The sequence below is a fragment of the Sarcophilus harrisii genome, chromosome 3 (assembly GCF_902635505.1).
Source record: "Sarcophilus harrisii chromosome 3, mSarHar1.11, whole genome shotgun sequence".
NCBI classification, from domain to species: domain Eukaryota; kingdom Metazoa; phylum Chordata; class Mammalia; order Dasyuromorphia; family Dasyuridae; genus Sarcophilus; species Sarcophilus harrisii.
The window spans coordinates 176,934,463-177,078,641 of NC_045428.1; the positions used below are offsets into that span (position 1 = coordinate 176,934,463).

The 144,179-nt window shown below is 34.4% G+C and overlaps 2 protein-coding genes across 7 annotated transcripts; one reads left to right on the forward strand and one right to left on the reverse strand.

Annotated features, from left to right (window-relative positions):
• Positions 1–1,043: 1,043 nt before the first annotated feature.
• Positions 1,044–35,028, forward strand: IL1RL2 (interleukin 1 receptor like 2). Of its 5 annotated transcripts, none has more exons than XM_031958810.1 (11): positions 1,046–1,393; positions 1,972–2,041; positions 4,350–4,581; positions 9,804–10,008; positions 13,456–13,618; positions 14,852–14,923; positions 18,769–18,892; positions 20,146–20,285; positions 23,217–23,360; positions 32,166–32,327; positions 33,882–35,028. In XM_031958810.1, exons 2-11 carry the CDS (start codon positions 1,978–1,980, stop codon positions 34,262–34,264), a joined length of 1,689 nt encoding a protein of 562 aa, XP_031814670.1. In that variant the 5' UTR covers positions 1,046–1,393; positions 1,972–1,977; the 3' UTR covers positions 34,265–35,028. The 5 variants fall into 5 exon arrangements, with proteins under 5 accessions (XP_031814671.1, XP_031814670.1, XP_023357021.1 ...); XM_023501253.2 differs by having other exon boundaries at positions 1,046–1,309; positions 1,833–2,041; XM_023501252.2 differs by having other exon boundaries at positions 1,046–1,309.
• Positions 35,029–44,001: 8,973 nt separating this feature from the next.
• On the reverse strand, positions 44,002–78,266 carry LOC100913514 (interleukin-1 receptor type 1). Of its 2 annotated transcripts, none has more exons than XM_023501255.2 (12): positions 77,836–78,266; positions 69,135–69,211; positions 67,354–67,420; positions 63,344–63,578; positions 60,334–60,520; positions 59,177–59,342; positions 57,712–57,777; positions 57,464–57,578; positions 55,409–55,560; positions 54,252–54,395; positions 52,951–53,118; positions 44,002–45,976 (listed from the first exon to the last, which is right to left on the reverse strand). In XM_023501255.2, the coding sequence occupies exons 3-12, from the start codon at positions 67,409–67,411 to the stop codon at positions 45,588–45,590; spliced, it is 1,680 nt and encodes a 559-aa protein (XP_023357023.1). In that variant the 5' UTR covers positions 67,412–67,420; positions 69,135–69,211; positions 77,836–78,266; the 3' UTR covers positions 44,002–45,587. The 2 variants fall into 2 exon arrangements, with proteins under 2 accessions (XP_023357023.1, XP_023357022.1); XM_023501254.2 differs by having other exon boundaries at positions 63,344–63,581; positions 77,836–78,265.
• Between the last annotated feature and the right edge of the window lie 65,913 nt (positions 78,267–144,179).

The window sequence follows — 144,179 nt, forward strand, 5'->3', positions numbered from 1 at the left end:
TTCTTGGTTGGAATGACATGTAGTGGGTTCAGAAGGGACCCTTAGGGATTCCTTAGGCTTTGCAAATCATTGTTTGTTTTTTTCAGTTGCTTCAATTCTTCATGACCACTTTGGGGATTTTCTTGGCAGGTACCAGATATTTCGCTACTTCCTTCTCCAGCTCACTTAACAGTTGAAGAAATTGAGGGAAACAGGACAAACCTTGGTTCATCTAGGGTCACACATTTTACAACTAATAAGTGTCTTAGGCCATATTTGAACTTGGGAAGATGTCTTTTTGACTCCAGACTATGTGTTCAAGTAACCACTCGTTGAAGAAGGGACATAGAAAAAAAAAAAGATGACTAAATTAAATTTCGAGCCATATTTGAAGGAATTCAAAGACTTAGCATAGCAGTATGACTCTATCCACTGCAGCCACTTACCTGTGATCGCAAATCAATAAAGTTCCATAAAGATGTTTTCTTGCTACTAGGTGAGCTCAAGGAGCTCATGACAAGGTTTTGAACCCTGAGTTCAATTTTGGTCCATAGCAATTCCCCCGTTCCAACTACTAACCTATCCTCTATAGAGGGGATAGACATTGGTGAGGAACATACACCGATGAAATTACAACTTTTCCAAAGTAGTGTGGTACCCTGGAAGGAGTATCGAACTTGGATTATGGGAACTTAAGTTCAAATCCTGCTCTTCCACTTACTGTCTGTGTGGCCTTAGTCAAGTTATTTTACTGCTTCATGGCCGTTTTTTCATCTATAAATGCGGTGGTTCGCTAGATGTCTTGTTAAGGTCTCCCTTTGAGTTCTAAATCTAGGATGCCTTAAGTATTGTAAATGGGTTGGGGACTCGCATATCGGGGAAGATGTTTAACTTTTAGGGAAGAAGTATGGAGGCATCCGAGGAATGTTTCATCCCTTAGCCGGTCTTTTTTTTTTTTTTTTTTGGTCCACTTTAAATCCTTCAATACCTGGACAACTCTTGTTTAAGCCGAACAATGTGATTTTAGCTTCTAAATTCGCTCCTCAGATACTTAGTCCCATCTTGTCCGGTCACACCCAGCTGACAGGGAACACCGGAGAAGCTCTGGCTCCTCCTTTACTCACAGACAAAAGAGGAAGCAGCAATAAAGGAGGCCTGGAAGCTTTCCCCCTGAGAGCCGCTGCCTGTTCTGGCACTCCTGGAATGGAACGAAGCGGGGTCCGCTTCCTCCAGGGTACGCGGGGAGCCTGAGTGCGGAGCCAGAAACTGAGTGAGGAGAGGTCTTGGAGCCGGGGGAAAGAGAGCTCTGGCACAGCCTTCCCCCGATGGGGTAAGGACCTTTCTATGGAGGCGCTGTTTGCCGAGGTTCCAAAGATTCTAGCTCAACTGTGAATGATGGCAGGTGTTTCCCAAAGTAAGAAACAAAAATCCAAGGAGGGAATACATCCGGGAGAACGAAGATCGCCTCCCCTCACCCACATTTTCTATCCGTGGGAATTAGAACAATGGGAACATTTGGCATATGCACTCACATCTCTTGGGGAACTAGAAATACCGGAACCTGGTGCGAAGCGAAGAAGGATGTTTGAGCGATTTTGGGGCGGGTGGGGCTTCTAGGGGCCCAACTCGTATCCTTGGGCACCCGAGACGTGAGGATCCTAATTAGGATTTGCATGTATGTTGAGGGCTGGGATTGGGGGAAGGAGGGAGCGGGAAGGAGAGAGGTGAAGAGAAAGAAAACCTAGGCGGGATCTTTTTGCTTGTTTTGAAAACTTGTGGAAACACTCCTAACGACAATGCGGCATCTTGGTCCTAGAGCTTAAGAGAAGGAGCTGTGCACATCTTTTTTGCAGGCACACAGCGTTCTTCCAGTTGCAAACATTGTCAGTCTTAATTGGATCCCTGGGGCCCCACCCTTTGACTCTGGCTATTTGTGGAGATTCTAAATCTTGAAAAATTGGGGTTTTCAAGCATACCCTGTCCTCTCCACAGCCCAGTATGGTGATTCTGTCCCGGCTTCTACTCGGTCTCATCGTGGCTTTCCTTCACTTTGCCAGAGCAGGTAAGTATTAAATTAATTTAGTAATAATTTAGTCTGCCTTTCAGGAATCCCTCCACCTCTTTGAGCTCTAAGATTTCAGCCATTGTCCCGTCAGAGAGATCCCTGTCAGTTAGAACATTGGAGAACCACATTTACTAAAAGTGAGGGTGATCGTGATATCTGAAGTTAGAAGAAACTTTAAAGATCGTTTAATGCAGGCAACTCATTCTACTGATGAGGAAACTGAGGCCTAAACTTGTCTTAGGTCCATGTTCTTTGTCCTTCTTTTTGCAAGATAATGATGTCTAGAAGGTGTTGCCAGGACATGCAAACAAATTGGATTGGATTTGAGTGAAGGAGGGCTGTGCAAGATCTCCAGCTTTGCTTTCTCCTCTGGAACCATGTGGGTTCAGGGGCCAGATAAGACATCAGGCCTGCTAAAAATGACCTTGGATGCAGTGGGAGACCTTAGTGTTTTTTTTTTTTTCTTTAATTTTAATTTTTAAAAATTTTTAATAGCTTTTTATTTATGAGTTATATGCAGGGGTAATTTTACAGCATTGACAATTGCCAAACTTTTTGTTCCAATTTTTCCCCTCCCCTCACCCTGTCCCCTAGATGGCAGGATGACCAGTAGATGTTAAATATATTAAAGTATAAATTAAATACAAAATAAGTATACATGTCCAAACCATTATTTTGCTGTACAAAAAGAATATGACTCTGAAATATTGTACAATTAGTCTGTGAAGGAAATAAAAAATGCAGACAGGCAAAAATATAGGGATTGGGAATTCAATGTAATGGTTCTTGTCATCTCCCAGAGTTCTTTCGCTTGGTGTAGCTGGTTCAGTTCATTACTGCTCCAATGGAACTGATTTGGTTCATCTCATTGTTGAAGAGAGCCATGCCCATCAGAATTGATCATCATATAGTATTGTTGTTGAAGTATACAATGATCTCCTGGTCCTGCTCATTTCACTCAGCATCAGTTCGTGTAAGTCTCTCCAGGCCTTTCTGAAATTATCCTGTTGGACCTTAGCTTTTTTAAGCTGAAGTCTTTACCCATCCTTAAGTCATTGAATGGGTGGCGCCTGTCAAACTGAGACTTGTTTTAGGTCATATAAGTAGTAAATAAATCAAGAATTTAAATCCAAGTTTCCAGGTCCTACAATCAGGACTCTACATTGCACTCTGACTTGGGTCCGCAATAGTGTGAATCCACTGTTCATGAAATGGAAAGAACTCTGAATTTGGAATCAGAGAACTTGGGTTTGAATTTTTTTATGTTAGAGAAAGTATGCTTAATATTAGAGTGTTTTATTACAAATTATTTTATTAACTCACCAAAATGAACAGATCTTAAATCTAGATATAATGCGGCTAATTATTATATTGTTAATGTATATTACATGAAGTCAGGAAAGCTCTTTCAGATCACATGTTGAAAGCTGTTGCATGAAATTTATAATGTACTTGGGCATAAAGGAATGAAAATAGTATTCTACCATGTCAGACCCTATAAGGGGTTCAGTAGAATGAATACAACATATGTTGTATTTAACATATTTAACATGTTTGGGACTACCTGCCATCTAGGGGAGGAGTTGGGGGTAAGAAGGGGAAAATTTGAAAGAGAAGTTTTTGCAAGGGTCAATGTTGAAAAATTACTCAGGCATATGTTTTGACAATACAAAGCTATAATTTAAAAAAAAAAAGTAGAATGAATGCATTTGTGATTTTGAGGAAAGTTAAAGAAGGTATAAAGTAGAAGTGGTTGATTTCAAGAATTTAAGGAATCTACCTCAAAAATGTCTTTTAAAACGTTCTGATGTTTGGGGAAGTCCATTTTGTGGGGAAAGGAAAACAAAAGAAAGTCTTAGAATTTGACACAACAAAATGCCGAAATGTTGAAGAAGCATAGAAAAAAAGATTGCTTGAAATTTTGAGACAGATTTGAAGGAGGTCAGAGACTTAGCATGGCAATATAGAAGACTCCCACAGGAAGTTAATGCATAGAAATAAGAAGTAATTGGTATATATCTGAGATCTTTGAAGAGCTTCGTGATCTTATGTAACTATTTGAAACTTCCTGTACAAATCTGAATACTGTCCTTATTTTCAGACATTTACTTTATATTTAACTTTAGCTCTGAATGATCATAGACCAAATTATGCACATCATTGATTTCCCTGAGAACACTTGTATTGACTAAAGGGTCAAGGAAAGGCAGCTAAGGTGACTGAATATTTATAGAATGAATAAAAGAAAAATGAAGAATTTTCTTTGTAGCAAGCTTTCCTTTTTTTTTTTTTCTTTTCTCAACAGAGAAATGCAAAGTCAGCACCGAAAGTCAACATTTTGTGGCAGGACAGCCTTTTGCTCTTTCTTATACACTCAGAGAAGGGAAATACAGTCATGAAAATGTGACCTGCTATAAAAATTCTAGCATAACTCCAATAACTCTGGACAGAAATTCTAGAGTCCACCAGTATCTGAATCAAATTTTATTTTTTCCTTTGACATTGGAAGACTCAGGAATATATCAATTTGTCATAAGGTAAGTTTGCAGTTTTAAAAGAAAGAAATATACTCAAATTATGCTGTATTTATCTTGTTATAAGAATACCCTACTTAAATAAAGAAAATGAGATAATAAATGTTTTATTCTTATTCTTATTGTCATATGATTGAGTTAAGACCATAAGATCTAGAACTTGAAATACTAAGAGAATTCAACCCCTAACTTACAAACTGATTATATATCTAAGAGTTTGTCAGTTTGGCAATTGGAATAAGCTTTCTGTAAAATCAATGCTATTAATTTTGATTAGATTCCATTGCAGGCTGTCCCAAAAGCCAATTTAACCAATAGCTGTTCTTTAATGCTCATGGTCAGTCAAATCAATAAACATTTATTGAGTACTTAATCTACTGGCATATATATATATGGCATAGGTATGGCTTGGGTATAATAAGTATTTTCTTCTGTACTAAGTGCTGGGGCCACCAAAAAAAAAAAAAAAAAAAAAAAAAGCAAGACAATCCCTGACCTCAAGAAGCTTACACTCTAATAAGGAAGACAATCAACAAATAAACTATATGCAGAATAAATAGGAAATAATACTGGGGAGGCACTAAAATTAAGAGAAATTTTAAAAGACTTCCTGTAAAGATATGATTTTAGTTGTGACTTAAGGAAGACAATAAAACCAGTAGGTAGAGATGAAAAAGGACATCATTCTAGGCATGGGAAAGAGCCAGAGAAAATGCCTAAAGCAAGGAAGTAGAGTGTCTTATTCATAAAAAAATCAAAGAAGCCAGTGTTACTGAATCAAAGATTGGAGAGTAAGGTGTAGGAAGATGGAAAAAGTTAAAGGGAAGTAGATTATGAAGAAGAGGCTTTGTATTTCATCCTGAAGGCAATAGACAGCTACTGAAGATTATTTAGTAAGGAAATAACATGGTTGAATCCTGTGCTTTAGGAAAATCACTTTTTTTTAATTAAAGCTTTTCATTTTTCAAGACATATGCATAGATAATTCTTCAACATTTGCCCTTGCAAAATCTTGTGTTCCAATCCCCTCCCCCTTCTCCCACTCTCTTCCCCTAGATGGCAAGTAGTCCTAGATGTTAAACATGGTAGAAATATATGTTAAATCCAAAATATGCCTACATATTTATACAGTTATCTTGATGTACAAAAAAAATCAAATCAAACCAGAAAAGAAAATGACGAAGAGAATAAAATGCAAACAAACAACAACAAAAAGAGTGAGGATGCTATGTTGCAAGCCATCCTCAATTTCCACAGTCTTGTCTCTTTTTTGATCACAAGCCCATTGGACCATTGGAAATGATCTAAATCATCTCATTGTTGAAGAGAGCCAGGTACATCAGATTTAATCATCGTGTAATATTACTGTTGTCATGTACAATTATCTCCTCATCCTGCTCATTTCAGTCAGCATCAGTTAATGTGAGTCTCTCCAAGCCTCTCTGAAATCATCCTGCCTATCGTTTCTTATAGAACAATAATATTCCATAGCATTCATATACCATGATTTATTCAACCATTCTCCAACTAGTGGGCATTTACTCAGTTTCCAGTTTCTTGTACTACATAAAGGGCTGTCACGAATATTTTTGCACATGGGGGTTCCTTTCCCTCCTTTAAGATTTCTTTGGGATATAAGCCTCAAAGAAACACTGCTGGGTTAAAAGGTATGCACAGTTTGATAATTCTTTAGGCATAGTTCCAAATTGCTCTCCAGAATGATTGCATTCATTCACAGTTCCACAGATATATTAGTGTCCCAGTTTTCCCACATCCCCTCCAACATTTGTCATTATCTTTTCTTTTCATCTCAGGCAATCTGAGAAGTGTGTAATGGTATCTCAGACTTATCTTAATTTTGCGTTTCTCTGATCAATAGTGATTTAGAGCACCTTTTCATATGACTAGAGATGGTTTCAATTTCATCTGAAAATTGTTTATATCCTTTGACCATTTATCAATTGGAAAATGACTTGAATTCTTATAAATTTGGGTCAATTCTCTATATACTTTAGAAATGAGGTCCTTGCCAGAACCCTTGAATGTAAAAATGTTTTCCCAGTTTATTGTTTCCCTTCTAATCTTGTTTTGTTTGTATAAAAACTTTTTAACTTAATATAATCAGAATTATCTATTTTGTGATCAATAATAATCTCCAGTTCTTCTTTGGTCACAAATTTAGGAAAATCACTTTACTGGCTAAATGAGAATTTTGGGCAGTATGGGTAGTTTTGAGAATCATTAGGAAGACATGAGAATGAAATTCATTTTTTCAGTTTTGGAATCCAGATACTGGGAACTGGTTTTCATCTTGTTAAAGTCTAGGCCTTGGAAGCAAGGATTTCAATCCCTGTCCCTCAGTCAACCTTCTGGAGTGATACTGACAGTAAAGGAAAAGGAAATAACAGATTATTTTTTTCCCCACCAGCTGGGTTTTAACCTTTTTGTTGTTTCAAGATTGTTTTATCAATAGACTGCCATACAATCAGAAGGGTTAGATACACCATCTGATTAACAACTGTGAGAATATTAGCTCTGTTAAGATTGTAGAGGTAAAATTAGGCTCTCTAGCTAGTTATCCTATTATATATATATATATATATATATATATATATATATATATACATATATATATGTATGCCTGAGATGTATAACTTTTATCTTTTGAATACTATTTCATTAATTTTTTAAAATTGAGTTTGAACATTTAATTATTTTGTTTTTATTCTTTTTTCTTTTTTACAAAAATATTTTAAAAACATATGCAAAAATAGTTTTCAACATTCACCCTTCCAAAACATTGTGTTCTAAATTTTTCTCCCTCCCTTATCTCATTGTCTCCCCTAAACAATAAATAATCTGATATATATATTAAGCATGCATAATTCTAATGTAATATTTCCACATTTATCATGCTGCATAAAAAAATCAGGAACATAATAAATTCCTTGACTGAAGTTTGTTTGTTTTCAAATATGTGACCACCAAATGATTTCTCTGCTCTATCTTCAAATTAGAGACTGTTAACTATATTAGTGGAGGAAGATATTAAATCATTCTGACTCTGGTGGAATAATAGTCCATTATTGTTATATTAATATGTGAAGCAACATACTCAGTTCTGTGTGACACTAGGAAGAAGGAGAAGCATAAGAGAAAAATATTTGCATTCTTCATATATATATATATATATATATATGTAAACACACATACACATGTATATATTACTTATATAATATATATATATATATATATACATCTATTTCTATTAATCATTTTCTTTTTTTTCTATTTATCTCTGTCTCAGTTGCTGAAGATAACTGAGACTAACACTAGTCTCAGTTTCTCCTATTACACAGTAGAAATACAAAATAGATATGTGGTTATTTTGAGAAGAAAGAAGTAGAAGCTGTGAGATCTGAAAAGATTTCATGTAGGAAGTAGTTCTTGACCTGAGGCTTGACAGACAATCTGGATTCTCAAAAAAGAATATATTTAAAGTGTGTGAGGGTCAGCCATAACAAAATCACAGCCACAGCAAAGTTTTTTTTTTTTTTAAATAAAACTCATTTTAAATAATCCACCCATTTTTAACTTACAAAATCAAGTATATAGCTTTCCTAATCTATTTTCTCTAATACATATGGCATAATTGTTTCTTTTGGAACAGCTAGGTAGTATGTGAATAGAATTCCAAGCCTGATGTTAGGAAGACTCATATCCCTGAATTTAAGACTGATCTCAGATTCTTACTAGCTATGTGACTCTGGACAAGTCTCTTAACCCTGTATGCCTCAGTTTCCTCATCTGAGCTGGAGAAGGAAATGATGAACCACTACAATATCTTTGCTAAGAAAATCCCAAATGAGGTTATGAAGAGTGGGACACAAATGAAAAATGACACAACAAACAACAATGGTTTCTTTAATGTCCTTTATCACAGTAAGATAAGGGAAGAGGCAGCATGTATGAAGAAAAGTTGGAAGGATAGTTTCACTGGAATAGAGTGTCTTTGAAGAGGGATAAATATTTAATAGAGTTAGAAAATAAGTTGGGGCCAGGTTGTAAGGCATTTTAAATGTCAAATAGAGTTTATATTTGATTCATGAAATAATAAGGCACCACTGGAATTAATTGAATGAGAACTTGACACACATTTATGCCTTAGGAAAATCCTTTTGGCAGCAATGAGAGAGGAGAACTGGAGGCAGAGGGCCCAATTAGAAAGCTTTTGCAATAATTTAGAAGAGAACTACTGAGAACCCCAAATGGGTGGTAGCTGTGCAACTAAAAACAAAGAAAAAGATGTGAGAGAAGCTATGAAGACAGAAATCATAACATTCAGCAACCAATAAACCATGAAGGGTAATGGAAAGTGACAAGTTGATGATTCCACAAGGTTGCAAACCTGGGAAAGTGATGCTCTCCTTGATAGAAATAGAGAAGGTCCATGGAAGAGCCAGTAGAAGGAATGAGATAAGGAGTTCTTTTTTAAAATTGTGGATTTTGATGTATTTTGGGAATCCAGTTTAAAGTATTCATTAGGCAGTTGGTGATGTGGCACTGTAGCTCAAAAGAAAACTAGAACTAGATATATAGATTTTGATTCACCAGTACAAAGATAAGCAAATGTATAACCAGAGATAACCAGAGAGATCAAATGTTGAGAGAGAATAAAAGCTGACCCAGGAAAGAGTTTGCTCAGAGTAATGGGAGCTTGATGTTGATAATTTTGCAAAGAAGACTGATAAAGAGTCAGACTGGTAGGAAGAAAATCAGGGGGGAAAAGCCTATTTCTTGAAAAACCCAGAGAGAAGAGAGTATTTAGGAAGAAAGGATGGTCAAATGTTTCACGTGTTGCAACAAGGTAAGGAAAGAGGAGGGTTGGGAGTAGAAGTAAGCCATCAGATTTAGCAGTTAAGTGATCATTGGTATTTTTGGAGAAGGCAGTTTATTTGAGTGATGACATCAGAACCAGACTATTTCCATTGGTTAAAGAATTCTTTGTTACAGAAGACAACTGAGCATGGGTTTTAAAATATCTTGCCCCTAACAGTCATTTGGACAAATATTATACTGAGTAGCAGAGATGACCCTGTTGAACAAGAGATCTTCTAAAATTGCAATGTCTTTTGCATTCTAGGTACTGAATAATTATTGATTGATTGGTTGGCACTTATGACTGATTCAAGAATTTTGTGATAACTCTGTTGTTTTATTTGCAGGGATTTAGGTAGCTGTCAAAATATCTTCGTGAATCTAACTGTTCAAAATAGGAGTAGTGGTTGGTGTGGTGATTCCAGCAAAGACCTAGCAGGGCTAGCAGATTATCACAGCCAACAAACATTATATATGGGGACAACTAGCATTCTTGCATGCCATATAATTGCCTTCCCAAACAATACTTTAAGCCCAATACAGTGGTATAAGGTAAGCACTCATATTCTCATTGTCTTTCTCTCTTTCCTGATATCTACTCCATCCTCTTTTCTAGTACGAAATTTAAGTTTTGAGATAGGATTGCTGGGGAGATTGATTTAAAACCTTAAAATCATATGAGATCCTGTCATCAAATACCTGAGATCTATGTCATATTAAGGAATTCCAGTTTTACTTACGATGAGCATTGATAAGGCATTTAGGTCTTTAGATGACCCCCTCATTTTAGGTTATTTCCAAGATATAAGAATGTGGAATAATTTTGACAAAATCATTTTGAAGAAAGTTGAAGTAACAAATGCTCTTTTTATAGATGAACTAGCATTCTATAATAACCACATTTTTCTTCCTTATAAATTTAAGCAGTTTCAAGCAGGGAAAAAAAATCACTCTCTGAGTCAAGAAACTTGGGTTTGAATCTTGACATTAACACTTGGGAACTGTGTGATCCTGGGCAACTCAATCTCTCTGAGCTTCAGCTTCTCTGTCTATAAATTGTGAATAATAATACATGCACCACTATCTTTCAAAATTATTGAAAGGCAAACACTTTTTAGTGTTTCCTTATATTTTATATAATTTTTATCTAAAAACTATAGATCTAAAATATAAATATATTTTATATATTTCATATGTTTCCTTATATTCCTAAATTGATTATAAATGTAAATGAGTTATTAACACTTATTAATGGCCAAAATAATTTTTATCATTTTGTTGTTCAGTAGTTTTTGTCATATCTAACTCTTTGTGACCCCATTTTTGGCAAAGGTATTGGTATGGTTTGCTTCTTCAGCTCATTTTACAGATGAGGAAATTGGGGCAACCAGGATTAAGAGACTTGCTCAGGGTCACACAGCAAATAATGTCCAAGACCAGATTTGTACTCAGGAGAATGAGTCTTCCTGACTCTAGGCACAGCACTATATCTACCATGCCACCTAATCATCTCTAGAAAACCATATCTAGGTCTTTTAAAAGGATCTCAATAGTCAATAAAATAAGGGAATATATTTTAACATTAATAATCATTAATAATAGACTATAACACAAGGAATATAATATTTTCCAAAGAACTGAGGTTGAAGATCACTCAGAAGTCAGTGGAGAAATACAGAGTGGATGAGAGAAGACCACAACATATTATAAATGAGAAATGAGCAATTCCAGAAGAAAAATGACATAAATGATGTCATGATAGAAATAAATGACTGAGAAAGAAAAGAAGTCACAATGGAAGTGAAGGATAGCTTGTGTGCTAATTAGCATTAATATAGAAAAATATAATATGTTAATTCATATATAATGTTTAGTTACTTTCCATGCAATGTCAAGAGATATTAGGGTGAATGCTGCCAGCACATTTGAGTAGTCTTGTTACAAATAAATGGATATGACCTAAGCAAGAATTACATGGGAAAAATGGGTAGAGATTGATGTAATCTATATCATTCAAGGGAATTTCTATATCAAGAAAGTACTAGATATATGACATATTAAAGTAAGACGATATTCTTGTTCCCTTCAACGATAATATATGAAGAAGGAAAGGAGGGGAGAAGAAGAATATTAGATAAAAACGATTTCCCCTCCATACACACAAGTATTATGGATAGAGTACCAGGTCTGAAACCAGAATGGCTTCTCTCTGCCCTTTATTTCTGATTTCTCCTCACTAAATATATATATATATATATATATATATATATATATATATATATATACACTGTCTACCCATGATATTTATATTGATGGACAAGTGCTAAGGGCTGTCTTTTTAACTGTATAATCCAATCTTGACAAAAGTCACTTTTTCCATAGAGTTTTTCCTGTGTAATTAATTAAGCCAAACTCTTTTTGGACATTACATAGTACATAGGGGACTGGAAGAGAATGTGTAACAAAAAATGTTGCATATGTTTCCATTTTTTAATCTTTTCATGCCCTACCAGTTCCATTCTTAATGTTCTAGGGATAACTTAACTGGTTCTTTTGCCAAGCTTCCTTTATAATTTGTTTTTTACTCCACTGCCTCTCATTATTTTATGACATGATACTTTTCATTATCTTCTGCTACCTTACTCTACAAATTTTTGATAAAGGAGTTCCCATTCTAGACCATTATTGTCTTTGATTGCCATATCATTCTCTTTGTCAAGGAGGGCTAAGGTTGTTGGCTGATGCTTTATCTAGAATCTTTGATTCTCCTCAGTGTAACAAATATTGTCTTTAGGAAATTATAATTGATTTTGATGTTTGCTCTTCCATGTACTTAAAATTTTTTCTTTTTTCAAACTAATTAATAAAAAAGTGTTCCTCCCCCCACCCCCATTTTGCACAGGATAATCAATCACAGTGATGGTATCAACTTCATTTTACAGACAAGGGAATTGAAGCTCAGAGAAACTGACTTGATCAAATTCACACACCTAAGCCATAAATTCCTTTCTGATTTCGGCTCTTTTCAATTCCTTGGCACCTTGACTTCAATCTGCCTATTTTTTTTTTTTTTTTAAAGTTTTAGAATCAAAAAACAGGAAGTGACTCAAAATCATCCAGTTCACTCCTATCTTAGTGGCAGGTATGGAGCACAAGTTCCATTGTGACTTTTAAGTTTCATTCTCTTTTCTCAACATCACATTATCTTTGTTGTTGATTTTCTGCATATTTTAGTTCAGTCTGAGATTTCCTTATTATTTTTCAGTCATCTTCAGTCATATCTGACTTTTTGTGATCCCATTTGTGTTTTTCTTGGCAAAGATACTACAGTAGTTGCCGTTTCTGATTCCAGCTCATTCTAACAGATGAAAAAACTAAAACAAAAAGGTTAAGTGACTTGTTTAAGATAACACAGCTATATATATATCTTTGGACTTAGGAAGCTGAGTCTTTCTAACTCCAAACCTAGTACTGTAGCCACTGTACCACCTCACTGTCCAATTAGCCTCCCTGCATAATATTCTAGCTATTCATTCTTTTAGAGGATTGTAAGCTTTAAAGTGCTTTAAGTTTTCAATTCCTGTAAAAGCGTACTTTACTGCAGTAACTTTCTGACTTTCTTTTGGGGTTTTCATTCCTGCTCTCATTTACACTATTTTCCTTAGTCCTTAACACTAGTACTTTTTTTTTTTCATTTCTTTTTTGTTAGAAGCTACTGATTGAATGAAATGAGCTTGAATTTTGAAGCTTTATTTTGTCCTGGCTCTTGATTATATAAGCATGTCCTTCATCAGAGGCAACATGAAGCTCTTTCTGGGGGTTGTATTAGTATCTCTTTCTTAAGGAGAGAATGTTCAGTCTTATGTATAAGGGTTCCTTATGGTCAGGAATACTATGTATAATACTTCCTTTATGCCACCCACAATTCTTAATGTAATACTAAACAATGGAAGTTATTCAATAAATATTTGCTTACTGAAAATGAATTTTTGTATTTAGGAATGTAAACCTATTGGAGACAAAGAGAACTATTTTTCTGTGAGATATGATCTCTTTATAAAAAATACATCAGCTGAGAATGCAGGAACATATTTATGCAGGACAAAACTAACATACATGGGAAAACATTATGATATTTTAAATAGAATTTCCACAACTCTATGTAAGTATGATATAATATGAGTCATTTTCTTAGAGTATTTGAAAATGCTTCTAGTACTTGTGCTTTTGTTTTAGCTTTATGTGAATGACAGGGTATCTGTGTGGTATTATTTGTCACAACTTTTTTCTCAGATTTCCTGCAAAATTCAGAAGTTTTCCTTGTCAAAAGTCATGAAAGGAATGGGAAGAAGCATTGGATAGTGGAAGGGAAGGGTTATTAGCAACCATCTAATCCAAATCATACACAACAAGAATCCTCACCATAACATACCTCAGAAGTGGTCATCCAGCCCTTCTAAATAAAGACCTCTGAGGAAGAAGGTTTCACTACTTCTCAAGGCAACATAAGTTTTAGATGGCTTTAATTGTTTGGAAGTTTTTCCTGATATCAAGCCTAAATCAGCCTATTTCCAACTTCTACCCATTCTTATTTGTCCTGCCTTCTGCGGCCAATTGGGGGCTGGGGGGAGGAGAGGGAGAGAAGTAGAGTCTCTTTTTCATATGTCAGGTCTTTAAATACTTAAAGACAACTTCCTCCTGAGTCTTTTTTTCTCCTGGCTAAACATGACCATTTCCTTCCATAAATTTTCATATAATGAGGCTCTTTTTCAACTTGATTATCCTCATCTAGACATTCTTTAGCTTACCAATGTCTTACATCTGGAACCCAACACCATAAACCATATGCAGTCCAATGACCAATATCAATATGTCAAATTCAATCCAGGACAATGTGTGTGTATACAAATGCATAAACATATAAACATACTTGCATAATATGCTAATATACTTATGTGTATATGTACATGCATAAATGTAATACACTGGTTATTTGTAGAATTTATTAACTTTTTTCTCATAGGGATCATTATAATTAAATCCCATTGTGGTCTTTTCTTAATGTTCCTTTTTTTAAAATAAGTTTTTCCACTTTGATTGCTTTCCACTCCCATTTTTACAGTTCCACTAGATATAAAACTTGTGTCACATGAAAAGCCCAGTTATAATCCCTTCTCTCTTCTCTGCACTTACCTTTTTATTATATCCAAGTTTTATATCCTAACAAGGGACATGGTAATTTGGGGGTATCAGAAGCTGAAATATAAATTTATGGGTAGGAATTTTTAAGATTTTAAATTTTCTTTTAAGTTTTTGGACATGAATAATTATTTTTTATTTTTTCAACGAGATCAGTATGTATTTATGGTTGTTGGGGTTTTTTTTTTTCTCCTAGTAAACAATGTAGAAAGAAGGAAAGAACCTGAAATTATCTATCCAAGAAATAATTCCATTGAAGTACAGCTTGGTAAGTAGAATGAAAAGGGGAACTACCAAATCTTTAATCATAGAGATTTCATTAAAAAAAAATGGTGCTATTATCATTATAACATAGAGCTGTGATGCTGCAGCCTAGGAAAGAGTAAGGCAGCTAAGTGATAACAGTGGATAGAGTGCTGGACCTCTAGTCAAGAATGCTTATCTTTCTGAGTTCAAATCTAGCCTGACACTTAGTTGTGTGGCCCTGAGCAAGTCACTTAATACTGTTTATTGTCGTTTCCTCATCTGTAAAATGAACTGGAGAAGAAAATGGCAAACCACTCCAATATCTTTGCCAAGAAAACCCCCATGGAATCATCGAATTGGACATAACTGAAACAAATGAACAACAATAGGAAAGAATTCGGTGGAGAAAAAGAGAGAAGTTGTGCACTGAATATAATTTTCCCAAGCACTGACATGAAGCTGTTTATACTGACATTCATTTCATTCTGTAGCATAGAAAAATTTCATTTATACATTGTTGGTTCACCATGGCTCATATTTAAATAAAAATAGATTCCAAGTTCCTCAGAAACTGTTTATGCTATAGTAACTGGCTTTTAAAAAGTATTTTTTATCCTGAAAGATCTTGGTTGAAAAAATAAAGAAGGGTCATGGCCTGTTATTAAATGTATTTTGAAGTCTAGCTATATTGTCCTAATTCAGTAGGGCATGAAGGAGCCACGGTCTTTGAATTTCTAACTTCATAGTAGATTCTCCCAAAAAGAGATTTATCCTCATTTTCATGACAAAAAACAAAACAAAACAAAACAAAATTATATCTCTTCAGCAAAATGTACCAAATGAATACTTATCCTGCTGGGAGAAAAAAAATGCTATGTTTGATTTGTGAGTTTCTATCTAATCTTATAACCTAATAATTCTCATCAGAAGCATCATAATGAAAGGAATAGTCATTATAAAAGAATATTTATTAAATACTCACATAAAGGTTCATAAGTTCAGAATTTTTAAGACTGAAAGGTACTCTATAGAGTTGTTTGACCTCTTATAATCTAAATTCTTAAATGAGAATTTAATATTAATGAGAAAAGACCTGCAGAGGCAGAATAAATGATAGAAAAATAAAATGAATAAATGGTATATCCATAATAACAATAATTAATATCCACATAATGCTTTAAGGTTTGAAAAACACATTTACTTCTTCATCCCCACCCCAATGACTTTGTAAGATAACTAGTACAAAGTATATGAATAGCATGTCATAAGAATATTAACTATGTTTCAAACAGTGTTGGAATTTTCCTTTAAAAAGAATCACAAATAATTTGAAAGGAATCTTTACAAAAGTCTCCAAGACTATAGCTGATATAAATTTTGTTGAAAGTAAAATCCTAACTTAATTGACATAAATTGAGAAGAGAGAAAGTATTACATTGTGTTTAATTGTGGCAAAGCATAAGTCAATATGCTTAGGGGAATTTTAATTCTTCAACTCCTTAGTAATTGGAGCAATACAAATTAAAACAATTCTTATTTTTGACTTCATGCCCATTCAGTTGGCAAAGACAACTGTTAACCAGAACAGAACCCACCTCTAATCTATGGCCAAACAGAGAAAGCTAAAGACAGGAGAATTAGAGATCAAATAGAAGTTTTATTAATTTTGGAGTGATGAAAACAGCTTGTAAGCAAAGACACATATGCTAGATTCGTATCCCTAGTGAGAGGTGGTCCAAGGCAACATAGAGAAATCTCAATACTTATAGCTACAGCAACTCAGTGAACTGTGGCCCTGACAATGAGAAATAACAGCAACAATGAGACAAGTTTGATTTATAGTAGGGCTTAATGACCAGAACTTGGGCACTGCAGGTGCTTGTCCAAACTTGTCCAAACTCAGACCATTAAATACTGGTCTGAAACAATTCTGGGATTTTACTGTGACTGAGGTCATCCAGAGGGTGAACACAAAGGATTGTTGCTCAGCCTTAGCTCAGGAAAACAAGATTTCTCCTAATATCTTGACATGATAAAAGAGAAAATGTTGAGAGGAGCAAATGCTGAGGGGACTTTGGGAAAAGTAGACACATTTGTGCATTGTTAATGGAACTATAAATTGATCCAACTATTCCAGAAAACAATTTGGAACTGGGACCCCAAAATTACTAATCTGTACATACCTTTTGTATGTATGTATGTATGTATGTATACCCCAAAGAGATCAAAGGAAAAAGAAGAGGATACACATGTACAAAAATATTTATAGCAGGTCTTTCTCTATTAGGGCCAAACTGGAAACAAAGGGGTGCTCACTTATTGGGATTTGGCTAAACAGATCATAATATATGAATGGAATTATTGAGCTGTAGGAAATTAAATAATGGATGGTTTCAGAGGAAATAGGGAGGATCTCTCTGAATAAATGAAAAGTGAAACCATCAGAACAAGGAGAATAATAATGATTAAAAACTCATACAGAAAAACCAATGCAATGAAAAGCCATGGATCTAGAAGACAGAAAATTAAACATTACTCATTTTTTGCCAAGAAGTAATGTACTTAAAAAACAGAAAAATGGATATTTTTTCACAGTTGTTTTGCTAGATTATGGACAATGTTTTTTTAATTTTTTAATTGTTTAATAGGGGATAGTGGAGAGAGTGACTATAAATATATGCAAATTTTTAAAAAGTAACCTGAAGTTTGCTTATTTGATGATTTGTGGTCTTTTGGTCTACTATACTGTTCATATAACATTTTGGGTATCATCAGGAATGAAATTAGAACTCAAAGTCAATTATAACATTTTATTTTGGTTGGTGTTTGCCTTTCTAGTACGTTATCTTAAAAAAAGCTTCTTGCCAGAAGTCCAAAGAGTAATTAAAATAAGGGGTTAGCATTGATATGAGAATAGAACTCCTTTTGTATATTCTCAGCATAGAAAGATCAAGTCAAAGCAAGTACTATGATTGATAATTTTAAAATTATAAAAGCACAAATTGTGTCAACACAAATTTATTGACTAAATTTTAAAGTTCTAGAATATGAAGTGTACTTTAGGAAGGAGCTTTAGGATTTTAGGAAAATATCCTTTATGTAATAAGTAGAAAATCTTGTGATCTCAGTGGTGTGGAGGTTGTAGACAGAAAAACATAAATAAATATACATAGGCTTACGGGAATTCATATGGTCATAAGTTTAATGATAAAAGTAGAAGTCCACCTTCTTCTATTCCTAATTTTATAGATGATGAAATAGGTGTAGCAGTGTGGGGATCCCTTAGTACATACATGCTGATTGGATTCCCTACAGTGATGACAAGTTCAATGTACTCTGTGAGTTCCTACTCCTAAAACTATAGCTTATAAGTTTCCACTTATGCTGATCTTTAAACCTTAGATTTAGATCTGGAAGGAATCTTAGTCCATTTCTACATTTTACAAATAAGGAAACATTTTACAATGAGATCCAGGGCATTTTGGTGACTCGCACACAGGTAGTAAATGAAAGAATTTGGACCAGATCCTGGTCTTGTATATTCAAATATAATGCTTTTCCCACTGCACTAATTTATTTGTTCAATCTTAACTTTTTGAGATTTATGATGGAAAAAGAAATTCATTCCTTGGTGCCTCTGTCTGAGAGATAGTCTTGAATTGATTGAATAGGCTATGGATATAACTCAATGAGGATTTATAATCTGATTTTAAAAATTGAAATTAAAAATTGAGAAAGAAAATAAATTAAATTGACTAAATAAAAATCCAATAGAATCATGAATCCTGTGGATTTGGTTCTTTTGTCTCACGTGCTTTTAATTTGCAGAATTTTAAATATTTATTTTTGGTCAATCTTGTTTTGTAGGCTCTTCTCTTATTATAGACTGCAATATAAAAGATGGGAAAGAGAATTTAAATTCTAGAAGTTGGAAAGTCAATGATACTTTAGTAGATTTTCTTAACTCTAACAGAATCAAAGAAGGAATTGAGTAAGTATTCAGTCTTAAAGAAATTCAGAAATCTTCTAAAACACTTCCTCTAAATATGTCCCCAAAAATGGTCATTTAGCTCAGGGCTTCTTAAATTTTTTTTACTCACTACCCCTTTTTGCCTGAGAAATTTTATGCAACCTCAGATAAGTAGGTATACTAATCAAACATTTACTGAAAATAAATTACAATTTTGCATTCCACACATTCAGTTACATGACCCTACATAGGGTTATGACCTATAGTTTAAGCAGCTTTGATCTAGCCTCTGTTTGAAAATTTGGAGCAATGAGGAAGACATTATTTACTGATATAACCTATTTCATTTTTATACTGTTCTAATTGTTGAGGCAGCAAATTTTACCCAACTTCTATGTAACTCAGTTCATGTCATTTAACTCCCTAATGCTCTTGGGTAGATAACTCTTCAAGACTGTGAGTTGCAGGGAAGGTGTCAATATGAAATAGTAGTAGGGCATGAGCTCTGGGAGATCCTATGAAGCTACATTACTTCCAGTGCAGGGCAGGAGATAGATTATATGTTGTTTATCTAAGGACCTTTCTAGATGAAAGACTGATTATCAAGTTGATTGTAGACAGTGGTGTTCTGGTGAACAGTTAGTGACCTGCTCTCCGGAAAAAGAAAAGTATTACATACTTTTGAATTTAATCTGTATTAATTCTTCATCACTTTCCTAAGTCTAGACAATCAACAAAACAATAAATCAACCTTGATTTATAGCATTTATGGATTTCTAAAATGAAAAATATTCACATTGAAAATTTAACAATTGCCTCTAATGAACCAAGATGATCTATGTGCAGCACAGCCTTATTAAGGTACTGAATTTTCTAGCCAAAGCAGTTTTCTACAACTGTCTGTTAAGTTCATAGAATTCTAAGATCAGAACTCTTAAACTACAATGCATCCCTGAAGCCCAGAGGGCAGATGACTTGGCTAAGGTCACTATGTAGTAAAGGTACTCTTGACTCCAGGATCTTTCTCCTGGGGGATATAATCTATTTATATTATATATGTGTGTGTATATAAAATATTATGTTATATATAACAATATAATGTATATATTATACATAATCTACTTATATCACTTGGAGAATATAATCTGCTTCTTAAGGTAGGATTCACTCTCAAAGTCACATGTTTGCTAAGTATTGAAATGCAAATATAAAAAGGATAATGTTTCCTCAATTACACAAATGTTTAAAATAAAATTTGCTCTATCCTTTCACAGATCAAATGTTTCTTGTGGGGAAAAATACATTTTCTATACTGTAAATATCAGCTTCTCTGAGGTAAGACAAGAAGATTATGGCCGTCCCTTTATATGTATATCTGGATCATCAGCAGCATTTATCATGCTCAAACATCCAGGTAACATGCCAAAATGATAGGTGCAAGTTAGTACATGCAGGATTAATTTTTAAAAAGGAAATTGATATGATAGAAGTGTGATCAAATGTTTCAAGTTACTTTTTTAAAAATTGTATTTGTTTTACTTTTAACATGAAATCAAACAAGCATTTCCACAACAGTAGAATAAAAAAAAATGATTGCACATGAAACTAATCTATAAACAACCATTTCTATAACAGAATAGAATTTTTAAAAGAAAGATGATTACACACTAAACTAATCCATTATGTACAAGTTGCTATTCTTTTTAAATATATAATGAAGTTATCATGTAAATTTTCTTTTTCCCTTTTTTTTTTCTTCTTTTCTCTTTCCTCCTCCCCCTTCCCACTTTAGAAGTGACTATCATTAGACACAAATATCAACAGTGTAAGATATAGTAAAACCTGGGATTATAGTCACTGACAGTGTTTCTCAATTCTGTCATAATACTGATGTATGTTTTTTGAAAAGAATTCAAGTTATAGTAAATATTTACTTAATATCATGAATTGCATCTGGTACCTACAGCCTATAAAATGTGATTAACTTTTTTGGTTTGCAATATTTTGTTTCCTCAGTTAGTGATAAAAGTAATTAGAATCTCTGCTCAATTTCTCTTTAGTATAACTATTCAAAAAATTTCCTATAGCTGTTTAGCTCAGTTGGTTAGAATTCTCTTGGTCTATATCTGCTCCAGACTCTTTCCACCTATTCATTTCTACTTGTGCAAAATCCTTTTTATTTCTCCTCTTTTATAGAATCATCATTTAAGAGTTGGATGTTATTCTGGAGATCTAACTTTTATTTTATTAACAAAGAAAGTGAAATCACGAGATTTTTTCCTCCCCTCCCTTCTCTCCTTCCCTCTATCTTCCCTTCTCCTCTCCTCCTCTTTCCCTTTCTCTCTCCCCTGTATATATCAAGGAACAGGTAGGTGATTCAATAGAAAACCCTAACTGGGTCACGAAAAGTCAGACAAGTCTGAACAACAACAACTGTATATAACAGACACCTTGCATATACAAAATAGTTGGAAGAGGATCAGGTTCACTTGGAAAATCTGGAAAGGCTTTATCTGGGAAGTGGCCTCTGAACTGAGCTTTGGAAAGAGTCTAAGAGAGAGAAATGAGGAGCGAGTCCATATTTGGCCTGGGTTACAGCTTGTGTAAAGGCAATGGAGAGAGAAAATGGAATGATAAATGTTTTTATCTTTAGTGGGAAACACATTTCTTAGTTAATTGTTAAAGCTGCTTTTTTACTGTGGTACAATGTTAAGCTTCTTCACTTCTTGTTCTAATTTTTTTTTAGTTTAGTCTCTCTAGTGCCCATTAGTTCTCAGTGACTGATGCCATATATACCTGGAGTTCTTGGGCAAAACATGAATCACTTTTAGTCAAAAGCCAAAACCAGTTATGAAGTCTATACTCCCTTTTGGACCTACTCTCTGGGTTCCAATTTCCTAAAATTCATCTCCCTCTTTTAACTGATTTTCAGAGCAGAGGTGTTAATGAAAGATTCAGTTGCCAATGCCTTGTATTCCATTGGGCTTTCTTTCCTGGCTTTTCATTCAATTGTTTCTCAGAAAACGGCCTGTTAATGTCCTGTCATTCAAATATCTATAATGACATAATAATTCTTTCAGTTTTTAAAATGATCAGAAATAATTTCCATTGGGAGATGCTATATGTATGTAGTGATCCATTCACTTTCTTGCCTGGTCCCTCTCATGAATCCCAACATTCATTTTGCAAGATGGCCAACCAGAAAAAATGGTAGGAGTGAAAAGAGTATTGCAGTGGAAGTCTGAAAACTTAGATTCATTTCCAGATTTTTCCTATGGAAACATTAATGAGAGGAGAGAAAGATTAGGAAATGTAGGGGTAAATGAATCAGTTCCAGTTTGCAATTTTAGGAAAAAGAGAATAGTCTGCTTAGCACTGAGTCCATGGGTCCTTTCCTCTTCTCTCCTCTCCTCTCTTCTCTCCTCTTCTCTCTTGTCTTCTCCTCTCCTTCTCTTCTCTCCTCTTCTCACCTCTTCTCTCCTCTCTTCTCTTTCCTTTCTTTCCTTTGGAATCTTTTTACATGATAGAGTAATTTCTGAATCTTCACTCTAGTAATTTTCTCTTCCTTTTCTACCATACTACCATTCATCTATCACATATAACCATTCTCTCAAGGTGGGAAGAGAATAAAAACTTGACTAGAATCATATGAAGTCTTGTAATTTGTAGTTAGAAGTATACTCTCAGAGGAAATAGTCAATTACCAAATATTTATTGAGTATTTATAATATGCCAGATAATTTCCCTGTGTTTGATAGAAGTCTTGACAACCAGCTTTTGTTGTCTTTATTGTTAATAGTAGACTTTTAAATTAAACAGATAATTTCAGACATGTAAGTCTTCCTGACTATTGTTAAAGAATATTTTACAGTTGAGGACATAGAGGAGACAGTGTGGTATAAGAGTCAGCTTTAAAGTCAAGAAGTCCTGGATATTACTTTTTTTTAAGAAAAAAAGATTTTATATATGAACAAGTGTTATTTAATATATAATATTAGTTCTTCCTTATAAATTCCTTGACTAAGCCTCTAGGAAATATTTCCATTACTAGTTTTGAATTATTGGGGAAGAACTTAAAGCTACTATAGTAGAAGTTGACCATAACCAGCTTTTCTCTTCTGTCTCCAGTCCTCACCAAAATGCCTTTTGCAAGGAAAAAAATTTTTTCATTATGTTTTTCAGGAATTTGATACCATTTCTTGGTTTCATATTTTAAAAATATTTGAAACATAATACTTATCATCCTACAGATTTTAAGAAGCCATAATTTGTGATTTATTAGTGATCCCTTTTAAACAAATTCTATAATTCTTTTTGTATTTTGCTCTTTTTCCTTTTTGTATAGCTCCAGATGTTCGAGGATACCTAATAGGAGGGCCCATTGTTCTATTGTGTGTGATTATGGTTGTTACGCGCACCTACCACATTGTCAAAGTTGACATTGTGCTTTGGTATCGAAGCACCTTTTATTCTACTTTGAATCAAGAAGGTAAATTTAGGTGATTAAAGGAAAATTATCTTGTCATCAAGTGTTTTTTTCCATTCTGAACCTGTGATTTTATTGGTAAAGGGTAAAAATGAGAATATTCTTTTCAGATTGAGAACTTCTTCACCTTGTAGACTTAAGCACAAAAAAATTAAGTGACTTATTCAGTTACATAGCCAATCTGTGTCAGAAGCAGGCTTTGAATCCAGGTTATCTTGGTTCTGAGACAATTCTTCACCAAGTATCAAATAATCAGTATATCCATTTAAACATTCTTGATCTTGATAGAAAGCAAAAGCAATTACGTGGCACAGTGGATAAGAATCATAACTTTAGGAAGTTATGTGATTGTAGGCAAGTTATTTAACCTTTTTATGCCTCAATTTCCTGAACTGCAAATCACACAGAATTGTATTTGGCACAGTTCCTGGCACATAGTAGGTGCTATGCAAATGCTTATTCCATTAATTTCCCTCTAAATAGATACATTTGGATGAGCCTTTTCTCTTGACTAGATGACATACTTGACTAAATTGTTTTGCTGGTGAGACTCAGAGCAATGGGGTCCTATAAAGCTTTTATTTCTTTAAATCTTCAATTTCATTAGTCTTTCACTCCTTCTTTTATCCCTTACTACTAGAAGCTTTCATCCTCTTCCTTTTTCATGGCCTTTGAGCCTTGTGAGATATGGAGATTGTAAAGGATACCATATGAGAAAGAGAATTAGTTTAGCTATCTTCAGTATAGGATGGACTGGAAAGTATTGAACTAGAGTAGTGGTAACAAAAAAATAGAAATAAAAGCCTAAACCCTCCATGAGGCAGATAAACAATGGATAAAGTGCTGGGCCTGGAGTAAGAAAGATTCATCTTCCTAAGTTTAAATCTGGCCTCAGATACTTACTAGTGATATGACTGGGCAAATCACTTAATCTTGTTTGTTTCAGGTTCCTCATCTTTAAAATGAACTTAATAAGGAAATGGCAAACCACTCCAATATCTTGGCCAAGAAAACCCAAAAAAAGGAGTCAAGGAAAGTAAAACACTAAAAATGATTGAACAATAACTAGGATCTTACAAAAGAATTCTACATAAGTAAGGATCCTTGGAGGCATCATGTTGACTTAGAAAATCACAGATTAACATTATAAATGTTCTATTGTATTTTCACTTTATTTTGTTAAAAAAGTTCTCAGTTACATTCATCTTGTTCCTATTTCTATGGTACACATCACAGACAGCATGTTGGCTTCTCTGTTCTAGAGATTATGTTGAAAAAGAATGGAGGAGAAACCTCCTGAGTTTCTAGTTATACTTCAGGAAAGCAATAAGCAGCTTTTTCCTGATCAATAGTAGTCTATTGCAAAGATGTGCTGGAATCAGCTCAATCTGACTCATGAAAGCAAATTGTTAAGTTTTGAATGTGATCATTTACACCTTGAAAATCAGCAAATTACAAATCAAGATTTGATTTATCATTTTGATTTCCAGACTTTAAAATATAGAGAAAATATTAATAAGGCAGATAAAACTTAGTTGGCTGTACATTTTTTTCCCGGAAAGCTAGTTGTTATTTTTGTTTTTTAACATTTACTAATACATCTAGCTATGGGGCACTAAAAACTTAGTTTACAAATAGCTTAGTTACAGTAAATCACTTAATCACTCTAGTTTTCAGCTTTGTTATTGTTCAGTCATTTTTCAGTGACTTTTTGTGATTCCACTGGGTTTTCTTGGCAAAGATACTGCAGTGATTTACCATTTCCTTCTGCAGGTCATTTTATATACGAGGAAACTGAGACAAACAGGTCTAAGTAACTTGTCCAAGATCACACAGTTAGTAATATTTGAACTTAGGAAGGAGCAGTCTTCCTAACTTTAGGCCCTGTACTCTATCCACTGCACCTCCAGATGTTCTAGATCAGAAAGACTTGTATAAATTTCAATAAAACCTCAATGATTTGCCATAATTGAGCAGAGAGTTAGATTTATTTCATTTTTTATAAAGATTTAATGACATAGAACACAAAGAAATGAAAAGTACTCAGTTATACTTTTTTTAATATGAAAAAGGATCTGGGTTTCTAGAAAATTTTGTTAAATGCTTAAGAAATGGAAACAAATAATTTGTAATGAATACATTAATCATTTATTTGTAGAATCTGTTGCTGTAATGATCCTTAAAATAATATAGTTATATGAAGTAGATTTGTAGAGCATAATCATTCAATATGGAACAATCATGACATATGTTTATTACAAAACAAAGATTTGCCATTTATTATGTGAAATGGGCTTAACCAAGTATGATTAAGCTAGTCAGGGAATAGAAGAAAGGGAGAGTGGGACAGGTTATGGGGAGTATGAGGAGTGTGACAGGACTTTGGGAGGAACTAAAAAAGAATCAAGATGGAGCCAGGGAGTCTACTTGACTGACCAGGTCCTAGACTTCTCTAAAGAAATGCTAATCAAGACAGAGTTCGGAAACTGGATGTATAGATTAGTATTACTAATAATGAAGGCTGGGTGAGCTGATTTAAAGTTCCAATTTCACATCTTTATATGTTAACAAGCAGTCTGAGAAAACTTTGCTCTAGTTTTTCCTGACAAAGGGAACAAAATGAGCTGGTTTAGAGTTCATATCACAAGTGGTTGAAAAGAGTTTCTTGGCTTTTCCCTTTAGATGATCTTCTTTCTGCTCTGTTGTACCTTCTATGCATGCATTTTTTAATTTATTAGTCTTCCTCTTTAGCATGTAAGACAGACTGTTTTTTGCATTTCTTTATATATCAAGCTCTACAAACCTTATCTGACACATAATAGAATAGGAATAGAGACTGAACCTATAATGTCAGTGGTATAGAAGCTTCTAGGTGAGAATATGCCCTCTATCTATGTAGATCAGCACTTTCTCTTCAATTTAGTGTCTTAGGGAGTTACCTAGAGAGCAAGATGAGACTAAGTAACTTGTCCAAAGTATTACAGGCAGTATATGTCAAAGGTAGGCCTTGAACCCAAGTCATCTTGGCTTCTAGGCTGACTTTTTATTCACTAAGCAATGCTGTCACTCTAAAATAGATCAGTTACTCTCCTTACTACTCCCAAAGCTCTTGCTTCTCCCATCTCTTAGGCTCTTAGTTCCACCATTGAGAGTAACAAAGAAAAGTTGTAAAGCATTTATAAGCCCAGCTCAAGTTCTAACTCCTAAAACAGATATATTCTATGATTATATATACTTTATATCAATTGCTTAAGAAGGGAAAAATTCAAGCTATCAATTAGTGTGTCTATTTTTTAAAACTGAGCTATCATTTGTTTCATCATGATGGCCTATGTGGTAATTCAGTGAACACTGTTCCATAGAACTTAATCACTTCCTCCCACTTCATTGGATTCAACAATAGTGAATGCAAAGATGACTCATTTGTGTTTTGCAAACAGTCATATGTCAGAAACTTTGCAATGAAAGTCAGATTTTTACAGATGAGACAAAGGGTGTTGTGGCAATTTCTTCAAGCAAATATAATTGTAATAGTTTATAGACTGTAACATAAACACACTCCTCCCCCTTTAAACCACCCCCTTCCTGCTCCCCTTCCCTCACCATAGACACACTGTTACACAATTTTACACCATGTTCAGATTGGACTGCATTCAAAAGGCAACGGGAATTGGGTTTTGAGATGATTTCTTAATACTCTGATTAGTAAAGTTGCTTTGATAATTCAGGGACCAGCATAATATAGTACAGTCATAACATAGGGTCCATTAATCATCTAAAACATCTGTGGCTGGATTCCAGGGGTGCATAATCTCATATAGAAAAAAAATGCATCTTTATTTCCATTAACCTCTAAGTTTAATTATGTATTTCTTTTAATTATGACTTTAAAAAACAACACCATTATTCTAAAAAGAAGTCTGTAGACTTCAGCAAGACTGCCAAAGATGTCCATGGATATACACAAAAAAATTTAGAACCTCTATTGTAGTAAAACTTTTCTGGAGCCAACTAGACTAGTTTTTACAGAGAGCAATTGTTTTCAGCCCAAAGATATAATTAAGTCAATAAGCATTTATTAAGAACTAACTGTGCACTAACTAAGTACTGGTGTAAGCAGATCAGAGCTGTGTTAAGTGATTTACAAATGTTATCTCATTTAATCTTTAGCAGAATCCTGGGAAGTAAGTACTATTTTTATCTACATTATATAGACGAGGAAACAAGTTAAGTGACTTGTTCAAGATCGTATAGCTAGCTGTATGAGGTTAGATTTGAATATAAGTTTTACTGAGTCTAGGCCCCTTGTATCTACTTCACCACCTAGCTAGGCAAGTTCTAACAGGTACTATCAACTAGAAAGGCTTTGAGTATGAGCCTAATGAGGGAATCACTACTCTAAGTTTAGCCAGTAGGTTAATAGATCTGAAGCTGAGGTTCATGAAAATTTGTGGTCCTTGTACCTTAGCAGAGTACCTTATACATAATATTTTCTTGTTGAATTGAAACTAAGCAACAAACAATTAGGCAATTAAATGGATCAGTGCACAGAGTGCCAGGTCTAAAGTCAGGAAAACTCATCTACCTGAGTTCAAATATGGTCTCAGATGTTTGCTGCTTACTCAGATGTTATGTGACCCTGGGCAATCCTGTTGGCCTAAGATTATCATTTGTGTTAAAAAAAAAAAAAAAGCCAGAATCCTTGTCCTCAAGAGTTATGAGTTACATGTATTGAAACTTGATAACACAATATTACATGACAGGTGTGTTATGGAGTCAGTAATAATTGTCCCCCTAGAATTCACATGACACTTTGTTTTATATCAGGAAAGACCTCCTGGCATGGCATTTGAGTTGGAATTTAAAGTATAAGCAAGAATCAAATAAGTGGAAAACTAGTAGTGAGGTAATTTGGGGTCTAGAGAATGGTATGGCCAAAGGGATAGATGCTAAAAAGCACAGTGTATATTTTTGACAAGGCAGAGTAGAGTTTAGCTTATGTGGAACATAGAATACATATTCTAAATGAAGTCTTCTTAAGTTTTTTTGTGTTGTGGACCCCTTTACAAGGCAAGCGAAATCTCTGGACCTCTTCTAAGAATATTTTTATAAATATTTGAAAGAAATGACAAATGCTAGATATTAGTAAAAAATAAATAAATAAAGATTTTTTCCCCCAATCCAAGTTCACAAATTCCCTCTTAGTTTAGAATAATAGGAGATAAGACTGGGAAAGGGCTCTGGGGCCTTATTGTGGAAGGCTTTGCATGCTAGGCAGATGACTTTGAATGTTATCTGGTAAGCAGTAAGAGGTCACTGAAAATTCTAAAGGGGATGACCAGATCTATGTATAAGAAAAATTAGGCTGTTGGTGTTATGATGATGGTTGGATGAGATGAAGACTTTTGAGGAGACTATTGAATTAGATCATGAGAGACAAAGATAATGAGGAAATGTAAGAAGACAAGACAAGACAAGAAATGTCACAAAGACATTTTTATTTGCCTTTTATTTGCAGAAAAGACAAGAGATGTCGCAAAAATAGTGAAGTAATTTACTGGATACGAACAGCTTTTAAGTTTCAGACATAAAAGATGGGCAAGTTGGGTTGAATGGAGGAGGAGGAGTATTGAATGTAGGGCAGAGCCTGGAATTAGGAAAACTTGAATTCAGATCTGACTTTATTTATATACCAATTGTATGACTCTAGGCAAGTCATTTAACTTTTTTTGCATCAGTTTCCTCATCTGTAAAATGAAGGTGATAATAGCATCTATCTTCCAAAGTTGTTGGGATGATCAAATTAGATGATATTTGTAAAACCCTTAGCAGAGTGTCTGGTACATAGTGATTAATATATAAAGTTATTTACTATTAATATTTTTTTTTTACTGGATGAATTACATAGGTTGGGGAAAAAACATAATGAGCCCATTCTGAGCATGAGTTTGGTTTGTCATTCAAAGTTGGAGATATACTGCAGTTGAAAAGAAGGATCTGGAGTCTAAAAGAGAAGTCAGGGTTAGGGATGCAGATTTCAATCATACTCATTTTGGTAGTCATTTAAGCCATGAGAAGGAATGATATTTCCAAGAAAGAGAGCAAAGAGTAAATAAAGAGGGCCAAGAACAAACCCTTAGAGAACACCTATTTTAAAGGCTTAGGAATAAAGTAAAAAGAAGCAGAACACCAGCAAAAAGTGAGTATGTTATTTATTTATCCAAAAGAGGATAATAGAAAGGAGTAATCAACAATGGCAATTTAGAGATGTTAAGGAGGACAAAGACAAAAGGACCATTTAATTTAGCAATTAGGAAGTTAATAGCATCTTTTGAGAGAATTTAGTCAGAGATTTAAGCAAAATTCAGAATGTAAGGATTGTAGAAGGAAATATTTCTTGAAGAAATAGAGCCATCAAGTATAGAAAATTCAGTAAGTTACCGCTATGTAGTTATCTTTTTATGTTTATGTCAAACTTCCTGTACTAGGTACTGAACATCCAATACCATTGGAAGAACATTGATTGGATTGAGAGGTAGAGAAGCTAGGTTCAAATCTCAGCCCTGCCATTTATTTGTCTGTGTGACTTTGGGCAAGTCATCTTATTTATGGGCCTAAGATTCTTCATCTGTAAAATGAGGAGGTAGGACTCTTCCCAGGTTTTGTGCATGGGACCATTATAATTATCTTCAAGTATTTAAAGAGTTGACCCAAAGAAGAGAGACTAGATTTGCTTTGCTTGGTCTCAGAAAGCAAAATCAAGAGCATTAGATAGAAGTTGAAAAGAAGCAAAGTTCAGCTCCCTAACAATAACTGCCTTCATATGGAATCAAGGCAGCAAGGTAGTGCAGTGGATAGAGCACTGGTCTTGGAATCAGGAAAACTCCTCTTCCTGAGGTGAGATCAAATACTTAACAGCTTGTGATCCTGGACAAGACACTTAACCCTGTTTGCCTCAGTTTCTTTATCTGTCAAATGAGTTAGGAAGGAAGTGGCAAATCTCTCCAGTACTATTGCCAGGAAAACTCCAAACAGAGTCACAAAGATTTGGACATAACTGAAAAACAAATGACTGGAGTGGAATGGGCTACTTCAGGGTTCCTTCTCAAAAGAGATCTTAGAGGAGAAGTTAGATCATTGTTTGTTGGTTGATCCTGAGATTCTTCTTGAGATAAATATTGAGATCTTTTTCAATTCCAAAATACCAGGATTTTGGTGATTTTAGTGGGTAAGAAATGTAGAACAGCGAGCATGGATCAGAGAACTTAGTGTATGTCAGACAGAGATATTCCTTTTGAACCCCTTTCCCCATCACCATATCTGAGATACACACACACACACACACACACACACACACACACACACAAAAAAAATAAAGAGACAGAAGAGAGCAGTGGGAAGAGAATCAACATAGCAATCAGTAAGACCTTGATTCTAGTCCACTCTTGACACTTAAAGTTTATATGATTCTGAGAAAAACAGAACCTCTCAGTACTCCAGACAACTTACAGGGGTCCTCAAACTTTTTAAATAGGGGGCCAGTTCACTGTCCCTCAGACTGTTGAAGGGCTGGACTATAGTAAAAACAAAAACTTTGTTTTGTGGGCCTTTAAATAAAGAAACTTCCTAGCCCTGGGTGAGGGGGATAATCATCCTCAGCTGCTGCATCTGGCCCGCAGGCTGTAGTTTGAGGACCCCTGAAAGACAGTAAGTTAGAGACCAGGTACTGGTCTGCATTGGTAGAAGGAGCAACTTCACTGAGAGTATATATACCCATGAAATCACAGATCTGGTCCAAATTAAAAACAATAACAACAAAAACTTTAATTAGGCACCTGATAATTCAGCTCTGTCATCTTATTATGTTTCACTGTTCTTTCTGATTTTCTGAACCAAGTTTCTAGCTAAAAGACTTCTCATTGAGTCTGAAGCACTCAAGAAAACTATGACATAAATCTGAAATATTGCTTCATATATCCCATGTAGCACATATACCCATCTTTACTCATTCTGAAAAGTAGCAATAATACTTTTAGGAATAGGAATGTGTAAATGCTGAAAAACCAAATCTACTTTAAAGGCAAATAAAAATGATGTATCTCATAGATTAGTTTTACAAGAATAATAAGCTTCATAATCCCCAGAGATTGGCTCCTGGTTGGTTATTATTTTTAAAGATGCAACAACTAATGAAAATAGTCTACTAAGACATATAGGAATGTGATCTACCATTATACCTTTGTGGATCACAGCTTTAGAGCTAGAGGGACCTCAGAATTTATCTAGTCAAACTGTCATTTTGCAGATGCAGAAACTATGTCTAGGGAAGTTAAATATGTGTCACTGGGTGGACTGTTCCTATAGATGAAATCACAGATCCTCAAAGCATTAAATATCATGGATAATAAAAAGGGTACTATCTTGATTACAGGGCTAATACATTTCCTCTATTAGTGTGTCTAAAATGACTGACAAATTTCAATTGAATATCATACAGAGGATAATGAAAATTTTTCTTCTGATGAATCGCATCTTTCATGTAGAAGAAAACATTGATAATCCAAGTTCTAAAGCTTCCATAAATTATTGGGTAATATTGGGCAAGAGGCTTCAACAATCTGGCTCTTTAAAAAATTATATGGGCTTCAATAATCTCTTAAGTTCCTCCAACTTTAAAGTTCTATCTCCTTCCTCTGTTCCAACTTCCCTTGTTGGCAGATTGAACTAAAAAATCATAATGATGCAACATTTTCACTATTTCCTTTACTAATAGAAAAGTTTCTATTAGTGTGTCCATTTCCTTTTCAGATGGCAAGCTCTATGATGCATATGTTTTATATCCAAAACCTAAAAGTGAAAGCCAGAGCCAAGACATGAACATTTTGGTGCTGAGAATCCTGCCTGAAGTCTTAGAGAGACAGTGTGGGTACAGACTATTTATATTTGGAAGAGATGATTTACCAGGACAAGGTATGTCTGAAATGACTTAATCAAAGAAACCCTTTTACTTATTTTTTTCTAGAGAATATTTTCCCTCCTTTGAATTTGAAAAATTTATTTTAATTTTGCTTCCATTTTCCTTGGAAACTGAGACTGCATCTAGTTATCATGACGAAGCTGGATTTGATTCCAAACTCGTGTTACAGTCATTCTAAAAACATGCAATTTCTGTTTCAAGACTCCTTCATGGAAATAATGTGGATCTAGTTTTAGGTGGGGACCAAAGATTGGAAAGTAGCACACCTATTCTAGGAAAACTTATGGGAAAAAAGTATATTTACCAGCATACATAGATGGTAAATACATCCCAGAGTTGATGTGATATACTATATATTTATAAAGTTGAAATCTTGTACTTGTTTATTTGTCCCATAACCATGAGCAGTCTGGGCCTCAGTTTGCCCATTTGTAAAATGATGGGATTGGGAAAGATGGCCTCTGAGATATTTTCAAGCTCTTGGTCTATGATCCTATGACTAGGTTCAGGTTATAGTTTAGATATTCAAAGTTAATTCTTTTTCTGAACTAGTGTTGCAAAGAGGTTAACACATATAACTCATCCTTTAATCTCCTTATGCTTCCCCTTTCCCACTCTTTCCCAGGGAGACTAGTCTATGCAAATGACTGAAAACACTTTTTCTTTCATAGATATGACAGATATTCTCCATTATTTTTGATTTGTGAATATTAGTCATTTGCAGGTTTGTGTTAAAATATGTTTAGATCTTCCTTAGTATTCCATTCATACTATGGAATTTAATTATGAATGTTGAGGTTAATAGATGCTTTCAACTTTAAACCGTGAAATCATTCCCCCCAGAGAAGTAGGAATTATCTCGTCTCATTAGCAAACTTGTATAATCATCTTGCATTTCCCAACCATGTGGATGTTCCCATTTTACAATTGTCACAGTAAGAATTATTTGTAGAGAAAGCAACTTCTGAGTTGAGGGACATTGGGAGCATATTTTTAGTTGTTGTTGTTTTTTAATTTTCAAATATGTATCTATCCCTGCCCTTGCCTCATAATGTCCTTCAGAAGAATGACTTCTTAATTGTCTTTATATCTTCAGTGTCACATGTAGTTGATATAAAATATAAATATTTATCAAATTAAATTCAAAGGTCAAATAATGAATGCAGTACATTGTTCTGATCCATAAGGCAAAAGAAAACAGAGATAATAGGATGAAAAAAATTTCACTTCAAAGCAAAATTATATCTGCTTGCTTTTATTTGGATTTCCTCTTATAAGAGGTCTTTAAGAAGAGATTGGATACAAAGGTGTTTTAGAGGGGATTCATATTTAGATACAGTTTGGATGAGTTGACTTGTGATGTCCTTTACAGCACTGAGATAGATTTCATGTTTTATTACAAATGGATTAATAAGTGCCAGTCAATTGAACTTCTTTTTTATACTTCATTTCAATCCACTCAGTAGAACTGAGACCAAAAAAAGACAAAAAGTATATTTTAGTTAACAGATTCCAAATGTCCACTTAACCTCTTCTGTTATTTTCAGCTGTGGCCAATGTTATTGATGAAAATATTAAGCTAAGTAGAAGATTGATAATCATTTTGGTCACAGAATCTTCAAGTTATAGTTTATTAAAGAACATGTCAGAAGAACAAATCACTATCTACAATGCTCTCATCCAAGATGGAATGAAAGTCATTCTTATTGAACTGGAGAAAATCCAAGATTATACAGACATGCCAGAATCAATTAAATACCTTAAGCAGAAACATGGGGTGCTGCGGTGGAGAGGGAACTACACAGAGGGATTACAGTCAGCAAAGACAAAGTTCTGGAAAAATGTAAGATACCATATGCCACCTAAACGGTACCCATCTTCGCTAGAACAGCTGATGAAGTCAGCACCCTGCAACTACTCCATGAGCTAGAAAGAGATAAATACTGGGCTCTAGACTGAATGATCTACAACCTGCTTCTATGGCTTTATTGTTCAATGGTAACTATGTGCCATCAAAGTTTGGTATTGAAAAAAGTTTTTCATTTGAGCCTACCTGCTCAACAGATAACTCCCTTTTGGGTTTGTCAGGGTGGGGACCAAATCACTCACCATAATCATTTCTATGAATCGTTATGATATCTTAAGATAGTTCTATTTAGAAGCTGGGTAACTTGTTCAAGATCATACTTATGGTAGATGTCCAAGGTAGAATTTGAGAACATATGTTTAGCATGATTTCATATGTTGAATTGATATATTGCTCATCTCAATATGTGAATTAGAAGTGGAAGGAAACGAGAGAATTCAGAGCTCAAAAATTTGTTTTTAAATTTAGTATTTAAAAAAATGATAATTCCAGTTAAAAGGCAAATGAGTTACTTTGGGAAAGATAACACAGTTACCCATTGCACAAATTAGCAAAATTTACTTATCTGAATATACGGCTCCAACTAACTTTCTGATGGAATAGAAAAGACAAGTAAGTTTTAGTAAGAAGTTGAAAGAAAGAAAAATCTGGGTTGTGGGATATATGTCAAAGAAGTTCTCTTTGACAGCTTGGCTCCCTGAACTGCCAGTATGATACTATCTGGGTAACTGAGTCTCTAGCTAAGAAAAGTATAGCTGGAGTGGAGATTGCTGCTTAGAACACATTTTGCCTGCTTTGTATATTTCAATGAGGCTAAAAGTCATTTATTGTGCTTCTCTGCCATGCCTTTATTTGAGTCTGATCCTTTTGCTTAAGGCTTCAGCTTACCAGATTTTATTTGAATAAGCAGTGAAAATGAATATCAAGAGGATCTTGGACTGTTAGAGCAGAATCTTAAAGATAATCTGGGCTGATGTTCCTCATACTATTCCTTGGAATCCTGTAGTTCCTGGACAGATATTTGAAATGTTCTACAAATAAAATAGTGACAATGACAGACAGTATTAAGAAACAACTGTGAAGTATTAAATACTTCGTTGGGTTAGTTTTCTCTGATTTTTATTGAGGGTAGAGGGTATATAGGACAATATGTATGACAGGACATCAGGAAGACCTGGGTTCAGATACTGTCTCAGGGACATACTCAAAATGTGACTGGCTAGGTCACTTAACTTCCCAATTTCCAGGAAATTTTCAAAGACTAAGTTGCCATTATGAATCAGTAGGGTGAAGGGGGAGCAAAGGTTGGAAGGGAAATCGGATCTAAACTAGCACTTCTCTACCTTGACGAAATCAAAGATTTTTACTCTTTTCCCCAACCTCTTCCCCCTACTCTTCCAAAACAGATAAGCACACACTTATCTGTGTACACACACACGTTTTCATCTGCATGAATGAATGGTGAATGGACCAAGTTAAATGAAGACTAGCCAAAATGTTAGATTTGCATTTGTTAAGAATTTTTTAAGAAACCACCTAAAAATAACATAAGTTAATGAGGATGTCTCAGAAGAATGAATATAAAATAAATTGTCCATTTATATTTTTAATTTTTAAAATGTTTATAATAATTTCCTTCACTGATAATAAGCTAACATTAAGAGGGCTGATAATAAACCAATATCCCTGAATCTAGTTCAAATAAACAAATCTTAAATAGAGAAGAAAATCAAGCAATGGGAAAAGCTATTTTTGATTTAGGTTTACCTCTGTTGCTCCTGATGTCTAACAAGTTTAGCTGTTAAAGTGGCAAGATTTTCCTGATTCTGGAAGTTTTGAAGATACAAATAAAATGACAATGATTTTTAAAACAAAACTCTTGGCTTTTTCATGCAAAAAATGTGATGAATTGAAACTATCCCTGTTTCTTTTAAAAAATAAAAATGTTGGCTTATGTAAAAAAAGGGGAGGTTGGAGAAAATTGTTTTGATATGATATCTGAAGCTCCTGTTTATAAAAGTTATTCAGCACAAATAGTCCTGTCCTATCTAAGTACAGAATTTGTCAAGTCTGAATTTGTTAGTTTGCAAATAAAAATGCTTTATTGATGCCTATCTTTGTTTTTTATCACAGTCTTTTTGAGATTACACTTCCTTTCACGAAATCACGAATCTTCCTTTGTAGAAAAAGTAAATGGTAAGGCAAAAATAACTTATACAGTGACCTCAGTTAACAATATATGCAGCATTCTATCCATGAGAGTCCTCTGCCTCGCTTCTTAGATAAGAGAAACATGTTTTATTTGTTCTCTGGGTCCAACTAATTATTAAAGTTACTCTTGGAGATTAGCTTCCTTTTAATGTTTTTTTCACTTACACTGTTGTAGTTTTTCCTTCTTTCCTTCCTTCCTTCTTTCCCTCCTTCCTTCCTTTCTTCTTTCCTTCCTTTTCTTTTCTTCTTTCTTTCTTTCTTCCTTTCTTTCACATTTGGGGTTTCACAGCTAGGAAGTGTTAAATGTCTGAGATCAGATTTGAACTCAGGCCTTCTTGACTTTGGTGTTGTAGTTATTTTCTAAATCGTTTTTCTGGATTTGTTTATTTTACTCTGTATCATTTCATATAAATCTTCCAGTCTTTTTTTTTTGTTCTTGTAATTATATTTCATTATAGATATTATTCTATAATTTGCTTAATATATTCCCTGTCAAATTAATGCCTATCCCTCTCATCTTCCAATAAGTGTCATTGGCATTTGATTGGAGAAGGGCAAAATTACAATTCATTTTCTTTCCCCACTTCTATCCCTTGTTCTGGATTAAGTGTTTATTACCCATAGCAACACTTCCTTATGGACCTAAAATAAGGCCTATATCCTTCTGCTTGTTCGCATGTATCTCTCTGAGGCTACCTGGATGGAGTTATTCAACATAATTACATAAAGCTACTTACCCTGACATTGAAGCATGATAAGAGCATAGGAAGTGGAAAGGATCATTAAAATTAAGTCTCTCAAAGTATACTCCTTTGTCTCCATTCACTTTTCTCCAAAAATCTATCATAACTAACTTTTCTAAAATTCTATTTACTTATTTAACTTTTTTATTATTTATTTTGTGGTTTGATTTATCTAGTTCTGAGAGGGCAACATGAGATCTCCGACAAGTATAGTTTTCCTGTCTATTTCTTTTTTCAGCTCTTTTAACTTCTTCTCTATGAATTGGGATGCTAAACTACTTAGTGTAAATATGTATCTTGGTATATACACACACATACACATATATGTATATATGTATCTTGGTATATATATATGTATATAGATACATATATGCATATAATATCCCATTATATCTTCATACATAATATCTTCATTATCTATGGTACTCTTTAGCAAGATATAGTTCCCTTCTCTTTTAGTTAGATCTATTTTTGTTTTTGTTTGATCTGAGATCAGGATCACTACCCCTGCTTTTTTTACTTCACCTGAAACATAACAGATTCTGTTTTAGCCTTTTACCTTAAGTCTGTATGTATCACTCTGCTTTAAATGTTTTCCTTATAAACAGCATATTGTAGGATTCTGTCTTTTAATCCAGTTTGCTATCTGCTTCCCTTTTATGGGAGAGTTCATCCCATTCACATTCACAGTTAAAATGACTAATTCTGTATTTCCCGCCATCTTATTTTCCCCAAGTTATGATTATCTCTTTCCTATACCCTTTTCCCTCCTCCCCAGTATTTTGCTTCTGACCACCACTTCCCTCAAACAGCCCTCCCTCTTTGCAGCCCTTCCCCCTTTCTTATCATTCCCCCATTATTTCTATTTTCCCTTCTATTAGCTTCCCCTTTTTCTTTCCCTTTCTCCTCCCACTGTTCTATGGGGTGAGACAAGTTTCTCTGTGAAGCCAAATATATCTGATATTCTCTTTCCCCTCAATTATAAAATTTCTTCTTTGCCTCTTCATGAGATGTAATTTACCTCATTTTACCTCCATTTTCTTCTCCTGGAAATTTTTTACACTCCAAATATTTGTGGGTTCTGTCACTCCCAAATCAGTTCAGAGGCTTGATTTGGTGTTGGTTCTGAGGGACATCAGAAAGACTCCCAGATAAGACATGTCTCGTCTCCGCCATCTTGGCTCTGCTCCCCTAGGATATCTTAATGAAGTTTTGGATTATTTAGCAATTTATGACAACTGTAAGATACTACATTATATTCTTTAAATTGGGGGGGGGGAATTCTATTTTGGCATTTTGGCAGAACTGTAAGAATTTGGGCACATATTCTTTGTGCTATAACAGATTAGTTTACAAATTTTGGACATTGTCCTGGGAATATTTAATAAGAGTAACAAAAATGATCATACCTTTTCATCTGCTGATTTTATGAGGCTCTCTGGTAAAAGATATCATTTGAAGGAAAAGATATTTCATTGCATAGAAATAGTCTAACTTTAATTATAAAAACAATAAACACAAATACATTTATTACTGAAAACAATTAACACAATTGTATTTACTACTGAAAACAATCTACTCACATCTAAATATTGGAAAGGGGCTGAATGAAATATAGTAGATTAATGCAATGGAATTTATAACACTTTCCAAATATAAATTTTATAACCAAGCAAACCTGGAAAAACTTTAGGAAGTCATATGAAGCAAAATCAGCAGAATCAAAAGAGATACTTATTGATTACATCTATATAATGGAAACAAAACAGTATCAAAATTTGGGAAAAAAAAAGTACATAGTATTGAGACAGATGTTTCTTTGATTTTATCATATTAAAATGAAAGAGAACTTATTAAATGCCTATTATGTTCCAAGCACTAGGGATACAAGCAGCAGCTGAGTGACATAGTGGATAGAGTGACAATATCAGGTAGTTGTAATTCACTCATTTCCATTCTTTCTGACTTTTTGTGACTCCATTTGGGATTTTCTTTGCAGAGGTACAGGAATGATTTGCCATTTCCTTCTTCAGTTCAATTTATAGATGAAACTGAGGCAAACAGGGTTAAGTGATCTGCCTGGGATCACATAGCTTGTTAAATGTCGAGGACTGGATTTGAACTCAACTCTTCCTGACTCCAAGCCTTCCACTTTAACCACTAAGTCATCTAGCTGCTTTCTAGTGTGTCTTTGGGAAAGTCAAAAACCATCTTTCAACATCAGTTCATTCATTGGTAAAAACGTAAAAAATAATAGTGCATACCACACAGAGTTATTGTGAGGATTAAATGAGATGATAATTGTAAAGACATTTACAAACATTACAGCATTTTTAAAATGGTAGTTATTACTATTATAACTCTTGAAAATAGGAAAAAAAGAATTACAAATTTGGAGAGAGGAGGTAGAAGTATTATTGGGTGAAATTAACAGTCTAAAAAAAAGGCTAGAAGGCAAAATTAAGTCAATGAATTCAGTAAGAGTTGTATTATTAAGAAAAATTGTGAGGAATCTTATTTTTAGAAAATATTTAAGAATATAAAGAATTATAAACTTCTGAAGATTCTTATGATTCCTTATAATCCTTATGATTCTATAAAACAATTCATTCAATTTTTTATTAAATAAATTCATCAACATTCTCAGCAACTAAGTTCTAGGCCTTCAAAAATCAGCTGAATTCTCTAATGCTACACAGGTTTAACAGGTTTAATAACTGGCTTAATAATTATTCATTTTAGAATTAGATATGCAGATAGGGTGAACAAGTTTGTCTTGTTTAATGGGACTTTCCTTTGCTAGTAAAAACATTCCCTATGTAATAAAGTAATCAGGTTTTGGTAAAAGAGAAATTAATTCATTTAAAGTGATGTTCTAGACTGGAGAATTTTATCTCATGAATCTTAGAGACAGAAGAAACCTTGAGGATATCTCATTCTGAGGCATGGGGGGAAGGAAGACCATTATAGATGAATTCCACCAAATGGACAAAAAAATTAATCTTAATGTTACCTAAATTCTTTACAAAAAATTGGGGGAGAGGGATTAATTCTAGAATTTTATTCTTCTTCCAGTGATATTTTATTAAATAATTTGGGACAAAATCCCCTTTTTTCCCCAGTCATGAAAACAATGGTTAAGGATTCACTCATTCCATTGTAAGTTTTACTTGTTTGAGCCCTACAGTGCCCATATATCTCATTTTTAAGGGATAATCCTTTATTCAAGATTTTTAATTATGTTCTCCAAATATCATTGTTGTGGTTGGGATGTAAGTATTATTTTTCCTGATGATTTCTTGAAATAATGATGTCCAGACTCCTTTTTTTTTATTATAGCTTTCAGGCAGTCCAATAATTCTTAAATTGTCTTTCCTTGATCTATTTGACATGTCATTTTCTTCCCTGGTGAATTATTTCACATTTTCTTCTACTTTTAAAATATATTCTTTTATTTTGTTTGATTTTTTCTTGATGTCCCATGAAGTCATTAGCTTTTCCTTGCCCAATTCTAATTTTAAGAAATTATTTTCTTGAATGAAATTTTTATACCTTCTTTTACATTTGGCCAATCCTGTCATTTGAGAATTTATTTTCTGCAGTATGGTTGTGCTTCTTTTACTAAGCTGTTTTATTCCTTTGCCTAAATTTTCCTGTCACTCTTGTTTGATTTTGGAAATTTTTTCAAAATTCTTCCAAAAATGTTGTCAGGCTTCTATCTAATTTGCTTTTGTTTCCTTTGAAGTTTTGTTTGTAGTTGTTTTGACTTGATTGTTTTCTTCTCAGTTTGTATCTTGATTTTCCCTGTTATCATAGTAGCTTTTTATGGTCTGGTTCTTTATTTTTGTTTGTTCATTTTTCCACCCTGTTTCTTGATTCTAATTTTGAACTTTATGTTGAGGTTGGACTCTGTTCCCCTCATGGAGATGGGGGTGGGGTGGGGAGGAAGAGCACCGTCTAAAGCTTTAGGCTTTTTTTGTGCTATTTTCAGAGGTAGTGCTAGGGAGTTGGAAATTTTGTGTATCTCCAAGATGTCATCTGGTAAGAAGTGTGATTATTTCTTTCTTAGCCTGCATTCTGATTCTTACCTAGGAAGGACCATTGATTCCTTAGGATTACATTCAGTATTGTTCTTCAAAGTCCCTTTTGATTAAAAGCATTCTTCTCCACATTGAACTATGACCCAGAAGTAGATACAGGAAATAGAGTTGACAAATAGCATCTGGTCCTGCATCTTTGTGCTAGCATGGAATCCCCTATAATCTCTTTCTGATCAGTTGTCTGGTCCCCTTACCATCTCAGACTTGAGAGTTCCCAAAGCTCTCTGGTCTTTCATTCTTGTTGGTTTCATGTGAGTCTCCACACCCATGTCACAAATCTTTCTTTCTGATCTCCTAAATCTATTTGAACTGAAAGAATCTCTCACTCTGACTTTAATTGGCTCTCCCACTCCAGAATTCAATTTGAGGCCTTTTTAAAAAGTTGTTTGGGAGAATGTTGGGAGAGCTAATCTGTGCTTTCTCTACTCTGTCATCTTGATTTTGCCCCTAGAAGTCCTCTTGTTCTTTAATTCTTTTTTTATGGCAATCAAGGTTACATGACTTGCCCAAGGTCACATAGCTTATAAATGTTAAGTGTGTGAGTTCAGATTTGAACTCAACTTCTCTTAACTTTCGGGCTATTTTCTTAATAATTGGGAATTAATATTATATTATATTTTTATTACATTATTTACATTACATTACATACGCCAATGTAAATATAATATTATATTAGAAGTAATATAATATTATAATATTATCTGCTATGCTAGAATATAGTGATTAAATGATCCCAAATGGTTGTGCTTAGGCTCTTTTATCTTGTTATATTGCTTTTCAATCCTCCACTGTCTACATATTAGCTCTCCTTTTTCACAGCAATCAATAGGCCTATCTACAACGTCTCCTCTTCTTTCTTTTTCCTATTTGCTACTTCTCATCTTTTTCAGGCTTTGAATGCAAGTGATCAAAATTTTTGTTTATTCATTTTTGTTTTGATAATAGTAACAGGGCTACATGAGATATTTTATAGTAGAAAGGGTATTTTAATTGAAGACAAATCTTTCAGGTCAAAACTCAAAACTTGAACTTACTAGCTGTGTGAACTAGACTAAGATCCTTTTAAAATGAGGAAACTTTGACTGCTTTCTTCATTTTAAAAGATGTCCTGTAAAGGCTCCTTCCAGACCTAAATCTATGATCCTGTACTTTGACTCCTTAGAGGCTGCTCAGATTTTTGGTTTTGTTAGGTTAATGAGTGAATTTAAGTTCATATGATCATAAATTTATAACTAGAAAGAACTTTAGAACTTCTAGTCCAAGCCATTTTACAGATGAGAAAACTGAGACCCTGAGTCAGTCAGTCAATAAACATTTAAGTGCCTACTATGTGCCAGGCATCGTCCTAAGTGCTAGGAATAAGAGAAAAAAAATGAGCATCCACTCTCAAGAGCAGAGTCTAATTGGGGATTCAAGAGTGATGCACAAGTAAGCTATGTGCAGTAGAAATATGAAACATTAGGATGGAACAAAACGGATTTCTTATAGGAGGTAGGATTTTAGCTAGGATATGAAGGAAGTCAGGAAATCCAGGAGGAAGAAATGGGGAAAGCCTTCGAGGCATGAGAGATAGCCAGCAAAAATTCTCAGAAGTTTATAACCCTGGTAAAATCACTTAACTTCTGTCTGCCTCAGTTTCCTCATCTATAAAGTAGAGATAATTGCACCTATCTCCCAAGGTAGATGAAGATCATATGGATCAATGAGGTAAAAATTATAAAATGTTTAGCATAGTGCTTGGCACATAAGGCTTTATGAATGTAAGACTAATTGGTCTATTTGTTAATTGTTTCTTGTTTAGAAACAGCAAAGGAGGCTAGTGTTTATTAAATCATAGAATAAGTGGAGTGGATGGGGAGAGGTAGGGTGGCTATAAGATGTAAGAGGACTGAAAAGATAAGAAGGGACCACAGGTTATGAAAGGCTTTCTTTGACTGACTCCAAAATTTTTATTTGATCTTAAAGGTGATCTTGGATTTTGGAGCCCTTGGAGTATATTGAGTAGGAGTGACATAGTTAGATATTTTCCCTAGAAAGATCATTGACTATATTTAACATCTACTGGTCATCCTGCCATTTAGGGGAGGGGGATCAGGAAAGATTTTTAATGAAAAAAAAAAAAAAAAAAAAAAAAAAGAAAGATCATTGACATCTGAGGAGAGGATGGACTTGAGAGAAGAGACATTTGTGATAAGTGAACCAACCAGAAGGCTATTGTAATAATCCAGACACAGAGTAATAAAGGGCTGCACCAGGGAGTTCACCATATCTGAAGAGAGAAGGGGACATATGCAAGAGATGTTAGAGAGGAAAAATCAACAAGCTTCATTTGATAATAGTCACAAAGGGAATAAAAAGCTAGGTATTTTGTCTCCAAATCTATCCCTCTTTCCAAGGGACCAGTCCCAGATGGATAGTATGTCATTGTTTTAAAGTTTACCTTTTGACTTTCTTTTATAAGATACAAAGAGACTAGAAATGTCCCCATTCCCCCTCAAAAAAGAAAATAACAAAACAACCTTCAGCAAATAGAGCAATCTAACTTTAAAACTCAATTTATTCATAACTCATTGATTTGGACACATTTCTTCTGACTTCCATTTTCATCATTTGTATAGAATCTTAGTTTAGCCAAACTTTTGGAGTTCTATTTTATAGCCTGGGAGTGTGAACTTAAGGTAGAAACATAAGTGAGGAAAGAAACGCACTTTTAGACAATATTAACCATCAGATTTCTTAATAAAGATACAAGTTTATAACAACTTTATTGGAAAACAAATACATTAGATTGGAACCAATCTAAAAGTTTGTTGCAAATCAAGAACTTTGTGTTTTAATACATAAAAATATTTAGCATCTGTTGAAGTTATACAAACAAGTGAACAAAACATGCTTTTATAATAAAACATACAAACAATATTGTTTATCAAAAAATGGCTCAATGCTTTTCTTTCTGAAGAATGATAGGACAGTTCTGATATCTCTCAATGATGTTGCCTTGCTGCATTTGCCACAATTTTTTTTTTTGACTAAAACTGTCAGCATTGTAACTAAAAGTACAATTTTAAAAATTTCATTAATTTGATATGTAATGGGGGGTGGGGGTGGAATATAGCTTTCTGAGGCAACCAGAAAAAAAACTAATGTGTTTTTTAAAAAGCAAAAAGGCAGAAGTTCACCCAGAATGAAAAATTAAAATTTTCCTCTCTGAGAAACCAATGTAATTAAATCTTCTTGTGCTAGTTCTTCTCCAGTTGCACTTCTTAGAAATCTTAAGTGTTCATTCTTTCTTAATCATTTTCTTCACCTTCTCTTTCTTTCACAGATTACACTATTATTTTTAAGTTACAACAATTCTAAGTTTTAGAATTTATTCTCATATTCCCAAGATTCTTAACAAACCTACTTAGCAGAACATTATAAATAAAACTTATTGTAAGGCACTTAATAGGAAGTTTTCTCTTTTTTCTTTTTTTATATGTGGCACTATCACAAGTATTGTACCACTGTATTGTAATAAACGTTTGTTAACTGAAATTATCTGAGTCCCTTCTAAAATCTCTATGAATATAATCTTATAAGAAGAAATATAGGTTTCTCTAAGATATGCTTGTATTTTTATTTCTTTTGAGACCAGCATCTTAAAAACTATTATGTGCTTCAGTGAAATCTTGATCCCAATATAAATGACATTCATTTCTCAGTCTCCCCCCCCCCCATTTTCAGATTTGCAATCCCAGAGAATTGTTTTCACCAATGTAATTAAAGGCTTCAAAATAAAATTCTTATTGTTTCTTTAGAAACTGACAGGTGGCAGCAGATGTAGATTTATACAGCAAGTGCAAAAAGGATACAAAGATATCTATGAAATTTCATTTCTCAAAGTTTAAAAAAAGTTTTGGGAGGAATTTTCTAGCTACATTGCTCTCTGAAGGAAAGCTTCAAGATCAAGTCTGCCAGCTACTTTTTCTAGACAGGTACTAATTTCTAATCCATTCTGTTATTTCATATCATCTTTCTTAAGTCTTATATTCTCACATATAGAGACAGAGAGATAGAGAGAGAGAGACACACACACACACACACAAAGAGAAATAGAAAGAGAGAGAGACATACAGACAGACAGACAGACAGAGACAGAGAGAGTTACAGAGACAGACAGACAGAGACAGACAGAGAGAGACAGAGACAGAGACAGAGAGAGACAGAGAGAGAGAACTCTCAAGACTGGAAAAGTCACCATGACAAATTGTCCAACCTAGAAATCTTTTAAAGCAAACAGACGGCTTCAGGCTTTCAGAACAATTCCCTGAGTGCTTAAAGTGCCATGTACTATTTCTTCTTAGAGTTCAGAGCAGAATCTAGAACCAGGGGTTCCTTTGTGGAAGAAGACCAATGCCGCTGTGCTGGCATGTGGTAACGGAGACATCTCCAGAATTTTGTCTTTGCAGATGGGGATTCTTCCATGAAGTCCCCTTTCCATCGGATGACACCATGCTTCTGTCTGAGGTATTTAATGGATTCTGGCATATCTCCATAGCTCTTAATTTTTTCTAGTTCAACCAGGATGATTTTAATTCCATCTTGGACAAGAGCATTATACATAGCTATTTGCTGTTCTGATGTGTTTCCCAGCCAATTGTAACTTGATTGCTCCCCTGCTAAGACAATAATCAGTCTTCTACTTTTCATAATGTTCTCGTTGATAGCCATGATAGCATCTGAAAAATACAAAGTAAAATATAATATGCAAGTCATATTCAAGTCAGCATTCTTCTAATCTCTTTTCCTGCTTTTCTCTTTGCAATTCATTGCTCTTACTAATCTGACCATGCTATTATCTTAATCAAAAACCTTTAGTGCCTAGAAAACAATAAATCAATAAATATGTATTAAATGCCTACCATATACTAGGCCATATACTAAGCATTGAGGATACAAAAAGACAAAAGAGAGTGTCTATTCTCCTGAAACTTAATGTAACACCCAACAAACTCAAAGTCCCTCCATTGTCTGTCCCCAAAGAATGCAAGTTCCTTGAGAACAAGGCCTCTTTCATTTCTATCTTTGTATATTTGTATACTCAATGCCTAATAGAATCTTCCCCTCTCAGAATGAATTTTTGGGTTTTGTGACTAGGTGAAAGAGGTCATTATTTATCTCAATTTTTACCTAGCCTTAATCACTGGATGGGTATTGCCTTAGTCAAACTGAGACCTGTTATAAAGACCTTAGCTTTTTAAGACCAAGATCTTTCCTTGCATCAAGAGCCATCTCCAGTCATCCTCCTCTATATTTTGCCACTGGATCCAGATGGTGCTGGAGAATAGAGTGAGGCTGGTACCTTTACATGGTCCTCCCTCAATTAAATACAACTCATTTGCATGTCATGCCATGATTTTATAATCCTCTTTAAAAATGAAGGTCAAACAGCAGCAGCCCAACTGAATAGTTAGTGCATAGTCACTTAAAAATATTGTTGCTTATTGACTGACTGATTGATATGGATCCATTGTACCTTTCCTATCTTATTAAACATTACTTCCATTTACAATATCAGCCAAAATAGACTATTACATAGATATTTTTTATCTTATGTAGTCATTTTTTGACTTTTCATAATCGTATCTTTCCTCCAAGCTGAGAATATACTCTATTATCTCTCTCTCACTGGTAAAAATCCCCTCATCTTGAAAGGCTCAGGGAAGCCTTCCTCCCCATCCTACAAACTTAAAACAATAATCTTCTCTTCCTCAAAACTTCCTATAGCACTACGTTTTGATACCCTAAGAACTCATAGTTGAAAATTAGTTGGATATTAGCCTTCATTCCCGAAGAGTACCAAATGATATCACTATGTTCAGTTCAAGTTAGTGTGTCCTACTATGGCTAATGAGATCAATATGATGTTGGAATGCTCTTCCACAGGTCAGATACAAATACTGTGTATGAGCATAGATGAAAAAAAATCCTCCTATGAAGCCATTTTGTCTGACCCATACCAGACCAGAAACCATCTTGTCTTTGTTCAAAGGCATTTTTGAATGGTTTTGTTTATCTATTTCTTGTAAAATTTTCTCTTTGATCTGGAGGTTTTAAAATTTAGCATTAATGTTGCTATGTGTTTTTTGTGTAGGATCTCTTTGCCTCTGATAGCTTCACTGAATTCTCCTTGGCCAATTCTAATTTTTTTTCCTGGGGCAATTGGGGTTAAGTAACTTGCCCAGGGTTACACAGCTAGGAAGTGTTAAGTGTCTGAGACCAGATTTGAACTCAGGTCCTCCTGACTTCAGGGTTGGTGCTCTATCCACTGTCCCACCTAGCTGCCCTGACCAATTAAAATTTTTAAAGTATTATTTTCTTTTTTTAAGATTCTTCTAGTTGGTTGACTTCTCCAAATCTTTTTTTCTTGGATAATTATTTGTCATTGGTTTTTCCTCAATATCTCTCATCTGATTTTTAAAGTCTTTTTTGAGTTCTATGAATTCTTTCTGGGCAGGTAGCCATACTCTTTGAGCTAGGAGAAGCTTTTTTTACTTCCATGCTCTCCTCTGAAGATGAACTCTAGGCTTCCCTATTTCCATAGTAAATTTTATGCTTGGATTCTTTCATTATTGCCTGTTTATTTTTTTAAATGAGAACTTTTTAGAGAAAGCACCTTTAATCCTGAGGTGGACAGGGAGTTTGGGAAATGGTGCCTCTGGCTTCACTTCATCTTTCCCTCTGCCTGGAACTCCAAACCAGAAGCTCCTCACCTCTGCAAGTGCCAGCAATCAGCAGCATCTCTGCTCCATTGTTTCTGCACTCACTAGGTGTGTTGCTTCCTTTTTGGTTAGGGGTTGCATCTTAGTTGCACAACTGGACATGACATTCCTTTTCAGGAGAGATTCCCTCAGTCTTCCTGGACTCCCCACAAGGTCCAAGAGAGAAAAGCTCTATGGATGTGGCTGAGGCTCCAGCTGCCCAGCTAGTCCCAGGGCTCCCCTTCTGCTGTTTCTTCAGAGCTATCTTGGAGATGTTTTCATGTTTTCACTTCATACCAGTTAAACTCTGGTCTGGATCTGGAGTCTTTCTTTGGGTCTTCTTGGTATTCCCAGGAGGATCCCTGTTCTGCTCCAAGTCATCTTTGTTTTCACTGATCTATATTGGTCTTAAGGCACAATTTTGTTTTTTTTCCAGTGGAAATCTGGAGAGCTTGGGGTTTTCTAACCTACTCTGCCATCTTCCCAAAACTTCCTCTAGATCTTTTTTTTTTTTTTTCAAAAATAGAAATGCTTTGTCCTTTGATCCATCAGTATCTCTACTGGGTCTATATCCTAAAGAAATCCAAAAAAGAGGGAAAAGAATCCACGTAGGCAAAAATATTTGTAGGAGCCTTTTTGTAATGGCAAGGAACTAGAAAATGAGGGGATGCCCATCAGTTAGGGAATGGCTGAATAAATTGTGGATTATTGTTCTATATGAAATGATGAGCTGGCTGATTTCAGAAATAGCTTGAAAAGACTTGCATGAACTGATGCCATGAGGTAAGTAGAACCAAGAGAACATTATACATAGCAACAAGATTATGTGATGATGATCAACTGTAATAGACAGCTCTTTTCAACAATAAGATGTTTAAGGTAATTCCAATAGTCTTGTGATGGAAAAAGTCATCCACATCCAGAGAAAAGATTATGAAGACTGAATGTGGATCAAAACATAGTATTTTCACCATTTTTGTTGTTGTTGTTGTTTTTTCTTTCTCATTTTTCCCCTTTTGATCTGATTTTACTTGCACAGCATGATAAAAGTAGAAATATGTTTAAAAGAATTACACATGGGGAGGAGCCAAGATGGCAGAGAATAGACACATCTCTATCAAAGTTCCTCCTGGTGTCTCTCAGACCAACACCTCTGAATTGGTTTGGAGTGATAGAACCCACAAATATTTGTAGTAAAACAAATTTCCAGAAGAAGATACTTTGGAAGAACTTCTGAAAAGATGTGTTTCAAGCAGGCAGAGGGAGAGGCTGCCAAAGCCAGACTGCAGTGCAGGGAGCCTCTTGGGCAGGGAGGCAGGGCATTGTGGCATCTGTGCACTGAAGGAATCTACTGCAGTTCTTGGGTTACTCTGTCCTATTACAAGCCAGTGGTTCAGCAGATTTGCTGTGAGATATCCAAAGCAAATAAAAAAGGCAAATTGAACCCTAGAAAAACTTGGGACCTGGCCAGCACCAGAAGACAGTCAGCAGTGCTGGCCTCAGGGCAAACTGAGGCCTTAAGAGCAAATCTCAACCTTTAAAAAAATGAGCAAAAAAGTAAAAAGAATTCTGACCATACACAGCTTTTATGGAGAAAGAGAAGAACAGACCTCAAATCCTGAGGATCCTAAAGGCAAATCAGTTCCAGATAAAGCCCCAAAGGGTGATATGAGTTGGTCCGTATTTCACAAAGCTCTCTTGGAAGAATTCAAAAAGGATCTTAAAAGAGTTAAAAGAAAAATGAGGAAAGGAAATGAGATCTTTGCAAGAGGGTATGGAAAAGGAAAACAGAAATTATCTGAAGAAAACTCCTTAAAAAACAAATTTGATGAAATGGAAAAATCATATCATTCCTTACAAAATAGATATGAAAAACAAACCAATTCATTAAAAAACAAAATCTGTGAAATGGAAAAAAGTGCAATGAACAAAACACCTCATTTTAAAATGTAAAAGGAGATTTAAAAAAAGCTAACTGAAAAAATTACACAGGTTTAAGACCATAATGGATTACTTGCTGCCCAGAGAAAGGAAGGAGAAAAAATTGGAACACAAGGTTTTGCAAGAGTAAATGTTGAAATCTGTCTTTGCTTGTATTTTGAAAAATAAAAATGTATATATTATTACTATTTTTAAAAATAGAAATGCTTGATTACTCAACTCTTTCTAAAGACATCAATGATCTTTTAGATGACAGATCTAATCTTCTTTTCTCAATCCTCCACATAGATTTTGACATTCAAGCACCAACTTCTCTTGGATACTCTTTAGATTTTTATGCCATATCTCTCTCAATTCTCTTCCTATCTGCTTGACTGGTTCTTTTTAGCTTCCTTTATTGCTATTGTTGTCTTTGTTTAGTCATTTTTAGTCATGTTGAGCTCTTTGGGTCCCTCTTTGGTGTTTTCTTTTTTTTTTTTATCATTATAATAACTTTTTATCGACAGAACCCATGCCAGGGTAATTTTTTACAACATTATCCCTTGCACTCACTTCTGTTCCGATTTTTCCCCTCCCTCCCTCCACCTCCTCCCCTAGATGGCAAGCAGTCCTATATTTGTTGAATATGTCATAGTATATCCTGGATACAATATATGTGTGCAGAACCAAACAGTTTTTTTGTTGCACAGGGAGAATTGGATTCAGAAGGTAAAAATAACCCAGGAAGAAAAGCAAAAATACAAACAGTTCACATTCATTTCCCAGTGTTCTTTCCTTGGGTGTAGCTGCTTCTGTCCATCATTGATCAATTGAAACTGAATTAGGTCTCTTTGTCAAAGAAATCCACTTCCATCAGAATACACCTTCATACAGTATCGTTGTTGGCATATATAATGATCTCCTGGTTCTGCTCATTTCACTTAGCATCAGTTCATGTAAGTCTCTCTGAGCCTCTCTGTATTCATCCTGCTGGTCATTTCTTACAGAACAATAATATTCCATAACATTCATGTACCACAATTTACCCAACCATTCTCCAACTGATGGGCATCCACTCATTTTCCAGTTTCTAGCCACTACAAACAGGGCTGCCACAAACATTTTGGCACATACAGGTCCCTTTCCTTTCTTTAGTATCTCCTTGGGGTATAAGCCCAGTAGTAGCACTGCTGGGTCAAAGGGTATGCATAGTTTGATAAATTTTGGGGCATAATTCCAGATTGCTCTCCAGAATGCTTGGATCTGTTCACAACTCCACCAACAATGTTTTCTTGACAAAGATAGTGAAATGGTTTGCATTTCTTTCTCTAGCTCACTTTCTAGATAAGTAAACTGAGGTAAACAGAGTTAAATGGTTTGTCCAGGATCACACAGCTAGTAAGTTTTCTGAGGCCAGATTTGAATTCAGAAAGATGAGTCTTTCTGACTCCAGGCTCAGCACTCTATCTATTCTAGCACTAACTAATTTTTAATCCAGACCATGCTAACTCACTGAGTTAGCTCTGACTTCACCTTTTCAACTTCTCCTTGTATATTATCTCCATTGGTTGTCTCATCAGCTTCCAGAGGTTCAATTATCTTCTGTACAGAGATGATTCCCGAATCTGTATATTGATCTGTAACTTCTCTCCTAAGCTTCAATCTCACATTTCTAAGTATGTCTTGGACATATGAAACTTGATGTGCCCTAGACATGTCAAACACAACATGTCTAAACTAGAACTCATTATCTTTTCCCCAGAACCCTTTACTCTTCCTCATGTCCCTGTTACTATTGAGATAACCTCTCTCATCTTAGTCCTTCAGGCTTACAATCTCTGTGTCATTCTTGACTCCTCTCTCACACTCATTCCTCAAATCCCATCTGTTACAAAGTATTTTCATTCCTTCCTTTACAACATTTCTCACTTCCTGTCCTTCTCTCCATTCACTCACCCATCACCCTGGTGAAAACTCTTATTAAGTCCTGTTTGGATAATTATTGTAAAAACATTCTGGTTAGTTTCCATGCCCTAAGCTTCTGTCTATCCAATTCATTCTCTACTCAGTTATCAAAGTGATTTTCCTAAAGTGCATGTGTGGCCATGTCATGCTCCATTCCCTACTCAATGAATTCCTGGTTCACTATTCCTGTAGGATTAAATATAAAATATTCTGGGTGGAATTTAAAGTATTTCACAACTTCATCCCTTTGTCTAGTTCCAGTCTTATACTTTACTTCCCTCCACATATTTTATGATCCAGCAACAACTGCCTTCTTGCTGATGCAGTACATAGATTTGGAGTCAAGAAGGCTTCAGTTAAAATCTTTCCTCAAATATTTACCATCTGTGTGACTCTTGACATGTAACTTAACTATTTTAATCCCCAATATTTTCATCTGAAAAATAGTGATAACAATAGCACCTACTTGATTGGGTTAATATAAGGGTCAAGTGAGATAACATCTAAAGTATTTTTCAAACCTTAACGTATCATATAAATGATTCTAGTGATAGTGGTAGTAATAGTAATAGTAGTAGTAGTAGTAGTAGTAGTAGTAGTAGTAGTAGTAATGGTGGTAGTCGTGGTGACAGTAGTAGTACTGGTAGCAGCAGCAGTTAGGTGGCACAGTGGATAGAGTATGCCTAGTGTAAGGAAGATTCCATTTTGGGAATTTAAATCTGACTTCAGGAACTTACTAGCTAGGTGACCCTGGGCAAGACACTCATCCTTATTTGCCTCAGTTTCCCCATCTGCAAAAAAAAAACTAAAGGAGGAAATGGCAAAATACTCTAGTATCTTTGCTAATAAAGCCTCAAATGAGTACACAAAGAGTCAGGCACAGCTGAAAAATTATGGAAGAAGAAGGAAAAAAAAGGGGAAGAAGAAGAGGAAGTAGTAGTAGTAGCAACAGCAGCAGCAGCAGCTGCAGTAGTAGTAATAGTTCTATATCTGTGACTCTATGAAATATAAAACATTACATATTATTAGAAAGTTCTTCTTTCCCCCATTTTACGCCTTCTCCATACCTTCTCCAACAAGGTCATCCCTTCCATAGATGAACAGATTATATCCACATTGATTTTCTAACACTTCAGGCAAGATTTTAAACACAAAGATGTCTGAGATGTAGGTGGACCCTTCTCCAAAATTTTTTGGATATAATATATATGCATCATAAACTTTCCCATCCGAAGCTAAAGAATGAAATATAATGTATTTAGCATTCAAAAAGTTAGTCCTGACAAAGTAGAGATTACAAACATCCATTTCAAATTAATATTAATGTTTTTTGGAATCATAATGTGAATAAAATAATAGCTACCACAAAAGGTCTATTTAATTATATATATATATATATATATATATATATATATTTACATTTATATTTACACACACACACACATAATATCCCTGTTTAAATAGTCAAGATACCAATTTGGAGGTGGTCCCTCTTTCTCAGAAAAGCCAAAAAGAAAACTGAGAAAACTTTTTATGTTAAGTGACATGATATTTTTTCACTACTGCATTTAACATGATTTACTGTTAAATTACTGATTTAGAGTTAAAAATAAATAAGTTAGCTTAGATTTTCTAAAGCATCCTGTCATTATGTAGAACATTTAGAATGCATAAAATTTATAGTATATGATTTTTAAAATTCATTAATTTCTTAACTTATAATAAAAAAAATGGAAGAAAATAGTCATGCATTGACCCTCTTCTTCAAATGTAATCACTATGATGTAATTAGCCTGAGATCTAAAATAAGTTCAATTTTGGGCCTCCTTAGCAGAATTTCTATAATAGGGACAAGCTTGTGGCTCCCCACTTCCTCTCCCAAAGTCTCACCCATAAATTCTAACTTCCTGTCCTTTAAGTAGGCTGGTGAGTGATTAGTTCTGCTCCCCCACCCCAACTCCATGATAGAGCTCATCTAAGATGCCCCAAATCTGCTAACCTGTTTCTCTGGAAGGCATACTGCACAACAGAGATCATGAAGGACTATTAAAAATATCCACCCATAGCCACTTCACTCCTATCCCAACAAAGTAGTTTCAAAATGGAGAAAATTTCAGTTACTAGAATAAAAAGATTTTTACCACAATTTTTGCATTCTATGGACAAACTGACTTCATACTTCATTCAAAATGACTTACAAAGTAATATTCAAAGTAATATTACAATTTTTATTAAGATATTCTTATCTATAAGTCTATTAAACATAGGCCACAAGGAAACAAGTAACAGCAACAAAAGCCTGATAGTCACCTCTTTGTCCAAGTTATTAATATTCAAAAAATAATATTATACAGGAAAAACAAATTACCTTTTTTCAGGATATATGGATGGCAAGAATCCCTATATAAAAGCACAATTTCAACTTTGAAAAATTTGTAGAGAAACACAGAGAATGTAACTATTAGTGCCAAAGAGATGAATCCTCCAATCAGGTACATTCTGGCATCTACGACTACCTCAAAAAAGGAAAGAAATGCAAATATTATACCTTAGGTAATTAGACTTTAAGTACATTAAGACTTTAAGAAATAGAGTCTTTAAGTTTAATTTCTCTGGTTTCTTACAACATTGTCTCTTGTTTTCATTATATCAGATATATAGCTATATTATACCTATCTATCTATCTATCTATCTATACCTGTGTTCTTTTCCTTAGTTTTATCTTGTTTCCTTCCTTCCATTCTTGCTTTCCCCAGAGAATTGAGGTTAAGTGACTTGTCCAAGGTCACATAGTTAATGAGTGTCTGAGGTAGGATTTGAATTCAGATCTTCCTGACTCCAGGGCTATTGCTCTATATTAGAATAGTGTTTCTATCTATAATTTTCCACTAAAGATCATCTTTTAATTCATGAGAGGATTGTGACCTGCATCAGTAAATGGAATTTACACACCAAAGAAATCATGGATTTTAAAATACTGAACTAAAATATAAGTCCATCTTTCTAGTAATAAATGATCTTTATGAATTAATGTCCCAAAAATGTCCAAAAAAACTCTGTCTCAACTTATACACACTTAGCAAGCCTGCTCTTGGATTCTAGGTCCACAAGTTCCCCTCCTCCCAAATTAAAGCTAGTATATTTCTTTATTAATTTTTATTTTTGTAATATAAATTTATACTTATAAAACAAATTAATATTTTATTAATACAAAATTATATTTATTTGTAAATAAATTTATAGATGTATATATATATATATATATATATATAATTTTTTTCCTGAGCAATTGGAGTTAAGTGACTTGCCCAGGGTCACACAGCTAGGAAATGTTAAGTGTCCGAGGCCAGATTTGAACGTAGTTCTCCTGATGCCCTACATTTATATTTTTATATAAAAAGCCTCTTCGTCATGACTTGAAAGTGACTCTGGATTCTATATATATATATTTATTCTCCTTTTTAAGTGGAGAGCTTAGCACAATATGATATAACCGTAGTTCTGATAAACAATCAAATTGCTTACCTCTTGGTTTCAAGGCAATATATGTTGTTACTATACCAGCATCATTGCTAACCCAGCATAAAAATGGGTACAAATAATGCCTACTTTCCACTTTTAAAATGACAAGCCTTGAAACTCTTGTAACAGTGTTCAAATTGTTTAAATTTGGAACTCTATTCAAGAAAAAGAAAAATAAGGCTGGTTAGAAAAATTTCAATACATATAATTTGGATTTATTTTGTTTCTCTTTTTTCATTAAAATAAATTATTGCATAGGTAATGACAAAGTCTTCATGCTGTTAGCTGTGTTGTGATTTCCCATCACTAGTTCTGTTTGAGCAGAAACTTGATAACAATTTTTCAGAGCTGTGACAGAAAACATTTTTGTATGGAGCAAGAGGATGAAACTAAATAATTTCTAAGGACCTTTCCAACTTTAAAAGATTATGACAAACACCTTAATTGCAACACAAGTCTGGCTATGTCATACAAAACGATTGTGTGTTTCACGCCATATTAAGACAAGGAAGCTTCTAAGAAGGTCTGTACAGTGATGTGTCCTGAATAATGAGACCATGGAGATGGAATTAGCATAGAGAAGTAAATATCAGGAAATATAAAAGATTAGTAGAGAAGAATTTTTTGAAAGAGAGAGTATAAGGAAGCTGAGGCAGCTATAGGGGGAAAAAAAAATAACCCAGCATTGTTGTTAGGAAAAATTAAGAAAAATTTCAAAAAAGTTTGAAAACTAGGGAGCATTTGAGGAACAGGGATGAGCATTTGAGGAACATTGTAAGGGATGACATGCAAGTTTCTCTTGTACATTTGCTTGGGTAAGATGCCAAGAAAAAGAAAAGAATACTTCAGGAAGATTTCTATAAGAACAAGATTCCACGGAAGCTGGCAAGTTCAGATAGCTACAGAGAGTCCTTGCTTTCTCAGTAATGAAGAGAATGATTTGAGGGGGTGGGGGGGGGGAGGGAGGGAAGTCCAAAAAAAAGAACCAGGGAGTTACTTTGGAAATGAATAGTCCAATTTATGGTGTTAAGATAAAAATGAATATATCAAGATTGCAATTAGGATTTTCTACACACAAATACAGTCAAACTCTTGGATCTCCACTCAGTAGAGTAAGAAGTATATAAGTTTACTTTATAAGCACTTCTAGAACAAATTGTGTATGTGTTAAAGAGAACTCAGTCCAACAGGGATAAATAGGGGAACAAGATTTAAGGGCCCAATTTTTACAAAATTAACAATAATAGCTCTCAATTATTGATTACTTTACAATTTACATAGAATTTTAGTTATAGCAACCCTATGTAATATTTGTATCATTATTGTTATTCAATTGTATTTGACTTTTCATGACTCCCCTTGAGATTTTCTTGTCAAAGAAGATAGAGTGGTTTGCCATGTTCTTCGGCTCATTTTAGAGAAGAGAAAAGTAAGGGCAAACAGGATTAAGTGACTTACTCAAGATTAGCTGACTTGTCTGAGGTCATATTTGAACTCAGGAAGACAAGTCTTCCTAACCATGGAGCCAGCATTCTATCTACCCTGCCCAGTTCCAGCTTGTCCCTGCATAAATATTTCTACGTTTTAACTACAATGAAATTTTGAAGATTGTAAGAACTCTTCATATTGCTAGCTTTAGAGTTTCAGAATATCCTAAAGCCTAATAAGGATGATCTTACCTGGTGAGTCCACTTTCCGCCAAGGTTAATATATAGTCTTAGAAACTCCCGTAATGCTTCACCAAGAAAGGTAAGTTAAAAGACAGTATAATATAGCAAAAAGAATACTTATATTGAAATAAGGGATGGGAGCTCTACTACCCATATCACTTTGGATAAGTAATTTCATTTCTCAGTTCTCAGTTGTTTTTTAATTTATAAAATGACAATATTGGACTAGATAATTAATAAAATCTTTAAAATTTTTTAATCTATAATTTAAACTGCTTTTTAAAAAGGAATTTTGATAATTTCTTAGCTTGGTAAAGATTATATTGATGACTTAACAAAATAGCAACCAGTCTTTTCCTTTATATTTACATAATAATGAAGCACTTACAAAAGTTCAGACCATGTGACATTAGGTTCATTGTAAGCATATGATCCATTCCAAGTCCAGTATTGAACGTCATTCCTTTGAGCTGTGAAGTTACAGTCTAAAAGCAACTGGGATCCTATAAAAATAACATTCAAAAACTCTTTGATATCTTTCATCACTAATGTGAGAGGAAAATATATGCATTTTTATAAATGAGAGTTTTTAGCTCATTTACAAAGGACAGAATACCAAATATTGGTAATACTCACCAAGTTCCACTTCCATTGTTTTATTTTCTGGACTCAGAATCTTTGGTATATTTATCTTTCCTTTCCCTAAGAAAATAAAGTAAATGATATTTTTCACAACGATTTCTAAGTCTTCAACATACTGTAAGAGTAATTTCAAAGAATTATCTCACAAAACTGGCTAGATCACATCTATCTAAGCAATAGCCCAAGTCTTCAGGCAATGTAAGGTAGCTGACATGGAATTAGGTATATGGAGGAGATGAGGAATCTGCCTGTACATGCCCAGATTAACATCATATCCTAAATCCTTTGGCTATTACTCAGCCAGAGCCACTGGTATTGTTAAAGTGTAGCCTTCCATTTTTACTGAATTCATGGTAAAGACAACTCTAATAAGCATAGTTAAGGTGTCAGTGTAAAACCCTGTGTTTCAAGGCCTTTAGTTCTGCAATTTCTCTTAAAGTGATTGTAATCATCTTCAAAAACAAGGGTGGAGATAGAGAGGAATAGAATAAAACTTTTTCTTGGATAGAGAAAATAATAGTAAAGGTTTCTTAGGGCAAAGTAAGGATTAGAGTCCTCTGGAAGTCCCTGTATCTTGAATTGAAAGCTGGATGATGGTATGCCAGTAAGAAATAAAGATGGCATGATGCCCCAATTATCCATTTCCTTCAAAATTTGGCCTTGCCTGGAACATCACTTGTAGTTCTGGTTATTATACTATCCCAAGAAAGATAAAATTGAGATGGAAGATGATCAGAGAAGAGCAAATAAAATTACTAAGATAATAGAAGGGTGAGTAAATAAAAACAAATGCAAATAATTAAGACTTTTCAACATAGTAAGGTGAAGAGCAAGGGTAGAGACATGATCAAATTTTATAAAGTCTTAAAAAGTTGTGTTATAACACAGTAACAATTTTAACTAATTCCTTGACCATTAATTGATATATATATATATATATATATATATTTGTATTCATTGTCCATTCCTAAGATGAAATAGAAACACTGGATATTCAACCTGTTGACTTACAGTTGAGAGTTCCATTAGTATAGGACTTTGTCTACAACTTTTGGAAAGTCTACAAGTCCTTGCTGTTAGAATGGTATCTAGACCAAAAGACTTCATCTCTCTAAGATATGAGATTAGACTTTATATTCATGCTTTGGGGTACATTGTCCCCTTAAGAACACTCAGACACCAAAAGTATTTTCTTCCTTTAGAACATAGTTAATTTTATTCCATGTACTACTAAGGTAGCAATGAACTTTTAAGTGCTAAGCATCAGACAATGGAAAATAAAGGAAGAATGTCTGTCTGCATAGCTGTGAACAGGCCATGTCACCCTCTTTAAATATTATATTTAATATATCTGAACTATGGGACAACAAAACTAGCTTATTCCTTTTTTTTTCTTTTTTTTTTAAACTAGCTTATTCCTAAGATACTTTTCAAAGTTCTAAGATTATTTGACACTTACCTATAATGTTTAGATGTATTGCCCGAGTAATGTTATAATGCTGTCCCATATACTCGTAGGATAAAAGGCAAGTATAATGCCCCTCATCTTCTTTCTCTACATTACCCAGATAAAGATGATTTTTTAGGACTTTAAATTTTGTATTGCCAAGGAGAGGTTTGCAATCCTAGACAAAGAAAATAAATTCCTTTATTGGACATACACACACATATACATATATGTACACACACATACATACATTAACATACATATATACATGCACACACCACAGGAATAATCTCTGTCCCCAATTATTCCTCTCTCTCCCCCCTATTGTCATCTTCTGGTATTTAGATTTATATGACTTTGGAACTTATAGATAGAATGGAAAAGAATTTCTTTGCTATTTTATTTACTTAATTCCTAACCATAATTTAGTGACTATAATGTTAATGGGTCCTTTCTTAAACTATTTCCTTCCTTTGCTATTTTTCTTAAGCTGCATGTCTTATCTTCTGGGAATAACTATGTCACTACTTTTCAAAGGTATTCAACAGGTATCTAAGCCTTAGCTGCCCCAATCTGTGTTATTAAACTAAATGTAGAGAGAAGCAAATATATTCAAGGATATTACTTCATGCAAAGTAAATAATATACAAAATAGCAAATACTCCCCTCATATCAATATATAATCTCTTTTTCCCTCATAATTTTTCCTTCTCTAGATTTTAAAAAGCATAGGCTGAAAAAGAAAGGAAGAAAAAGAAAAAGAGAAAGAAAAGGAGGGAGAGTGAGAGGAAGAAAGGAAGGAAGGAAGAAGGAAGGAAGGAAGGAAGGAAGGAAGGAAGGAAGGAAGGAAGGGAGGGAAAAAAAGAAAGGGAAAAAGAAAGGAAGAAAGAAAAGAAAGGAATAAAGAAAGCCAGGGGCCCAATAAGCAGAAGTTAAAATACTTTTATAGAATCCCCAAGTTGGGTTTATGGAGTTTTACGCCCCCATAATTTGATAGTTATTTCCTCAGAAGTGCCATCTCACATCATAATAATATGATGAACATCTTGCAAGGTTACTATTTTGTCTATTTTCATTGAATTAGTTTTCTTTAACCAAATTGTACTTTTGGGTGTGAGGGGAAAGAAGAGGAATAGGTGTAGTGATACAACTTTTAAGAAAGAAATTACCTTATACCACTGAATTTTAAGCAGATTATTTTCATCTTTAAAAATATCCAAATTGGGACATACAAGGAAGCCACCAGGTCCTGGGAGCAATTTCTGTTTATATTCAGAGAGCTCATCATAACATGTTCCAGGATGCTTCTTCAAAATTTCTATCCTGAATTTCTGTTTACGGCAATGGGTAGAATTTCTACAATGAAAATAAAATGATTGGATTGTACCCTGTTACAAATCGTGTTCTCTTCTCCTCAATTTACTATGGGTTATGTATCACCAGGCCTACCAGTAAATTTAAACTAACAGGGTCCATTCCCCAAACATGAGAGTGAAAGAGTCCTGTGCTTTTGGGTTCCTGCTCATAAGATATAAGCACAAAGAACTTGGGAAGCTTCGTGTTTTCTGGGAATATCTGAAAATAGTCTTGTGAATAGCTAGCTAGTGGGGGGGGGAGGGGAAGACTCAGTCTTTAACAATCAGTGGATTAGAATTCCCTCAGAATTGTGATGCTAGAAATTCCATGGGTTACTGTCATAGCCCATACATTGTCAATGCCCAATAGCAGGCATTATTGCATAGAAAGCATTTATTGATACTGATTTTTTGTGTGTATAAAAGGAGAATTTTCAGTAATGTTACCACAAAGTTCACTCCAAATCTTTATAAACTTCCTTTACAACATTAACATAAAGAAACCTAGATTATGAGGCTTATTCTTTGGGCCACTTAACAGTCTACTTATGTTACTGTAAGGGCCAAATACTTTAGAACTAAACAAGCTCATCTTGAAAAGTAACTAATACTATATTCTCTTCAAACTCCACACAATCATCTTCTAAAAAATAAAAAAAAATCCAGTTATAGATTCCTTCAAGTATTTTCTTCCTTCCAATATTTTATTAATCCATCTCTTTTTAAAAGTTCACATTCTACAATTTCCCTTTCCCAGTTTTTTATGTCATGATATCAAAATCCCCTGTTTTAAAGGTATACATATAGTGCACAAAGACACAATGAGATCAAGTAATTTCAATCTCATGAGTAATCTCACTTTTAATCAACGTAGAGAAGAACATGCTAAAAAAAGTTATTTAAAAATAATTTGGGATCAAAGTTATGTTCACTGCTAATTATCATTCTACATTATATGATTATTTAAAATGTGATTTTGTGTTTATAGCAGCTTTTTTATAGTGACAAGGAATTGGAAATTGAGTAGATGTTGAGGAATGTCTGAATCAGTTATGATATATGAAGGTAATGAAATATTAATGTTCTATAAGAAACAATGAACAGGAGGATTATTTCAGAAAAGCCTGGAAAGATCTACATGAGTTAATGCTGACTGAAATGAGCAGAACCAAGAAAACATTGTACACAGTAGCAAGAAAATTATATGACAGTCAACTGTGATAGACTTGACTCTTCTCAACAATAAGATAATTCAAGGCAATTTCAATTGACTTGGGATGGAAAATATCAATCACCTCCAGAAAGAGAACTATGTAGATTGAATGTGGATTGAAGTATAGTATTTTTACTTTTTGTTTGTTTTTTTCTTTCTTGAAGTTTTGGGGTTTTCCCCCCCTTTTTGGCCTGATTTTTCTTGCACAACATGACAAATATGGAAATACGTTTAACAGGGTTATACTTTGATACTTGATCACCTATATCAGATTGTTTGCTGTCTTGGGATTAGGGGAGGTAAGGAAAAGACAGAAAAATTTAGAACACAAAATCTTACAAAAAATGAATGCTGAAAACTATCTTTACATGTATTTGAAAAAATAAAATACCATCAAAACAAATAAAATGTGGTGTTTAGGTTTTGTGCCACTTACTTTGAGAAGGTCACCAAAAGTATTAACATCATTATCAGTAAAAGCCAAAACCCTAGACTTATTTTTAAAAGGGGGGGAATACCTTTGTGAGAACATATTCATGAAAATTTATATGAAAATCCTATCAAATGTCCTAATCACAAGTTGTAGAGTATTATAATTCAGATCTTATTAACTGATATGTGGATTTTCTTGTCTGTCTTGATAGGGCTTTAGCTGTGCTAATTCATATTAATGAAATGACAAGAGTAGGAATATACATATGAATATGTTTCAGATGTGCTGCTGATCTAGACAGAATTTGTGTGGTTTGTGGTTGGAGATAATCAAAACTGATATCCAGGCTTTCAAAATGATTCTGGAATTTATTTAGGGAGCTATTTCAAAAAAGTGAGTGAGAGTTTTAAATACATATCTTTATTTGAAAGCATATCTTTAATATAATATAATTATTTTATCAATTATGATACATTATATGATACAATATATTGTATAAAACATATACAATATATTATATGATACAATTTATTGTAAACAACATATACAATATATTATATGATACAATATATTGTATACAATATATATAATATATTATATGATACAATATATTATGGAAATTTAACTTGGCATCATTTACATTTACTTTTACAAAGTATACTTTAATTAATTTTAAGTTTAATTTATAGCAGAGCATAATGATACATGGCAGCTAAGTGACACAGAGGAAAGATTGCTAGGCTTAAAGTCAGGAAGACTCATTTTCTAGAGTTCAAATCTTGGTTTATCCAGTTACTAGCCATATGATCCTGGGTAAGTCATTTAACACCATTTGCCTCAGTTTCTCATCTATAAAATGAACCACAGAAGGAGATTGCAAACCACTGCAGTATCTTTGCCAAGAAAACCCTAAATGGGGTCACAAAGAGTTGTATACAACTGACACAACTAAACAATATAATGATATATCAATATAGCTTCCATGTACCCATGAATTTTGTAATAGTTTTAAATTAAATTGTTTATATAGCTAGAAATCCTACAAAAAATATTTGATTAGGGTCCCAAACATGCTAGAGCCTACCATATGTATGACCCATATTGTTAACTTCATTTAGTTTCTGGGGGAAGAAACATAAAACACACAAAAACACAAAACAGAAAAACAAACTTCTTACCTTTCAACACGATAATAATATCCTGAGTCCTCTATTGCAGCTGGAACAAACCAAAGCTTCTCTCTGTACTGGTGAACCCTAGAGTTCTGATCCATAGAGATGACTGTCTTACCATCACTTCCATACCAACTTATATTACTGTAAGGGCCAAATACTCTAGAGCTACTGTGACGAACAGCAAGCTCATCTTCAAAAGTAACTAATATTATATTCTCTTCAAACTCCACACAATCATCTTCTAAAAAAAAAAAAATCCAGTTATAGATTATTTCCTTCAAAGCTTACTATATAAAAGGAAGAACAGAACAGCAGAAGAACAGTATGGGAATCATGAACATTTGGTCTGATTCTCACCCAGGATACTAAATAGTGTGAAACTAACTGAGCCATATAGTCCTTAAATTCCTCATCTATAAAATTAAGGGATTAGATTTAATGAACTCTAAGGGATCTTCAGGTCTAACTACCTTCCTATTAATCTATAATATTTGTAGTAATCTGTTTGCTAATTTTAAAAGGGAGGGAAGGACAGCTTGATGGCATAGTAGATAGAGCACTGCCCCTGAAGTAGGAGGAGGTGAGTTCAAATCCAGTCACAGATACTTACTAGCTGTGTGATCCTGGGCCAGTCATTTAACCCCCATTGCCTTTTAAACAAAACAAAACAAAACAAAAATAACAACCCATAATTGCCTGAGAACTCTTTGCAATTATCAGCCAAATAGGTTCCTTAGGACATAGAAGAGCACTAGGTAATCATGTAATCCAATCTCTTCATTTTATAGATGAGGAAATTGAAATTCAGAATGAAAAAGAAGTCATATACACTCATATTATTTATCCTCCAGTTAAGGTCTGAGTAAAGTCACCACTCAATCACTATCTCCCTTCACTCTCATGTTGAAATGGCTCTTCTCCAATAAAGATAAAGCTCATCTATCTAGTGAACTTGCAGTTTATACAGAGATTAAGTTTTAAAGAATCAAAATTATCCTTGAAAAAAGTCCCTAGATCAATGTTGGAAAAATTACCCATGCATATGCTTTGTAAATAAAAAACCAAATTAATTAATTAGTTAATTTTTAAGCAGTCAATTAGGTGGTACAGTGTATAGAGCACCAGCCCTGAAGTTAGGAGGACCTGAGTTCAAGTTGGACCTCAGATACTACCTATATGATCCTGGGCAAGTTCCTTAATCTCATTGCTTCACCCACACCCACACCCCAAAAAAGAAAAGAAAAAAAAAAACCTTTAAATCACTGGTAAAAGATAGTAATAGGATGGGGATTAAAACTATGATTTGATTGCTATAAGGAGCTCCTAGGAAGAAAATACTTGCTTTCAATGTAGGTCTCTACCTTCTCTGAAAACAATCCTGAATAAGGCTTCTCACTTAGGGATTCTTAAGCTCCTTTACGGTTTCAAAGGATAGTACAAATTATTTATGCTAAATATTCTTTCATGGTGGCTTAAGCAGTAAATGATTGCAGAATTTTATAAGGAGCATATTACTTTTTATTATTGAAAGAAGTTTGAGAACAAAATCTGTTGAGAAACACTATCTTATTTACTAGAGAAGGGGTACCAAACCAAAGTGGAAATGGATCCCTACATAATGACTTAGAAAACCACTAACACTATTTACATTGTATTATATTTTAATTTATTTTGTTTAACATTTCCCAATTACATTTTAATCTAACTGTTGCCCACTGAGGAATTTTGCGGTTCTTGAATGTGACACTTCTCACCTACAGCACCTAGGGGTCAAGTGACTCATTCACGGTCACATGGCTAGTGAATGCCAGAAACATGACTTGATCCAGGTCTTCCTGGCTCCAAAACTAGCACTATATCTATTATATAACACTACCACTCAAATTATAACACTGTCTTTAAAATTGCCATTTCAGCATATTTGTCAAGAAAACCCAAATAAAGCCATGAAAAGTCAGACATGACTGAAACCCGTAAACAATAACAGCAAAAGTAGTAAGGGGTTAGGATTTCTTTTAAAAAAAAAGTTCTTGCACATGTTTAACATATATTGGATTACTTGCCATTTAATGGAGGGAGTGGAGAGAAGAGAGGGAAAAAATTTGGAACACAAGGTTTTACATGGATAAATTTAGAAAATTATCTATTCATATGTTTTGAAAATAAAAAGCTTTAATTAAAAAATTAGTCTATATTAGAGATCAGGTGGATCTATGGTTGTCATGGGGAGGGGGAAAGAGGAGTGAATGTAAATTTTATTTTTCACTATGCCCAGCTAAGTTTTTATCCAGGACAGATAGATCACAACCAGGGTTTCTACTCTCAAACAGGAAAAAAAAAATAGGCAAAGACAAAGGCAGAAAAAGTGGTGACAGGAATAAAAATACACTTGAAAGGAATTCTGACATAAGTAGGATTATATTATAATAGAGGTTCATAACTTTGTTTGCATGTTTTACATTCTTTTGGCAGTTAATATGTTAAAGACATAATAAATAATATTTTTTAAAGTCAACCATGTTGAAACATGGTTATCAATATTAAGAACAAAATAAAACAAGCAAATTTACAGATCTCATGTTAATCAGGTCTATACAGATAACTATTTTTCCATGATTAAAATAGCAGCAAGAATGTATATAGCACTTTAAAGTTTGCAAAACACTTCATGTTAATGCATTTGATCCTCACAACAACCTTGCTATTATTATCTTCTTTTTACAGATGTATAAACCAAGACTGTGATTTACCCAGAGCCACACAACTAGATGTTTGAGGCTAAGGTCTTCCTGCTCTTCAGGCCCACATTCTTATCTAATGCACCATCTGCCATGGGGGCAAGGCAGAACATAAGGAGAACAAAGAAAGCTCAACAGAACCTTTCTACTGGTAGGGCGTAAAGGGCCACTAGGTAATATAATGGATAGGCCTGTGAAGTCAGGAACACTTAGTTGAATCTGGCCTCAGATGCTCACTAGGTGTATGACTCTAAGCAAGTCACCTACCTCTGTTTGCCTCAGGTTTCTCATCTGTAAAATGAGCTGGAGAAGGAAATGGCCAACCACTTTGCTATCTTTGCCAAAAAAATCCCAACAGGATGACAAAGAGTCACGTACAACTCAATGATAATAGGTTCCCTTTTATTCTTCCTATCAGCCTTAACAAAACAAACCCACTCTAGGTATGATGAAGAGAAAGATTCAGTTTCATACTCAAAGATTACATTGTGACAGCTATGAAGGAGCCAAAAGGTTTATAACACCTCTTCCAGCTCTTAGATCTATGGTTATGCTCTAAATAACAATAGAATGAGGAAAGCAAATTCAGGGACAACTTGGAAATAATATAGGGTTGAATCATCCACACTAATTAAATTCTTTTCTCTCTTTTTTTTCCCTGGTGATTTTAACAGTAAAGTTGTAAATGCAACTCCATTGTAATGATTTCTTTTCTTTTCTTTCTTTCTTTCTTTATTCATTCCTTTTTTCTTTCTCTCTCTCTCTTTCTTTCTTTCTTTCTTTCTTTCTTTCTTTCATTCTTCCTTCCTTCCTTTCTTCCTTCCTTCCTTTCTTTTTTTCTTCCTTCCTTCCTTTCTTTTTTTCTTCCTTCCTTCCTTTCTTTCTTTCTTTCTTTTTTGCTGAGTCATTTGGGGTTAAGTGACTTGCTCAGCGTCACATAGCTAGGAAGTGTTAAGTGTCTGAGGCCAGATTTGAACTCAGGTCCTCCTGACTTCAGGACTGGTGCTCTATCCACTGTCATCTAGCTGCCCCATAATTTTTTTTAAATCTACATAGATTTAAAAGAGTCTACGTAGATTTTTTTATAAATCTATGTATCACAATCATACTTTTGTTTAAAAACAATAAAGCAGTTTCATCAACAAATAATTATTTACATTCCTAACTTAAGCTGAAATATATCTTTTAAAAATTTGACATGATTTTTATTATAAAGCACATATGTAACTTTTTTTGATGATACATACTGAAAAAAAAAAAAGTTATTTAACTTACCAGCTTCAAGTGAAGAACTAAGTAGAACTATGAAGCAAGCATACCAAAATAGAGTCATCTTATTTTCCTATTTAAAAAAAAATAAGAAAACATAACTGCTTCTGCAAATTTTCTTTAAAAAACAAGCCTCCATTCATTATTCATTCCTTGACTCATGTCAGTGCTGAGCAAAATCCAGGAATATTTGAGGATGTGATACTAAGATCCTTTGGAGCTCTCAATCTTATGATAAATTCAAGAGAAAATTAGAACAGATGGAAGCAGAGATGGGACTTTCTACTTATGAGCTATTGAAAAGATTGTTGGGGCTGGTTTCCAATACAGATCAAAATGGTGCTAGAAATTTGGGTTAGAGTTTATTTGTATATTATTTATAGCTATAAATACAAACTCAAGTGTGTGACAATAACTGTCTCAATCTTTTAACCATGGTGAAGCCTCCATTATTTTAGATTTGTGATCATTTGAACAGAAATTGTTTTTTGGAGGTTTTGTTAATTGTTTATGGAATTTAAGTAAGTAGTTTATGAAATTAAGTAATTTCATACTTAAGAAGGCAAACTGTTTAAGTATTTCAATTTCTGCTAATCACTTATATGATATGGTTACCTATACATTGGAGTAGATCACCAAACTTGTCAACACATTTAAGTCTAGTTCAAGACTTTGATTATACTAAGAAGCAATAAATTTTACTTAATAAATCTGCAATTCAGATATTTTTTAATCTAGATTAGCCTTCAAACCAATTATATCAAATTAATATTTCTACTTAACTTTCCCACTGTTTGGTACTCAGATGATTAAACAAAGTAGCATTAGTATAGAATTAACAACTGGCTTGCTGTCTTTTAGAATACATTCCTGCTCTCTAATCTTATATTAAAGAAAAATATTTATTCATTTTCATTCTAATTACTATTTACCCTATGAATGCCCATATTATATTTTTTCTAAAATATTATGAAATAAGATAACTGATTTATATTCTTTCTAAGAACAAGACACAAATTTTCTTCCTAAGGAGTGAAAAGGTGAAGCAAAATAATGTACCAAACTGAGTTTTTATACAGTAGGTTTATCTAAATTAACCCAAAAGAAGACTAAAATCTTACTTTGTTGATCAAGAGAGACAAAAAGACAATGAGTCAAGAAACTTAGTACTCATTACATTCACAAGATTCTTTGATTTGGGTCTGGAATCTAGGTTGTATCAGGCTATGTTGGATCCCTCAGGAAATTCTAGATTATTATAGACAGTTCCCTTTAGCTGTGACCATAGGGAATTCAAAGAAGCTCCAATGATTAAGGTGTTTACTTCTGAAACTCTAAAGGCAAGGTTATCCATTAGATAGATAGGACATGATGATTGAAATAGTTTCCACATCTGAGAAATGAACGGTTTGGAATATATAGGTTATAAGCTCTCTTCTAGTTCCTCAATCTATAATCATATGAAATAATAGTAGTAAAAATGTGAAGGAAATGCAGAATCAGTAGAGTCTTCTGAGTTCAAGGTCCATAATAGATGGAAATTTCAAAAACAAGTTATCCTTCTCTTCCTAAGATCATTATCAATGGACCAGATTGATTGTTCTAATATTGACCAACATATCAAAGCTGCAGTCAGAACAAGTCTGTTTCAGAATGGTAAAAATACAAAGATCTAACATCAAGTGCTCTGGAATATAGCTTGTCCCACTTATTGACACCAAGAAAGAAGCAACAATGTACCCTCCCCCAGATGTCAACTATTTATTTCAGAAAGAGCTTTCTATTACCTAGTAGTTCACTTGTTCCCGTGCTACATAGTACAATTTATTAGGCTCTGGTCATCATTATTAAGGGTTCTGTTTGTCTGAAAGAAAAACAATATATACATGTAAATTTATTCCATACAGTCAACATACAAAAGAAACCCAGTTTTGTTGTTAATGCTTTTTCATTATCCCAGAATGCCTTCAATTAATTCAAGAAGTTTACTGAAAATTTTCAAATTCTCATCACAAAATTTATAATGATTTTAGTTGGGCAGAATGATTATAGCTACAAATCATGAATCCTAAAACATTGGTAATGATTGGATTAATAAACAAACAAAGCTCACATATACACTGACATAAATTTACAACACTCCAGATTTAGGAGCAATATATATAAAGAGGATAGATATAAAAGACCAGAAAGAAAAAAAAAAAACACAACAACAACTTTAAGAGAGATTAGGAGAGTCAAGAACAAAACCTGGAGATACACAGATTGACAAACCAGTTAAGAAAACAAAGAGCAGGTAAGAGAGGAAGTATGAAGATAAACTTTAGAAAAGTTTGTTTTTAAAACTAAGGAAGAAGAGAATTTCCAACAGGGGAGAATAGTCAACAATATCAAAAAGCAAAGAGAAATCAAGAATGAGACCTGAATTACTAGTGACCTTTAAGAAAATAGTTTTAGTAGAGTAGGGGAGAGGGGAGGGAAAATCCCTTTTCCATAGCACAAGGTTAAGAAGGGAGTGAGTGGTAAGAAATGAAGAAAAATAGTTTTAGTAGAATAGGGGGAGGGAGAGGAAAAAGAAAATCCCTTTTCCATAGTACAAGGGAGTGAGTAGTAAGAAATGAAGATATTTAGTCTAATCAACCTATTCTAGAAATTTGGCAATAAAGAGTTGAGAGGTAGGGCCAGAGTGCATATCATATATATGTGCATATCATATTCATATGCATATACATGACTGGAACATAGTTATGGTAGAACTATAGAGAAATTGAGGCAAACATCAGGGCCAGAATATCAGATCAGTGTGAAAAGAGAACTGGAGTTTAAATCTGGTTAAGGATTAGATAAGAAAGGAGTAGATCCCTAAAAGGGAAATGAAATTAGGATTGAGAAGACTTTATTTCAAAGTTTTTAGGAACAACAACATCCAATTTCACTCAATATGGCAGTCATATGTCCAAGATTTCCCAGGGCAGTTCCAATCTCAGGAAAATAATCTATAATGTACTTAACAAGCCCATATATCCCTTTCTCAGAGCATATCTCCTGACTTTTAGTTTAGAAAATACAGCTATCATAATTAATTGAAACAGAGCCCAAAGTCCAAAATTTAAATGGTGTTCAAAAGGCAATACAATATGTTTTAGAAAAACTTCCACCAAAAGTAGTGGAAATAAATGTCTTGGTCCTTAAAAACAAGCTACTGTAACAAAATGCATCTCCCTAAACAATGACAAGTAGATGAAGCATTGTTACATTGGGGTCAGGAAACAATTAGAATTATATAGGACTGCCAACAGTGCTCAAGTGAGGAAAACTGATAGATAGCCCTGTCAGGGCTAGAATACAGAATAAGTATTCTTATATAGAATAAGGAACTGTTGCATTACTAGAAAGTGAGAAAGGATTGGATTGAAAAAGGTAACTATCCTTTTTGGGTTGACCTGGATCACTCTAAGGGTCACTCCAAACTCTCCACCCCACCCATTTTATATGTGATAAAAGTGAGGCCTGAGGATGTTATCTGACTTGCCCAAGGACACAGAGGTAGGGACAAGGGTGGCCTTAGAATCTAGCACCAGACTTCCTGTATTATTGTATACTGACATAAAAAAATTATAGGTTAATTAGACCAGAATTAAAAATTATGAAAAAAGAAATCATACAACTCAAAAAAGTAGGTTGTTAATAGTAAGTGGAAGAAACTAGGTGATAGATGTCCAAACCTGATTCATACTTCCAAAACCTAAAGGAGAAAAATCTGAGGAAAAAAATTTAAAAGCTTTGTTCAGGTTCAATCAGTGAACTGAGCTGAGCATACAAAAAGAGGCTAGCTATGCAAAGCTTCAACTATATACCACCTCATTCCTGGCACATGCATGAAAAATCAATTGCTGATTGTTGAGTTATTTGGGGTTTTTGTTTGTTTGTTTTGTTTTGTTTTGTTTTCCACTAACCTTGACTTTTCCCAGTGTTCTACTAAGTTTTTTTTTTTTTTATCAAGAGATAGGAATAATTCAAATTATAATTCATAAATTTCTCCTGACTTAGTACCATCCCATTGAGATTCTAGTCTCCCAAAATCATCATGATCCAGACAATCACTTCCTCATATGTAGATTAGAGTCCATTTATTAAAGCAGAATAAAATGAACAAAGTACAAAGTTAGTCTAGAGTAATCCAGTTGTTGGGCAGTCTGAAATCTCAACTTCCATATCTAATCTTTTGTATTTGGTTTTCTCAGGGATATCCAAAGATTTTATTGGTAAGGGATTATAATTCCTGCCCCTCTCCACCATACACACACATGTATTTTGGCCTCAAAGATTAAAGGTCTGAGGATAGTACCCACCTAATTCTAACCCATTTTCTTCTTACCATTAACTGTTCCTGTTAAATGCAAGGTAGTCCATCAAGAACCCTTTAATGTCTTTCCAGGAATCTGTTAGGCAGTATTACTCCTGGGTATCTCAAAGGGCAGTCACTGGAGGTCAATTTAATTAGCACTATGATGGAATGGGAATGCTTTATGAGAAAGGTGACAGAAGAGCTATTGGATGCTTATGGGGAAGAAGCTGAGATGGTATCTGTGAGATAACCAGTAGTTAACAAAGTCCCATCTCAGCTTCTTCCTGTATGTTTTTCATAAAGCATAGTGCTTTTCCCTCTTCCCCACCATGTTACTCTAGATAGATATCAAGTACACCAGTTCTGTTATTCACTGCCATCACTGCCAGATACCTATCCTTTCTGGCTCCTCAAAGATGAAAGAAAGTAGGGAAGGAAAATAATAGCTATTTCTGAAGGAGAAACTACTTTAGACAGAGTTTACAGGTCCTATACAGACAAAATCCAAATCCTCTCTGCTATCAATAGTTGTATGCCAACAAACAAAATTCCTATGAGGTGAACAGTATATTACAAATAACAATAGTGTCTTATTGCCCTGTTCTTTGTAATGAACAAACATGTAGATTTGGAATAAATTTACTCTAAATAGGCAGTATTATCATATAATCTCAATTGGTATAATAGAAGGGTTTGAAGTAAACTTCAAGGAAAATTACATATAGAAAGAAAGTAATGGAGTTATCTCTTGCTTCAAACACTTCAGAAATCAATGATTTCATCCACATGTGTTTTCAGTATGGCAGATCACATCTTGTTCTTTAGTATATGTTTTCATGAGTCACTCTGACCAAAAATATTAGCTGCCTAGTAGCTAACTGCCTGTTGATGAATCCTTCTTAATTTAACTAGGTTGGTTCTTAAAAAGGAGATATATAATTTATTGCCATGACCAAACTCCAAGTTTCTTCAATTTAATAAAAACTGCCATGAATTGCTTTCTTTCAGCCTTGTTTCTAAGAATTGAATATTACTTTCACAAGTTATCCAAGTAACAAGTCTTATAATAAAGTCTCTTTTTTACATCTTTTTTTTTTTTTTTACAAATAAAAGACTTTTTTAAAAGATACTATTTCACTTGATAAGTTATTAGCTATAATATATTGATATTTTGTTCTTATTTTTTCATTTTTTTAATCTTCTAAGACCTGAGTTCAAATGCAGCTTCTGATACACTTAACTAAATTGTATTACTCTTTGCAAGCTACATATCATCTGTGAATGAGAATAATAATAGCACCAACTTTTCAGAGCAGTTTAATGAAATAATACTTTTAAAGCTAAAAGCAAATGTTCAGTATTTGCAAACTTGAAAGCACCAAATAAATGCCAACTATTATAATTATTCTTTTTTGTTATTATCATTATTAAGTAGAAGGTGTCAAGCTATCCTGAGTCATACTTACTTAATATGATATAATATGGTAAATCTGTATTTAAATGTTGTTTTTTGTCATTGTGACTAATGCCAAAACTATTAATTTGAGTCTCAGTTTCATGGGATCATAGATATAAAATTGAAAAAAATCATAGAGGCCATATAGTCTGTCTCTCTCATTTTGCATCATGGATCAAAGATGGTTTGGGGTTTGGGGAAGGTAGCAATGAATAAACATCAAAAGCTTAAAAAAATTATGGCTCCCTATTTATTGATATCGTGAAAATTCAGTGGAAAGAAATAGATTTTTCTCAAAGGGAATGTGTTTTAAGTAGATACACTGTCATAGGAACAAATGTTATTGCTTCATACAAGAAATTTTAAGAAAAAGATATAGCAAAATAAAATTCAGAACTGAAGCCAAAACAGGTTTATACAAAATACGCATCTAAACAAATTAGGCAATGGCAGACTATTGCATCAAATGATGTAAGAGAAATAGCTTTCAAAAATAGGAAACATGATACAAATAAAAGATATTACAAATATCATGAGGTATAAATTATACAGCAAGTCAGATCAAGTGATAGGAAGTTTCGTATATGATATAGGTAAGCCTATACTTTATCTAGCAGTTGAAAAAATTTGGAATTGAGTTCTGTCCCTGAGACATCCTGACCCTAGAACCCTAAGCAAATTATATAGCCTCTCAGTTATATATCACCTACATATGATAAATTGTATATAGCAGGTACTTTATATGGTATATATGGTAAAAATGTTTCCTTATTGGCCATTTTCTATATTTGTAAAATCAAAGTCACTCCCCTAACTCCCAAAAGTAGGATCCCAGGATTGGGACCTGGAAGAGACCTCAGAGATCAACTAATATAATAATATTATATAATTAAGAGTTAATAACAACTCAATATGATATGATACATGATATGATATGATACAATAATATTCACATACTTTCCACAAAGAAACTAAAACCCAGGAAGGTTTCATGATTTTAAGTATCTATGTGACACAGTGGAAAGAGTGTGGGCCTGAAATCAGAAAGATAGATAGATGTTCAAATCCAGCCTCAGATACTTATCAGTTATGTGATCCTGAGCAAAGTCACTTAACCCTGGTTGTTTCAGTTTCTTCATCTATAAAATGAGCTGGAGAAAAAAATGACAAACAACTCTAGCATCTCTGCTAAGAAAATCCCAAATGGAGTGATAAAGAGTTGGACATGAATGAAAAATGACTGAACAACAACTAGTAGTTTAAGTAAAAAATTATGAAGGTCTCAACTGAGACAATGGCTTTGTGAGTGGAAAGAAAAAGATGAAACTGAGACAGTCTCAGCTGTGTGAACATAGCCCCTTTAGGGAGGGGGGGGGTGGAACTATCCCTGAAACTTTTTAATCTCACTCCTATAGAATGCTACACTAAAAGCCAGCATATCTTCAAGTGATGGAATGCAAACTTTGCCAGTGTGATGCAATTTCTTTCTAGAGCCCTACAACTATGCCAGGCTGCTGGAAATTGTGTACTCACACTTCCTTATTCTAATAAGTAACTTCCAATGAATTCCTACTCCAATTATAACATGTTAGTGATCTCAGGCTATACCAAAAGCATACAAACCCTGTAATGATCTAGGAAACAGAAAAGTTTCAGAGGATTACATTGAAAATCAACCTTCTGTCTTTCATTTGAGGAACAACTCAGGCGGTCTGTAGAAGCAATGCATGAAAACTGTCTACTAAGTTGCAGCTGGGTTGCAATTGGAATTGGTGGGAAACAAAGGAATGAGCATTTATTATGTGCCAGGAACTGTGCTAAGCAAGATAATAGTGGCACTAATCATAATGCTTAAAGTATCGAAGATGTGTCTTTTCCCAAATCCTCATTCATTCTGGCTGCAGTTATCCAGGTTAAGCCACACTAATTGGACATCCTGATTTGCCCTGGTGTTGTACAGTTGTTTTGATATGAGCATTTCTTCCATCCTAGGACCTTGACAATATCCTATGACTTCAGAGGTAGTAATCATATCATATATATTAACTATGGATTTCAACTACCAATGATGAAGAAACTCCTTAAGATATAAGAGAAGCAACAAGATCTGCAAGGTCATTAAAAAGTGCTACAATTTCCTATATAGTTCTAGCTTAACAGTAATGAAGAAAATCATAACAAAGCAAATTTCAAATCCTATTTCCCTTGATTCACTCTAAGAGTATTAGCTTCCTTCATCTATCTACCACCATCACTACCACCATTTTTGTCTGATTTCTTGAATGTAGGAAACACCTGAAACTCACCTGCATTTAGAAACGTCTTCTATCAATATAGATAGGAAATTGTTATTGTCACATCTGAGTCTTTGTGGCCCCACTTAAGAAGTGTTTTTTGTTGGGGACTTTTTTTTAGCAAAGATACTAGAGTGGTTTGCCATTACTTTCTCAAATTCATTTTACAGATGAGGAACTGAGGCAAACAGGATTACTTAAGTGATTCCAGAGTCACATAGCTAGTAAGTCTGAAGCTAGATTTGAACTCAGAAAGATAACTTTTCTTTGACTTTAGACCTAGCACTCTATCCCCTCAAGTCATTTCTTACAGATAGAAAAACTCTGCTTTGGGAATTGCCTGAAGTACTGAAAGATTGAGTGATTTGCCCTGGGTCACACTTTGGTATATGTGTTATAGACCAAAGTCTGGGTTGCTCTCACAAGAGTCTGGCTCTCCATTCATTACAGCTTGTTCCCTCCCACTAGCATAAGAACTTAAACGAGAGATATTAATTGGCACTAGATCTGTGATATTGATTAATCATGGACATTTCCCTAGATACTGAAAGGTTACCCAGGATCACATAATCAGCATTTGCCTGAGAGAGGGCTTAAGACCAGGTTGTTCAAGCTCCCAAGCTAGTCTACTAACCATTTCATCTATGTTCCATCATTAATTTATTTGTATAAGGTAGCTTTCCATTTGATGCTGTGCTGCTGTAAAATTAGGACCAACCAAACCTATCAATTGTGCTTCATCTGGTACAAACATAATTTCTGTCACTAAGAGAAGTCATGGTTGTAAGATTCTTTGTGAGAGAAGTTTCCTCTAAAAGCTTCTGGATCACATCTGCTTCATTCTGATTTCTTGCAGACTATGGGCACATTAGACCATTCTTCCAACTGTTGGCCTGAACTGATTTCCAATCATTCTTTTAAGAAAATTGCTTGTGTTTTTTTTTTCTTCAGACAGCAGAGCATTCGGTCCCTTCATCCATTTAACTTGTTGAGCAAACATTAGTGGAGTGGGAAAAATGCTACAAACATTAGAAAGGATCTTTTTCAAGTCCTATTTCTGAGCTATGGTAACCACGGGCAAGTCACCTTAACTCTAGAGTTTTCTTTATTTGTGAAATGATACTAACAACATTTATTCTGCAAGGATGTCATGAGGAGGAAATGGGAAAAAATGTGTAAAGTGCTATATAAATGTCCTATTATTGGTGAGACTTCCCTGCTGGAGTTTGACTCTCCCTTCAGGTTGAAAATTAATTAATACAAATAGGCTGGAAAAAAATACCTTAAAGCTTTTTGTTTTAAAGTGTCCTATCACTTCATTCTTCTTCAGAATTACCAGAAAATACTCCATAAGGGGACTTTCCACTACCCTTCACAAAGATAAACAGGCTAAATGTCAGGGCCAACCAAGAGCAAACCTTTGGAGGTCCAAACCACAAAGTATTTCCTGACCATCTTGTCCCAAACACTAAGCAACAGTATTTGAGAGGAATTTGTACAGAAGCACAGATCACAGGGTCCATAATCTAAGGATTACACAGGAAACCAATTATATTTGAATTGCAGTTATAAAAAATTTTTGAAATAAGACAAATTCATTGAAAACATGTTAAGAACCCCTATAAATCGTATGAATTGCCTTCTCTCTCTCTCTCTCTCTCTCTCTCTCTCTCTCTCTCTCTCTCTCTCTCTCTCTCTCTCTCTCTCTTTCTCTCTCTCTCTCTCTCCCCTCCCTCCTTTCCATGTCTTCTGTGTTTCTCTCTGTCTCTGTCTCTCTCATTCTCTCTTTCTCTCCCCCACTCTTTCCTTCTTTCTCTTTCTGTCTGCATGTCTCCGTTGCTGCCTCTCTTTTTATAGCTCTATGTGTCCCTTTATTTCTGTACCTCTTTCTCTGTGATCTGTCTCTCTCATGAACACATACACGCAGGCATATACACATACCTGATAATCTAGCTCAGTTACGACAGCATGTCACCCAAAAATCCGGAATAACTACTTGAAATACCAGTCACCACTCTAATTATAAGCCTCGGTAGGCTAGACAGAGGTAAATGAGTCCTCCTGTGTTCCGAAGAAATTACTGGAGGCAATAGTCAAGCCCAAGCTCTCTGACAGAACAGTTTTGGACCAACTCTGCACTTAACCGTCCTTCCTCCAACCCCCAGCGAGTCCCAAGGAGTCACACTCACACCCACTCCCTAACACAGCTTCTTCTTGGGGGCAGACAAGCGACTCAGGTGGAGAACTAAAGGGATTGACGCTGCCCTCTCCTTACTTTTCTGTGCTAAGATGCCTGGAGTCCCTCGCTTTCCACACCACGCGGCTCAGCCCTCAGTTGGCATTCGGGTGATTCTAGTCTTCAAAAATTCGGAACAGCTAATTGCACTTACTCAGCTTGTCTCTGGAGAAATCTCCAGCCTGGGGAACTCGGACTGCGTTCCCTAGGCAGCCCAGGGCACCCCACCTGCCTGTCGCGGGCGCAGTGCGTGCTTTCTCCTGGTCCCTCTAAGAAGCCCAAAGCCAGTCCTGGGCAACAGAGCTCTGCCACTTGGGCTCTTCCATCTCGTTTCCTGCGCCCTCTTCGGGAGGCATGGATCGGCGACACTAGTCTGGAACTAGAGAGTTTCGGAGGATCGAAACCGGGCTTCTCCAGTCCAGGTCCTTGCCTTGTCTCGCAGTTCGCGACATGGAACTCCCTCCCACCCGGGCTGGAGACAAGCCTGTACTCCTCCCCACACTCTGATGAAGGGGGAGGAGGCATCAACTTCCCGGACTTCGGGACGCCTCTCCTCCTCCATCTCTACAGCTGAAAGGGTTTTCCAAACCCGGGATTTTACTGCTGCCTGCTTGAAAAATTACCTCTAGCGAGTCTTCTCTGGCCCAAGGAGAAACTCTTGTCGCCGTACTACATTAGCCTGCTGTTGTGCCCAGGTTTTCACTCTGGAATAGTGAAGTAAAGTCCCGAGGAAGATTCGGAAACAAGCTATTCCTAAATTCTCTCTAAGAACAGTTTGAATAAAGGATTTCTTTTAAGGAAGGCTGTAACTTTGCCTTTTTTCAGGAACTTAAAAACTGCATCTTAGAATCATGGCTTTAAAGAAAGACATTTGGAAGCCACCGATTCCAACCCCACTTTACAAATGAAAGTGAGGCACATTTAGCAAATGATCTACCCATAGTCAGCCTACTAGTAAGTGTACAAGGAAAGGTTTGAATTTAAGTTTTCCTGACTCAGTGTCCAGTGACCTATCCATTACATTAAACTGACCCTAAGTTCAAGAAACAATATTTTTGGAATCGGAAGTTCGCACCCAGGACAAATCAGACTGCCAAAGATGCCTCCGGGTGTTTGATCCTCAATCCGGAGGCCAAGGATTTCCCAAATCCAGTATTACAGGTCCGGGATTCTGCTTAACTTCTGTTTCCGAGATTCTTTATGTTCCGAAGCTTCAAAAACAAACTTCCACACTTAGTTTTATCCCAGAGATCATTTTGGTCATTTTGGAAAAGAGGAAAAGAAATCATAAATTCGTTGACCTAGATCTGAAAAGGAGTTTTTAGAGGTAATCTAGTCCAATTCTTCCATTTTACAGAGGACGAAACTTAGAAACCGAAAGACTGAGTTGGGAGACTCACCTAAGGTTAGGCAGGTAGTGGATTTGAATCCAGAGGCTCCAAAACCTGTATGATGTTCACTGAGACACAATACTACATTTCTCAAGAAGTTTTAAGAGTTCACAATAGCTTCTCTTAAAGAATTCTCTGAACTTCAAAAGACATAGTTCCCCTGTAGGCAGAATACATTTAAAATCCCCCAAACTTGCTACTTTAAGGATTTTACAGATGATGAAACTGAGAAAAACAAGGTTTAACTAATCCGACAAGAATAATACAGCTAGTTCCTTTCTGAGACTTTATTTGAACTTGACTCCGTCTTACACACACTCTATATTCATTACCAGTTCTTAACCTAAGATACACAGGTATTCATACAGGACATCCTTAGCTAAGTGGGCATACACTCCTTTCCAAGAGAAAAGAAACTATGTCTTCCCTGTCCAGCTTTTCATCTCCATTGCAACATTCACATCTGGAAAAGCCTGCTTCTCTTCAATCAGTTCCAGATCTGCCTTTAAACCATCTGCCCCAGAGACAAGGCACCCATGGAAAGACTGGGTATGTCATTGTATGCTCACAAGTTTTGTTAAACAGAACATTTTTTTTCACAAAATTAATTCACTGAAATTTTGTCCTAGTAAAGCACTTTAGTGGATGACAAACTCAGGGAGTAATTTTGCTATTTCTTACTTTGTTTTTTACTTTTACTACTATATGACTTGGTGACCTGAAAAAAATTTTTTAATTGTGTTACCTATTTTTGTTGTTGTTGGTTTTTTTTTTTTTTTTTTAATGGAACTAACTACTGATCTTCTCTAGAACCACAAAGTTTCTTGGAGCAAATTTTAAAACCACTGGCCTAGATGAACTTCCTCCAACAGCCTACATTTTCCATTCTCCTAAGCTGCATTGAACCACTTTTTTTTACTTTTATCATTAAACTTTCTTCATCTTCAAATAAATCATGATCTTCCATCCCTTGTCTCTGACTGTCTACAATTCATTTTGCTTAATATGTGCCACCTAGAAAAACCTGAACTAGTGTCCTTGACCAGTCAGAAAAACTCTAGCTATATTGAATGAATAGCCAGGCACAAGTCATGACATACTGTGAATGATTTTATATTTTCACAGGTAAAGCAGATAGATTAGAAGGAATCTTTCAGATTCTGTGCCATGTTTGTAATCAATCAATCAAAGCTTTTATTAAACACTTATTTTGTTAAAGCATTTTACTGGGCTCAAGTAGTACAAAGACAAAAAACAAACCAAACAAACAAACCCAAAAACAAACACAAAACTCAAATCTCGAAGACTTTACATTCTTCTATAGGACATAAAGTAGACATAGAAGTGAATATGACCTATCTACAAAATTTTTGTTCAGTCATGCTCTGCTCTTTGTGACCCCATTTGAAGTTTTCTTGGCAAAGATATTGGAGTAGTTTGCCATTTCCTTCTTCAATTCATTTATAGATGAGGAAACTGAAACAAATAGGATTAAATGACTTGTCTGGGGTCATATAGCTAGTAAGTATCTTAGGCTAGATTTGAACTCTGGAAGATGAGTTTTCCTGACTCTAGGTGAGGTGTTCTATCCACTGTACCACCTAGCTGTCCTCTACAAAATTAAATACAAAGTAATTTTGGTGGGGGACACTTGCTGTTGCAATCACCAGAAAAAAGTAATATGAAAGAAATAGAAATTATGGATAAATCTATTCAATGATTCTGAATAATTGACTCTGTGCCTCAGTTTTTCCATCATTAAAATGAAATGCATTATTAATATGAAAGCAAAATGATGATCGCCAGATACTGCAAGATACATAGAAATCAAAGGTCCCATTTGTCTTTTCAATTTGCCTTCTTCAGATGGTATCATTTGGCTGAAGATAAATTGAATACTTTAAATGGTTCCACCCTTGGAGGGAGGGGGAAATTACATTGTGTCTACAAATATTGGAAAGATTGTTATCTGAAAGAAAAATGAGGGTTTTTTTTTTTTTAATAGCTTCAAAGGAGAGAATTAGGAATTCTGGGGGAAAGTTAAAGGGAGGCAAATTTATGTTTCACAGAAGGAACTTCCTGTCCAGTAGTGAAATAGTGTACCTAATGAAGTAATGAATACATTGCCACTACAGAAGTGCAGAGGCTGGATGGACAAGAATATAAAGGTTAAATACTAATGACAACAAAAAAGTCTTTAGAAAAATATGTCAGGGTCTCCTATCCCCAAATACTCAATGACTCCTACTGTTTGAGAAAATTTCACCCTCCTTTCTTGATATTCAAGACTGGCCACAATTTGATAGCATCCTATCTTTTCAGGTTTTCCTCATGTCACTTCTGGCCACATGTGACTTTTACAACTTCTAGGGGTAATCCTGTTTGCAGACTTCTTCCTAAATAATAATAAGATCCCCTAATGGTGCTCTTCCCATTAACAACTGGTAAGTAAATTAAGTTCTTTATCAAGGGAATTAACTTGAGTGGCTCAGCAATTAAACATTTCCCCTTAATCCAAGAATACATTCTCCTATAATAGACTCAGAATTCAAGAGCAGGAAAGAATGGGTATGAAGTAATAGAAAAGTATCATCATATTGAGGCACACATATATGAAGCACACACAGACAAGGCAACTCATGGGCCTGTCAGCAGTACAGCTGGACTTGATTATGCTAGGGTATAGTATTTGGGCTGAATAAGTCTATCTGCTGCTGGGCTGGGTCTAGCAGTTCACTTACAATGGCTGTTCTGATTCTTCAGCAAGTTCCACTATTGCTGAACTGACCTGACTGGACAGATACTGGATAGGGTATCTACCTAAAGGATGGATCAATTTTTGGTCTCTTGACTTTGTTATTCAATAGACAGTTACAGTCTTTCTGCCCCTAAAACTGGAAGAATACTTTCCAGGGAGTAAAATGTATGAAGATTGGAAAGAGAGGAGAAAGTTAGGTTATAAATTTCAAACAGAGAATTTTGTATTTGATGTGAAGGTAATAGGGAGCCACTGGAGTTTATTTAATAGTATAGGGAGGGTAACATGATCAGACCTATACTTTATGAAAATCACTTGGAGGAAGCTGGATGGCACAGAAGATAAAACAGTTGTCCTGGGGTTAGGAGGACCTGAGTTCAAATCCAGCCTTAGACACTTAACTCTTACTAACTGTATGACACTGAGCAAGTCACTTAAACCCAGTTGCCTCGATAAAAAAAGTCATCTTGATATCTGAATGAAGGATGGATTGGAGTGGGGAGAAACTTCAGGCAACAGGTTATTCCAATAATCCAGGCTTAAGATGATAAAAACTTGTATTAGAATGGTATCAAGGTCAGAGGACAGAAAGGGGAACATTGGAGAAATGCTGCAAAGATGAAATATACAGGCCTTGGCAACAGATTGAATATAAATAGTGAGAAATAGAGTAGAACAATTCCTAAATTGTGTGTCTGAGAGACTGAGAGAATAGTGTTGTCATCTACAGTAATACAGAAGGTAAGAGGAAGAGGAAGATTTAGGAGGAAAAACAATGAGTTCTATTTTGCACATGTTAAGTTAAAGGAGTTTACTGGAATCTAGTTTGATATGCAAGATTGGAGATTACCAGAGGGTTTGGGGCAGGATATGAAGATTCGAGAATCAGTAGTGTATAGATAATGATAAATCAATGGGACCTGATAAGATCACTGAGTGAAGTAGAACTTTAGAATAAATTGTATATAATAAAGACTTGTACTTTCATGTAAAAATCATTATATTTGTCTCTTGGTATATTTCAAGTTTCAATTTTATAATAATAAAACGTTTTTAAAAGAAGGAATAGGAGGGGGCAGCTAGGTGGCACAGTGGCTAGAGCATCAGCGCTGAAGTCAGGAGGACCTGAATTCAAATGTGATCTCAGACACTTAACACTTCCTAGCTGTGTGACCCTGGGCAAGTGACTTAACCCCAATTGCCTCAAGGGGAAAAAAAGAAGGAATAGGAAACTTTGTCACTATGTAAGAGAATGGCAAATGTTCTGATTTTCCAAAAAATGGAAAAAGGAAGGAATTTGTAGACTATAAGCTGATGACCTTGAATTGATCTCTGAAGAATTCTAGAATGCAGTAGCGGCAGCAGCAGCAGCAGCAGCAGCAGCAGCAGCAGTAGTAGTAATACTAGTACTTATCAGAGTTAGAGAGTTTTGAACTCAGCTCTCCTGACTGAGCCAATGTTCTAAACACTGCACCACCTAGTTGCCCTTAAATTTTGGAAAGGGAAGTGCCAATCACTAAAAGACCCATGGATTACTCTATCAAAAATAGATCATGCCAGACCAATCTCATTTCCTTTCCTTTCAGTCATAGTAAATCAGGACAATGAAGCAAATAAGGCATAATAGATTTCAACAAAATATTTGACAGTTTTATATCTTATCATTTTGAAGAAAATGAAAAATATGTATTAGATGATAGCATTGTTAGATGAATTCAAAACTTGTAAAGTAACTGCATGAAAGAATAGACATTAATGAGTCAATGTCAACTTGGAATGGAGACTAATAGTAGGCTACAGGTATTTGTCTTTGGTCCTGTTTTGTTTTGTTTTCTCCTAAAAAACATTTGAACAATGACTTAGATAATGGTAAATCCATACAATTAGGCAGATGACATAAAGTTGAGAGGGATAGTTATATAGCCAAAGCAATATCCAAAAACATCTTGCTTATCTAAATTGGCAAACTGAATCATTATGATGAAATATAAAGTTCCACTTGAGCTTTAAAAAACTAAAATTCATGAGTATAAGATGTAGCTACTTTGTCTGAAAAAAAAAAAAATAAGGATTTTTGTGCACTCAATCCAAGCTCAATACAATTAAAATTGTAGTATTACAGCCAGAAGAGTTAATATAATCTTAGGTGCACTATTGAAAGCATGGTGTCACCATCCTGTGTCTTAGTTAGACCATCTGAGGAGTGCTGTGTTCAGTTCTGAATGTCAAATTTTAGGAAGGACATTGATAAACTGCAGAGAATCCAGAACAGGACAATGAAGATGGGAAAAAAGGTCTTTAGATTGTGCCATATGAAGAATAGTTGAAGGAATTGATGAGGTTAGTCTGGAGAAAAGATTTAGGGAGCATATGATGACTATTTTCAATTATTTGAAGGGCTGTGATATGGAGTCCTTGTAATATAGCAAATGCATTACTGGTATTGTTAATCTCAAGAAAGCCAAACTAGGGACAATGGATAAATATTGCAAAGAGGCATAATCAAGTTTGACATCCAAAAAACATCCTATCTATTAAAGCTTTCCAAAAGTTAAATCCCAAGAGACCAAATGCTTACTTGCTGGGTATGTTGTATAGGAGATTCATAATATAATCATTGATAATATATTTTATGTAATGCTTCAAGGTTTGCAATTTTTTTTACATGTGATATGTTTAATTTGATTCACAAAATAACTCCATAGAATGGTACCAGTATCTTTGTTTTACAAAAAAGGAAACTGAACTGAAAGCAGTTAGGTAACTTAACAAGGATCACTCAATTAGTATAACTCAGGATATGAACTCATTTTATTGACTCCAGATTTTGTTCTCTATTCATTATGCATCTTAAAAGCCTAGTTTTACTCAAGGCATGTTCTGGAATAGATGCCCTTTGAGATCCCTCCCTTCCAAAAGGAAAGTCTATGACTAGAGCTCTAATACCTCTTTTATATCATTTCCACCCTATATTCCAATTTATCCTTGTGAATTCATTGACACTGGCTTCCTTGCTTTTCCTGGAAGAAACAAACCACTTTTATCTCTTGACTCATGCATTTTTGCTCTTCTGCACACCATGCCTAGAATGTTCTCCTTATCCCTGTCTCCTTGCTTCTTTGCTTTCCTATAATCTGTCTTCTATAGGAAGCCTTTCTTGCTGTTGTTTAGTCATTTCAATCATGTCCCACTCTTTATGAGTTCATCTGGCAAAAAGACTGAAGTGGTTTGCCATTTCCTTATCCAGCTCATTTTACAGATGAGGAAACTGAGATAAATAAGGTTGAATAACTTGTTCAATGTCACACAGTGTCTTCAGCCATAGGACTACCTGATTCTAGATGTAGCACTCTATGCACAACCTTTCTTGATTCCCCATTAATTTTAGTGCCTTTCTTCTAGGATTTATTTCTAATTTATCCTAATCTATATGACTTATTTGTATATAGTTATTTGCATGTTGTTTTTACCCAATGAATTATTAGTTACTTGAGAGCAGGGACTATCTTTTACCTTTCTTTGTATCCCCAATCCTCATCTCAGTGCTTTACACATAATAGGTGTTGAATTACTCTTTGTTGCCTGAAGAATTCTTTGAAATGTCGAAAAGTAATCCACATTCTTGTTAACATTCTCTAACCTGGGAGAAATCAAAGTCAGAAGAGGTTCGATATTTCCAAATCTAAGTAAAACCTGATGCAAATCTACTTATGTGATGCAAATCTACTTGTCCTCAGGGTACTGTGTCTGTAGCCTGGGGAGAAACAGATACCTTTCCTCCCCACTTCTGATCAGTACAATAGCGAGAATAACCATGGCAGGTCAACCTTACCCTTCTTGTGATACCACAAAAGAAAAGTAGTCATTTGAAGCTTCATCCACAAGAAGTTCAAACCAGTAATATGTCATCATGAGAATTCACTGGGTCTTGTAACTAGTCTCACTAGACTAACAGCAGTCTGACATCATTATTCAGTGGCTATGCAAATCATTGAAATGTAACATGAAATGAAACAAGATTTCCTGAAGTAAACTATTTCTGTTCCTAAGGATGTGCTAATTCTTTCAAGAACATTCGAGTTCTATGTAATTAATGACTATAGATAATTGTTGAAATGACATTTTTTAAAACTTTTCTCCTTTATTCATCATTGTCGAATGGACAAATAAATAATGCCCTAAACTAGAAAACAGCTAATCTGGAATTTGCTCCTTTTCTCTACCACTATCTGTATTATATATTCTCATTTCTCAAAATCTCAGTGTTCTTTATAGAATAAATACAATAATTTCTTTTCTTTTGGAGAAAGTGAGAAGGAATTGGGGTTAAGTGGGGTTAAGTCCTCCTGACTCCAGTGCTGGAGTTTTGCTTTATCTACTGCATTATCTAGCTATCCCAATGCATAAAATAATTACAGAATTCCCATCTGCTAGACTATCTTCAAAAAATCAGATAGAATACTGATGTAACAAGCAATTAGAAAAGTGCATAGCACAAAAAAAAAAAAAAAAAAAAAAAGTGAACACTCCACACATGATATCGCAGTGGCCCAGAGCTTTCTGACAGACAAGAAGCAACATTTGATTGCATACACCATATTACCTGCCATCCCCACTGAGCTTGTCCCTAAAATACCAACTAAAAACCACACCTGAAACTGTGATTATGTGGTAGAGCAAAAGCATTCTAGTTAAAAGTAACACCTATTGCTTGTAAATAAATCTCTTACTAATTGGTTTTCTCTGTTTGGAGGACTAAGAACGATTAGCAATCCAGATAGCATTCAAAGATAACCAAGGAAGATAGAAAAGAACATTTATTAAATAAACACTTATTAAATGTCTACTATATGCCAGGTACTGTGCTAAGCATTTAATTTTCACAACAAAATTGTGAGGCAGATGCTATTATTATTATTCCTATTATACAGCTGAAGAAACTAAGGTAAACAGAGGTTAAGTGTTTTCCTCAGGGTCACACAGTTAATAAATGTTAGAGGCTGAATTTGAATTTGGGTCTTGCTGACTCCATGGCCAGGTTGCTATTTACTGCATCACCTAGTTGTCCCCAAGGATTGAAAGGAAACAAAAGGCTAGAGTGCAATAAAAAGTTTCACAACATTACTTACGTCAAGCCAGAAATTAAATTGTCCTTATGCCAGAATGTCTATTATTTCTCATTTCCACAGTCTAAATTTTTATTCTAACCTGAATCATTTCCTGTCTTGGCTAGATTAACCCTTCCTTCCTAGCTGCCTTACAAATGCATCAGTTCAGAAAAGTTTGGTCAAAACAAATGTTACCTTCTCTTGATAGAAATAGTAATTTTTCTCCCTCCCACCTCTCTTTTCTTTTTGCCCTTCAAATTTATTAAATTCTATATCCTATTTAAACTGTCCTTCCTTGCCCTCAAAATTGTTTACTATGTTTTATTTTTATTTTTGTTTTTTTTTTTTTTGCTTTTCAACAAACAATTAGTCCTAGAAGGAAACTTTGAAATCAACTACATACCTTAGTTTTTCTCTCTTTTTAAAAAATATGCATTTATTTACTATTTTATGTTTTCACAACTACATGCAAAAACAACTTTTTTATTTTCATTTTTTAAAAGTTTTAAGTTTCAAATTCATACTTTCCTATCCCCGTTGCTCTCATTGAGAAGGCAAGCAGTTTAATATGTTATATGTATACAGACGTTGTTATGGAAGAAAACACACTCCAAAAAAAAGGGGGGGGGGAAGGTTGCTTCAATCTGTATTCAGACTCCATAAGTTCTTTCTCTGGAGAGATAGCATTTTCCATCATAAGTCTTTTAGAATCATCTTGGATCCTAGTATTTACAAAGAATAACTAAGTTTTCACAATTGTTCGTTAGATAATACTGCTGTTGCTATGTTCAATGTTCTTCTGGTTCTGCTTATTTCACTTTGCATCAGGGTTTCCAGGTTTTTCAGAGGGCATGCTGCTCATCATTTCTTATATCACAATCATACACTATAACTTGTTCATCCATTCACCAGTTGATTGGCATCCTCTCAATTTCCAATTCTTTGCTACCATTAAAAGAACTGCTATAATTGTTTTTTGTACATATATCTCCGTTCCCTTTTTATTTTAATCTCTAAGACAGACATAATAGTGATATTGGTGGATCAAAGATACACATGGTTTTGTAGGCCTTTGGGTACAGTTCCAAATTGTTCTCCAAAATGGTCAAATTAGTTCACAATACCACCAACAGTGCATCAGTGTTTCAATCTTCCCACACGTCCTCCAACATTTGTCATTTTTCTTTACTGTCATTAGCCAATCTGATAATTGTGGAGTGTTATTTCAGAGTTGTTTTAATTTGAATTTCTCTAATTAATAGTGATTGAGAACATTTCTTCATATGACTATAGATACCTTTGATTACTTTGTCTGAAAATATATACATTCATTTTGATATATAAATCTCTTACCCTAAAGGAAAGTAGGATGGGAAGGAGATAAGAGAAAGATGGGTGCTGATAGAAGGGAGAACAGAATGGTAGGAGTCAGAAGTAAAACAATTATGAGGATATAAAGGTAAAAGAAGAAAGAGAGGAGGATAAACAGGGAAAATAGAATGGAGGGAAATACATAGTCATAACTTTGAAAAAATATTACTGCAAGTTTCTATGATAAAAACCTCATTTATCAAATATGGAGAATCAAAAATTAAAGATCTTAGTTATCAAAAATAGAGAAATGAATCAAATTTATAAAAAATAAGACCCAATCTCCAATTGATAAATAGTTAAAGTATATAAACAGGCAATTTTCAAAGTAATTGAAGCTGTCTATAGCCATGAGAAAAAATGTTCTCAATCATAATTGTTTAGAGAAATGCATTACAACAACTCTGAGTTACCACCCCAACCTATGAGATTGGCTAATATAACAGAAAAGAAAATTACAAATATTGGAAGGGATATGGGAAAATTGAAACACTAATGCATTGTTGGTGGAGTTGTGAACTGATCTAACTGTCTGGAGAACAATTTGGAACTGTGCTTTAAGAGCTATAAAATCACACATACTACTTCAGGTGAAGTAAAAAAAAAAAAAAAAAAAGCAGGGGTAGTGATCCTGATCTCAGATCAAGCAAAAGCAAAAATTGATCTAATTAAAAGAGATAAGGAAGGAAACTATATCTTGCTAAAGAGTACCATGGATAATGAAGCAATATCAATACTAAACATATACACCAAGTGGTATAGTATAGAAATTCCTAAAGGAGAAGTTAAGAGAAAAAAAAAGAGAGCAAAACGGGGGATCTCAATATTGTTCTCTCAGAACTAGATAAGTCAAACCACAAAATAAATAAGAAAGAAGTTAAGGAGATAAACAGAATGTTGGAAAAGTTATGTATGATAGATATTTGGAAAAAAAATTGAATGGAGACAGAAAGGAGTGCACTGTCTTCTCGGCAGTTCATGGAACATATATAAAAATTGACCATATATTAGGACATAAAAATCTGAAAATCAAATGCAGAAAGGCAGAAATAGTAAATGCATTTTTTTCAGATCATGATGAATAAAAATTACATTCAATAAAAGGCCAAGGGAAAATAGACCAAAAAGTAATTGGAAACTAAATAATCTCATCCTAAAGAATGAATGGGTGAAACAGAAAATCATAGACACAATCAGTAATTTAATCCAAGAGAATGAGAATAATGAGACAACATACCAAAATTTGTGGGATGCAGCCAAAGCAGTAATAGGGGAAAATTTTATATCTCTAAATACTTACTTGCCTAAAATAGAGAAAGAAAAGAACAATGAATTGGGCTTGCAATTAAAAAGCTAGAGAAAGAACAAATTAAAAATCCCCAATCAAATACCAAATTTGAAATTCTAAAAATAAAAGGAGAGATTAATAAAATTAAAAGTAAAAAACTATTGAATTAATAAATAAAACTGAGTTGGTTTTATGAAAAAAAACAATAAAATAGTTACAAAATCTTTAGTAAATTTGATTAGAAAAAGAGAAGAGGAAAATCAAATTGTTAATCTTAAAAATGAAAAGAAAGAACTCTCCCTACTGAAGAGGAAATTAGAGTAATTAGAAGTTATTTTGCCCAATTTATGCCAATAAATTTGACAGCCTAAATGAAATGGAGGAATACATACATATATATATATATATATATATATATATATATATATATATAATCTCAGATTAACAGAAAAGGAAATAAATTACTTAAATAGTCCCCTTTTAGAAAAAGAAATAGAACAAGCTATTAATCAACTCCCTAAGAAAAAATCCCCAGGACCAGATGGATTTATATATGAGTTCTACCAAACATTTAAAGACCAATTAACTCCAATATTATATAAACTATTTGAACAAATAGGGAATGAAGGCTTCCTACCAAATTTCTTTTATAACATAGGCATGGTACTGATACCTAAGCCAGTTAGGACAAAAACAGAGAAAAAAAATTATAGGCCAATCTCCGTAATGAATATTTGTAGAGGACTGCAGGTATTGGGGAAGTCTGAGAAAAGTATACTTAAAGCAAAGATACTTGCAGCAGAGTGTTAACTCAGTGTGATTGATGAGATGATGATTCTCTAGTTCACATATACTTAGTATAGTGATATAATGGTTCTACAGTTGGCACATGCTCAGTGTGCTGTAGTGATGTAACTGTACTAAGGTATATAAGGGTTGAGAAGACTTGAGGAAGAGCATAGAGTAAAAGTGTGCTCAAGCTCAATCTCAGACTCTAGATTCTAGAGAGATCTTCGAAAAAGCTAGCCGGGACATCACAAATATTGATGCAAAAATTTTAAATAAAATATTATCAAAGAGATTACAGAAAATCATCCCCAGGATAATACTCCATGACCAAGTAGGATTTATACCAGGAAAGCAGGGCAGGTTCAATATTAGGAAAACTATTAGCATAATTAACTTTATCAATAACCAAATTAACAAAAACCATATAATTAGCTCAATAGATACAGAAAAAGCATTTGATAAAATCCAATACCCATTCCTATTAAAAACAATAGAAAGTATAGGAATAAATGGACTTTTCCTTAAAATAGTCAGTAGCACCTATTCAAAACTGTCAGCAAGTATCATTATGTAATGGGGATAAACTGAAACCATTACCAAAAAGATCAGGGGCAAAACAAGGTTGCCCACTATCACCATTACTATTCAATATTGTTTTAGAAATCCTAGCTTTGATAATAAGAGAAGAAAAAGAGATGAAAAGAATTAAAGTAGGTAATAAGGAAACCAAATTATCACTCTTTGCAGATGATATGATGTTATAATTAGAGAACCTTAGAGAATCAACTAAAAAACTATTAGAAATAATCCACAACTTTAGCAAAGTTGCAGGATACAAAATAAATTCACATAAATCATCATCAGCATTTTTATGCATCACTAACAAAATCCAAAAGCAAGAGATACAAAGAGAAATTCCATTTCAAATAACTGTCAATAATATAAAATATTTGGGAATCTATCTGCCAAGGGAAAGCCAGGAACTATGAGCTAAACTATAAAACACAAATCAAATCAGATTTAAAAAACTGGAAAAATATCAAGTGCTCTTAGATAGGACGAATGAATATAAAAAAGATGACAATACTACCCAAACTAATCTATTTATTTAGTGCTGTACCAATCAAACTCCCAAGAAACTAATTTACTGACCTAGAAAAAGTAACAACAAAATTCATCTGGAAGAACAAAAGATCAAGAATTTCAAGGGAATTAATTTAAAAAAAAAAAAAAAAGCAAATGAAGGTGGCCTAGCTGTACCAGATCTAAAACTATATTATAAAGCAGCAGTCATCAAATTCATTTGGTACTAGCTGCGAAATAAAGCATTTGATCAGTAAAATAGGTTAGGTTCAAGAACAAAATAGTCATGACTATAGCAATCTAGACCCCAGTTTTTGGAATAAGAATTAACTATTTTTAAAAAACTGCTGGGAAAATTAGAAACTAATATGGCAGAAACTAGGCATTGACCCACACATATACCAAGATAAGATCAAAATGGGTTCATGATCTAGACATAAAGAATGATATTATAAACAAATTAGAAGAACATAGGACAGTTTTCCTCTCAGATTTGTGGAGAAGGAAGGAATTTGTGACCAAAGAAGAACTAGAGATCATTATTGATCACAAAATAAATAATTTTGATTACATTAAATTAAAAAGTTTTTGTACAAACAAAATTAATGCAGAAAGATTAGATAGAAGGGAAGCAATAAAATGGGAAAACATTTTTATATTCAAAGGTTCTGATAAAGGCCTCATTTCTAAAATATATTGAGAATTGACTCAAATTTATAAGAATTCAAGCGATTCCCCTATTGATAAATGGTCAAAGGATATGAAGACAATTTTCAGATAAAGAAATTAAAACTATTTCTAGTCATAGGAAAAGATGCTTCAAATCACTATTGATCAGAGAAATGCAAATTAAAACAACTCTAAGACACCATTACACACCTGTCAGATTGGCTAAGATGACAGGAAAAGATAAGAATGCATGCTGGAGGAGATGTGGGAAAACTGGGACACTGATAAATTAATTGGTGGAACTGTGAATGGATCCAACCATTCTGGAGAACAATTTGGAGCTATGCTCAAAAAGTTATCAAGCCATGCAGACCTTTTGACCCAGCAGTGTTTCTACTGGGCTCATATCCCAAAGAGATCTTTAAGGAGGGAAAGGGACCCACATATACAAAAATGTTTGTGGTAGCCCTTTTTGTAGTGGCAAAAAACTGGAAACTGAATGGATGCCCATCAATTGGAGAATGGCTGAATAAGTTATGGTATAGGAATGTTATGGAATATTATTGTTCTGTAAGAAATGACCAATAGGATGATTTCAGAGAGCCCTGGAGAAACATACCTGAACTGATGCTAAGTGAAATGAGCAGAACCAGGAGATCATTACAGCAACAACAATACTATACCATGATCAATTCAGATGGAAGTGGCTCTCCTCAACAATGAGATGATTGAAACCAATTCCAATTGTTCAGTGATGAAGAGAGCCATTTACACCTAGAGAGAGGGCCATGGGAATTGAGTGTGGTTCACAACATAGCATTCTCACTCTTTCTGTTGTTTTTTGTTTGCATTTTTTCTTTCCCAGTTTTTTTTCCTTCTTGATCTGATTTTTCTTGTGCAGAAAGATAACTGTAACAAGATTAGAAGGGAAGCAATAAACTGGGAAAATATTTTTACAGTCAAAGGTTCTGATAAAGGCCCTTTTTAAAATAATAGAGAATTAACCAATTTATAAAAAATCAAGCCATTCTCCAATTGAAAATGGCGGATATGAAAGACAATTTCAGATGAAGAAATTAAATATTTCTAGTCATATGAAAAGATGCTCCAAGTCATTATTAATCAGAGAAATGCAAATTAAGACAACCTAAGATACTACTACACACCGCGATTGGAAGATGAAGGAAAAAATAATGAATTTGAGGGGATGGGAAAACTGGGACATTATGCATTGTTGGTGGAGGTTTTAATCCAACCATTTTGAGAGAGTTTTGGATCATTCCAAAAAAGTTACAAACGTATACCCTTTGATCCAAAGTGTTTTATAGATTATATCCAAAGAGATTATAAAGAAGGAAAGGGACTGTATTTGCACGAATGTTTGTGGGCCCTTTTGGGTTTAGAAACTGAAACTGAATGGATGTCCATCAGTTGAGAATGGCTGAATAAATTTGTATATGAAAATTATGGAATATTACTGTTCTGGAAATGACCAACAGGATGATTTCAGAAAGGCCCTGAGAATTTTACACGAACTGATGTGAGGAAATGGAGAGGACCAGGAGATCATTTATATTAAACAATACTAGATGAAATTCAGTTCTGATGGATTTGGGCCATCCTCAGCAAATTAGATCAACCAAATCATTACTAATGGAGCAGAATGAACTGAACTACTATACCCAGAAAAAGAACCTGGGCGATGACTAAGAACCATTACATTGAATTCCCAATCCCTATATTTATGCACACCTGCATTTTTGACTTCCTTCACAAGCTAATTGTACAATAATTCAGAGTCTGATTCTTTTTGTACAGCAAAATAATGTTTTGGTCATGTATACTTATTGTGTATCTAAGTTATATTTTAATATATTTTAACATCTACTGGTCATCCTGACATTTAGGGGAGGGGGTGGGGGGGTAAGAGGTGAAAAATTGGAACAAGAGGTTTGGCAATTGTTAATGCTGTAAAGTTACCTATGTATATATCCTGTAAATAAAAGGCTATTAAATAAAAAAAAAATTAAAAAAAAAAAAAGAAAGATAACTGTATACGTATATTGGATATAACATATATTTTAATATATTTAACATGTATTGGACTACCTGCCATCTATGGGAGGGGGTGGGGGGAAGGGGAGGATAATTTAGAACAGAAGGCTTTGTGAGGGTCAAAATTGAAAAATTACCCATGTATATGTTTTGTAAATAAAAAGCTTTAATTAAAAAAAAATTAAAAAGAAAGAAAGAAAGAAAATCACACATACCCTTTGACCCAGAAATGGCCTGCCCAAGGTCACAGTGGTAATAAGTAGCAAAACCAGGACTTGAAGAATTCTAATCACATATTTAGTGGTTTTTTTTCCTTATATACCAGATTATATGAGGAAAGAAATAGGCATATATAATCACAGATAATGAAGACTATGGTTCTTTGCACCAGACACATTTCCAAATATACTCAAAAATGTTATCTCCTTATACCCCTCCCTCTCCTTCTTTCTGTCTCTCTCCCTCTCCCTATATATCCTTCCCTCTGTTCCCCTCATCCCATCCCTCTGTGCCTTTCTCTCTCCCCCACTCCATTTTCCCTCTCTCTCTCTCTCTCTCTCTCTCTCTCTCTCTCTCTCTCTCTCTATTTCTCTCTGTCCATGTCTTTCTCTGTTTCTCTGCCTCTGTCTCTCTTTCTCTTTGTGTGTAGCTATCTCTGCCTTTGTTTCTGTCTGTCTCTCTTTCTCTTAGCTTTACCAATAGACAAACCCCTCACTTTCAGATATATACAGCTTCCAAAGACTTTTACATATAACATAGACACCTCTAAAAAACTGACCAAACATACCCAAGGCACCTTTGGCCATGACTTTGATGCTGACAGATAGACTGAAAAATTCATTCATGTTTAGTTATATCAAGAACAGACTAAGTCCAAGTGTCCTTCAAATATTGGGAGATATGTGTCTTGTCTTTTCCCATCAGTTTTTGTTCTCCCAAAATCAGGAAATCTCCAGACTTGTCCCCTTGAACATCAGTTAGAAGGCCACCAATGGACAAGACACAGTTGGATGGCTAGGGATGAGATGCTGGTAAGTGGGACCAGAAATGGAGAAAGTAGGACACAGGGCCAAATGACACAATTGGGCAAGTCCCTTTTTGCCTCTTATGGGTTTTCTCTACACTTTCAGTAATGTCTATACTTAGTAGCAATTTCCATGTAGATAAAAATAAATGCACATACCATGCAGGTTCATATATCTACCATAGACATTCAGACAGCATAAGCCATTTCCTTGATCTTGAACTCTGAAATTCTCCTCTCCAATTAGAATTGTTTGTGACTTGCCCAGGGTCGCATAGCTAGAAAACGCTAGAAGCAGGATTTAAAATTCTGTCTTCTTGATTCTGAGTTCAGCCCTCTTAGTGATTTTGTCACTTAGCTACTTGAATGTCAAGTAGAAACTGCTCCCAAGGGATTTATATATTCTAGATGGGGAAAACTACATATACACAAAAACTTCTGATACAAGGAAGAGCAAAAATTGCAAATGAGAGATATGGGCAAAGTTTTATAATAAATAATAAATAAAGGAATAAAAATAAATTTCATTGGGAGAGTGAATGCTTCAGAGAGGAAATGGGAATAGAATTCATTCTTGAAGCAAGAGAGTGCAACAGATATATATGGGGCAAGGAGAATAATCTATTACAAATATTGTAGAAGGTTTAAGCAAAGACATGGAAAAAGGAAAGACAAAGACAATAGTTGGGAAATAGTCCAGTATGTGGACAAAAAAATAAAGATGGATTACAGATTTTATCTAATTGGGTTATAGATTTGGTACATATAGATAGTACAATGAATAAGAAAGCTAGATTTAGAATCAGGAAAATTTCAATTCAGATCCTGCTTCAGATACTTACTAGTTATATGACACTGGATAAATCATTTAATCTCTATAGGCTTTATTTGGAAATAGGGATAATAATCTATCTAACTAGACAGTTATAAAATAACTTTGCTAAACTTAAAACAGTGTATAAATGTTACCTACAGTAGATTTGGAATTTTAAAAGCACTTTAAAGGTCACTTAGGAGATTTTACATAATTATACATATATAATCTATATCAAATTGCTTACCATCTAACAGAGGAAGGAGGAAATTTGGCATTCAAAAAAATTTTTTTAAATAAATATTAAAAGTTTAATGCTATAAAAAAGTCATATAGTCCAAACCTATCTAAATTATAAATGTCATCTGCAACAATTCCAACAAGGAATCATCCCTCTATATAAGAAGCTCCATACAGTGTTAGGGAACTCCCTCTTCTATGAGGAAGGAGGTAGCTCTACTATTCTACTATTTTGAGGTAGCTCTAATTGTTAGGAAGTTTGCTTATGCTAAATTTACATTAGACAGTGTGAAATAGTGGGCTGAATGCTAGCCTTGGCGTCAGAAAAATCAAGGTTCAAATCCTCCCATCCAAATATGTCATCTGTGTGACAATTGAGGGAGAGAAAGGAAAAGGAATAAGCATTTATGAAGCACCTACCAAGTACTAGGCATTATGCTAAATGCTTTACAAATATTATCTCATTTGAGCCTCATAACAACCCTGGAATATAGATACTATTATGAACTCCATTTTATAGTTGAAGAAAGTTGAGGCAAATCAAAGTTAATTGACTTATCCAGGAAGGATCACACAATTTGTAAGTGTGTGAAGCTTTTAATTTGGGGCTGTGCAACTTCAGGTTTAGCACTCAATTTACCCTGCAAAACCTGACTCAATGGACAAATCATTATCTCTCAACCAAATGACTCTTTAAAGTTATAAGTTACAAATAGGTTTTTAATGTGCATTAGTAGAGGGAGTGTCTATATTTGAAATTCTCCACATCTATGGATCCTATTTAGCAGTTCACAAATCCCTTAGGGATTAGCAACTATGGTTCAAGGGTTCATGCTAAAACAGACAAACAAAAAAAAGCAATAATTGTAGAATAGTATGAATAATATATTAAATTTCCCTAAAGGTTCATAACATTTTGGGACTATGCAGAATAACTCTTCCAAATGACATTTTTTTCCAACTATTTAAGAATGTTTCATGTGACTTTAAAGAGTTATCTGGCTGAGGGTAAATTACTTACCTATTGTACTCTAAATCACTATTGATCAGAGAAATGCAAATTAAAACAACTCTGAGATACCATTACACACCTCTCAGATTGGCTGAGATGACAGGAAAAGATAATGAAGAATGTTGGAGGGGATGTGGGAAAACTGGGACACTGATATATTGTTGGTGGAATTGTGAACATATCCAGCCATTCTGGAGAGCAATTTGCAACTATGCTCAAAAAGCTATCAAACACAGTTTGATAACTCTTTGATCCAGCAGTGTTTCTATTGGGCTTATATCCCAAAGAGATCTTAAAGAAGGGAAAGGGATTCACATGTGCAAAAATGTTTGCGGCAGCCTTTTTCATAGTGTAAAGAAACTGGAAACTGAGTGGATGCCCATCAGTTGGAGAATGGCTGAATAAGTGATAGTATATGAATGTTATGGAATATTATTGTTCTATAAGAAATGATCAGCAGGATGATTTTAGAGAGGCCTGGAGAGGCTTACAGGAACTGATACAAAGTAAAATGAGCAAAACCAGGAGATCATTGTACATGGCAATGTCAATATTATAGGACAATGTCAAAGTTATAGGACAATTCTAATAGACGTGACTCTTTCTAACAATGAGATGACTAATGCCAGTTCCAATGATCTTGTGATGAAGAAAGCCATCAACACCCAGAGAGAGGACTTTGTATTGCAACATAACGTGCTCACTCTTTTTGTTGTTGTTCACTTGCATTTTGTTTTCTTACTCATTTTCTTTCTTTTTTTGATCTGATTTTTCTTGTGCAGCAAGAGAATTGTATAAATATATTTATACATATTGGATTTAATATATATTTTAACAAGCTTAACATATATTGGACTACTTGCCATCTAGGGGAGAGGGTTGAAGAAGGGGGACAAGAAATTGGAGCACAAGGTTTTGCAAGGGTTAATGTTGAAAAATTATCCATGCATATGTTTTGAAAATAAAAAGCTTTTAAAAAATTACTTATCTATTGAGTCAGTCAGATTGTGTCGTGGGGATTGAGTACTAAGCCTGGAGTATCTCCTTCAGTGCATAGCATTGTGCGAGACATATAGGAGCACAGATTTGGAGTTGAAAGGCACATTAGAGCTTATCATGTCCAATTCTCTTCAATTAATAGAAAAGGAAATTGAGACCTAGAGATGCTAAATTCCTTTATGAGGTTCATACAACTAGTGAGTTCTGAAAGCAAGATTAGAGTCCATATCTTCTGTATCCCAGTCCAGAGTTGTAAACAGTAGCTGATTCTTATGGTAAGCATTCAACAAATAATTCTTTATTGGTCTAACCTGTCCTGATGCTGCTGAGTTCTGAAACATTAAGATTATCTTTAAAAAAAGATAGGAAGTGGCATATGGTAGGCAAGTCAAACCATCTTCAGTACCTTGAATACTGTTTACTATTGAACCTTGATGGAAAAAGTCTTGGGAATAACTGTGACTACCAGATTACTGGCTTTGTTTCCAAGTGGAAAATTAAAGCTATCATTAAGGAAATCAAATACTGTTGGGCGTGACTCAGTTTCCTAACCACCACCAAAACCAACTACTAACCAACTGCCATTATGGGCAGGTAAATTTGAGTAAAAATGGGAGTAGTAACATCTCTAGTCTTGTTGCAATCCCTGCCCCATCAACAAGTATAAAAAAGAAACCCACATGGAGATATGACCTGGCATCTGTTTCTGTTAAGTGTGGTAGTCACAGCTACCAAAGATTCAGATAAAAAAGATTTTACCACCAAAATCCTTGACACTGCTCAATGATTTAACCTCAGTAATTGTTAAGATTTTATCAATGGAAATGTAAAGATACCACATTATGATCTGCTTTGTCATTGCATACTAAGGATCATGGGACTTATCCATCTGACTCAGAATTGAATCTCCTTTTTATATTTTCTTCTTCCTCCCCTCTTTTCCCATTAGAATGTGAAAATGGGGAAGTAATACATTATTTTTTAAAATTTGTATTCCTCAAAATTGTCACAGTGCTATGTATATAGTAAGCCTTTAACAAATGCATTTTCGTTCATTTATTCTGAGGCAAAGATTGCATTTCCACTCTCCACCTCTACTTACTTCCCCAAGATTTCTGAATGGCAAGCAAGGTCAATGGATAGAGAATTAGGTTTGGAATCAGGAAGTCTCATGTTCCTGAGTTCAAATCAAGCTTCAGACACTTAATAACTGTGTGAATCTGGGCAAATCATCTAACTCTTTTGCCTCAGTTTCCTCATCTGTAAAATGATCTGGCGAAGGCAATGGAAAACTAAGAAAATTCTACATTAGGATCATAAAGAATCAGACACAACCAAGATGAATGACCAGCAGACACAACTCCATTAGCTACTCCACAAACCAAACCAAAACAAAAAACATGAAAAGGATATTTATTAGGTTCTAAAAGTAACAGGATATTATTAGAAACTTGTATGAATCATGTTTAGACTATTTTTGTAGAAATCAGATCTGTCCTTAGCTTGCTTTCCTTCCCCCAGTTTCCTTGTTTGAACCAGATACAAGTAAAGTATACTCACAGAGAAGTACAAAAAGAACAAATGAGATACAAAATCAATACAATGTTCTGCCAGAATTGTAAGGTTAATTATGTCACAGAGGTTGAGAATGGAAGGAATTTCAAGAAGAGATATCAGAGCTCACCAGGATAATTAGATTTTGTTTTCAACAAGAACACAAAAAACTCCTCACTTATCCTTTGACAAAATCAAATAAGTAAAATTTCAGAAGAGCACTTAATTTACCCTTTCAAACAACATTGCATCAATTCCAATAACATAAAGAGTGCTAGCAGGAAAAGCTCACCATGCAACTATGGGGAAAGCAGTTATCATAAGTATTTATGTAAGTCTCATGAGGAAACTTCTAACTTGGGCTTTGCAAAAAACACCAGGAACTCTCTTGATAACAAACAAGGATAAATGTATTGCAATATGAAGTTCTGAAAATCCCACTTTGGGATTGTAACCACTAAGTTTTTTACTTTAGGCTTGGGGTTGCTGCTGCTGTTGATGATATGAATGATAAGAGGAGAAAAATAATTCTTCTATTTCATATAAAATTTGAGGTAAAAGAGAAAGAAAGAATATTTAAAGAGAAGCAACAGAATAATCAGAACTGTATTACTATTGTAGTTACCAAATTAGAAATAGTGAAGCTATTGGCAATAAGACAAGTTTACCAAAACAAAGAAAAGTTTAAAAATATGAAGTTATACAATAGGTTCATTCACCCATACAACTTGATACATTATTGCTCTTCTATTTTTTGCTCTTTTTTTATTTTCTTGTTCTCAGCACTAACTTGCCTGCTAGCCAACTCATAATATAGCAAATGGTGTCACAGTTACTACCTTGCTTCTCAGGCAAACCCACCCTTTGTTAGCTCTTCTCTTTTCCCCTTCTTCTATGTTGGCAAGTTAGAATTTCTGGGAGACCTGTTACTACATCTCACTATTGTTCTCAGGGTCCTGAGAGTAAGATTTGTCAATAACTATTGCTACTAATCTTTTAACTCATGAGTCCCCATCAGAATATTTCCTATGAATAAATCATCTACTAATTTTAATTAACATTGACTAAAGTATTTACTGAAAATGTAAGGCAAGAACTAATAATATCAACTAATAAAAATCAACAAAAATATTTATTAAATATTTGCTTTTATTGTTGTTGTTGGATATGTACATTCATTTTTTAACATATTTCCTTATGAATCATGTTGGGAGAAAAAAATTAGAACAAAAGGGAAAACCATAAAAGGAAAAAAAAAACAGAAGAAAAAGTGAATATGGCATGTGTTGATTTATATTTAATCTCCATAGTTCCTTCTCTAGATGCAAATGGTGTTTTCCATCCAAAGTTTATTGGGATGCTTGGTACAGTATGTTTCTGATTCTTCTTGCTTTGCTCAGAATCAGTTCATGTAAATCTTTCCAGGCCTTTTTTTTTCTTTCCCCCAAATTTATTTTGTTTGAATAAACAGAATAAGCAAAAAGAAAAACATAAAAACAATACAAAACAAAAGAGAATGTTATCATTGCCCAGCAGAACATCAGGGAGAATTCAAAATATATAAAAGTAAATACCAATTTAAAAATGTATACTATATTAGTAGAAGAAATTACATTCATGGGTCCATCTTTTCTTTACTTCCTTCTAAATTGTTCTTTTGTTCTCTACTGTGCACCTTATTTACTTTATTCTCCCCCCATCCTTTTGCATCTTCAAGTAGGCTACAATTAAGAAAGAATATATACATACGTAGACATATATACATACATACACATACATAGACACACATATATTTCCTTGTCATACCCACCATCACCCCGAAGCAAGAGAAAAGACATATTTATGTATATATACATAGATAGATATATACACACACTCACACACACACATACCCCATATACATACATCTTTAGATCTGTTGTTTTTCTTATGAGATGTTTCACATTCTGTCCTATTTTCTTATTTTTTATAATCTGCTTTGTTATTTCTTGGTCTCTCATAGCTTCACTAGCTTTCCCTTGTCCAATTCTAATTTTAAAGTTATTTTCATCTTTGTGACTCTGTAAATATCTTATTTTTCTTGGATGGTTTTAATTTTTTTCACCCCAATTTTCACCTCAAATCAAGAGCTCCACCTTCTTGCAAGTGTCCACAACCAGCAGTGCCCCAGTCTGGCTCCTTCTACATTCACCAGGGGCTAGTTCCTTCTCACCCAGGGCTGCATATCAGCAGCACAGCTGGGCCTGGCATTCCCATCAACCAAGGTTCACTCTATCTTTGTGGACTCAAACCCCAACTTGAAAAACAGTCCAGGAAGTGAAAGTCTCTATGGTTCCTGCTGAGGCTTAACTGGATAGCCAGAAGGATCCCCACTTGATATTTCTAAGGAGCTATCCTGGAGCCATTTGCACTTCAGACAGGTTAATCCTAGCCCAGGGTTTTTCTTTAGATCTTGTAAGGTTGTACAAGAGGACCCCTGTTCAGCCCCAAGTCTTCTTAGTTTCTACCAGTCTATATTTGCCCTGAGGGGCAAGTTTGTTCTGTTTCTGGGGGAAATCAGGAGATCTCAAAATTTAACAACCTACTCTGCCATCCTCCCAGAATCTTCCCTATTTCCAGGTCTTTCTAAAACAGCTTGTTCATCATTTTTATAGAACAATAATATTCCATTACTTTCATATACCATAACTTATTCAGCTGTTCCCCAATTAATGGGCATCTACTCATTTTTCAGTTCTTTGACACCACCAAAAAGAGTTCTTACAAACATTTTTTGCACATGTGGAACCTTTTTCCTCCTTTATGATTTCTTTTAGATACAGACCCAGTAATGGCACTGTTGGTTCAAAGGTTATGCACAGTATTGTGTTCTTCTTCCCCTATTTTTCCAAATAATTTGTATAGTATTGGCATTAATTGTTCTTTAAATGTTTGGTAGAATTCAATTGTAAATCCATTTGGCTCTGGAGATTTTCTCTTAGGGAGTTCATTAATAACTTGTTTAGTTTCTTTTTTTTTCCTTTCCCTTCCCTATTTTCTCCCCTGTATATACGTTTGTTCTCTCTTTCCAACCTGTCCTTCCTTAGTAAAGTTTTCTTTCTGACCCACTCCACTCTTAATCTGCTCTCTCTTCTATCATCCAGTCTCTTCATCCTTTCTCCTAATATTCTGCCCACCCTCCTGTCCAGCCCTTCCCTTTTCTCTTCCCTTTCTCCTCCTACTTCCGTATGGAGTAAGATAAACTACTGAGTGAATGTATTATTCCCTCTTTGAGTCAAAACTGATGAAATTAAGCTTTTTTTCCCCCTCTATCACAATAGGTCTTTGGTACCTCTATGTGTTCTAATTTATCCCATTTTATCTTCCCTTTCCTCTTTTCCCGGTACAATCCTTTTTCTACCCTTTAATGTCTTTTTCTTTAATATATCAAAGTCAAATTATATCCACAGCTTCTGCCTATATATGTTCCCTCTAATTGCCCTAATAAAACGTGCAGTTCTCAAGAGTTACAAATACCATTTTCTTGTCTAGAGATGTAAACAATTTAACTATTAAATAATGTGGTTTTTTTTCTTTCCTATTTACCTTTTTATGCTTCTCTTGAGTTTTCCATTTGAAAATCAAAATTTCTCTTTAGTTCTAGTCTTTTCAATAGAAATGATTGAAAGTTCCCTATTTCATTGAAGATCCATTCCACCCTTCACCCCCACCTATCTCACTAGATAATTGATTCTTGGTTATAATCCCAGGTCTTACCATGCAGAATATGTTATTCCAGACTTTCATCAATCCTACAATCTTTTATTGTAAAAGCTGCCAGATGCTGGGTAATCCTGACTGTTTCTTCTTGATACTTGAATTTTTTTTCTGGCAACTTGCAATATTTTTTCCTTGAGATTATAGTTCTCAGTTTTGCAACACTGTTTCTTGGGGTTTTTCCTTATGTAATCTCTTTCTAGAAATGATTAATGGATTACTATTTCAATGACTATTTTGCCCTCTGGCTCTAATATATCAGTGTAGTTTTCCTTAATGATCTCCTGAAAAATGCTATCCAGGCTCTCTTTTGCCTGTGGCCTTCAGGTAGAATAATATTTTAAAATTGTCTCTCCAGAATCTATTCCAAGTTGGCTGTTTTTATCAATGAGATATTTTGCATTTCCTCCCATTTTCCCATTCTTTTCAATTTAATCTAATTTAGTTTATTGATGTATCATAGAGACATTAGCTTTCATTTATCTGGTTCTAGTTTTTAATGGATGATTTTCTTCAACTAACTTTTGTATCCCTTTTTTAAATTGATTAATTCTATTTTTTCAAGGTGTTGCTTTCTTCATTGGATTTTTTCCCCAATTTGGCCAACTGTAATTTTTAAGGAATTGTTTTCTTCAGTTAATTTTTGTCCTTCCTTTTCCAAGCTGCTGACTCTCTTGCATACCTCTTGTTTCTTTTCCCAAATTTTCTTCTACCTCTCTGTAAGAGAGAAAGGATAAAATCCTTTATGAGCACTTCCAAGAAGCCTCTTTAGGCTTGAGACCAATTTATATCACTCTTTGTGGTTTTGCATGTGGACATTTTGTGCTCTTCTGAGTTAGTGTTTTGGTCTCCCCTATCATCATAGTAGCTTTCTATGGTTAAGATTCTTTTCTACTTTTTGCTCATTTTCTTTTTTCTTTTTTTCTATTTTGTGACTTTTAAGGCTGAACTCTGCTTCTGGGGTAAAGGAGATATTGTCCCAAGCTTCTTGTGACACTGACCCTTGGCTTTGAGTACAGGGATCTCTTGTATTTGGTGTCTTACTCATAGCAGAGGGTAGCCTTATTTGCATTCTCCAGGAAACAGCCTGGTGACTGTTTGCTTTCTGCACTGGGATTGAAGCTGCCCCACTGCAGTGCTCTGCTACTGAATCAGTACCAAGGGTTAAGATCCTCTTACTGGCTTTTCTGGACACAGTCTGGCCTACACCCCTAACACCCCCATAAGACTGACCTTTTTTGAATTCCTTCTAATCTGTCTTGAGCTGGAGAGTAGTTTCATTCCATCAAATTCTGTTCAGAAGCTTGGTTTGATATAAATTTCAAGGAAAACTGGGAAAGCTCAAGCAGCTTCCTGGTTTTACTCCATCATCTTGGCTATGTCCCTGCAACTCCGTATGCTAGGCTTTTTTAATTAACATATTTCCATATTTGCCATTTTATGCAAGAAAAATCAGACCAAAAGGGAAAAATGCAAAAGAAAAATAACAAGCAAAAAGGTAAAAATATTATGCTTTGATTTGTATTTGGTTCTCATAGTTCTCTCTCTGGCTATGGATGTCATTTTCCATCCCAAATCCATTGGAATTGCTTTGAATCACATATTATTGAGAAGATCCAAATCCATTATAGTTGTTCATCACATCATCTTGTTGTTTACTATATATAATGTTCTCTTTGTTCTTCTCACTTCAGTCAGCAACAATTCATGCAAGAATAGACTTTTCTGAAATCAGCTTGCTTATCATTTCTTATAGAATAATAATATTCTTTTACTTTCAAATACTATATTTTATTTAGCCATTCCCCAACTGATGGACATTCACTGAATTTCCAATCCCTTGCCACTACAAAAAAAGCCATTATAAACACAAAACCACATTTTAAATAAATCATTCTAATATAGAATGATAGTTAGCAGTGAACATAACTCTTTTATGATATCTTGGGGATACAGACCTAGTGGTGATACTGCTGGAACAAAGGAGGTTTATGGTTCTTTGGACATACTTCCAAATTGCTTTCCAGAATGGTTGGATTATATCACAAATCTACCAACAATGCATTAGTGTCCCACTTTTCCCACATTCCCTCCAACATCATTATCTTTTCCTGTCATCTTAGCCAATCTAAGAGGTATTACTTCATACTAAGGTTTTCTTCTAAGTACTAAGTACTTCATACTAAGTACTTCATACTAAGAGTTTTCTTAATTTGTATTTTTCTAATCAATAGTGATTTAGAGCATTTTTTCATATGACTAGAAATGAATGCCAAGCATTTCTTAATTCTCACACATGACATTCCCCTCTCAACTCAGGCTCTTTTAAATGAATATCTCCCCTGCCTGGAATGCTTCATCTCTTTCTCTCTGAGTTTCCCTCACTTTTTTTTCAAGAATAAATTCTTATTTCTTAATTATGTTCTTTCCCTATCCTCACTACACAAACACACACACATGTTACACACGTACATAAAAATATGCACATATATGTATGTGGGAGGTGTTTTGTGTGTTTTTACAATAATTATTTGCATGTTTTCTTCCAGGGACTATATTTTTGCATTTCCATGTAAGTTTAATGATAAAAATTGTGTTTCACATATAATAAGTGATTAACAAGTATTTACTAAGTGACTGACTGGCCAGTATTTGGAAAAACGGAAAGTAAGATTTAAACTGAGTCATGAAGGAAACAGAGAGATTAAGAGGCAGATATGCATCAAATGGCATAGAATTGATTTTTTTAAGGAAAAGTTTAAAGAGTTATAGCAGAAATAGTAAAACTATACTATTAAAGAATCTCAGTTTCTCAGACCTAGATAAATCTTACCATAAAATAAATAAGAAAGATATTAAGAAAATAAATAGAAATTTTAGAAAAATAAGGTATTAGAGACCTCTTGAGAATAATAAGTGGGAATAAAAAGAAATCTACATACTCTCAGCTCTGTATGGCACTTTCACAAAAATTGACCATGGACATAAAAAATTCACAAATGCAGAAAAACAAGATTACTGAATGCATTTCTTTTCAGAGAATGATGCAATAAAAATTATATTCAATTAGGGCCTGTCCATCTAATCCTAAAGACTGATAAAAGTCAAAAAACAAATCATAGAAACAATCAATCATTTTATTAAAGATAATGGCAACAAGAAGACAACATACCAGAATTTGTAGGATGCAACCAAACCAGTACTTGAGGAAAATTTTATAACTCTAAATACTTGTATTAATAAAAGAGAACAAGGAACAAATTAATTAATTGGGCATATAACTTTAAAAAATTAAGATTAGAAGGCAAAGGTAATAACATGCAAAAGAATAGATATGGGAGGTAGAGTGTTATTTGCATGAAAGAGAAAGTAATCTAGTGTAACTAGATTATAAAGTACATGACAAAGAGTAAAATATAAAATTATTAGAAGTATAGGAAAGAACAAGATGTGAAGAACTTTAAATGCCAAATATAGAATTTTATATTTGATACTGGAAGTCAGACATGAGCTTTCAAAAAATTACCTTAATATCTGAGTGGAAAATAGATTGGAATAGAGAGAAACTTGAAACAAGGAGAATAATTAGAAGGATAATTTAGTAGTTTTGGTAAAAAGGTGATGAGGGCCTCAATAAGTGAATGGAGAAAGGAAGTGCCATGAGAGATATTGTGAAGGTAGTAGCAACTAAATTAGGTACCCACATATGAGGCAAGTATGAGTAAAGGGAATTTGGATGATGCCAAGGATGTTTGTACACTTGACAATAATAAGGAAGTTCAGAAAAGGGAAGAGTTTGGGGAGAAAGATATTAAGTTCTGTTTCATAATACTGATTTTTGATTTGCCTACAGTATATCTAGTTACCCTAACTTCTCAGTTTCTCAGTGTATTTAGTTAATTGGACCTACTCTTCCACTCTATCTCAACCACACAAAAATGATAACTCACATGTTTTGAAGTTAAGATTTCTTTTATCTATACACCATTTTTTATCATTCGATCTTTTCCTATGCCTAATGACTCCTAATCTTCATCCTCAATGTGACCTTCATTTTCTTTTTTTAAAAATTTATTTATTACACTAATTAAAAAATTGTCATGTGCCCAGCAGAACATTCAAGAGGATTTGAAATATATTAACAATATTTTTCTATAGGTCATTATTCCAGTTTTGGATCCTTTCCCTTCCCTATCTTGACACCTTGGTATATCAATTCAACTTTACATTCTTCTCAGTTCTCAAATCCCCATTCTCCTAGTCCTATCACTGTACTTAAAAAACTCTTATCCAAGGATACTCATTTTCATTCACCATTTTTAACTTCTGTTGAAGAATATTGTCAAAATGAGCCAAAGAAAAATCATAGAATCATGCAATTAGGGCTATTACAAATATACTTTATCCAATTTCAACTTGGTCTTCACTGCAAAAAGGAGATCATTCCATTACTCATAAACAATTCACTATCACACATTCCACAGGAGATGTTCCAAAATTTTCATTTCTGCTCAATCCTCCTATATACACAACATTTCCTCACTCTTTTAGCTAAGGATGTTGCCTTGCACTTCACTGGGGAAAAAAAATTAGTCTATTCCTTCTTCTCTCCTCCTAATCTCTTTTTTTTTTAAATTTTTTTTATTTAATAAGCCTTTTATTTACAGGTTATATGCATGGGTAACTTTACAGCATTAACAATTGCCAAACCTCTTGTTCCAATTTTTCACCTCTTACTCCCCCACCCCCTCCCCTAGATGGCAGGATGACCAGTAGATGTTAAATACATTAAAATATAAATTAGATACACAATAAGTATACATGACCAAAACGTTATTTTGCTGTACAAAAAGAATCAGACTCTGAAATATTGTGCAATTAGCTTGTGAAGGAAATCAAAAATGCAGGTGGGCATAAATATATCTCCTCCTAATCTCAAATCATTCAAGTACCTCCCTTCTCCTTCTAGTCTCAGATAAAGAGACATTGTTCTTCTCAACATGGCCAGTTCCACCATATGCACTTTTGATGTCATTTCCTCCATGTCTTCTTCAGGAAACTGTCCTCATTATCATCTCTACTCTTTCTTTTATCTTCAATCTCCCCCTGTCTACTTTTTCCTACCCTTCCTACAAACACATTTATGTGTTCCCCATTTAAAATAAAAATTTCCTCATTTGATTCCTGGCTTTGTTCTATATCTTTCATTCCTTTCTTAACTAAACTCCTTGGAAAAATCTGTCTATGTTTACAACCTCCCCTTCCTATTTTCAAATTCAATTTTAAACTCTTAGTAATCTTCCCGGGTATCAAAGATCTCATTGTTAGATTTAATGATATTTTTTCATCCTTATCTTTCTTTTTCTCTCTGCAACATCTGACCCTTTTTGTCATCTTCTCTTCTAGATATTTTTCTCTCTCAAGGCTTTTTTGTTGTTGTTGTTGTTCTTTCTTGGTTCTTCCCCTGTCTATCTGAATGGTCCTTCACAGTCTCCTTTGCTGGCTTATAAACTTGAATCATACTATTACTCCTAATGTACATGATGTCCATGGGGAAAGGAAATACATAAAATCCCAGGGTAGTAATGCACATGTGTAGGAAATATATTGTAATTGCATTATAAGAATTTCATTGTAAAAAGCATCAACTGTGATTAATTCAAATAAATTGATAAGATTTTTATGAACTGATGCATAGGAAAGTAAGCAGAATAGAAAGGATATACCATGGGGGTCAAGCTATGTAGGCTTTCACCTACATAGATATTCTTCTCCACCAATTGACAGAATCAAAGAACTTTAGAGTTGAAAAGCACCTTAGTGGCTATCTAAACCAACCCATAGCTAAAATTAATTTCCACTATAAGACATGTGATAAATGGCTATCCAGCCTCTCCTCAAAAACTCTGCAATCCAAATAATGTGAAGAAAAAAAGACATCAGAACTTAGATCAATGTGATGATCAGAGACATGTAGAGAACATGGGCTACTATATCAGTACATCCTAGGAAAGTATTCCCTTTGGAAGGATCAGAAGAAATGCTCCCCTGGAGTATGTCACTATGCTTGGCCCATGTTCTATGCTTGCTTATGACTATGACCAATCTTGACGCTTGAGGACTAATTGTAAAGCATATACAGGAAAAACCGTGGTGGAAAAGTTATGCATTGTCAGGCAACCAGTGTGTCAATTTGTTTTCTTTAATTGTAATTCTTTTGTAACAAAGGATTATTCAGTTGGAGGGGAGTTTATTGCAAGGTATCATGAATGTCTTTTTTTTTTTTTTTTTAAGCATCAATTCAACATTTAAAAAAACAAATCAATAGTTACCCAACCTGTGGCTACTCTACTTCCCACTTTTACCCCTCTATTTTCTTGAAGGTGGGTAAAGGGGCAATAGCTTATTAAACGGTATCCCATAACTTGAATATATACCAAGTACAATATTATGATGTGTTCTGTTTATTTTATTAATTTAATGAAATGACTAATTCACCAAAAAAAGGAACTGAGAGACTTCTAGAAGGACAAGGGATATCCCTTAGAAGATAATTTCACTTAGAAAATGTTCTTCTTTCTCAGCAACCTTCCCTGCTTTGAGCTGAGTCAAGACAATGAAGCACTAAACTAAAAAGCATGGCAGGGGCTTTTTATCTAAAGCAGATTTTCCTCAAGGAGCCACTTCTACTACCAGTAGTTTCTATTAATATGTGAGTATGGTTTCTCCCTGGGACTAGGTAATTACTCAGAAAATTTGGAAAATACTCCAACATGTGGACTTGACCATTGCTACTTTATTAATTTGGGATTTCAAAAAAACTTTCTTGTAGTACAATTTCTGTAAATTAAACCACACTGCATATGAATTTATTTTTGTCAATTACTGCTATTTTTCTATCTTATTTTCTGGGTCAGGGAGTTAGAGTAGGAGTATTACTAACTTTTCTTAGCCATTACAAAATTGACTAATTTGAGGTTGATGATAAGTAACAAATCATAAAGTCTGATGTAGATTGTAATTTCCCACATTATTGCTTTAGGGAAAAAATTAATCTGTTTATAATCTCTAATGAGTCATTTCACTAATCCACTTTATGTAGTGATCTGAAAAAATGAACATGCTTAAATTTTGAATAAAATAAAATAAAATTTAAGTCTCATTAATGCAAAGTTCTTATGATAATAAAAAATCAAATACTAAATCACTCTGTTTTTATTATGACTAAGAAATGTAACTATAATAATTTCTCTACAATATACATGTTCTGTGAAGACAGTGCTTTAGAGGAGAAGGGTAATATGATCTGCAACATCAGGTTCTTTTGATCATATGTAGTAACAGTTTTCTTTGAAGATCACTAGTAAAAATTTCACAATCTTCTGTATTGCAACTGAGTTTATAAGACATTGATACGTTTCATTAGTATCAATTTTATTGTTTGTGTTTTATTGTTGTTTTCAACAATTTCAAATGATTAAAAAAAAAAGAAAATTATACATAGCTATTCCTCATCAGCAAGTGACAGAATCAAAGAACTTTTAAGAGTTGAAAAGTATCTTAATGGCTATCTAAAACAACCCCTAACTAAAATGAATTCCCACCACAAGATACCTGATAAATTCATCCAGCCTCTCCTTGAAGACCTGCAATAAAGGGAAACACACCCAAGGCAATCCATTCCATTTTGGACAGCATCATTATGAAGTTGTTTCTCTCTAAAACTTTGGTACTATGGATTATGTGCCAGACATGGAGTCAGGAAGACTCATCTTCCTGAGTTGAAATCTGACCTCATATACTAGAATTGTAAGTCTGGGTAAGTCTCTTAATCCCTTTGCCTAAATCCACTGGAGAAGGAAATGGCAAACCACTCCATTATTTTTGCTAAGAAAATCTCAAGGTCATTATTGTTGTGTTATGATCCATGGAGTCATGAAGAGTTGGACAAGACTGAATAACAACAATAGAAATATGCTAAGAGGATTATTATTGTTGTTGTTGTTATTGTTATTATCTTCTTGACTGAGAGGCAGTTGCGTTGTCTGACCTCCCTCTCCCCTCTGCCTCCAATTTATTTCCTTCCCAGTCCACAAGCAACACCTGTGTCTGTAAAGGCTGCTTTGCAACTCCTTCATATATTATGATCCATAGCTATGGAGGATCTCAGAAAATTGACCTGCCCCTTCACCTAGGCATGGTCCTTAACACAAATTGAACATGAATTTCCAATTGATAAGGTTTAGATTTAGGGAACCAAAGTGAGATTAGGGTTTCTGGTGGTCAGGGAGTTAAATGATAAGGTCTAGTGGCAGGTTCGGGGGTCAGGGAACCAAATGGACAGGTTTGGCTCCCCTGCAGCCCCTTAGGATTCAGCACAAGGATAGGGAGTTTTGAGGACTCCCTTCTGGTGGCGCAAAGGTTCTCTGTAAAAGAATTTACAGATCCAAAAACCTAGATTGATAAAAGAGGTTTATTATGGGGATTGGAAGTAAGGTTAGAAATCCTGACAGAGAGGGATAAAGTCTGGTTAGGAAATAGGTGAGGGTAAAAAGAGGGTAACACTGGAAAAGAATGTTCCACTGGACAGATCTATGGCTATGGAAAATATTGTTTTTTACTGAGAATGCAGTTCTCAGTGGATAGAAGGTCCTGGCAGAAAAGGGAGCTGTCAAAGTCCATCTGCAAAGACTTTAGTTGATGGAAGCTTATTATATTGGGTGTCTTGGTGGGGGCTGGGAAGCTCAGCAGATCAGAACCAGTGGGGGCTGGGACAAGCCTAGATCTCCTATTGAAATTCAAAGGGATGCTTTTTGACCAGGATTTGTAGTTGAATCAAAGGCTCTGGCATCTTGGAAAGACAACTTGTCTGGGGGAGGATATACCTCAGCCAGGAACCCAGCAATCTGAAAGGAATCACAGATCAATAGAAAATAGTTTCTTAAAGGGACCACAACCCTCTTCACAATCAAATGTGTCTTGAAGACAGAAACTATATTTATGTTTATCTTTGAATGCCTAATGCCGGTCTAATGCCTTTTACATGAACTAAATATGCAATTTTTTAATGAACTGAATTTTGAATATTTGCAGTTGTTTTTGATGGAATATTCTGGATAGCCCTATTAGAAATGTTAGGCTAAAAGGAGATAGTTACAGGATTCATCTTCTGAAGGAGATAGGGTTGAATTTGAAATATTGAACATGATAAGTAGAAAAGCCACCTCTTCATCAGAGAATGGAGTAAAATAGGAGAGAATGTAGGTTGATGTTGAGGGCTTGTGAAATGCCTAGTAGAGAGAAAAAAGACCTCATGGGAAATGGCTTCTATTTTTTAAGTATGAGGCAAGATTTTTTACTGAGATGGCAGAGATGAAGTAGAGTAGAAACTTAAGGAAAAGGGGATTGTGGAAAAGACTCAGAATAACCACCATAGGGATAAATTATAGAATCAATTAATATAGAGTAAAATGAATACTTATCATTGGGACATTAACACTGTCCCAAACACCACAGAGAAGTTGAGGATGAGAAATGAGAAAATAGGGTGAAGGCACTGGTTTTGATAATAAGGGTGCTATTCATGGAGATACTGTTTCAATAAAGCACTAAAGTGTTGTGAGAGCCTTTCCCAGTCCACCCTTTTCAGTTTACAAATAATTTGACTCTTTTCATATTCTGTTTACTAAGGCAGGGGAGTAACACATTTTAGAAACGTTTCCACCAAAAATGTCAAATTGTTTCAAGTTTTGTACTTAAAAGGATAAATTTTGGTTATCTGAAAAATCCACTTATGTGTAATACTTCACTAGTTCTGTGAAAAAAGAAGAATAAAATATTACTATTTTATTATTAGCATACAGGAATGTATGCTACAGCAAACTGAACTACTTGCTATTTTTGCTTTACACACATTCCACACTTTTTTCCTCCTGAACACTTTGCTTCTATAGTTCTTTATTCTTGGGGTGTCCCATCTCCATCTATTCAATAACAGAACACTTGGAAAGCAAAGATTATTTCATTTTTGCCATTTCATTCTCAGCAGATACAACAATATCTTGCACATATATTAGCTTATTAATAAATGTTTGTAGAAATTAATTGATATACAACTTCAAGATGCAGCTTAAATGCTAACTCTTTTATGGAATAATTTCAACAGTTGGAAGTAATCTTTTTTTTATGTTCTTCTTAAGCATTTTTATAGCCTATTTTGTTTGTGTAGATGCTCTGTTTTCCCTATTATATTGTAAGCTGGTTTGCGGAGGGACCACTTAAAATTTTGTTTTTGCTAGCTGCCCCATTATCCGACCTGAATACCATACATACAAGGTACCAAGAAATGTTGAATGAATAAATGAATGAAAAAATTCCAAATATAAATGAACAGAGCTGCCCAGTTTATATATGATTAATATTTGTTCTTCCTTTCAAACTGATTCAGAATAAGGCTAAGTCAAGAGAAAGACAGTGCCAGGTGCACTGAGAATAAATAAGTTAGTGTGTATATATGAGTTTATAGTGCATATCTGTTCTTCATTTCCGTGTTAATTAGGGGGTTAGATTAAATAGATTTAGTTATGTAATTGCATTCATGTCTCCAACAGATTTTGGCAAATATAAATTATTTTTGGATTATCAATTACTTGCCTAGTATTTGTATCATTTCTTTCCCAAACTTCCTTGTCTTCACTGACTGGTTGACAGAGAATTGGTAAAATTGTATTACTTTTAGGAGCTTACTTAGAATTGTAGAATCCTAGAATTAGAAAAGATTACAATACAATACCTCATCCATAACATTCCTACCTTTGTGTCTGTAATAACCACCTTCTTCACCTTTATCTCTTCAAATTTCTATTTCATAAATGAAGGAAAAGCTTTTTACTATATGATAAATACTATACTAAGCATCAGGAAGAGATGAAAAATAAGATAATCAACAAATCAGAGAGCTAATATTCTGATTGAGAGAGACAACAGAAAAAGGACAGATCAGTTCTTGGCAGATAGAAAGGCCAGGTAATCCTTAGTTTCTGGCAAGGAGAGTAATAAGGCCTCAAAGACTTTGAGAAACAAAGGAAAGGCAGGGTAATAGATCTAAAGTCTAAGAAATCATGTGTGAAATTCCTGTAGAATCGTCAGAGCTTTTATTTTTCAAGTAAATTCAGGGATCTCACAACTGACCAATCATATTATGAGAAAAGAAAACGATGTTTTCCCATGTCTCTCCTCTATTCAAAAATCCTCAATGACATTACAATGCTTATTGAAATGATTACAAAGCCTTTCAAACTAGTATTTAAGTCCCTACATAATTTTGTCCCATTCTACTCATCCAAGCACATGTGCTAGTTCTCCTGAGTGTATAGACTGAGTTTTACTCTGTCCAGTTTTCTCATTTCCCATCATTTATGCCATATTTCTACACACCTTTGTAACTTTCTTTCTGCATTTCCTCCAGTTAAAAAAAATTTCCTTTTTCTCTCTTGATTATCTGAATCCCTTCAGTCCTTCAAGGTATATCTCAATTGTTCCTCTTCCATGATACCAAGCCAAGCAATTCCAGAAAACAATGATCTTATTCCTTACTGACTGCCCATAGCATTTATTGTTTGGATAATATTTGGGTACAGAGAGAGGTAGTGCTCATAGAAGAGTTTTAAAAATTATTATTATAGTCCATATAGGTTTATCTATTAATTATTTCATGAATGAATATCTTTTGCCTAATAAAATTATGAGCTTTTTGAGGACCAGAATCATTTCTTAAATATTTTCTCAAAGCACCATCCCATCATACTCATAGTAAGAATTTAGTAAGAACATAGTAAGAAAAAGAATTGATTTGAATTGAGAATTCCCCCTCGCTTTAGCACCTCCCTTCCTCAGTATTTTTTCCCCTCTGTTATTTTTTTTTTTATTTTAATTCCTCAATTTTCTTCTTATGCTTAGAATACGAACAAGATGACCAAGGATAGCCAAAAGAGATGCTGAATCTTGGGTGGCTTGGGAATCAAAAGACATATGTTCTAGTTCTAAATCTGGGACTATGTGTTCTTGGTAAATTGGCATATCCTTTATCTATTTCGTTTGCTTCTCTGAAGTATGCATTGGTTGAATTTCTGGAAAATCCTTCCCAAGCTTAATACTCTCAGATACATTCTAGATGCATCACTGGTGAAAATAAGAAAAATATTCTCACATTTAATGAATTTCAAGGACCTGTGTACACTTTATTTTGCCAGAAATTTTTGCAATCACAGTAGCATTTATTTACAATATGGTTCAAGAAGAGTTTGTTGATATCTGGCATGGTTTTAGATTTGAGTTAAATTGTAATTCTTGGACCTTAACAGCTATGTATCTATAAGCTTATTGTGACAAAACCTAAATGACCAACAGGATTATAAAGGATTATAAAGGGGTTCAGCTGTATCATTCTTCACCTTATCAACCTTAATAATTTACATAAAGTAATAGGAAGTTAGCAAGACTTAAATTCATTTAATATATACTTAGCTATATTAACACAGCAAATTATTTAACATCTCAGTGACTGTGGCAACTCTGTTAGACCTTTTTTTTTTTTTTAACACACAGTTGTCAATCTTTATCAAAAGGGGAGTGTGCATACTGGGAATTCCCAAGAAATCATAAATCTATATAAAATATGGTAGGTATAAAAATATAGTGTACATATTTCTATATTATTATTTTATTATTATAGATGCACAACATAGAAAAGTATTGGTGTAAGCTTAGAATTTCATTAGTAGCAATATTGTATTAGAAACGCTAGCTTTGGCAATAAGAGCCGAGAAAGAGATTAAAGGAATAAGAATAGGCAATGAGGAAACCAAATTATCACTCTTTGCTGACGACATGATGGTATATTTAGAGAACCCCAGAATTCTACTAAAAAGTTATTAGAAATAATCCACAACTTTAGCAAAGTTGCTGGTTATAAAATATACCCATAAGTCATCAGCATTCTTATATATCACTAACAAAATCCAACAGTCAGAGTTACAAAGAAATTCCATTTAAAGTAACTACTGATAATATAAAATATTTAGGAATCTATCTGCCAAGGAGAAAATCAGAAACTTTATGAGCAAAAATTACAAACCACTTTTCACACAAATTAAGTCTCATCTAACCAATTGGAAAAATATTAAATGCTCTTGGATAAAGAAACAAATATAATAAAGTTGACATATTACCTAAACTAATCTGTTTATTTAAGCTATACCAATCAGACTCCCAAAAAACTATTTTAATGACCTAGAAAAAATAACAACAAAATTCTATGGAAAAACAAAGGTCAAAATTTCAAGGAATTAATGAAAAAAAAATCAAATGAAAGGTAGCTTAGCTGTACCAGATCTAAAACTATATTATAGAGCAGCAATTACCAAAACCATTTGGTACTGACTAAGGAATAGATTAGTTGATCAGTGGAATAGGTTAGGTTCAAGGGATAAAACAGTCAACAAATATAGCAACCTAGTCTTTGACAGACCCAAAGATCCCAGCTTTTGGGATAAGAACTTACTGTTTGATAAAACTTGCTGGGAAAATTGGAAACTAATATGGCAGAAACTAGGCGTTGATCCACACTTAACACCGTACACCAAGATAAGGTCAAAATGGGTTCATGACCTAGGCATAAAGAATAAAATTATTAATAAATTAGAGGAACAGGGATAGTTTACCTCTCAGACCTGTGGAAGGGAAAGGACTTATATAAGCAACTAGAGATCATTACTGATCACAAAATAGAAAATTCGTTACCAAACTGAAAAGTTTTGTACAAAACAAAACTAATGCAGGCAAGATTAGAAGGAAGCAATAAACTGGGAAAATATTTTTACAGTCAAAGGTTCTGATAAAGCCTCATTTCCAAAAATATAGAGAATTAACTCTAATTTATAAAAAAATCAAGCCATTCTCCAATTGAAAAATGGTCAAAGGATATGAACAGACAATTCTCAGATGAAGAAATTGAAACTATTTCTAGTCATATGAAAAAGATGCTCCAAGTCATTATTAATCAGAAATCAAATTAAGACAACTCTAAGATACCACTACACACCTGTCAGATTGGTTAAGATGACAGGAAAAAATAATGATGATTGTTGGAGGGATGTGGGAAAACTGGGACATTGATGCATTGTTGGTGGAGTTGTGAAGCGAATCCAACCATTTGGGAGTAGTTTGGAACTATGCTCAAAAAGTTATCAAACTGTGCATACCCTTTCATCCAGCAGTGTTACTACTGGGCTTATATCCCAAAAGTTATAAAAAAGAAGGGAAAGGGACCTATATGTTACACGAATGTTTGGCAACCCTTTTGTAGTGGCTAGAAAACTGGAAACTGAATGGATGTCCATCATTTGAGAATAGCTGAATAAATTGTAGTATATGAATATTATGGAATATTACTGTTCTTAGAAATGACCAACAGGATGATTTCAGAAAGGCCTGGAGAGACTTACACGAACTGATGCTGAGTGAAATGAGCAGGACCAAAGAGATCATTATATACTTCAACAATAATACTATATGATGACCAGTTCTGATGGACCTGCCATCCTCAGCAACAAGATCAACCAAATCATTTCCAATGGAGCAGTAATGAACTGAACCAACTATCCCAGAAAAGAACTTTTGGGAGATTAACTAAAAACCATTACATTGAATTCCCAATCCCTATATTTATCCTACCTGCATTTTGATTTCCTTCACAAACTAATTGTACAATATTTCAGAGTCTGTTTCTTTTTATACAGCAAAATAATGTTTTGGTCATGTATACTTATTGTGTATCTAATTTATATTTTAATGTATTTAACATCTACTGGTCATCCTGCCATCTAGGGGAGGGAAGTAGAGGTAAAGTGAAAAATTGGAACAAGAGGTTTGGCAATTGTTAACGCTATAAAGTTATCCATGCATATAACCTGTAAATAAAAGGCTATTAAATTAAAAAAAAAAAAAAAAAAGAATTTCACTAGTAGCTTAAAACTGCATTCAATTACCCTAAGACTTTTTTGTTGTTTTTTATGACCTCATTTGGGGGTTTTCTTGGCAAAGATTTGCCATTCCCTTCTCAGCTGAGGAAACTAAGAGAAACAGTGTTTCTTAATTAAAATCACATAGCTAGTTTTTGAAGTCACAAAGATGAGTCTTCCTGATTCCAGGTAGACAAAAAGACAGTAAGACAAAGAAAGAATGGCTCTATAACTAGAGAAAGGAACTGAATTCAAATTCCACTTATGAATCTTAATCCCTTTTTGACTTTGGGCAAATTATTTAGTTTCCCTGGACTTTCATTTTCTCATTAGCATAAAGGAAGGGGGCCAGAGAGGCTCTTTTTCCACACTTAAATCTATGATTCTTTAATTCTTGTACATCTTTCTCTGCATATGACATAAGTATATACATATGGACCTAACTTTTCCATTTACATCCTCATTCACAAAGATGAACAATCTCAAATTAACTCTACAAACCTGCTTCCATGGAATGAATTGCAAGGCTCTCTTTTTGATAAGCATCTTTTGAAATGTCTTACAAACATTTGTCCAAAGTAGAACTTATTGGGGGAAAAAATGTAAAATAATGTCATGAAAAAATAAGAAAAAATTTCAACTAAAGTCCTACTTCTACAATAAGTATCTTACCCTAGATGTCCTTGATCACAGTGGATCTCTTCAGTCTCATCTCAGCTTTTCACTCCGGAAGACAGCCCTCTTAAGAGTTTCTCGGAACTGTTGATTTGAAGCTGGCATTGAAAGTAAAGTCATAGCAAAAGCTGAAAAGAGGGGAACTGGAACATCCTTGGTTAATATTTCAAGTTTTTTTTTCTAAAAATCTTTTGATTTAGTTCTATAGCCTAAACAGATATTATTATTAAACAACCTCTTTCTTGTCAAATGGTTCAAAGCCTGTTTCATGGCTAAAATTAAAGAGAAAGTGGTCTTTTGCTAATAACACCCTTATGTTACTCAGAGTCTGTTCAGACTTGAATCCCTCAGGAATGACATATTTTGGGAAATATGAACAGGAAACTCAGAGCTGGGCATAAAGCCAAAACCATGAAGAAATGTGCCAAAGACTTGCGAAACAAGCACATGTTAGCTCACATTAAACTCTGGTATTACATAAAGATGTGCTTCTTTCTAAATTAAAAAACAATCTTTATGCTCATCTTAGAAAGCACTTGTTAATTTATGCAAAATTAATCCTGCTACTCAAGACAGAAGAAATATTAGTTTATAACATTCTAAGAGGAGTACCAAAGATGACATCTTTTTCCATTTTATTATTTCCAATCACCTCATACACAAGGTTCTCTGAGCTAAGTTGCCTGAATCAATGGTGTCAAAATCAAATAGAAATTGGGGCTACTACAGTTCCAATGGTCTTGTGATGAAGAGAGCCATTTGCACCCAGAGAAAGGACTGTGGGGACTGAGTGTGAATCACAACATAGTATTTTCACTTTTTTATTGTTGCTTGCTAGCATTTTGTTTTCTTTCTCATTTTTTCCCTTTTTGATCTAATTTTTATTGTGCAGCAGGATAATTATGGAAATGTGTATAGAAGAACTTCACATGTTTAACATATTGGATTACTTGTCATCTAGGGGAAAGGGTAGGGAGAAGGTAGGAAAAATTTGTAACAAAATTTTGCAAAGATAAATATTGAAAATTTTCTATGCATATATTTTGAAAATAAAAATCTTTAATAATAAAAAAATATGAAGAATTCAAGTTCCATAAAACCAAAGCTAAAAATCACAGTGCGAAAATTTATAACTTTCTTCTTGTTTTTCATTGATTATGCTAAATCAACACATATATTTAAAGATAATTTCAGGTTCTAGGAAAAACTAAAAAGATATAATTAAACAAAACAAAACAAAAACACAACCCTGTATTTTTTATTCCTTTGCTAAAACTAACCACTCTAAATTCTGAAGACAGAATGGAAACAATAATTAAAAATAAATTCTTTCATTTATTTAAAAAAAAAAAAGGAAACTGGGGCCACCAAATCATACATAAAGATCTTTGTGAGCCACATATTAACTTGGAAAACCACCTACTAGTATTATCTATGTTCTATTATATTATTTATTTTGTTATATGTTTCCTAATTACAATTTAATCTGTTTTAGGATGCACTCATGTTGTGGGCCTCATAAGGTTCCAGCCCTATATTTGACACCTCTAGCTAATGTATAGCAGAAGTGTCAAATAGGGTACCTACTCCAAAATTTGGTCTGAACCAGATTAAAATGTAATTGAGAAATATTTTAAATGCTAAAAATATAATAAAAAATAAATAATGTTAACACATGATTTTTCTAAGTCAATACACAACCCACTGGGATCCATTTGTAACTTCAGTGACCTCATTTCTTATGAGTTTGATATTCTAGATGTATAGAGCTTTTTCTGATTCATTTCTTATTACCTCATTCCTTTAGAAAAAAAATTGTTTCATTAAAAGACTAACAACTAATGTCAATGCAAACAATTAAACTGCTTCATATTGAGTTATACTTAAATTAATTTTAATGTATAAATGTCTCAATGATTTTAATTTATTCCCTTTAGTTCTTCAAAAGAACTCTTTTGTATATCTGTATAATTTGTATACACTTTTCCTCATAGTTAATGTGAGTTACATTCTTCTTGGTTCTTCTCCCTCACATTACATGTAGATTATAAATTCACATTATTGCATACATATTTTCTTATATTACTTTGTATAACTCCTATCTGTTAGTCTTAATTGCTGTGTAGTATTCCATCTGAGGAGAAAGTGAAGCTGGTGACTGAATAGCCCACCCTCACTGACATCCAACTTGCTTGCATGTCATGGTATCATCTCCCTTATTTCAAGGTCCTCTTCAAGAATGAAGGACAAACAACAAGTATTACATTAGTAGAATAGCATTTATTTTCCTGTTGTTAGATATTTAGGTGGTTTCCAGTTTTTTGCTGATTTTTTATAATGCTTCTATGAAAGTCTTTGTACAGATAGCTTGAATATATATACATACATACATACACAGAGGTTTTTTGTTTGTATGTATGATTTTCCAATCACACTAGTACAGTATAAGCAGAGCTATATATTTATCCAATCATTCTGAAAAGAATTTTGGAACTATGCCTCCAAAACTTACTAAATTTTTTTTGTCCTTTAACCCAGATATACCAAGCTAAACCAATACCTTCAAATGATCAAATTAAAATATGCAAAAATATTTGGGGCAGATCTAGTCATATTAGTCCTAAGCTGGAAACTAAGAGGACGTTCTCCTATAAAGGAATAGCTATTTGTGTTAGCTAATTGTGTTATATAAATGTAATAAAAGAGTATTTTGCTAAATGATAAAATGAATTAATTTCAAAGGAAACTGGGGAAATTTCTATAAAGCAATATAGGATGAGATGAGCAGAAATAGAGGAAAATAACTTTGAAAGCCTACCTCCTGCTAAAGATATGATGAACTTACAAAATGAGACAAACATTTTTGGATATGAGCAAAAGAAGAATGGATTTTTTCTGGACTAAGTATATTTATAAAAGTTTTTAAAACTTTTTTTTTAAAAAAATCCAATTGGTTAAATTAAAATTTTAAAATAATAACACTTTCAAGGTATATCCCCAACAATGAAATTTCTGTTCATTAAAAAAAAAAAAAAAAAAAAAAAACCAAGCAAATTTTGAAAATAGAAAGGTTGGGGATAAGGTGGTACTCAAAGGTATAGACCATTGCAGATACTTTCAGGTAAGGTCTACTATATTGTTAGATTTGCTTAATTGTTTTGCTTTGTTATAAGAGAGTTCTCACAGGATGAGAATAATCTGGAAATGTTTCTAATAGAAAAATAAAGCACATCAATAAAAACATTTTAAAAATATGAAATAAAAATGTGAATACTGCAATAGAGCATTAAACTCAATCTAGTTTTGCCTCTGCCACAGATTTACTATATGCCTGGGTCTAAATTTTTTCTGCATTTTGTTTTCTTCATCTAATGATGAGCTGAATTCTATAAATCACTTTATAATTTACAAAATGCTCAAGGCATATTATCTCATTTGATCTTCTCAACCATAATGTGAGAAAGAGAACAGACTATTACTATTCTCAATTTACAGTTAATTCACTAGCACTCATTTGGCAGTAAATATTGTCACTTGTTGGTAGAGAATACAACTTTTTTTTAGTTTATTTTTAATATACATTGTTTTATTAATTATGTTGGGAGAGAAAAATCAGAGCCAAAGAAAAACCATGGGAGAGATTAAAAAAAAAATAGAAAAAAGAAGTGAGCATAGCATGTATTGATTTACAGGCAGTCTCCTTAGTTCTTTCTCTGGTTGCAGATGATATTTTCTGTCCAAAGCCTATTGGGATTTCTTTGGATCACTGAACTACTGAGAAGAACCAAGCCATTCATAGTTGATCATTGCACATTCTTTCTATTATTGTGTGCAACGTATTCCTGGTTCTGCTTGTTCCACTCTGCATCAGTTCGTGTAAATCTTTCCAAGCCTTTTTATAATCAGCTTGTTCATCATTTTTTATAGAACAATAATATTCCATTACCTTCATATATCACAACTTGCTCAGCCATTCCCCAGTGAATGAGCATCCACTCCTTTTCCAATTCTTTGTTACCACAATATATATTTCTTGACTTTGTCTTGGCAGGTAACTCTCCAAGTACTTTATTTTGTCTACAGTTGTTGTTGTTTTTCTCTTCTTTAAAATAATAATAATAGTTCTCTCTGGGAGAAAGCAGGTTTCTTGGGGAGGTTTTCTGGAGACAGCCTTAGTTTCAGTTACAAGTAAAAAATTACTCCAAAATCGCAGCCAGCTGATAAAAGTTCAGATCTTTTATTGTGTGCTTCAATATAGCCCAGTTAGCTCAGAGGCCTATCTCTCTGCTTGGTTCTAAGAGCTCTTGCAGCTTTGTCCTTTGCTCCTGCCTCTGCTATCTTCAGCCTCCAGCCAGCACCAAGATGAAAGTTGTAATGAATCTCTCTTGCCTCGGACAGAGGGCTTGTTGGCTTCCTCGAAGAATGCTCCTCTCCAACCCCAGGGAATGTTCCCAAGTAACTTTCTTGAGTGGCTCACTGAAGCTGTATTTATGCTGCTTCTCTGAGAATGGGGTTGTGGGATATCTCCCAGCGTGCTCTTTGGCCCCAAGAGCTTCAAGGGAGGTGTGAATTCAGATATTTCTTTCTAAACCCTAAAATCTCCCAAACATGTGAACTCCAATGAGTACTTAAATCTTTATGAATTCTCTAAAGGTGTGAACACAAGCATCTTTTCTATCAGTTGTACTTAGTACCTTGTTTCAAGTTCTGACCCAAAATATCTCCTTCTAAGATCAAATCAATCATATTGAATCATGCTAAATTAGATAATTATTGTCTCTATCAACTCTAATGGCTTAACAATTTGTAAAGATTCCAACATGAATGTTATGGAATATTATTGTTCTGTAAGAAATGACCAGGAGGATGAATACGGAGAGACTTTGAAAGACTTACATGAACTCATAAACTGATGCTAAGTGAAATGAGCAGAACCAGGAGATCATTATATACTTCAACAACAATACTAGATGAAAATCAATTCTGATGGAAGTGGCTATCTTCAGCAATGAGAGAATCCAATTCAATTCCAATTGATCAGTGATGAACAGAACCAGCTACACCCAGAGAAAGAACTCTGAGAAATGAGTGTGGACCACAACATAGGTTTTACATTCTTTCTGTTGTTGTTTGCTTGCATTTTTGTTTTTCTTCCCAGGTTATTTTTACCTTTCTAAATCGGATTTTTCTTGTGCAACAAGAAGCCCTCCCTTATAAGAATTAGCCAAGCAAAACACAATACATTTGCCATGATCAACATATTGACCAACCACAATTACAGAAAATTCATGATGAAACATATTATCTACTTTCAGATAAAAGAGTTAATGGACTCAGAGTGCAGATTGAGACATTTTTCTGGACATGGACAATGTGGGAATTTGTTTTTGTTTTATTATACATATTTGTAATAAATTTTGCTTTTCTTTCTTTCTGGGGGAGATAAGAATTTAAATCTGAAAATGAAATGAGTTAGAATTTTTTAAAAAGACAAAAAGTTAAAAAAAATTTGATACGTTTGAAAGTGTATATGGCATTTTGCATCCATAGTTCATCACCTCTCTGCCAAAAGGAAAGACTGATGATGAAGCATCAGTCTTTTGAAAGTCATTATTGATTTCTTCTTTGGTCAGAGTTCTAAAAGCTTTCAAAATTGCTTTCCTTTACTTTACTGTGGTTGTGGTATAAATTGTTCTCTTGGTTTTGCTCATTTTGCTCTGCATTAGGTCATAAAAATCTTTCCAGCTTTCTCTGGCTCCTTCCCATGTCATTTCTTATAATGTAATACATTCATACATATCATCATCATTCATGTCATTTTTAATCACTATATTTATATGCCACATATTTTCTCAGCCATTTTTCTGAATGACTGGTACCTATTTTGTCTCTAGTTCTTTGTGGTAATATCAACCTTCAGTCATTTGGGTTTAGTCATCACCTTGCTCATTTTTTTAAAAACTGTTTAATGTTTCTTATATCCATCTATTCCTTTCTATTCCCAATTAATTATCTGGCCATTTCCTGACACTCACTATGTGGACTATGCAGAAACAAAATTTCTTTTTTATACCTGAACACTATTTGTGATGATTGATAATTTCTTTAGTTTCTTGCTACATCTCAGCTTTTTACTTTGCAGTTCTGCAATGTTAAAATCAATTTATTTCTGCCCCTAAACCTGAAATTAGGTTTAGATCAATATCTTATACCATTTATATTAATAAGTATTAAATGAAAGAACAACAAATGGCATTTTGAATCTTCCTAAGCTTATATTAAGTTACCCTAAATGTTGTTGTTCAGCCATGTGTAACTCTATGTGACCTCATTTGTGGTTTTCTTGGTAGAGATGCCAGAATGGTTTGAAATTTCCTTCTCCAACTACGTTCTAATATATTGTTTTTGTTTTGTGTATGTGTATTTTCTTTCCTGATAAAAGGAATTAGAATAGGAGGAAGCTCTTCCCAGTATTCCAATAAAGATCTCAGAAAAATCCCAGACTAAGTAGTGTTCATAAAATCTAAAGAGAGGAAAAAAGTGGACTATTTTTTTTAGCAAAAGATCATGAATTTGGGCCACAGATAGATCCATGGAACAGTGGTAGATTAGCAGTATGATACCCCTGACCAAAAAGCAGCATCACTGCATTAACTAACCAGACTCATAACAGGGATAGTCCATAAGCTCTAGCATGATAAATCTGCATCATTTTCTAGTTAACACAGAGGATCAGGGATCAATAACTGAAAATCCGTAGAAAGTATAGGAGAACAGGGGTCTGAAAATCCGTAGAAAGTATAGGAGAACATTGATGCAGCTCAGCCCTAAATCAATTGCTTACAGCATCAACCTGACCTAAACTCTCACATCATCTTTAAACAATAATGAACTCAATATCTGAAGAAAGCAGTAACTGGACCATAAATCAGTATCAAAAAAGTGACATTTCCTACAGAAATCATGGTCAGAAGAAAGGATTAATACATACCAAAATATTCATATTGGTACTTTTTAAAATAAAAATAAATAAATAGAAGCAAAGTGGATACCCATTGATTAGATGACTGAAAAAAATCATTGCATATTAATGCATTCCATGGAATATTAATATATCATAAGTAATGATAAATATGAGGAATTTGGAGAACTTAGGAAGGCTTGAATGAACTAATATAAAGTGAAATAAGCAAAATTAAAGGAACAATATACATAATGACCACAATACCATAAAGGAAAGGAAATTAGAAGTGTATCACAACTCTGATCAAAACCACTGCAATGATTAATCAGAAGAAAGATAATACAGCATACTTTCTTTTTTTTCTTTTTTTTATTTGTAGCATAAGTTTCTAACTTTCATCAGAATGTGGTGTACTAAAAGTGTAGAATGAAACAGAAGTTATCAGAAATATTCAATGTTGTTCTGCTTATCTAATTTCTTTATTACCAAGGAGGCCTATATAGGTATTTAAAACCCTTTACAACCTGGCTCCCTGATACCTTTCTAGTTTTATCATACTATCAGTCACAATGGTCTTCTTGGGGTTCCTCACATCTCTCCTCCCTGGACCTTTGCCCAGGTTGTCCCCCATGCCTGGAATATACTCCCTCTTTACGTCTATATGTTAAAAGTTTTCTTTAAAGCTCAGTTCGAATGGATGCCCATCAGTTGGAGAATGGCTGAATAAATTGTGGTATATGAATATTATAGAATATTATTGTTCTGAAAGAAATGACCAACAGGATGATTTCAGAAAGGCCTGGAGAGACTTATACGAACTGATGCTGAGTGAAATGAGCAGGACCAGGAGATCATTATATACTTCAACAATAATACTATATGATGACCAGTTCTGATGGACCTGGCCATCCTCAGCAATGAGATCAACCAAATCATTTCCAATGGAGCAGTAATGAACTGAACCAGCTACGCCCAGAGAAAGAACTCTGGGAGATGACTAAAAACCATTACATTGAATTCCCAATCCCTATATTTATGCCCACCTGCATTTTTGATTTCCTTCACAAGCTAATTGTACAATATTTCAGAGTCTGATTCTTTTTATACAGCAAAATAACGTTTTGGTCATGTATACTTATTGTGTATCTAATTTATATTTTAATATATTTAACATCTACTGGTCACCCTGCCATCTGGGGGAGGGGGTGGAGGGTAAGAGGTGAAAAATTGGAACAAGAGGTTTGGCAATTGTTAATGCTGTAAAGTTACCCATGCATATAACCTGTAAATAAAAGGCTATTAAATAAAAAAAAAAATAAAGCTCAGTTCAAGGTCTACATTCAATATGATATGTTTACTGATCTTCCCAGCTACTAGTGCCTTTCTCCCTTTTAATGATCCCAGTAGTGGAATTTAACATCACCATGTTAAATAAAGAATCTCAGAAAGTCCAATCAGATTAAGACCACTAGCAATAGCCCAAAGTACCTTCCCCATAAGCAAAGAGTATGCATATTAAGAAGCCTTCAATCTTCCAGGAATCTTCCCTCCCCACTAACATGAATCATTACTTGTCCCCAGGTCCAATTTCATCTCCCTTCCCCATAATACTTAGTCTTTCTGGAATTACAGAAAAACTGTATAAAAATTCATTAGACTTTTATGGTTTGGAGAGAGGTTGTCCCATTCCCTCTGAGTTCCCAGAGGCTCCTTATTCCATCTAAGTACTGAACACACTTGTCCTATATCCATCGTCCCAGATCATCCATTCATTTTTGTACCTTCCCTTATTATCTTAATTTAGTGTCTTGTTTGGATCTCTATATTTCTTTGTGCTTTTGGCATTTTGAATCTTCCTAAGCTTATATTAAGTTACCCTAAATGTTGTTGTTCAGCCATGTGTAACTCTATGTGACCTCATTTGTGGTTTTCTTGGTAGAGATGCCAGAATGGTTTGAAATTTCCTTCTCCAACTACGTTCTAATATATTGTTTTTGTTTTGTGTATGTGTATTTTCTTTCCTGATAAAAGGAATATTCTTTGATACCAGAAAGTGTCATTTTTGCCTTTGTATCCCCAGTGCCTAGTACACTATTCGACAAATAGTATGTGCTCAATAACTGGTGGTATTGTGGTCACTAGGAAGTAACAAGATATATTTTTTAAGCATCAAAATGTATTTTTTAAGTGTGCTTTATAAATGGTAAAGTATTGTGTTGAAGTTATTATTATCTAAGATTTACTGCAAACTAGTTCTACACTCTTGACTTCTCTAGACTTCAGTTTTGTCATCTATAAAATGAAGGAGTGGGGCTATTTTAACTAAAAAATGGCAGATTTTAGAGAAAGAAAATAATTTACAAGCCATCAAGTCCAATGCTCTCATTTTGCAGATTAGAAAATTGAGGGTAAATGACTTGCCAAGAGTCATTTAACTGGTTATGTATCCAGGAGAAAATTTAAACTTACATCTAGCCTGACTCCAAGGCTACCACTCTATCCACTGTATCCCCAGGTAACCTTTAAAAACTTCAGCAGGTTAAATTATTTGGCTAAATACTCCTTTCTAATACCTTCTATGGACAATGGCAACTCCCATTGGAGCAGATTTTTGCCAGCACTGACAACAAAATGACATGTTAAACTGGGTAATTGTATGTCAGATGAGACCACTAGAAAAAAATTTCTCCAAATTGAGGTCCTCAGTGTATTTTGTGTTATTGTCATTCTTTGATCTTGAAAAGGACCAATGACATCATGAAGGTGATATCTTGACTTTTGAGTAAATTGCAGAACTGTGCAAAGTCATCAGCATCACTCTCTCCTCCAGAGTCGTCAGAGTCCAGTGAGCAAGACAAGTCAAGAAGATATGATCCAGGATTCAGTGAGAGACCTTGGCCTTTTTGAAGTTATTAGATTATGGTCTGTGGAGAAGTTACCATTGCAGTATGCAATGATGGGTGATGCTGACTATGACTTTTCTCATCATTGATACATTGTGGAAATAGTTAGATATTTCTTTGTTTTACCTATTACATTGTAATAAAAAATTCAAGTAGTAACTGATGTGGTTTAAATTTATGAGATACCAGAGAGTTTAAGAATGAGAGGAATAAGTTTAGGAGGGAAAAGGTTTCTTGTGTGCTTTATATTATAGAGTTCAAAAGTTAAGCAGTCAGGAAATGATCTCTGTACATCCCTTGTTTTGTAACTTTGGATCATCAAGGAAAGCTACTACCTTGTTTCTTGTCACTTTCAAACTTTTCTAAGTACTTCTTTGAAAATCAAGGCAAGAAGAAGAAAATGATTCAGCCTTACAGTGTATACTCACTTGAATTTGCTTTCAATTGGAGAGATTCATGAATTATCACTTTGGAGTGTAGCAGTACACATTCATTTCTTGAATTCCATGCTATACAATAGGTTACCTTCCTGTTGATTAATCAAGGCAATGCAGTGCAGCATGTTTTCCAGTGGATCAAAATAGATAAACCACTTTTACTGAGCAGTAGGACCTGGAGTGACAGGCATACTAGCCAAGATATTTATCTTACTTTGAATAATTCCTGCATATCAAAGGACAACTGCCAATTTTTTCAGTCAAATCTTTGTGGTTTTTCTTTATAAACCAATACAGTTTGTTTTTTTCATTCCTTCTGATTGCCTCCTTCCCCCCTTTTATCATTGCTAAATCCCAGCTTCAAAAATATAGTAATTATTCTCTTCTCAAAAGTGGTTATTAGAGACTTCCAGAAAGTCAAATTCAATCATATAAAACTTTGTTTCTGAAAATTGTTTCTGAAAGCAAAAGACAATTGTGCATAATGGGCAGAGTACTGAGAGCCAAGGCCTTGAGTTCTAATCCTTTATTGGCCATCTTAAGCTATTTTTGCTATAACATTGACCCTAGTTTTCTAATTTTCATCAAGAACAATATCTTCCTCATCCAAAAAAGAGAAAAGCTTATTTCTGGCCCTATTTTCTTTCTGAAATTCTATCTTGTTTTAACTCTAGAAGATATTTTGATATTTAAAAGATTAACTTTTAACTCCCTAAAAAGTACAATTAGCCAAATGGGAAAGAATGTACAAAAATTAAGTTAGAATTGAGCAAATGGAAATTGATGATTATGAGACATCAAGAATAAATCAAACAAATTCAAAATGATGAAAAAATAAAAGAAAATGCAAAATACCTCACTGAAAAAACAATTGACATAGAAAATAGATTAAGGAGATAGAATGTCAGAATCATTGGACTACTTAAAATGCAGACCTGGATAGCATATTTCAAGAAATTAACAAGGAAAACTATCCTGATATTCTGAAACCAGAAAACAAAATCAGCATTGAAAGAATCCACTGATAACCGCAGCAAAGAGAACCCAAAATAAAAACTCCAAAAAACATTTCAGCCAAATTCTAGAAGTCAGGTCAAAGAAAAAAATATTACAAGGGGGCATAAAAAAATAATTCAAATATCAGAGTCAAAATTAGTATTACACAGGACTTAGCAATGTCAATATTAAAGGACTGGAGATCATGAAACAGGTTATTCTGGAAGGCAAAGGAGGTAGGACAACAACCAAGAATCACTTATCCAGCAAAATTAGCATAATATTCCAAGGGAGAAAAATGATCATTCATCAAACTTTCATAAGGAGAATGGGATTGAACAAAAAATTTGATCTATATCAAGACCCAAGAGAACCCTGAAAAGGTTAAAAGGGAAAAGAAAGCATAAGGGATTCTAGGGAGCTGATCTGTTTATATCCCTTAATAATAACATGATGCTTGCAAATCATAAAAAATGCACCACTAGATGGAATATAAGTAGATAGAGGATATAAGTATAAAGCGAAATTGAGGAAATGACATAAAAATTAATTAAGGAATGAGAAAAAGAAGTATACTGGGTACAGAAGGAAGGGAGAGATAGATTGTGGTAAATTATTTTACATGAAAGAGTGCCAAAGACCTATTACATAGGAGGGGAATGTGGAAGGGGGCGGGGCGGGGGGGAGGGGGAAACCCTTGAACCTTATTCTCATCAGTATTGGCTCAAAGAGGGAATAACATGTGTGTGTATAAGTGAATGTATATATGTATATAATATATGTGTTATACACACACACACACACACACACACACACACACATAGATAATCAGTTGAATATAGAAATTTATCTCGGTACTAAAAAGTAGAAAAGGAGGAGATTAAGGAAAGGAGGTAGCCATGGGAGTGAGGTGGGAGGAACTGATTAAAGAGAGGGCAAAGGGAGAGGTAGCAAAGAGACACAAAACACTTTGAGGAGGGAAACAGTGAAAGGAAAAAGAGAATAAACAGAAATAAAAATAGTATGGAAAGAAATATACAGTTATTAATTACAACTGTGAATGTGGGGAGGATTCTGGAAAGATTGCAGTATAGATCAAAAAATTCTAAGCTTTCCAGACTTCCCCCACAAAAACAAACAAACAAAAATTGTGCTCAGGGTAAACATAAACCAGTGAAAAACAAAGACTTGGGGCACAGCAGAAGTCCTCCTGGTACAACCCAAGAAGACCCAAAGAAAAACCCCGGGACCAAGGTTTAACTGGTATGAAGTATAAGCACCTCTAGGTTAGCTCCACAGAAACAGGAAGTTAGATGGGTTTGCAAGTAGTCTTAGCCCAAAACACAGGAACTTTCACCTCCCAGACTGAGTGTGGAATTAGCTATCTGAATCCCAGAAGATTGAGGGAACTTCTGCTGTTTAGGAACTAGGACCAGATGTGCTGCTGAGATACTGCCCTGGGTATAAAAGAAACAGCACAGACAGTGAGTGTGGGTAGAAGCAGTGGAACAGGGAAGCTACTGGCTGCAGAGGTGGGTAGTGTTTGGTTTGAGGTTTCAGGTAAGAGGGGAAAGCTGAAGTGAAACCAGAGGCACTATCTCCCAAACTCCCTACCTAGAGATTAGAGTTGCTAACACTAATAGTTCTCGTTAAAAAAAAAAGAAAAGAAAAAAGAAAAAAATGAACAAAGAAGAAACCCAACCATAGAAATTTACTATGGGAATAGGGAAGACTGGGGTTCATTTTCAGAGGACAGCAAAGTTAAAAAAAAAAAAAAAAAGTCTTTTCTACCCCCAAAAGTAACACAAGAATTTATAGAACTCAAAAAAAAAAAAAAAAAAAAAAAAAACCCTTTAAAAATCGAATGAAAGAGACTGAGGAAAAACTCAAAACAAATAAATAAATAACTATTCAAGAAAAACAAGAAAATTATGAAAAGAAAGTCAACCAAGTAGAAAAGTAGATCCAGAGTTGGAGAGGGCTAGGAGGTAAGAATCCATTCCAGGTTTTGAATCTTACAGTAACTTGGCTCACCAAAACTCCCTTTTCTGATTTTAATAGCAGAGAAATATTTGTTAATATGTGATTAGAAATCTAGCAACAGAAGCAAAATGTAAGACTACTATACAATGGATCAAAGATTTTCCTTTGATCTTAGGACAGGAAAAATAGCTCACAATGGAGACATTTGGAAGAAAGGTATTTGAGGACATTGATATGATAAGTTTACTCAGATATGTATCTCAACTATTTACATCTCTAAGTAACCAAGATTAGGGCTTAATCATTTACATCTCAGTAGATTGTGCTTAGATTTTGTATCAAGTCTATAAGCATTGGAGGTATATATATATCCATCTCTCTGATCAATAAACTTTGAAGAGTTCATAGTCAAAATTCTCTCCACTTAGCCCCTAAATATTTCCACATCCTTAATTCACTACTAGAGCTGGAGATCAGGAAGAGAAAATAATTTGAGTATCTTGAAATCTGTGACCAAAAAAAGAAGCTTGACACAACAGTGCAAGAAATAATCAAAGAAAATTGTCCTGGAGTAATGGAACATGAGGAGGAAAGTAGAAATAGGGGGAAAAAATAACCTCTGATCAATACCTCAAAGAGATCCTACAAGAAAATTCCATAGGAATATATTATTAGTGGAATTGTAATGGATTCAACCATTCTGGAGAACAATTTGGAACTATGCCCAAAGAGTAATCAAACTGTACCCAGCAATGCTTCTACTGGGATTATATCCCAAAGAGATCTTAAAGGAGGGAAAGGGACCCACATGTGCAAAAATATTCATGGCAGCCCTTTTTGTAGTAGCAAGAAACTGGAAACTAACTTTTCATGGAAACCATGGAAAATGGTTAAATAAGTTATGATACATGAATACTATGGAATATTGTTGTTCTATAAGAAATGATAAGTAGGATGATTTCAGAGAGGCCTGGAGAGACTTACATGAACTAATGTGAAGTGAAATGAGCAGAACCAGGAGATCATTATACATGGCAACAACAAAATTATATGATGATCAATTCTGATGGACAACAATGAGATGATTCAGACCAATTCCAATAGTTTTGTGATCAACAGAGACATCTATACCTAAAGAGAGGCCTATGGGAACTGAGTGTAGTTCACAACATAGCATTTTCACTCTTTTTATTGTTGTTTGCTTGCTTTTTATTTTCTTCATCATTTTCTTTTCTGGTTTGATTTTTCCTGCACGGCAGGATAATTATATAAATATGTGTGTGTATATATTGGATTTAACATATATTTCTACCATGTTTAACATATATTAGACTACTTTCTATCTAGGGGAGGGTGGGTGCAAGAAGGGGGGGAACTGGAACACAAGGCTTTGCAAGGGCTAATATTGCAGAATTATTCATGCATATGTTTTTTAAAAGCTTTAATTTTAAAAAAAGTTTTTTATTTTACAAAACATATACATAGATAATAAAATAATAAAAGAAATTACATAGGAATAGTCTTGCTAAATTTCAAAAACCTCAGATCAAAGAAAAAATTCTACAAAAAACAAAACAAAAAAAAAATTCAAATATGCTAGAGCTACAATTAGAATTGTATAGGATTTATCAGCAGCTATCCTGGAATGATAAATATTGACTGTGGCTAAAAATATTATAACCAGCAAAACTAACCATAATATTCAACAAAAAAGGACATTCAATGAACTTGCAGATTTAACATATAAGAGTTGGCTATCAAAGTCATCAAAGACTAATTTCAAAGGACTCAAAAGGGACAAAATGATAATTTTTTTACTTGAAAATGTAAGTGATATGTTTTAAGATTGACATGAGTAATTAAGTAGTTCAAAAAAAAGTTTGGACCAGAGGTAAGTATGATCTGACTTAAAAAAAAAAAACAAAGCTGTCCAAGAAAAGATAAAAATAGCAATTATGCTATACAAATGAGACATAGAGAAAGAACTGACACAGGAGCATTAGAGGGGGAGGAAGGCTGGTAATTCTAAATACCTATTCACATCAGGAAAGGGTTAAATAGGGAACAATATATACATACATACATATGTACCTACACACACACACACACACACACACACACACCATCAAGGATGTTATACAATCTAAAATCTATAAAGAAATAAGGCGGTAGGGAATAGGACAAGATGGTGTAATAGAAGGGTGTGTAAAAGGGTATGCAGTAGGAAAAGGTATGCAGATTAATGGGAAAATGGGAAAGGGATAAAGAGGGAGCAAAAGGGTGGTATAGAATAAGGTGGGGTACAGAAGGGTATTTAGATTAATGGGAGTGTGTGTGTGTGTGTGTGTGTGTGTGTGTGTGTAAGTGATATTCTGCTGGGCACATGACTGTGAATGTGAATTGAATAAAATCTCCCATTAAAAGAAAAATGGATAGCAGGGTAAATAAAAAACCAGACTCCAACACTATGCTTTTTTATAAGAAACATACTTGAAGTAGACACATACAAAGTGAAAGTAAGGAGCTGGAGCAGAATCTGTTATGCTTCAAAGGAATTAAAAAAAAAAAAGCAAGGATAGCATTCTAATTGCAAGCAAAGCAAAAGCAAAAATACAACTCATTTAAAAAGATAAGGAAGGAAATTGTCTTGCTAAAATGTTATCATATTTTTTTCTAATATCAATAATAGACATATGCACCTTCTGACTTAATCAAATTTTCCCAAAACAAAGCCATTCATGTAAAAAAAAGATGAAAATGTTATTATTAATATCTTAGATCTAGAATTATATGAGATGTCAAAAGTTCACCTGGTTCAATGAGCTCTATTTATAGATGAGGCATAAGAAAGTTAAATAGCTTGCTCAATGTTCTAGTAAAACATACAGATAGTAAATGACACAGACAAACAGGTTTCACTCTCATGGTCTCTCTGAAGAACTTTGGAATTGATTGTTGTGAGACAATGTGAGACAATAGCAAATAATGGTCTAGCATGGCATGCTTGAATCAAAGTAAGGTTGTACTCTATGAATGAAGCAGAACTGCAGTAGCTCAAACGAAATATGAAATGTGTAATATATCCCAAATGTTTATAAGGTCAATTTGGTATGGTAGGACATTCTGAGCTTTTACTGGTCTGATCAATCACAATCACTGTAACTTGATTCCAACATAGTGATGTCATCTTGGTCCACTTCAAGAAGGCAGATCAACAACTAACCAACATACAAATAGTAAGTGATAAAGTCAAGTAGGGGAATGCTACTAAATATTTCACTATCAGCTTTCTAAAAAATGTTTCAGGACATACTCTTAAATCTAAACTGTATAATTAACATTTTATCCATCATTTTTTTAAAAAATCTAGACAACTAACAAAACAGTAAATCAAGCCCTGATTTGTAGCATTTGCTCAATTAAATTTAAATTCACCTCTCCCGCTTGTGGTGACAGTTAGGTGACACAGTAGAGAGTTCAGGACCTGAAGTCAAGAAGATTCATGTTCCTAAATTCAAACCTAGTCTGAGATGCTTAATTAGCTATGTGAACTTGAGCAAATCACTCAGCTTCAGGATCCTCATCTGTAAAATGAGCCAAAGAAGGAAACAGTAAACTTTTCCTTTAACTTTGCTAAGAAAACCCCAAAGAGTCAGAGACAAATGAACAAAAGAATAGCTCCAGCCCACAGGGTTGATTTTCAGCATGCTTCTGAGGCCAGAAATTAAATCTATATTCTCTGACTTTGCACTGTGTCACAATGCCTTAGTCAACTATAATTCAAGGAATTTGGGTGATCACCATAAAAAGATTTGAAGAACTGAGCTGGAATTTATCCTCCAAAAGATCAAGCTGACCTCACTACATATGTAGACTTATTGGTAGATGAGATATTCTTTCCAGGCATGTGTCTGTGTATACACATATACACATATTCTCAGGAAAATATATTTCACAAATTGTAACACTTCTTTCTATGGGAATGGATCAAGAACAAGAAGGGACCTCACAGATCATCTATTCCAATCTCTTCTTTTTACAGATGAGGCAACTGAAGCCCTGGATGCAATTGAATGCAAAATGAAGCAACTGAAGAGAAAGCTGACAGGTAGCAGTTGAACTCAATACCTATGAATCAAGAATGAATGTTAGTTATCATTAGTATTTCACATTGCTTTCTTAATGATAGACAGAAACTACCACCCACATATACTTACTCAAACCATTCCCAAAATAGCCAACCTTTTGTTGATTTGAAAAGGAAAATAACTGGAAACTAAAAGTAAACTCAACCCTAAAATCAAGGTACAATATCCAGATGGGTTCTGTTTGCATGTCAAAGGATGACTCAGGCCTTTACTTGATCACTCAGGATGGAGCAATGCAGTAACTTATCTCTTTGACTCAACATTCCTGTTTTCTAAGCAGACTGCTCTGCCCAAGTCTGTGGCTTCATTAAAGAGGTTATCATCCCTTCCTTTCCTTCATTGCTACTCATCTAACTCTTTGGAAACTTTAAATTAAAACTGGGGTGGGGGTGGGGCTTCAGCAGCCAAAAGGGTCAGCTGAGGACTTTCACTCATACTCGCCACAGGATTATGAAACACCCAGAGCCAGCTCAGTCATTTTAGAATAGACTCTCTTCAAAATACCTACTCTATTACGATCCTCTCAATGTTTTTCTCCTCTGAAAAAGAATTCAAAATGAATGGCTTATATTCCTTTCTGTGTCTGTCATGCCATTCAGGGGACCAACTCTCATGTATCTATTTCGTCTTACTCAAGGATACATACACACACACACACACACACACACACACACATATCATAGAGACCTAAGTACAGTCATTTTTCAGTCAAGTCCAATTCTTTGTGACCTTCTTGGCAAAGATACTGGAGTGCATTGTCATTTCCTTCTCAAGATCATTTTACAAATAAGGAAATTAAGGTAAACAGCCCAAGGTTACATAACTAATAAGTGTCTGAAGCCAGATTTGAACTTAAGGTGTCTTTTTTTACTTCAAGCCCAATACTCTATCCACTGTGTCATCTAACTGCCTAAAAGAAATGATTTATCCAGGGTCAAACAACTAATAAGTGGAAAAACTAATTTAAACTCAATTTTCCAATGCACTATCTACTGATTCTCTATCAATGAAAATTCCCTGGCACTACTCATATATATATTTAATGAGATTTTCCTAGTTCCCTCCCCCAGTCCCCTTCCCCTCCAAAAATTAGTAGATTTGTAGGGTGGGCTTGTTGCCATGTACACATGTAGGGGTGTGTGTGTGTGTGTGTGTGTGTGTGTGTGTGTATTGTGTGTGTTATCCACACACAAAAATTTGGAATGAAGGATAAAGTTGTAGGATTTTTTGTTTCATACTTCCCCTGTCTTCCATCCTTTCCTTGCATTGTCTGAGAGACCCAAATACAAAGAATGTTTGACTTGGGGGGAAAAAAAATGAAGAGCCTGAGACACATATAATTCTAGTATAGTTTCTTTGGCAAAAGCATCCACTTCTCCTTTATCACAACTCTTCCCAAATTAGGCTTAAGGGCATAGGATCTACATATTTTAAATAGGAGATGGGGATATAGAATCTCCTTATCTGTAGAAGTTGAGTTAAGGGGGTAAAAGGCAATTTTAACCTAGAGCAATGTGCCTACCACTAGCTCTTTCCTGAGTGAGGTAACTAACCCATCCTTACCAGAGAAAATAAGGGAGCCTGATAGTGCCCCAAAAAGATAAAGTCTAAAAGCTGACAACACAGATCATTATGATGCAGTTAGTAGTAGTGCAGAGAGTTGTGGGAATCCTCTTTTGGTTGGAGGCCCAGGTCCAACATGAAAAGAATTCACAAACCCAAAAAGTCTGACTGGCAAAAGGGAAATTTATTGTTGGCTGAGAAGCCAGCTTTACTAGGAAGACAGACTTCTCAGTTGCAAGAGGTCCTGGCAGAGAAATAACAAGAGTTATCACTGAGAAGGTCTCTTCACAGCAGGCAAGAGTCTTGGTAGGCAGCTGTGCCAAGGGGAGAGGTCCCTTGGCAAAGCATAATTTCCACTTCAGACTTCTGCAAAGATATAAGTTAAAATCATCTTTTTAGAAGAAATCTGAGACTGGAGTTTCAATTGAATGAGATTCCTTTAATGTTGTCACTGCAGCCAGGCCTAAATTTTCAGCTGAATGAGACCACTTAAGTTATATGAGGTCCAGATCTCCAGCTGAATGAGATCACTTCAGTTCTAGCTAAGTAGGGAGTGGTCCTGGGCTAATCTTAATGAAATCACTTAACTGCCACTGAAGGGTGGTTCTCTGTCAGAGAAGAGTTTCAGAGTTCACCCCAAAAGTTAAGGAGGACAGTTTCAGGGTTCACCCCCATCAATTAGACTAGCAGATACCATCTTACAGTGACCCCAAAGTAATGACCACTGAGACAACAACACACCATTATCACACATTTGGCAGAAAATGAATGTCTGGCGGACATTGCAGGATCAGAGGATAGTGTAATATCATCAGTAACTCTAATATCAGAGGCAAAATTTATCCCTCCATGTGACCTGATCACATCTCTAGTGTTCCTCTCCACATATGTTCCACAGTAACCCGTGTTTCTGATTTTCAGTACACTTGTACACCTCTCTATGCATGGTCCTTATGTATGTATATTTGTAAGAGAGAGAGAGAGAGAGAGAGAGAGAGAGAGAGAGAGAGAGAGAGAGAGAGAGAGAGAGCATTCCCTAGGTTTGTGAAGTTTACTGCTACTTTTCTTACTATAATATTTCACTAAACTTTGTTTTGAACAAAATATAGCCTATGGCTAGTTAGTCAAAGTGATGAGGTCACCAAATGGTAAGGTACAAGAATTGAAAGTAAGAAATCCCCTAACAGCAATGGGATCCCCTTGGCCAGTGGCAGGCTTTGGGAATTCGCGAACAATGTATACAAGCACTAGGTTTGTGGCAAATAATGGGATTTATTTACACTGAGAAGATAGCTTGCTAGGAAGATAGCCTAGGGCAAGGTCCTATTAGAAATATAGCAAAGGTGGGTTAACACTGTGAAGAAAATATCTTCAGTTGTGGTTAAGATACTATTAGGACTTCTGCAAAGATTTGGGGTACAGAGTTGCCTTTTATTTAGCCTTCTGAGGCTTTTTCAGGGTTTTCACAGGCCCTGAGCTAGGAGCAACTGCTCCTAGGGCCTAATCTCCAATTCAATAGAGGGTGGTGAGTTTAGCCCTGGCCAAGATCTCCAATTGAATGAGATCACTTAACTTGGAAAGGGTGTTGTCTGGGAAAAGTGTGCTTTTCCCAGGGGAGAGCTAGAGACCCCAAATCACCCTTCCCCCCAGATTAAAGGAGGCACAGTTTCAACCCTGCCTGAAAAGATTAAAAGAGACACAATTTATATCAAAAGTAAATGAATCAATGGGGCTCTTGCTTTTTTTTTTTTTTTAAGTCCAAGGCTGCAAAGAGTGAGAAGACAATGCTTCTTAGACATTTATTTAGCTGCCTTTCAGCATTTCCCATGTGTAAAACTGATAATTAAGCTAATGTGAATGTGTGTGCGTGTATATGTCAGGGAAGTAGTTACCACAAAATACGCCAGTGAAAATTCTTTCCCCATTTTTAAAAATGAAAAGGACAACTCTGGAAGATACTTCCTCTTTTCTAGTTTCACAGAAAATGAGCAAGTAAGAGAATTGGGAATTTAAGAGGAGAAAGGGTGTTTTATTCTTTCTGGACTGATAGTTTTGCTCATTATAATGCAATAGTCAAGATTTTACCCAGCTAGGGGAGCAGTTTGTGATTTTCCTAATGCATCTTGAATTGGCTATTTGGGTTTCTTACATTCTTTCAATACTGAAAAAGAATCACAGGGACTTAATGCCCTTAGAGGTTCCAGTAACTTGAGTTCATGAGAATTTGTCCAATCTGCTTCTAATGGTGTGCTCTAATGAGAAACAGTATTGTCCAGTACAATGTTTCTCAAAGGGTGGTTCTAGGTATCCCCAAAATTCTTTTAGTGGGGGTGCCTGAGATCTAAACTATTTTTATAACATACAAAGATATTTTAATTTCTACTCTGATAAAGGTCAATTAACATAATCTACATTGAGGATCTTCAATAATTTTTAGGAATGTAAAGGAGTGGGGTAGCTAGATAATTCAGTGGCTAGGCCACTTACTCCAGAGTCAGGAGGACCTGAGTTCAAATCCAGCCTCAAAAACTTAATACTTATTAGCTGTGTGATCCTGGGCAAGTCACGTAACCCCAACTACCTGACCAAAAGAAGAAGAATGTAAAGGGATTTTGAGATCAAAATGTTTGAGAGTTGTTGATGTAGAGGTAGAATATTAGTCAGGAAACCTGAGTTCAAATCCTGACTCAGAACTTCAGTAACTTTATGACCAAGGTCAGGTCCTTAAATTTCTCTCTATGTCAGTTTTCTTATCTCTTAAAGGTGGAATAGAAGTGGACTTGATCTCCAAGAACCTTCTAAATGTCTGATCCTATTTGGTAATCTAAGAATAAGAGACCAAATCTGATTTAAACCTCCAACAATCCTAAGAGATAGGTGTCAAAGTGTTATTGAGTTCTTATATGATGAGCTTTGCATATCATAAATGTTTAATAGATTTAGTAAAGGAATGAATGGTCTAAGACACAGGAAATTGACCACATATTAGAAGGACAAGGAGAATTTCACTTTTTTTTTCATATTTCCTGAATTTAAAAAAAAAAAAAACTGATGGTACAAGGGGAAAGTGGTGGGATTGGATTAAGGAAGGCCTGGTTTCAAATCATACCTCAGACACATAATAGCTTTGTGACTCTAGGTAATTCATTTAACTTCTCTCAGATACAATTTTTTCATCTATAAAATGGGTATAGCAATAGTTATTGTTATGATCAAATAAGATAATATATATAAAGTACTTTTCAAACCTTAAAGGTTATATAAATGTTACCTATTATCATATAGCATACAGCATGGTGGACTGTGGAGGATAGTGAAAAACAATGTTGAATCTAGAATCAGAAGAGAGTGATAATTATATCATTTATTAAACACCTGCTGGGAATGGGCTAAGCACTTTACAAGTATTATCTCATTTGATCTTCACAACAATTCCAGGAGGCACATGTCCTTAAGATTCCTGTTTTAAATTGAAGAAACTGAGACAAATAGGTTAAATGACTTACATCAGATCACACAGCTAGTAAGTGCCTAAAACTGCATTTAAACTCAAGTTTTTCTGACTGCAGGCTCAATGATCTGTGTACTATGTCATCACCTTCCTACCTTAACAGTAACTCTTATGTGACATGGGCATAAATCCTGGTTCTGAATTTCCTCATCCATAAAATAAGAGGATTGGACCAGATGACAATTGAGGCCCCTGTGATTTTGTGTCCTATAATTCTAGGAGCTGAAATTAAAATTATGCTGTCAGAATCTGAAAAGTAATTATCCTTTGTGTTCAAAGAAGATAATCCAATAGGAGCATGATATTAGCATGAATTATATCCTAACTCAAACTATACCATTCCTCAGTGAGAAACAGACCAGACCTAAGATTCACTGGTACAAGATATGACTTGGTAAGAAAATTTGCTCTACCGATATAAAGTCTTTTCAGTAATTCATAGTCTCAGAGAGATTCTTAGAACAGAGGAACAAATATCTTCCAGTAGTGGGTCCAAACCAGTTTAAATTGTAATTGAGAAATATTTTTAAAAATAAAGTAAAATATAGATAAGGTCGATATGTAATTTTCTAAATCAATATGTAGCCTACAGGAATCCTTAAGTATACCCTCTTTTTCTATTTGAATTTGACACAAGTAGCCTTGAATACCAAAAGTTAAGAGAATCAACCCATCAAATACACAGAAAGAATCTGAATTACCCACAGAAAGTGCCCCAATGCTGCAAAGTCATTCCAATATTTAAAATTGTCTTTCCCCTTCACCTCCCTCACCCTCTGCTTCCTTTCTCCTTTTGGAGTTTGGGCTTCTTTGCACTGAGCAATGTCCTACTGGTAGTTAGGTTTCAACCAATCAAGATGGAGAATGTCTAGGTAGGAATTTTGGTCAAACTGAATATTTGAATGCCATAACTTCAACAGCAAAACTGCAAGTGATGAGCATTAAATGTCATAAAAATCTGTCCAGTACCCCTGTCTAGTTTATGTACTCCCAGAAATCCTTCCAGAGGATCTACTTGTATGGGACACTGAGACCCCTGGCCAAAACTGACTACTCAGAGATCTCTCAAAGTGAAGATTAGAAGTTTTATTAGAATCTCATGAGAAACGGGTGGTCTGTTCCCTGAGTCCCCCCAAAAAAGGGGGGGATTACAGAAACTATTTGTTCACCCATCTCCTGTTAATCCTCCTCAAATCATTGGCAAATTTGACTTTTATTCCTTTAAATTTCTTTGGAATACAGATGGGCTTTTGTGGTACTAGGGTATTGGTTAAGCAATAAATGTTTCAAAATGTTATTTTTAAAAAGACAGGGTCTGTTCTGCTTCAAAAGTTAATAATCAATTAAGCCAGAGGGGTTAAAGGTTTCTAAAATAACTAAGGAAACTTGGTTTATTTTATCTCAGACTTTTCTTAATCAACAAATAGAGATAGCCAGCTTGGTTATCAAATATCTCCAGGCCATTAAATAATTAGTCAGGTTCTTTTCTAAGCAGTTATCTCTTAAATGTTTTCTGCTAGAAGAGCAAGTCTTTGCTCTTCTTCCCAGAGCCTAATGATTAAACAGATCCTTGGTGCTTATTATTATTATTATTATTATTATTAGTTTTATTATTCCGAGAAGTCCTCAGTTTCCCGTTTCACTCATGGTTAAAGTGTTACAAAGTGTTACAATGTTTGCTACATTCCAGTCTGTTACAATGTTTACTCAAATCAATATGGTTGACTTATTACAAATTTTTGTTCAAACTATTTTAAGTTCTTTATCATGATACTTACACAAAGAATTTCAATTTCCCAAACCCATGAATTTACTTCATACATTAAAATCTAAATGGCACGTTCAATCTATCCTAGTTAATGATTCTTGTGAGAAACAACACTCATTCCTTATAATCCCCACTTTTCTTTTATCCAATGTGGTTTCTCACTATTTAATTGATTAATTAGAATTTTTCTATTCAAACATTTGTAACATATCCTCACATTTCTTCTCTATTTTTAAATCATCTTCACTTTCAGGGCATTCCTTCTCAGTGGTGAGTATGGCTTCCCAACCCTTATCTTTTACTATCATTAATGTAACTCCTTTAGTAGCTTTAGTTTCTAATCTAATCATATTAGTCATGGATTTTCAAGCAATACTAGTAATTAATTGTATCATGCATGGTAGACATATTGGCAACAATATCATCCCACTAATAACTATAAGTCCAAACCATAATACTTGCTTCCACCAACTCCCACTATCTGTCTTGGAAATCAAGTCATCACAAAACAGATTGGCATCTGGCAGCCATAGAACTACAGCATTGTGGAGGCCCAGGGGCCTCAGGTCCATTGTCACATCACCCTCACCTCAAGCAGTCCAGACCCAGTTTCGTTTGG

Bases quoted from the DNA above. Each gene is read 5' to 3' on its own strand.
- IL1RL2 (XM_031958810.1), top strand. From the start codon at position 1,978: ATGGTGATTCTGTCCCGGCTTCTACTCGGTCTCATCGTGGCTTTCCTT. The intron at 2,042-4,349 runs GTAAGTATTAAA...TTTTCTCAACAG, and splicing joins CCTTCACTTTGCCAGAGCAG to AGAAATGCAAAGTCAGCACC. The intron at 18,893-20,145 runs GTAAGTATTCAG...ATCCTTTCACAG, and splicing joins AGAATCAAAGAAGGAATTGA to ATCAAATGTTTCTTGTGGGG.
- LOC100913514 (XM_023501254.2), bottom strand. From the start codon at position 67,411: ATGACTCTATTTTGGTATGCTTGCTTCATAGTTCTACTTAGTTCTTCA. The intron at 54,396-55,408 runs GTAAGCAATTTG...TTTTTGAGGTAG, and splicing joins TATTGCCTTGAAACCAAGAG to TCGTAGATGCCAGAATGTAC. The intron at 45,977-52,950 runs GTATGGAGAAGG...TGTATTTTTCAG, and splicing joins GGATGACCTTGTTGGAGAAG to ATGCTATCATGGCTATCAAC.